The sequence below is a fragment of the Bradysia coprophila genome (genome assembly GCF_014529535.1).
Source record: "Bradysia coprophila strain Holo2 chromosome X unlocalized genomic scaffold, BU_Bcop_v1 contig_173, whole genome shotgun sequence".
NCBI lineage: Eukaryota > Metazoa > Arthropoda > Insecta > Diptera > Sciaridae > Bradysia > Bradysia coprophila.
Window position 1 is genome coordinate 5,207,134 of NW_023503302.1, and position 121,792 is coordinate 5,328,925.

Here is a 121,792-nt window from a genome sequence, read left to right on the forward strand (position 1 = left end):
ACCGCACCATTTGGTGCACTAAGAATCAGGACATCTAGTCTACGAAATGAGTGCTGGAGAATTGATTGGGATTGTAATCGGTAATTGAAAAGGCACATCAAATTGGTCCCATGATTGAAAGGGAAGCTGGTGGAGACTCGTCCAAATTTTAAAATGCCGATTTTGGAAGTTCGTCTTCCTGCAGATTCATGGAATTGGTAATTAGGCATACTGATAGAGAGACATGTCTGCTACTAGTCACACCCGGGGGCAAATAGTGTAATAAAGGCTTTGAAGCCAGTTGCAAATCGTATCTAACTTTTTGAAAACAGTCGCACATAAAGGTTCAAATATGGTATCCGATTTAACAGTATTTTGTATGAACATTTGCATACAAAATGTTATCATTTGGAACCGTTGAGCGATGAGGTCAAGAATCAGTGGGCAAAAAAAACGTAAAGCGTCTGCAATCATAAAAAAATAAAATTTTGGTTTATTTCACTGTTCCGTCATCTCGAAAAACCTTAGCTTATCATAAAATAATTCTGTAACTCGAATCGGCGATACTATACATGCCAATGATCGAAGCCTCCTTTTTGTTGTTACTGTTATCAATGATAATTTCCTTCACATCTTCGACAATTTGCGAAATGTATCGTTTGTACTTTGGGAACCGTTCCATAATAGCTGCAATCTCTTCGTCTGAATCCTTACAGGAAATATTCCTCGTGTCTATAGCTCCAATGATGGCGCGCAGAATATTCGGCGGCAATTCAACCACAATCACATCCACCACTTCCTTTTTACCCAACATCGTAAGCGATGGGCTCATGTGCTGTTTCAATTGATTTTCGTATCGCCGCCTCATGTTCGCTGTAGGTTTGTCTTGCATCGAGAATGTCACTTCCACTTCGGGAATCGTTGGTCCCGTAAACAGGTTGCTCTTCATGCTAACGTTCGCAATCGCTTGGTTTACGTCATTCACACTATTTGTGCTCTGATCGGGTCGCAACATTTTCTGGATGTACTCGGTCAATTCTTGACGATTCACTTGCTTCTCCCGAAACCCGTTGTCGTTCCACGAGCGAACGCGTAGCGAACCGTCCCCACCGAACAAAATGACATGAACGGCGCCCAGGTCTTTGGCCATATCCTGGGCTTCGTTCGATCCGGTAGCTTCGACCACTCCCGTACGAATGCCGGCCGTCCAAAGAGATCGTAGAATGTGAGTGACTTCTTTGAGCGGTGGTCGGGAGCCTGTCACGCAAATGACCACATCCATCGATCGATAGTTTTCGATATCGACTTTGCCCAGTGCGCTAATAATTTTCTCCAAGGCGACCGAAAAGCCAACTCCGCTGATCTCTCGATTTGGTATCGATACGCCAGAGTCCTGAGCACGTTTCCTACGAAATCGACCAAATTATTTCAATTGGATTGTGAATTCATGTTGCACTTACTGAAATTCGGTTAGCATTGAATCGTATCGACCACCAACGGCCATAATGCATTGACCCACACGACGCGTTGTTTTCATGTCACCAAGCATCTGCCAAATTATTCCACCAGATTTGGCTCGTTCGTAGCCAGTGGTAAGGCCAGTGGAGACACTAATGGGACACTTGAAAAATCAAAATGATTTGGATGAAACACAATCGTGATGGAGTAAAAAATCTCTCGTCTTACCTGCACGCCCATCCCTTGTGCCAATGATATCACCGACTCCAATTCTCTTATTGCTCCTTTAGCCAGTGACGCTGCTTCGCCTCTACCATTGATCAAATTACGCAATGCCGTTCCCGAAAAACTACACCGAGAAGCGCTCAACGGTGCTTCGACTAACAGGAATTCGACTAGCTGAACAGCACTGTATTTTGTCGTTTGCATGATGCCGGCGGTAGTGGAATGTAACTGGAATTTTGAGATCTTCCCATCGTTAAACTCTGAAATGGCCGTGAATAAGCAGCTGTACTTGTCTGTCGGTACATTGCAAAGTAATAAAATCGCTCGCAACAGACTGGTGTGGTTGATGCGAAACGAAATATTTTTATGATTCAACGCTGGTATTTCCTGGGTGATTTCGTACGCAATTGAAATAACTTCTGCGTCCACCAGTAGATTACCTGCAAAAAGCAAATTAACTAACTGCAGATGTGCTTGATCAACCATCTTAGCTAAATTACCTCGATTCGGCGTAACAATATCAAAAGCGCATTCGTACAACTGTTTCGGATGGAAGTTGAACACCTTCTTTTCGCGATACACTCGACCCACCGAATATCGTCGGATCATATTGATTCCATTGAGTGCTATATGCTTCGCGAAAGGTATCCGTAGATCGTGGGGCAAAGTTACAACGCTTCCGGAATGAGTCATCAACCTTACAATAGAACCATAAATGGACGACTTCTTGACCAGCGGCGATAACAGTGGCGTGACGACTTCGACAGCTCCATGCTTACAGAAAAGTGACACAATTTTCGCCTGGAATTTAAATTGGTTTTAGTTGGTGAAACAGTCTCAGGACAGGACAATGGTTATTAAAACATCTCTGACGAAACAGTTCCACTACAACCCGACAAAACTGCACAAACTTACTTTTAAAACTTCCAGTATCGGTGATATTTGACTGAGTTCTAAGTGGTACGTCAACTCCAGCACAGTATCCGATTGTTGTGCCAAGCATCGGGCTACGAGGTGTTTGTACGATTTACTTTGCGGATTCGCCAATGCATGACGTAACATTTCTTGCAACTCATTCGCTTCCAATTGTGCGGGCGGTACAAGTTCGGATGCAAGCAATTCTTCCGCAGTAGGTCGCCTCGTCTGATCATGATTCAGCAACCACTTAATCACCTGGACATGTTGAGAGAATTTCGCATTTTCCAGCATGTACGTCGGTATTATAATAGCGGGCGTTCGTAGTTCGGCCATTATCTTGACCCGTTCCATTCCCGTTTCGAATTGAGGACTGCTCATCTCGAATAAAATAATTCCCAGCGAATACAAGTCAACTTTTTGATTGTAGGTCGCTTTCGATGCGTTGCCAGTTAATTCGGGTGCAACATACAGCGCGGTTCCTACTTTTCCTGTAAGAGAACTTCCAATGTCTTGACTATTCAAATGAACAGTCTGCTCTTGGCTTTGAAGGGCCAGAAAGCTGGTCGTGGCCAGTCCAAAATCGCCAATTTTTACTTGATCCCTAGAGTCCAGAAAAATGTTCACCTGTGACGGATAGAATGGTCGTCAATCTATTTGAACCTCACAACGTAAAATCTTTTAGTTACCGGCTTCAAATCCCTGTGAATCATTCCTTGTTGATGTATGTGCGATAGCCCCTCAGCAATTTCACGAAATAGTCGCCACAGGCGTTCGTTGTCATTGTACAATCCACTGTCAATGGCAGTTCTGCAAATTAGCATTTTAATATCAGCAATGTAGCAATGCAACAAAACTATCCCGATGCTGATTACCTCAAAGTACTTTTCTCACAAAATTCCATTTGGATGTACATGATCTGATTTTCCGGTTTTGGTGATCGAGCCAGCACATCGCCAATTTCCGATTGCTCGTCACCGAATTTGCCGCTGCCATCATCCGACTCAATTATGTCACCGTCTGAATTAACAAATTCGATTCCATCCGAACTGGAATCGTCAGCCACATCCTGCCAATGACTAGAAAAACTCTCTTCAGACCTTATGACCTTTGCCATTTGTTTGATACTCTCATAGCTATCGGAGTAATCACCGCCCGACCCTAAGTTCACTTTGTTATCACTGGTATCACTTTCAATCCAACTGTTGTAGTAGCGCACAACATTCTCATGATTCAAACGTGAAAGTAGCTCCACTTCTCTTGTCATCTTTTTGTACAATTGTTTATTCCGTGCACTCAGGGGTATTCGCTTTATGGCATATTCCCGATTGTCCAAGACATTACGCACTTTCATCACATCACCGTAGGCGCCCTGACCCAAAAATTCCAGTTCTTTAAATTCAGTGTGCAGGCGAGACTGGCCCGTATTACTGATAGCTGAATGATGAAAGCTTACTGATTGATTGATGGCACGTTCTGGAATCGTTAGCGCTGTAGACGTAATAGGACGAATCGGTTCTCCCGGTTGTATTGGCCTCAGGAATGGATGGTCTAACAATGCAGAAGCTGACAACGTTCGTTCCGATTTACATTTTTCGATGAAGTCTCGCATTTCGAAGTGTGGCGTCGGCGACAGTGATTCAATCATAGATCCTAACGCGGGAAGATCTCCTTGATTTGTCCTCTGGCCGCCGATCAATTCGAGTAGATAAGGAACAATGGCAAAGTCTGTCACTCGAATGGTTCCAGAATTGTCCATAAACACGGTACAGTCGTATAGATTTCGGTGGGACACTCCGTTATTGTGTAGAAAAATGAGAGCATCCAAAGCGCCCTTCGCAACGATGCTAGCACCTTCCGGACACCATCCTAACGAGCCGGATATACTACAAATACTTGTGCCAAGAACAAAATCTTGAACCAGATACAAAACGACGCCTTCCTTCTTCTTCATACACAGAACACATTCGTAGGCAATGAGATTTTTGTGCACCAGCGATTCGAGATTTGTCACCTGCTTTTCAATACTTTGTATTATTTCGTCAACGGTGTGACCGTTACATTTTTGATCGCTGGTAGTTCGATTACAATTTGCTATGCATTTCGATTCTAGCTGAGAATATTTGATATTCCACTCGGTGATATAAAGTAGTTGACCGCTTTCCAAATCGATTCCGGAAAAGGCAACGCATCCTTTTTGCGAGTGACCTTGAAACAGAAAAATGAAAAATATTTAATGAAATTGACACCAATCGTGCGTTAAAGGGACGGATTGATTTAATCCGGCAAAGTAAATATCATTCGAATGTGGAACACGATCTTCAGTCTTTATGGATTTCGTATCCAGTTCTTCTGCGTTCCTGCAAAATTTAAACGGAAAAGTCGAAACACTGGAAACGCAGTCTCTTAAATTCAAATAACATACTCAGGCAGAGTTAAATTGACTTGGAAGTTTGAGTAAGGTCATGCCAAATTAGGAAAACGAAGTATTACAGTCGGCAACTTTGAAATAAGTGACACATTTTGTTTCAATTGTTTTTCAGCTGATCCACTCATACAAACAAAAGTACCTACCCTCACAGATAAAACAGTTTTACGCACGTGCGCGTGGTAGTGGTAAAACCATTCAAGGACGTCAAAACATTTTAGTTTGTATGAGTGAAAAACAGCTCAAAGGAAATGTGTCACTTATATTCCAAAGTCGTTCACTTTTGTAAGTTACATTCATTTCATAACGGAAGTAAAAAGTCAGGGACAGCAAAAAATTGCCCATAAATTATTGCCTCTCTTATTTCTCTCATTTCGATATACTTTCGTTTTGGAGAAATGAGAGACGTAAGAGAAATGAACACTTAATTGGGTCTGTTTTTTTTTTGTTCATTCGATTTAATAATTTTGATTTCCAACTAGAGATGAAAGATAAATAGAATGAGCGTAACGTCTCGTGAGTTTACAGCGCTGTTGGTAAAATTTCCTATTTCCTCCCCTTGGTTATCCCAACGCTTTTTATGATTCCTTTGTCAGTCAAAATAAAATCCTTAGAAAATTCTTCAAAATTTTAAGAGAAAAAACCTCAAATTCATAGAATATCCTCAAAATTATAGAAACCCTTTAAAAGTCTCAATAAAATAAAAAGTAGAAAATCATTGAAAATTGAAAAAGAGAGATTTTCGGAATCAGTAAAAAATCCTCTGGAAATCCTTGGAAACAATATGAAAGTCCTCAGAGGATCGTCCTTTCGAAAATCTTTTGTAAACGAAATTTACAAATATCTGCCCCTCGTCCAAAAGTGATTAGTCGAACTTTTCTTAAGTTTTTTTTTGTTCGATCTGGTACGACAATTTGTTAGAACCAAAAAAACATTTAAATGGTTTTCAACTGTAAATTTGGTGGCACTAAGTATGGTTACAAAAAACTCGAAAATTTGAAGAATATTTGGCCGTGCAACCTTATATTTGACTAAAAAATGTTCTCTACGGATTTTAAATCTCGTGGAACAAGTGAACTTTTGTGCCCGGTCTCATCCACGACTAACGAAAAATTGGAAAATTGATGTACCCTACTACGCATATTGTCCGGCTATCGTTCAGATTCTTATTAGAATCACTTTGCCCATCGATGAACCAGTCAGATTAAGTAAGTTAGTCAACAATTTACCAGTACTTACAATTGTAACTATTTGCTTGTTCCGTGAACAGATGGGCACATAAATTACGATAACATTTTTCTTGATAACACAAAACTAAAACAAATAAAACCCGCGCGTTTTTTCTCGCTCGAGTACGATAAAAAAAGAAACAAATGGCCAGTTTCTGTTTTGGGTGAGCGAAACCTCTTCACGCTATGCATACAATTCGTTAATTTTGCTTAATTATCTTTAACAACTTTTTAATGTAAATCATGGCTTATCAGTGCTTTCCTGTACATTAACAAATTTACGTTCCGTGTTCAAGCCAATTGAAATACGCACTACGGTTCGACAGATATAATAGCACATGGGTTATGCCGATAACTCAAATATTCTAGAAGTTTGATCTAATGTAGAGATCAGACCATTGAATGGAGCGTTGAAGCGTTTAAAATAAAAAAAAAACCGTGCTTTAATACTCGCTTGGGACTGTCAGCATTACGAGGACATTATAACGTTAGATTAACTTACAGAATTCGACTGTCAATGAAATTTGACAAGGTCAATGACATCCGCAAATAAAATGCATGAACGTTGAGACGTCCAACTGAAAAAAGAAACTTACCCATACAACAGCCCTTCTGTATCTTCCTTCCAACATTGGAAAAGTACAATGTATCGCTGCTTCGATGCTCCGTACATTCGTTCGGATAAATACGACTGCGAAATACTGTCGACGGTGATCCCATATCTTCCGACGATCCATTCGATCGATGCGTTGGGCTGGACTCGCTGATACTGCGTCGATCCCTTCTCCATTTCGTTTCGCTGCGAAATATTTCCTTTCGTTTCAGCACTTCGTCGCGTATGATTTGCTTTTCCTGATTCAATTTCAACTGTTGCATCTGTTGCAGATCTTCATCACGTTTCAATTTCTCCAACAGCATTTGATCGTAGAAACTTCCCGCCGGTCGTTTGTTGTGTTTGTGCAGAAATGCCTGAACGGTTTGTGCCAATTCGTAGATCATTACTTCGCCTTTCAGTTCGTTGGCTAGGTCGACCAGACTCTTGGTGAGCTCCTCGATGAGTGCATCGGATAGTCCTTTGCTTTGTTCTAGCGTTATTTTGGGAACACTGAAACAGGGCAAAACATTAGGCTGGAAACAGTCAATTCAAACAACACTTCAGGCATACACTTTTGGGTATTTTTGACTGCACGACACATGCAACTTTGTGCGAACATACACTTCTTTCCGTCCGGACGAACTTTGTAATGGTTCCAGCAAAATGATCAAATTTAAAGGCTTCCATGCTCCCGCTGGCCTCAGATCCTCAACATCCGATCCAAATATAGACTGAATTGACGGAACATATTTATGGTTAGCGATTGATTAATGTTTAAACAGTGAATGCATCGTACACCGACCTGTATGACTTCCAATTCGTTTTCTTGTCGGTCCCGGAATGTTTCCTTGGTGTTCATCGTAACAAGCTAATTCATTATTCTAATTCGAAACGACTTTTCAAAAATGAACATTGCCAGGTTTGTCCTAAGTAATACTTATTATGTAGTCACACAATAGTATAATGTTACTGCGCAACTCAACATACAACACAATCCAACACACAACAACAACCTCTGCTGTCATTTCAAAAACAGAGGGTTTACATTTCCAGATTTGTTTCTGGGTGAAGAATTATACTGTCGTGTATGCAACATCAGCTGTCACGAACACGTGTTATACAACTAAAGTTTTGAGCTAGTATGCAACATAAAAATACATTATACCTATACCGTGTGTTCTTGCGGATTTGCGTTGTATTCAGTTGAATACATACGTTGGGCACCACAAACAACTACTGTTTATTAAGTTTTATCTGCATAGAATGAAAATCTCGCCTTTTTCTCTCTAGTGCAATGTTTATATATAGCTGTTCTTGACAGATAAAATAGCATGTGCTCCTCTCTGTACAAAATGATTATAGAGGATAGAGGTGCATTATCTAGTATAAGAGAACGTTAGACTTTCTTGAGCTATAAATCAAAACGAAAAAGATCAGTTTGACAGAAAATGAGCGAAAGAAATGATTGAAGTGTCAATTCTGTGTGAATGGAAATCATTAAAATGGGATGCTGTATTGTCCTTCATTTTAGTCTGTTTTTTGAAAATCAAAAGAAAAATCTATCGCAATGGTAATTTCAACTGCATTTCAATCAGGGCTTGAAAAAACTTTTAGTTCAAAGTATATGTACCATAAAAGTTATTGCTTTTTCTTATACTCCTGATGATTTTCTGATAAATATCAAAACCGGTTGGTCGGGGGTTTGCAGAGATAGGCCATTTTTTGTACCATTGTGAAACCGTTCCCATATAAATCGTAGGTTTTTCGAACTGGTCTGCTAAAGAAATTAGTGTATACCTGTTAGCCTGGGTTGTAATCTTTCCAATGATACCAAACACATCACATTTCATGTGAGTAATTTAGGCTTTTAATCAAATGGGTAGAACATTTTGAAGGAAATGCGTTTAAATGAAAAAATTTAACTCACAATAGTTAAAAATATTGAAAATTGGTGAAATAAAATTTGATTTAAAGGTAATTTTTCACCATAGTGTACTTTGCATACATTGTATTGGGTAGCATCTAGTCCGACTTAACGGACCACTGTTTTGAACTCTCCTCAATTTTTGTGTGCATTTTCGGTAAAACTTTATTTTTGTTCAGGGGGACCGTGGGAAGTAATGGGAAAACTTGGAAATTGTTTTCCCAGATTCGCTGATTTCAATACAAAATTTTTAATGAAATTGTGCTACAACTTTGTATGTTATGGCTCGTAAAGTTCATGAGTATAACAATTTTGTGAACTTTTGACCGAGGGGTCACGCACTTCTTCAAATTTAATCCATTTAATACATTTAATCCAAGAAATACATGGGATTAAATGGATTTAAATCCATTTAATCCTTAGTGCGTCACCCCTCGCTTTTGACATTTTTTTCCATAAATTTTATGTCAAAACTCTACGAAATCATCACACTCAGGAATTTTACCAACCATAATGGTTTACACCTTTTTTATGCACAATTAAGTGGTTCTCAATTTTCATACGTTCGTAACTCTAAGAATTCATAACTTGATAGTTCTTATGGGATTTTATACACAAAACTGTCAAGGTACGAATATTTGGAGCTACGAAAATATGACAATAGTCTCCCAGGTCTCAGTAAATTGCGTAACCTAAATTAAGTGACATTTCTCCACGTTTGCATAATGTTTACGTTTGTGATTGGTTTTAGAAACAATAATATCAAGAGCCGAGAGGAGAAGGCGAAACGCCGAATTGTAAATTCTCAGCTGTCAAATGTGTAAGTCGTTTCGTTCGTTGAGAAAAAGTCATGCCTAACATCATGCGGCTTTTTTCGTTTACATTGAATAATGGTTTCTTAAATAAAAAGTTTGTTCGCACTGACATATCCACGCTGCTTAGGAATTATGGTTCGAAAAGTGCAACGAACACGGTCACCGCTACATTATCCAATGGGTACGGTTATTGAGGGTTATGTTTACGTTTTAAAATGTCATTTCTTAATCCTTAATCATACCTAGACGGTCTTTGACAATAGCCGCTGGTGAATTAGCAAGATTTGCAGATGGAACCGCTACAGTTACGATGGGAGACACAACGGTTCTTGTCACCGCAGTGTCTAAACAAAAATCAAATTCGTCGTTTATGCCTTTGACCGTAGATTTCAGGTATGTACACACAACACAACGTCATTCAATGCCTACAACTGTCGATCGCAATTCAGTAAAATGTTTTTTCCAGACAAAAATCAGCCGCTGCTGGACGAATACCAACCAATTTTCTTCGACGAGAATTGGGTAAATATTGTGACAAAAGGCTGAAGGATGAATAGCATCCGACTAACATTGTGCAAATTTCACTTGTACGTTTAAGGTCCATCTGAGAAGGAAATTCTAACCGCACGATTGATTGACCGATCATTGCGACCACTTTTCCCAAATGAATTCAAATGTGAAACTCAATTGGTGTGTAATATGCTGGCCATCGACTCGATGCATTTACCGGATGTTCTGGCTATAAATGCCGCTTCGACAGCGTTAAGTTTGAGTGACATACCGTGGAATGGACCTGTTGCCGCTGTTCGGTAAGCTGAACTTTCTAACGTCTGTGAGTAGATCCGTGACACTTAACTGTTTTCGCAACAGTATAGGCATGGTTGGTGATGAAATTCTGATCAATCCAACGAGACGTGAACTTAAATCGTCAGAATTGGACCTGGTTGTGTCGGCGACGAAACAACACCTCATCGTTATGCTGGAGGGCAAAGGAAATGTTATTCTATTGCCAAAGTTGCAGAAAGCTATCAAACAGGGTGCTAAGGATGCACAGACGATAATACAGGCAATAGAAAAACTGCAACGAAGCAACGGCAAAACGAAACGTGAAATCGATCCGGAAAAAGTTTGTTCCGGCGAGGTTTCCGATGCGGTAAGAGCAATGAGTGAGATGAGGCTGCGCGAGATTTTCCGTAACAGTGAGCATGATAAACTTAGTCGTGACCATGCTGTTGCCGAGATTCGAAAGAGTGTTGTGGAGAGTGTGTGGTCCAGTTTTCCAGACGTCGAACCGTCATTGATACAGGAAAGCTTCAACAAATGCTGCAAAATGACCTTTAGAGATCTGATTTTCGAAGACGAACGTCGATGTGATGGACGAACCTTTGATGAATTAAGGAACATTTCCTGCAAAATTAATATGCACAAACCGTTGCATGGATCGGCGTTGTTTCAGCGAGGTCAAACGCAAGTGTTTTGCACCGTATCGTTGGACTCAGTCGAAAGTGCCATGAAGCTGGATCATTTAACCGCCGTCGATACGTAAGTGAACACATTATGTACCGACGAATTTCGGCTTATGCTTTTCTTTATGCTTCCAGCGGAGTGAAATCGAAAAACTTTTTCCTCCACTACGAATTTCCACCTTATGCAACTGGTGAGATCGGCAAATCCGGTCCAATTGGTCGACGAGAAATTGGACATGGCGCACTGGCAGAAAAAGGACTTTTGGCTACGATTCCTAACGATTTTCCGTTCACAGTACGATTGACCTCTGAGGTATTGGAATCGAATGGATCCAGTTCAATGGCAAGTGTGTGTGGTGGTTCGTTAGCGCTGATGGACGCTGGTGTTCCACTGTCAGCTGCAGCAGCTGGTGTTGCGATCGGTTTAGTTACCCGCTATGAAGATAATGAGTTACAGGACTATCGCATTTTAACCGATATATTGGTGAGTGATTGTGCGAATTATGAACTGGTCCCATAAAGTCTTTCATATATGTAACTGTACGTTTGACGTAAAATTTCCTCAATAACAGGGCATCGAAGACTACATGGGCGACATGGATATGAAAGTTGCCGGCACAGAAAAGGGATTTACAGCGATTCAAGCCGACATTAAAGTTCCTGGTATTTCATTAAAAGTGGTCATGGAAGCACTACAAAAGTCACACAATGCCAAAACAAAAATTTTAGGAATAATGAACGAATGCATAGCTACACCGAGAAAAGTACGCAAAGAATGTTGGCCGGTCACAGAAGATGTTACCGTCGAACCGCATCAACGACCGAAACTAATCGGTCAAGGTGGAACTAACATAAAGAAAATTTACTTACAAACCGGCGCTCAACTAACACAGAACGATGAAAATTCATTTACAATATTTGCACCATCCGAATCATCGATGGCTGAAGTAAAGGAAGTGATAGAGACATTGCTGAAGGCAGACAAAGAACCCGATTTGGAATTCGGCGCCATTTACACAGCGAAAATAGTGGAAATAAAAGACATTGGTGTCATGGTAACGCTGTTTCCATCAATGACACCGACCCTATTACACAATTCGCAATTAGATCAGCGAAAGGTGGCTCATCCGTCTGCGATCGGCCTACAAGTGAAGGATGAAATTCAAGTCAAATATTTCGGTCGAGATCCGGTGTCTGGTTTCATGCGACTGTCGCGAAAAGTGTTGCAAGGACCAACATCTAGTGTGATAAAAAATTTGGACAAATCCAGTGTTGGCTAGTTGTAATGGTAGTGAAAATATACATTTTTTTAGAAATTGCACATTTTCTATTGTCTTTGCCGAATCGTTTTTGGGTGCCATTGTGCGATTGGAAAAAAAAATTTTTTGGGTTACTTACAGAATTTAAAAGGTCTCGTCCTGACGATTATTTTAAGCCCTAAAAAAATATTTCGTCGGAACGTATTTCAACATAAGATATAAACGACGAGCACACCCTCGACGTAGAATAATTCATTTTCATTCTAAAATTTAATTAATTCCATCCAAATTGATCATTCTACTGTGCATTTATAGATACACTCACCTTACACACATTCGCCCTCTCCCATCCCCATAACCATTTCTATTTTGAATGAAATATTTACCGATGCATTTGAATAACTTATGAGAGATGCAAGAAGTGCATATGTGTAATGTATACCATTATCATAGCGTTGAGAGATAACTGTTTGAGAATTGCGGGAAATTACGAAGTCAGGTATGCGATTGTTGATGTCGTTTAGATATATTATTCAAATTAAGTGATTTTTGCATTATTCAATTCCATTTACGATTGATGGTATAACCGAAATACGTGCGGAACATGTTTGCCTGAGTTAAATCAATCAAATGTGAAGCAATTACATTAGATTGCCGAAGCAATTTTTCCCAGTTAATAAAATTAACTGTCCCATGACATCTCTTCCAATTAAAACTCAAACTAATCGACGGACGTTTTTGGACTTTTGATGTGCTTGCAATGTTCAATTGAAATTCAATCGAAAACTTTAATCGTGTTGAACGTAATTAAATAACGGTCGTCATGGAGATGAGCGGGTCAAAGTTTTCAGAAGACCGTTTCGAATTGAATTTTTCAAACCAGAGATAATTTTTAAGATCAATTTCAGTAGGAAATCATACAGGGATAGGTATGATAGAGTGATTTGAATGCAAATTGAAAATTGTTTGGACCTTCAAAAACGTGATCATTCGATTTTCTTCGAAACGACTGCGGAAATGTTACCTATCCGACTTTATCCGCAATTGTGGAAAGTCATGGTCGGGGAAGGTGAGAGAGCTCTACAGCACAAGTGAAGATCCCGATCATTACAAGTTAGAGCTTTTTTGAAGCTACATCCTTCAGCTATTAAGTCTAGTCATTGGAAATGGTTTAGCCTCCCATATGTCAGAGAAATCACTCATCGTTACATGAAACACCAATCTACTACCGATGAAAATCAACATCGCTCTGGAGGCGTGGGAATGTTTTTTTAAAAATTGTAATAGATATATTAGACTGTTCTCCGTACAACCGAAGAATTGGGTGTTTAGAAAAACAAAGTCACAGCTTTAAAACGTTCCGCCATAGCTAACAGAAGCCATTTTCAACAAAAAAGACAGAATTTTCTTGAGCTGACCCACCCAACTGATGATTTTGAATTTGCATGCAAATTACTTGTATCACACCTCAGGTTCAGTCCCATCATGGTGACTACAATCCGAAAAACAAAAAATAATTCGGGTTCGGGATTACGTATATGTGGGAATATTTGGTTAAAAGCAAGGATGTGGAGCCGACGCCGAGGTATTTAATCCATCGAGTGGATAGACAAACTACCCCGCAGAAACATAAGATATTTTACTCAACAATCGGCACACTGCGGAATGTTTCTTTAAAAATTTTAGTAGTCCTCCAGCTCGTTGGACTATTGTAGAGTTATAATCTTGGATCTTTGTATATAATTTTACTGTTTATTGCAAGAGTGTGTTGGTGTGAGGGAATAGCAGATTAATGTGGATGCTGCGAAGGGAGATCAACTGTGCTAAATTGACACTAAAACAATAGCGTATCACGGCTAAATGTCCAAAGTAAAACACTCTACCAACCTTGTGATACTAGCAAACTCACTCGTGTGTTTTTTGAGTGTCTACAATTATCTTTTGGACAAGTGCAGAGTTTGTATGTATCGCAAGGGGTAAGCTGCTTTGTAATGATCATTTTTCGCATGAAGAGAAATGTTAAGAGAAAGCAGGACGGTAATAACAATACTCTCTCTAGCATCAAAACTCTCTAAAAAATTCGATTTAGGGGGGAAAGTAAGTTTGAGAAACGCTGATTTTTAATATGGCTAAAAAACAACAACAACAACACGAGGGAACAAAGGAGCAGTGACTCATAAACGTATTTACCACCTTAATAATTGTAAGTTGGTTGCTAGAGAGAGTATTGGTAATAACTATGTATAACAACAAACTGTGGATTCTGCACCTTCCTTCACGACAGTGTACTGCAGAATCAAAGAACAAATTGCCGAACTGAATTGACTAAAACTGAATTGCTACTTCTTCCGAACCGGTGTCTCAATTGAATGTGTAAAGCAGGTGTAACGAGTAACGTCCATTAATAAATTAACGAGGGGTAACCGACTCGGGTAATTGACTACACACCCTTAAAGGAATTGCCGGAGTAATTGATGGAATTATAATATAAGGAATTGACCGGTATTGGCTGGAAATACGTCAAATTGTAGTAAATAAGGTTTAGTATGATGATCGGAAATTCCTGGTACTTTTTTCCGATCATCATACTTATCTGTATTTAGTCTAATTTACTTTCAATTCCCTTACAATGTATTAATGTATTTCCAGTCAATTACTTTTGATTCCTTCAATTTCGAGTATTTCCAGTCAATTCCGGTCAATTCCTCATAATTCCATCAATTTCACGTATTTCCAATCAATTCCAGTCAATTCCTTTTAATTCCATCAATTTTACGTATTCCCAATTCCCAGTCGTTAATTCCATCAATTTCTTGTACTTCCATCAATTACAATTATTTACCGGAGTATCCGGGAAGCTGCAACATAGCTGTTCCAAATTTTAGTTTTGTCGAAAGCGTTTCAAAATAATCTGTTCATTACAAAACGCTCCATTAAATTTGAATTCAGTCTCTATTTGACAACTATATTTATTGTGAGTCACAAACTATTTCCTACAAAAGAATATGTCGCAATGGAATAATAACGGAAAATATCGTGGAATTATTTCGAAAATTCGTGGAATTGTACAAATTAATTGGAATTATAGGAAATAAATGGCGAATCCGGCAAGTATAGCTGTTAATCCGGTAATTGAAGTAATAAAAGGAATTGAAAGCAATTAAAAGGAATTAGTAATTGATTTGCCACCATTTCGGTCAGTCGGTTACCCCTCGTAAATTAACCATTCCAACAATCGAATTGACACCAGCATAAAATTTAAAACTAGAGTTGTACGAAACTTTCAACTAAAATTTTAATTTCAAAACGTTCGAAACAACAACATACAATCAAACTGGATTGTGGATCTTTCAGCCTTTCTTTTTAAAGTATTCTTTGGATCCCTTAACATCGGGCTTGATGGTATCGGAATTTTGCTTCGGATCCCAATTGGCCGGACAAACTGCAATTTAAGCAACAAAGTCAGTGAACACCGATAATAATTGTATGATCGAAAAAAAAAATTCGTTTACCTTCGCCGTGGTTTTCGAAGAATTGTAGCGCTTTGATCAATCGTAAGGTCTCGTCAATGGACCGGCCAATTGGTAAATCATTCACCGTTTTCTGACGAATGATGCCATTTTTATCGATGATAAATGTGCCACGCAACGAAATGCCAGCATTTTCGATCAATACACCGTAATCTCTGGATATTTGTTTGGTCAGATCCGACAATAACGGATATTGTAGTTTGCCAATACCACCATCCTGAAATGGACAATCGAATAAAGAAAATTGTTTGAGATAAAGTTGTGATGAGTGACTGTGTCTCCAACGTGTCACGCTAATTCATTGAACTGTATGAGCAGTTACCGCTGATGCTGTCAAGGACGGTAAGATTTATGAGTATCGTCAAATGAAATTGGTAAGGTACAGACGGTATAGAATAGCCAAAAGACTATGTCATGGTGTCGGTATATGTGTGTATGTCGACATGACGGGTTATCGTACCGGAAGAAATGGTGCGACAGTTCAAAGGTTTATGATAGAATTCAATTACGTTTTATGTATGAGCGAAGACAATTGTCATAACCAACCGTACACGGTGCTGCTAAAGGTATAACAATTACCATAAATCTGAATTGATCAAAAACCAACCTTTCTATCGGTGTTACACCATGCCAAATGGCTAAAATGCGAATCAACTGACACTCCAACGACGGCCGTGTTCAGATCATGGAATTCTTTCATGCGATCGCTGAATGAAACGATTTCGGTGGGACAAACGAAAGTGCTGCAAAAGACGAGACAATTTTTGTTGTGGTTGTCGTCTTAACACGAAATTTTCACTTCACTTACAAATCCAGTGGGTAGAAGAACAAGACCAAATACTTTCCCTTGAAGTCTTCCAATTTAATTTCCTTGAAGTCACCGTCCACAACAGCTTGACCCTTGAAAGCTGGAGCTGGCTGTTGGACGTTGGCCGCTAGCAGTTTGACCCCTTTTTAGTGTTTCAATTAAATGGAACATCTGAGTCTCACCGGAATAACGAAATGGAAACAAAAGTCTTACCAGTGTGCAGAAATTGGTTGTTATTCACTGCATGTGCCTTGATGAGAAGTTGAGACATCTGAAAGACGGACGTTCTGAGTACCGGTGTAAGCAATGGAGTGTAACACTTCCTCTATCTTACCTGTCTCATTAAATTCCATTTCGAGAGCATGTCTTTGGTAATTGAGATTCAATAAATGCGTTACGATTATGAGATTCGATGGGAATGCAATATTGCACAGTGTATATGGGTAGAAACGTTTTGTCATAAAATATACTTTCTTTCACTTCTGTCATGGCATGCATGGCGTAGTGACTACGCCATCTATAAAACTGCACATGAAAAACTCTATCAGAAAGATTTCAAAATTTGGGGGCATTTCTCCGCCATTCACAACACAAATTCGACTGATTTTCAAATTATTGAAGTTCCGATTTCTTCTGAAAATTGCCATTGGCGACCTTTGATTGATCCTCGCTTTGATCACTGGTCAAAGTCAACTTTTTACTTTTCTTGCATATATTTGATTTTATCATAATACTGTGGACTGTATAGAGTGGAAATAGCAAATAACCGGATGAAAGTAACTTAAAGCGTTTCTCTGGTGAAGATGAGAGTGGTCCAATGTACCGATAGTCGAAAATTTTCAGAAATCGATTTATTGCCACCTGAAGTTTTCCCAGACCCAGTCTGAAAAATGGCTTTTCGGAGTCATGGATCACTAGAATTTCTTGTTGATCGGTTTCGTTTGAGCCACAGCTTTTCATTATTATTACAATTTCGATCATTTCAGCAGATCTTTCCACATAACGGCATTTTCCTATTTTTTTTTATTGAATGGATGTTATCAGACGAACAAAGTGTTTCCGGATTGACTATGATTTGCTCTACACATGGAGAAAAACAAGGAGTCACATTAATTACAATCCGTTTCTCTTTACATCGCATGTGGATTGAATACTTTCAATTGGACTGTAATCGTGGAAAATGTGACTTATTTTCTCAATGCCCATGCAGACTTTCTTTTACCTTACTAGAGAGGTAATGTGGCCTTTCCCTCCCTAGGGAAAACTCTTTACAATCCTCGTACAGTTTTTAACATTCAAAAGTATCGACAAATTATACATTTCTTATTTCTCCAACTTCTCTCATTTCTCCATAACGAGTATATGGAGAAATGAGAGTAAGTAAGCAAAATAAGAAATGTATAATATGTCGATACTTTTGAATGTTACAAACTGTAAGTTAAAACCCAATACAATACACGGGAAATAATGTGATATCTCGCATCACGATGAGTAAACGTATCACTTTTACTCATCGGGATACGAGGATATCACATTACCTCCCTGGTATAGTAATATACTATTTATTCGACGATCGAGAACGAAAACGCAATGCGTTTATTGGCGACTGCTACAGTGTTTACTGCTTTAATATAGGCTCAATACAAACAACACACACTCTACGGGTGGAAAAGTGATGTATGGATGTATGGTCGAAAAGTGATGTATGGAAGGTGCCCCTTATTTTTGATAATGAACAAGTCGTCCATACAAAACAACTTTACTCTTCATCCAACAATTTACTAGAAATACGTTGTTAGTAGATTATTCCTACCTGTAGATGAGACTCTAAAAAAAGAACAAACTCCAAATATCTGCTAACTCTGCATGATTATTTTACGATTTAATCAACAGAAAGCTTCTTTGATTTTCACTCATTTGCAATGCATATTGCATGAACTTAACTTTCACATTTTCAAAATGAATATGTTTTGGAATGGATGAGCTTAGCACATTAATCATACACATTACCCAATACCCATATATACACAGTTCTATTTCATCGTTGAGGCGATTCGGAGCCATTTGTGCAAAAATGAGGATGTTGAGACCACTTTCCCTGTGGTACGCTTACACAGAAATGTATGAGGAAAATGTGGAAAATGCAAGAAGCGCACGGCGAACGTGTGTAATTTGTGAATGAACCCTTAATCAGCTACGATTTTCAGCATAAATAAATCGAATTTCTGTTGATAGTTTGTTGTAAGGTAGGTAAGGTCTGTAGAAAGGCTAATGTAAACAGTCAATTTTAACGGTTAGTGAACTAATTTTGTTTATCATCAAGAGGGGTGCCGACGAGTTTAGATGGAATAGCTGATATAATCAAACACAAACTTCCTTTTAACCCCTAACCCAACGGTATATTCGATAGACTGAAAGAAGGAACATAAATTACAGAGTGCCTGTTTGACTTTGTAGATACTTTTGTTAGAAATTGATATTTCAATGAATTTCAAAGCTTGGGATCAACATTTAACAAAACGAAATTTTTATATCCGAAAAAAGAGCGAAACTACGAGTAAACACATAATTTTTGGCAACATTTATAACATGGTAAATTTTGCGATAAAAATCCTCAAAAATATAATTCGAAGTAAAGTCAGACATGTTGAAGCAATGACAGTGATGGTTTTCTCATCACTCCAATTTCATTTTGGAGATCATGTGGCTTTTAGCTGTATCTCATAAAGTATACATATATGGACTGAACTTCGTAGAATATCCTTTAACGATTTTCAGGTAACAGAAACTGAGGTGTGTGTAGTACGTAGAGGGGTCGATGTAGTATTAGCCTAATACTATTAGGTAAACTTTACAAGGAGCGGAAAAAACAGGTCTAATTTTTTTAAAGCAAATTTTGTGGGCTAGACATTTAGTTCTTGGTCATCGTCTGTGAATGACCTTTTTGTAAAAATTTTTTGGGAATTGTACAAAAATTTGGCATTGCTTCTCATCTCTAATCTAAATGCAGAAAAGGGACATGTCCACTTAGGCGAATTATAAGAAAAATGAGATTTCATTTGTTTATCATTATTCCCAGTAGGCTGATGATGTATTTTTTTCTAAAGCATGAAGAACCCTCTGCTGACTCCGTCAGACTATTTGAAACGGAGTTAAATCAATGAAATTTCAATTTTCGTATAATTCGCTAATTAGCTATGCCGCTTTCCAAGACATATTTTCAGGGTTTTTTTCTAGAATTTTCTTCGGGATATTTCGAGCATTTTACGAGTTACAAGAATTTTGAGAATTTTAAAGAATAAATTTCACGAAAATAAGTCCTGTCTCTTTATGAATTAATATACAACTTTTCGAATCGAGATATTACATCATCAATGATGCTTCATCATCCATAAATTATTTTCTCTAACAAATTTTGTAGACTTTTCGTTATTGACAAGAACAAGGAGGTTACTTACATTGCTCTTTAAAGATCTGAGTAGTAACTTCATTTATCCTTTTATAGACGGCTTTGTCCTCTGTTATTGACAGCCACAAGAAAAATACAACAATTTTATTTATAATGAACTCTATGATTACTAACGGTAGACCAAAAGTGTTGCATTGTTGCATTTTTGTTGTATTTAAGTACAAAATTTTTTGAAATTGTTGTATTAAAACAACACGTCTCCTAAGGGTTTAAATCCACTTTATAGTTTGATAAAACTATCCACCTCATCATTATTCATGAAAATGTAGTCATGTTTAAGAGGACATATGATGAATATAGCAAAGCCACGAAAGAGTAAAGTAAACCAGGCAGGAGCGCTTGATTTACAGAGGGTAAAGTAACCTTATTTTTTGCGAATAAAATTATTAAATCTATGTCAGTGTTCATTTGAGTTCATTTTCATACAGTGTGTTAGGTCCCTCATTTGACGTTTCAAAAATGAACCGCTCCTGCCTGGCTTATTTTACTCTGCCGTGGCAGATCTAGTAGCGTCTCGTTATCATTTTGTAATGTATACACCGCGTCAACATTAAGAGGCACCGGTACTTTACCGAAAAGATTCGAATAGATTCGTGGTCGGAATTGCGGTCGTACATTTTTCAAAAAGGATTCTGATGAAAAGATATTAACAAAAATGAAATACGAAACACGAAAATGTAGGCTACAATTTTAGCTAAGTGCCGGTGCCTCTTAAATAGTCCAAAATTAAAAACTTTTGCAAAAAAATGATGAAAAGCCCAGTAACAAAGTAAGTACGAAATTTATAATCGGATTATGGCAGACAGAATTCAGTTCAATTTATTGGGAATCCGCGTTTTGTTGTTTCAATTAAACATAGGCATCATTTCAGTTATATTTTTTTTATTCACATGTACAATATACATTTACAATCATATTATGATATACATAAAATACTTTTTTTCCATTATGATTCATTTTATTGATCTAATATCTTTCGTAAAATATTCTATAATATTTTGGTGAGATAAACATTCAAAACGGTTGAAAAACATTTCGAGAGGAAAACGATATTTAGATATTATTATGTGGTTGCGGTGTGTTTGTTACGGGAAGTATGGTTTATATTTTGCATTTTGGTTGTTGGTGTTGTTGTGCCGGTGGTGAAGCTTTTTAACAAACCTTTTCATACTTTTTGTAGCAAGAACAACAAGCTGTACGTTTTCGGACTACAATTACAATAAATTTGCCTACAGGGGAAACAAAAGCATCTGGATAATCATATCCTCCTCAGTGGCTATGACTTTGATACAGAATATTTTACTTCAGGAGTTTAAACGTACACATTTTACAGAAATGTGTTTGGTGTAGTTTAGTCAACAATGCACACATACGAGCAACTGGAAAAATGTTCCAATGGATGTGGAAGTGGACCTATGGACCAGCACTCGGCGAATTTGGTACTATTCGATCGGTAATGACTCCTGCTACACGATAAACGTTTAAAATTGGAAAAATCCGGTACTACCCCACCCCATAAAATTCCTATACGAAAAACTGAAAACATGATTGAACATGATTGGACAATACACTCACGGAATTTTGAAAACCGACACATTTTCTGTTTCTGTGTTTTACTTGAGTTTGTGATTTCTTCATATAAAAATACATGCAAAGTACACAACAAACCAGTAAACCTCGAAACAGAAAATGTGTCGGTTTTCAAAATTCCGCGAGTGTATTAACGCAATTAAAGAAATTACATTTGGACGATGCACATGGACAATTTTGTGCCGCAGACGTTCTTGATATTGTCTCGCGTCTGGTAAATTTAGAAGAATTGACAATAATCAACAGAAGTGAAAGCGATGAATTGACCGAAAAAGTGTATTCTGAAATTGTAAATGTTGTTGAACGTAGACCAAACGTACTGACACTAAAATCTAATTTTAGACAGAATTTCCTGGAAAATTGTGATGTGAATCGAAAAGTTCAATTAATAAATTTTATTTGAGAATTTTAATCAATTCTCCAGCATTTACCTGTTCCGAGATGCCGAGAAAGGGAAAAGCGTATACAAAAGCCAAATTAAACTGCATGCTATTAAGCATATTATTATTATTACTATTATGAATCACTGGTTGTCGTTGTCGCTATGTAAGCGGAAGGTACTGTTTTTGGAAACTAAGCTTCAAATGTGATAGATTTTTGTACAGATCTACTACATTTCTAGTACATTTCACCACAAAATAAGACATTTGCATTTCATGGATATTTGAAGTTATTTCACCAGAAAATAGAGCGCAAAGTATGAAGTACTGACAAAAATTGTAGCGCCTCTTCAGGCTAACGATGGTTTCCTATATATAGTCATTTAAGTGAACATAATATCAAACTTAACTCAAGATAAGTTTTTATAGTTCTGAGGGTTCTGTTGATTTTCAACGTTCCACATGCATTCCATCAAATTAAAAAAAATTCTATTTTCATTTCACCCACAGAATGAGTGCAACAAATGAAAAGTTGTATACGCATCTGTTGTGCACGGTTGATTTTAGACACTTTTAGGCTACAGCTCACGAAATTGCCTAAAATCTACCACATTAACAGATACGCAAATGCCTATTATATGCTTGCTCAGAGAATCCTCATTTGTAGACTGACAGGCTAATTTATTGTAACATTATTGTGAAAGCGAGCCAGTGGTGATTGTAGTCTCACGGTGTGTGAATAGGGTAACATTTTTTATTAATTATTTTAGTTCATGTTCCGTAAATAACAAAATTTTCGGATCACTCGTTTTGAATATTTTTCTCTCGTCTTTTTTATATCTACAATCTATAAATATAATAATATGCCTGTAGGTACTAATGACTAATCCATGATAATATATTTTCATCTCTCTACTTTACACAAAGTAAATAGTTAATGATAAAGTTGATGAGAGTTAAAAGTTGGGTATAAAATATTCTGTTTATGATATAGCAAAAATGTTTTTAATTATAATTTTCTCTATAAAAATATGCAAAGGTTTTTTTTCATCAAATATTTGCCTTACGCAGATGAGATTCATGTGGTTTTAACTTATTTATTTTTTATGTTTAAAAAGGGCATGCATTGGATTTCAAACGATCAAAAAATCACTTATTTTTGCTGTAACTTTTACAACAAACCATCCTTTTTTTTGCAATGGCAATAAACGATGTGCAGACGTAAACAGAACAGTCCAAGGACCGAAATCTACCTTTTGCACGCAAACGACTCACTTTACATAGGTTCTCCATGCATAGAAAATGGGACTTAACTGTCTCTCATTCTCTGTGTTTGTTTTTTGTGCTCGTAACATGAACCGTCTAATTTTTTTTTTAATCTTAGCAGAGGAACCTCTTAATCACACCATGTCCTTCAGAACGATAATTGTACAGCCAGCGGCCTCGTGTCATACTTACACATCTAGAGCCTAAGGCCCGAGGTACTTTTACTCACCGTGATACGAGATATCATATTATTTCCTGTGTGCAGTTTGCTATTTTACTTTACGAGTGAGTTAAAGGGTTTTCCCTTCAAAGTAAAGAAAACTCACGGAATTTTGAAAACCGACACATTTTCTGTTTCGAGGTTTACTGGTTTTTTGTGAATTTTGCGTGTATTTTTATATGGACAAATCAGAAACTCAAGTAAAAAACAGAAAATGTGTCGGTTTTCAAAATTCCGTGTGCGTACTTTGCAACTCGATTGCATAAATAACTATTTTGTGTTGCCTCGACTTCAACTTGAGCAAACGCATGCACTTATGTAGGAATAGTTCCCTCGGTATAGTAATTCTTTGATACTGCAATTATGTTGTTTCTCTCCTTGTGACTCAAATATCTATTACATGCAAAATGCGCAAATAGTTCTTTAAACAGGAAAACTCGACACACGGAATGTGTTATGTGAATTTTCTATAAAAAAAATCGCTGAACTGTCAATATATAGTCATTAAATCGTCAACTGCTTTTACCAGAATTAAGCTTGCATTGCATTTCATGTTTGTAAATACTTAGCTCCAACCCTTTTTTCATTTGAAAAACTTTTCGAATCGAGATATTACATCATCAATGATGCTTCATCATCCATAAATTATTTTCTCTAACAAATTTTGTAGACTTTTCGTTATTGAAAAGAACGAGAAGGTTACTTACTCTTTAAAGATCTGAGTAGTAACTTCATTTATCCTTTTATAGACGGCTTTGTCCTCTGTTATTGACAGCGACAAGATTAGACACGAAATAACAGATTTTATTTCCCGTGGTTAATGAGGCATTATCGCCTACGGCTCTAGGTGCAAACACCGCACTTGGCAAAACGTTCTAAATAAGGGCAATTGTTTCAATCTGTCGAAAATAGTTCGACCAAAAGAAGTAATTGAATTGATAATAATATTGGTGATATGTTTGCCGTCCATGAAAGGGTTGTTTACTACTTAGACATTTTGATATCAAATGTTTCTTACGGATTCTTGTCCAAGATTTCAAGTTTTTGGCTCAATACAATAAAAATTAAAGAAGTTGCAAATAAGACCAACTAACCCATGTTTTTATCCAATACTCTTTCGGAATAACTCAAAATTCTATCCGGTGGCATCATTTACACGAGCAAATTGATTTTGAACCAACTGAATTGTTCGTCAAGATACAGTGAATGGGCATAATGCAGGTTTACAGAATATCCATTTCACTACAAATATGATTTTGATAAATATAACAAATAAATATTTGGCTTAGCCTTAATGATCGTAATACGACATTATCACATTGAATTATAATTATTTCTAGTTTGATACGACATTATCTCTATAATAAACCAAAAATAAATACGTGCCATTTCTCCCAATCATTTCATAGTTTGTCGTTCAATTTAATGCACTTTGCTTATAATATGTTCCTTAAAGTACTAGATTCGCTATTCGTGCAATGCATGTACAAGTTAAATACAAAATCTAGAATGTCATATTCGTGCATTGATCGAATAAAGATGAGTCTGATTAAAAATGCACATATTTATCTTGAGTTCACTTCATAATTTTAATATTTTTGGTCTATTGGAGTCGAATTCATTTGGACCAGTTGTATACCACGATTAGATTTTGCAATAAATTTCTTTTATGTAACTAATTGTTTAACATTTATGCTAGACTCACCTATGTATAATTCGTAGTGTCCATTTATGTTTAATTGTATTTATTATACTCTGTGTGATTATACATATTGATTTTACCAACAAAAACACGTATAATATCTGGGAAAACCATTGAATGATGATGTTGATTTTGATTCAATCCATGTCACACATTTCTTATTATACTACCGAAAAACATTTTGCTTCCATTTATACTCACTATCTTTAACTTTATCTTTAATGTATTCTCAAATGAGCTGCCATAAAGTGTACCATGTACTATATTTTTGAGAAAACGTTTTCCTATATATTCCCGAAAATATAGGAAAAATTTGGAAAATGTGGTAAACTTCAAGAAAACATGGAAAAATGTTTTCCCAAAAATAGAACCTGATAAAGATCATTCACAAGGTTTTCGAAATTTTGCATCGCACTCCTAAATCCGTCTGCACCTTCTTATTAAATATAAGAGGTCGTACACAAATGATGTCACATCAGGGTAGGTGCTATTTTGAGGAAAACGTTTTCCCAATTCTTTATACATTTTCCCACAATGTTTTTTTTTTGGGGAATATTGCGAAAATTTGGGAAAGCATAGGGAAAAATTGTAAAAAAATTGGAAAACATTTTCCTCTAAATAGTCCCTGCGTCAGGGTACAGAGAACTAACTAAATGAGACGCTAGTTCAGTAAACTACTTTTTCATTGCTTCGTCTTTGATCGAAAGATGGATAATATTGAGATTATAGATTCGGAAGAAGTTTATTTTTAGATCTATTTGGCTTGTACAGGTCGAATTTGACGCAATTCCTTATTTTTATGATTCAATATTGTCTTCTAATCACGCAACGTTCATATTCGCGTCGACGAGGCATCTAAACACGCCGCAGCTATTGCAATTCATTACACATCCAATCCACTTTCACCATACAAAAATCACGTCAGGACGAAAAGAGTTTGTAAAATATTCAACTTAACGCGACTAAGTTGATAAAAGCACACTTTCGGTTCTATACTTTACTTATCATTCGATTTTAAGAGGAATGGATGGATTCTCGCTTCGACTAAAGTAAATAATAATAAAATTTAGGGAGGAAAAATATGACATTGCTTTGCTGCCTGTGCTGCTTGAAAGAGATTTTTACATTAAATAAATTATTATTTGCTTTGTGTCTCGGAAAAATGACGAAATTTTAATAAAAATAATAATTTTGAAAATGATGAGATGGGACTCGTATATTGCCTCAATATTTTTTTTCCTTTAAAGCAATTGTGCATATTCAATATATGAAAATGGGATTTTTCTTTAAACATCGTACCACTTTCACATGTTCTTGCCAACTTGTTTTATGTTTCGGGTTTTACAGAGATACATATCATGTATGTATAGTATACATTGTATACTGAAGCAACAACAACAGCTTTTGATGATACATTGTTTACATCGAAGTCTCATCTGTAGTCTCTCCACTAGGCTCTAGAAAATGAAATAGTTTATTTTCATGATCATGATGATGAAAAAGGAAGCAAATCTATAAGTCGTCGACGAGTAGCTCATTTCAAACTTTCGATAAGGATAAGAGTAAAAGACATTTGTTACACATATATCTTGAAAATGTGTAGAAGAACCGAAATACATTTCGAAATACATAAACAAACAAGGTAACAGAAATCCTCAAGCGCTTACGATTTTTATAGAATTACCTCAGTATTGTAATACTTTTCCAATATTTGAGCTATCACATTCACCATATTCGTTCAATTCGCACAGTATTGCTCAATATGAATTTTGATAGCACCAATCCTGAGTTTTCCATGGAAAATTATTCAATATTTCCGCCAACAGATTAAGGATCCACAATTTCATTTTTTTTTAATTTGTTGGAGGTGTACTATCTAAATCTTATTGTCTTACCTCCGATGGAGGTCTAGTCGAATCTTGTCAAATGAAACAATAAACATAAAGTTTCCATTTCGGTCTAGACCGAAAAAATCCGCATTTCAATACTCTCTATGCGATCACGAAATCTGTCGTATTTCGATACATGTTGCAGAAAAATACTGTTCCTATGGAAAACGTAGTATCCAAATTGAATATAAAACAACATATAGAAACCCAAGAATTAAAAAGAGAAAATTGGGACAAATAAAGATCATTCGTTGTTCAGCAATCACACCAGCTATATCGTCTCATTAACAAATACGATGACGCAAACAATTTATAACAGTATGCTTCGAGACGCTGTGTTGTGTAGTATCTTACTACTCGTTGCAATCTAGCATCAAAGGCAACATTTCTATGATTAAAAAACACACGGTGATTTTCGATTGTTTTAAGGCAAAATTCCAATTCCATCGCTGTTGTTATTGAAATGTAGCAAAAACACAAACTGTTACCTTTGATATACCTACTTTAAAAAAAGCCTTGAAAAGCTCATTGTATTCCTTTTCAAAGAAATGAAAATACGCCATAAATGAATAACATGAATGGAGACGTGCGATCTGTATATGTTACCCTTTTCTGACGTCAAATCCTTCTTTTAAATTTAATCTGGTTGAAAAGTAAAGTTATGATAAATTGTAACATTTTCTCCTTAGGCATTCGTTTCAATTAGCTTTTCGTGTTTTAGTTTTCACTAGGGTCGAAAGTGGCTTGTTCTTGGGCTTATTACACGTCTAGGGAAAACAAGAAAATCGGTTTAGGGTTCAAAAACATGTGATAGTCATTTTCCTAACGCATGTTAAAAGGCTTTTTTAGCAAATGAGAGCGCGAGCCGGAGGTGCCTCGGCTTTACTCTAAGCTCTACTTTTCAACTTTGTATCCCGTATTATGTAAATAACTATTTAAATAGGAATGGTTCCGTTTCTCCTTTCTCAATAAACCACATTAGTGCGCTAACTTTTTTCACTTTTGATTTTTCGGTGTGGACTCCCTCTATATCAGGGCCATTTTGTCGAAAATTCGTAAAAATTCTTCAAGTTTCTTAAAATTCTTGAAACAAAGATATTTCGAAAGTTTTCAAGAAACTTCAAGAATTGTCAGATTTTTTTTCAATTCACTAACAATACAATAACCCAGGGACTATTTTAGGGAAAATTTTAGGGAAAATCGGGAAAATTTTAGGGAAAATCGGGAAAATTAAGGAAAATAGGGAAAATTAAGGAAAATCGAGGAAAATTATAAGGAAAATAGGGAAAACTAAAGGGAAAATAAAAAAAATAATTTTTTTATTGCGTAAACCTAGGCATTTTTGAATTCAATATTCGTTTGTTCTGCATTTCACAGTTGTCAACCGCCACAGTTGTCGGGGTTTTTGTACTAATTATAGATGTCTGGGTGTTCTGTAAAGTAATCAGTCAATCTAAGTATGATTATTTTATTTGAGGAACAACGAGAAGTTTGCAATTTCGAAACATTTAAGGAAATTTCACAATCTCGTTGTGAAGAATTCACTAACTAGAGCGAAAAAAATTATTTTGGTTTGAATTATATTCTGCGCTGATGTTTTTAAGATTCGTCATATTTAGAATACGAAATGGAATTTAGACTTATGAATTTAGAATTGTTTCAGCAGCTGGCTTACTGTTCCGTACACATCAAATTAAGCATTTTGTTTGTCTAAGCTGTTATTCTTCTTTTCTCTGATTGCTCTATTTTTCAGTCTTATTCTAAATAGCAAACGAGAGCAATGTTACTAGAGAGGAATAAATGAGGAAAATGCTACAAATTATACGAACGGGACAGTAGTGGTGAAGGTGATCTTTAAAATGATTAACATCCTTGACATAGTTAATTTGTCACTTGAGGCAGTAGTTAATCAGGAATATTTAAGAATAACTTTCATGTCAGTTGATATAGTCGTTTTCGAAATAGTAAATAGTAAATAGTAAATTCAAGTTATAACATCGGATCTGAAAGGCCCTTTCAATAAAAACGGAAGTGGGAGTCGCTAATAAGGGTCTTGAGAATAAAAGACATAGATACGTCAGTTTTCCGATCGGTTTGCCGATTGAAAAGTTAATTATTACAGATACTACAGATCTCCTGACCATAAAATGGTAAAAAACATAAAATTGACCTCTTTTGTTTAATGATATAAAGATGTAGACATTAAATGTAGACGGATTGGGAAATCACTAAAAATTGCAACTCTTTTGCAATTCTTCTTAACGTAAGCAACTCTTTTGCAACTTCATTTTATGATTTCCTCTCGGTCTAGACGAACTTTATCCGATACCGAATAAAGTATTTAAATCACTGATTGCTAAAGATTGCTGGTTGCTAAGTGATGCGAGATAATAAGCCTGACCGGGTTATTAGATTTTGATTAGTTATCATTTGTAATGTATAGTTAGCGGTTGACTGGAAAGTTTAGCTTATGATTCTGAAGTATCTAGTTAAATGAATTTCGAGTGAGTTCACCTTGCACGGTGATTATGGACAATAGAAAGTTACGATTTAATGAAATTGTGCTTAGTTGGTCATTATTTTAAACTAAAAAATTGTTCTACGATATGCCTAAAAAATCGAATTAACAATCGCTATTTTGTTGACATGTGCCTAAATGGAAATTTTGCGCAATAGATGTGAAAATTGTCAATCCGAGGCGAAGCCGAGTCCAGTTTAGGTGCAAGTTAGCAACAAGATTTTATGTGCAGAATCTTCATTTTTCCAAACGTCCTTTCGTCAGTACTCATAATGAGATTCTATTAGATAGAATTCTATTTATTATTGATAGAAGAAGTCTCAGAGACTTACATTAGTATTTAGATAACGTGAAATGTCGTAATGTGTCGAGATGCTGGTCTAGTTCGTCATTCACTACAAGTTATTTTCACCATTGGACAGAAAAAGGACTCGATGGTTTCTATCCACTTTGAGATGACAACAAATACTTTCAGGAAATCGTCAACCACTATCAAACCATTTATTTTATTTACCCATTATTTCTGGAATTGAGTTTTGAAGTTTAATTTAGAATTAACGTAAAATGTGGAAAAATAGGGAAAATCGGAAAAATTCAGGAAAATAAAGAAAAATAAGGAAAATTGGGAAAATCAGGAAAATTAGGGAAAATTAGGAAAATCGGGAAAACGTTTTCCCTAAAATAGTCCCTGCAATAACCCGAGGGGGAAACCATTCTTTTTTATTGATGTGATTAGCATGATTAACCAGTGATTAACATTATGACGAATTGGTGATTTACCAGCATTTGACCGGGGGAATCGTCGCGAAACTACAAATAAACGTGAAATATAGCGGTTAATCAAAGTTAATCACCGATTAGCCGTTTGGATTTACAAAACTTATGTTTCTGATTAACAGATTAACTGATTAACTGATTAACCATGTTAATCACAAAATAGTGGTTTCCCCCTCGCAATAACCTATAGAGAAGGACCGAGTTGGTGACGAATGAAAGGAAATGATTTCATCTAGGATCCATTGAGTTTTCGAAGCAGAGAAATTTGTGGCGTTTGGGAGAGTGCATAGTGTCGCCTGAACTAAATTGTGAGGAAGCTATCGTCTTCTCGATTGAGAGAGCAATGTTCGAGGCGCTTATATCTATATATCTATCTGTCTACTGATGTCTAGATTCTCCAAAGTCATGATTTAATCTCTTAACCGGTCGGGAGATGGATTTATAAACGTTTTATGTGTGCAAAGAAAAAGACTTTCTCTGCCAATTTCTTTTTGTACATAAAATGTCATGTGAAAGATGTGCAGACTTTCGTTCATATTTTCAAAAGACGAAAAATATTGTCAAATCTAATCTTAATTCCTTTTAATAAAATGCCAATAAATCATTCCACGGGCAAGTTAAGGCTCGAACTTTTTCTCTTTACCGACGAAATTCAACGGATGGTTTCCACAGATATTTCAAAAAGAAAAAAAATGTACAAATAAGATATTGTACATACTGGAGAAATATCTTTTCTTTCTTTCTCCCTCACTCACTCCATCTCTCTATACACTGAACGAAAATAAAAGTTATGTTGAGTATAAAGTACAGTACATTTCGAGGATATTTTTGAGTTCGGTTTTTCGTTACATCATACCAAATTGCCTGTGTAAAGATAAATAAAATCCTTGACAGTGATCGAAAATAATGTTGATTCAATGAGTTGAGATAGCAAATTGAAGATATTTTAGTCCTTAATTTAGACATTTATTTTCGTATTACGCTTACATAAGTTTCGGAACGGGATAAACATGCTGGAAATAAAACACCCTGTGCCCCCTGCAGACAACTACATTACAATGAAAATGACTTTTTTATTTATGCGTAAATGAATTACTGTTGTCTTTCCTTCTTTGTCATTTCGGGTGGTTAAATGTAATTTTTTTTGTGTCTTGATATTTAACTTTAAATACTTATGTCCGGTATTTGTATGTATGAATCTAAATTGTTTAGCTACTGATAATTGGACTCAGACCATTAATCTAATTTTTGATATTTTGTTCGGTATATTTCGGTCATGACAAATATTTCACATCGTCTCACGTTTCGTCAAACTCACTGAACACCAACTGAGCTTTCAACAAGTCTAAAAAAATTAAACAGAACTGAGGGATTCTTTTGAAAAACAGCTTACCGAAATCGGACGCATTTTCCAGTGGACTTTTTTATATGTGCCTAGAAAGGTATTAGACCCTAGAAGCCAAAACCACTTTCAAAAAAAATCTTCGAAGTTTGTGTGGCTGGTGAAAGGTGATCAAAAATTTCTCCAGTTACGCGAGCCGTACAGGGGCGTGTGGGGTGTCATCAGAAAGGTAATCACATGTACTATTGAGCTGAATAGGAACTTATTGGGTTTAAAATTCATCGACACTGAAATATGAATATGTGCAGTTGAACTTTGAATGCATCTATGATGAAATATGTACACCTAAACATTTTAACTTCTATTTCATCGTAGATGCATCCAAACCACATAAGACCCTATCTGGCCCAAAAGCACATTCAATTACCTGTCAAATGACACCCTACACGACCATGTACGTTTTGTGCACCTCGAGAAATTTCAGTAAGAACAGTGTAAGTCTTTGGTTGAAAAATTTAACAGCACGTATTTCAGTGTCGATGAATTTAAAACACAATAAGTCCCTATTCGGCTCAATAGCACGTGTGATTACCTTTCTAATGACACCCTACACGACCCTGTACGGCTCGTGTAACTGAAGTAATTTTTGTTAGAAAAGTGCAAGTTTTCGGGTTTTGATCACCTTTCACCAGCCACTCAAACTTCGAAGAATTTTTTTGAAAGTGGTTTTGGCTTCTAGGGTCGAACTCCTTTTTAGGCACATATAAAAAAGTCCACTGGAAAATGCGTCCGGTCCGATATCGGTAGGCTGTTTTTCAAAAGAATCCCTCACTGTCAAAATTAGGTCTATTAAGATTTTTGTGTGGGAAAGGTATAACTAGCTTGAAACGGTTGAAACGCTAACACATTTTTGCTTTAGTACTTTTTCCCTGTCATCATTTGCTTAAGTTTGAGTATGACAACAAATCGCTTTCCTCAAAAGGGTCTTTGAACAAGAAACTTTTTCAGTCGTGTTACGATCGGTAGTAAGATTGATGAAAAAGTGTACCTTATACAAAAGGGCGTTTCAAAATTGATATGGTCAACTGTAAAAGTTTTTATGGCTTGCTCAATGCGAAAGTTCACCATTACATAGCATCTTACCCCCTACGAAAGTGATCCATTGCATGAAGAATATTTGCGGTTTCGTATGCGGAAAGCAATAAACCAGAATACATTGGATGATGAATCCATCAATTCGGAATAAAAATACAAATAAATGGCATTCTATGCACAACAGTCATTTTCGTATAAAACAATAGTACTGTCTCGCTGGGACATTTTTTGTTGAGGCGTGTGGGAAGGTTGTATCTCGAGCCAAAGGCGAGGAATATATCCACAACGCCCCATCAAAAAATGTCCCAGTGAAACAGTACGGTGCTTTGTTATTCTGCGGCCAGAAAATGCCTTTTGTTTACATGGTAATGACGCATTTTCTGGCCGCAAGACAATTTCAAATACAGTATCCAATGAATCCACTATTTTTTTTTATCAAAGTACTAGTCTGTGAAAATTTACTGAGTATTACCTAGGACGTAAACAGTGAATACATTCGCTATATTAAATAAAATAAAATTGTAGTTCCTTGTTTGGAAACTCAATAAAGCAAATCAATGGTTCAAAAAATCAACAACGGTAAATTGAGCACTGTTGCAATTTCTAACCAACTTGAAGCGCTTCTCTCACTTCTGCATATAATCTTTCTCCTCAATTTAACTTTGATTATCAACTTCGGAAGTACCGTAAGAACGTTTTCCAAGTAGTTCCAATCATTTGTTCACACAATTTACCTTCGGATTTAATTGTGTGTAAAATAATGCACAAACCGAGCGTCTTTCAATCACTGCAACCATTTTCAAGGGAAATTGATATTTGATGGTATCATCACGTGTTGTTCAACAAGTTGAACGTTTCAATGGAATTTAAAGTAATCTGTCGCTGTGGATCTACAAATACGAAATCTGATAAGACCGTTTTGCCAGCGTGAATGCTGTCATCGTTTTTTCGCTGCTTGATCCACATCGCTTTTGTGGGATTTATATCAACAAAAGCATGCACATAATGTAAGATGACTTACCATTATTTCCCATGTATAATTTCATAAAAATGAAATTGTACAACAGAAATTCCCTACAAAAACCTTCCTCTCTCTCAATTTACATTTTTACACAACTCATCTCCATCATTCATTTTTTATTTCTTCTCTTCATCGCTTTTTCCATTGATTCATTTTCATTTAAATTTTTTTTGCTTTTCATTTTTTCCAATCTGACATCATCAAAAAAAAATTAATAAAAAAAAAAAAACGCCGACGTGTACAAGTGTTATATTGCGCTAAACAGATATTTCGTTTATAAATCGATTTTCATAATATATTATACCGCATCCACACACACACACCTTACAAAAGTCTTTCCAAGTCCTCACTCTCAGCGTCGCTGGTTATTGAATCTGTGTCCGTAAATTCATCACCTCGATTTCGATAGCAGCAAGGTGGCTGACCGTCATCATCAACATCGCTCCAATGCTCAAATTCCTCTTTGTGATGTTCCAGCAACATTAGCGAAGGAAATAGCATATCACAGCCGCTGCAACTAAAAATAATTTTTATTTAAGGGTGGAATAGGCGGGATTTTTTTTATTATTTAAATTTGTCTCTGTACGAAATAAGCCTAACGGTCTCATAGGTTTGGAACAACAATTGTGTGATCATCATCTTGAGGAGATTCACTCAGAGAGAAATTTTCCGCAACAAAAAAGCAGTGTAGTACCTTAGCTTACTTTATTAGCGATGGACATCATTGGAAGAATTTGGAACACAGAAACTATTGCAGAGTTTATTGCTGGCATTAGATATCCGAGCGACGTTCTTCGGTCAAAAATAAAAGGAAAATTTAGAGTTTTCGAGCAAGGATATAAAAGTTAAGGACGCTAAGAAGTGAACAATAGAACTTTTCAAAATTTAAAATTTTTCTCGCTCGCTCTGCTCGCGATCATTTCCTACCTACTTAATATCAACAGCCCAGCGCGCTGGAATTGTTAACCCGACCCTTGAAAAATCTCTTTCTTTGTTCATTGCTATCGAGCACAAGCAATGTCAGGTAGAATTACACATAACAGATAGCAATGCAAAACTGCCATTTTAATTGCTGGTTAATCGTCAGAAGACACTTTTATTTATCGATATTCAAGCATTACCTTAAAGCGTTCGAGTCTCTTTCTTATTTCTGAGACAATATGTTCGATTCACCCCTCGAATAAATGGAAAGCTGTTCGAATGAAAATGTTTATCGAAAATTCATTGCTTTTGAAAAAGGAGGAAACGACTTTATGTGTAGTCATTCAGACCCATATTGTTTACTGAGGTGATTGCAAAGCGAAAAAGGTGGAGAAAAATAAATTCCTGTAAAATTGGTAAATAGAAATTTAAATTTTACAAAAATATCCTACACAACGAACACGAATTGATGAAAAACACATGACTTTTGCTCGCGCACACAGTTGCCCATGAAATTATATCTTTTCAGGGTGTTTTTTTCTCCATTCTTTGTTGTTGGTAATATTCGTGATTCCTTTATCCATTTCCGCTAGGTATTTTCCGAAAATATTATTATAACATGTAACCGTAGGCGAAGGTATCTTGAGGTGGTTTCGTTTTTGGTTTACAGAAAAATAATTGTTTGTTTTAATGGACGACTTCGAGCTATTTTGAAATTTGGAAACACCGCAAATCATTAAAAAAAATGTTTCCAATGAAATAAGCGAAAAAGAACGTACGTTTACCGTTGAACATGACTACGCGGTAACAGTAACATTCGTACGCGGTGCATAAAGTTCTCATTCTGAAAACCGTTTTAAACCGTCTCAGTGAGTGTGCGGTTGTACATTATTAGTATACCGCCGAAAAAGTATGAAAACATTATATTTGGAGGGGCGGCTTCTTTCAAAATTCAGCAATAAATTATCAGCATGGATCCAGATAATGTTCAACATTTAAACAAGAATTTGCTCGAACTGATTGTTGTATTCAGAGGAAAGTCGCTTCTACCACACCGTTTAGATTGAACGAATTAGTTCTGTTTTTAAATTATTTATGGATTCCCTTCTAATGGTACGTAGTAGAAAAGAAGATTAAATTATTCATGGGTTTGTAGAGGCACTGCCACTCCGATCTTTCTATATTTAAAAAAAAAAAAATCCCCGTGTCAACGTTTGGTCAATTATGTTTTTATGGAGATTCACTGCCCTTTTTACCCTTGAGTTTCATTCTTTATATTAATTGGCGTCTGGGAAATATAATGTGATATAACTTGACAGACATCTCATCATTATATTCACATTTGGTTCGGATGGACTTGGAAAAACAGCCTTCCAAAATTGGAGAACGGTTGGCAAAAGTCGGAAAAGAATCAAACAATTTTTATGTGTGGGCCATCTAATTTCGGGATTTGGTTCAGTTTGTCCGATTAGAGTTATATATACGGCTGTGATAATATAGTTTGTCAACGATCCACAGGGCAACAATTTCACACTGTTAAAATGTGTGTGCATAGTGCGTCGCTTCACAAAAAAAAGGAAAGGGGCAGTGATTGGTGCAGCAGATATCAAGGGTGTGTTTGCTCTAATAACCACTTTCAACTACCTTTCGTTACTATAATATCGAATGAAGACTACGTCTACCTTCGATATTGTACTAACGATAGGTAGTGAAGTAGTTATCTAAACTGACGGCACTCAGGTATCTATCTGCATCAATAACTGTACCGTTCCCAAAACATTTTTTTTTGTGAATTAAGCGGCAGCAAGGATTAAATATTGCATTTAATCTGAATCTGTGGTCTTTAGCAATTGTTAACTAGAGATTTATCAGTGGCCGGCCTCCAAAACTTCTAGGGAAACATTTGGATTTTGCAGTCGTATATGATTACAAAATTACAGCATTCGTTTTGGAATCCGAAGTAGTGTAAGTTTTGATATGCTTCAGATTCTGCGCCGTCTGGCCTCGAGGTTCATACTGTACGTACTTGTATACAACACTGCTCATTTGTTTACTCATTTTGTTGTCAATCAATCTACTATTATCGCGACCAACGAACGGTTTATTTTATTCCTATTTAAAGTGGTAATCAGATGCATACACACGCACAATTAGATTACGTACAGATGTTTCTGTTCTCAGTACGAAACGAAAATTTCAAATTTATTTTTAAAATTCGAAATGTGACTGAATTATTCAAATGAAAATTGTTCGGTTCAACCGCAGTTTGTCAGCTTATTTTAATAGCTTTCGGTTTTGAAAACATTCCCCTTCCCCTCACTCTATATTTGATGTAGACTTATTTTGTCTATTGAATTAACCTTTCATTTGCAACCATACCAGTTGATGCGGTATATCGTTCGTAACAAATTATAAAAGACCCCACTCACCATTTATAAATTTTCAGAATTTCAAATGATGAATAAACGTATAAATACTAGGAGTACACTGTAACATAATATCTGTCTGTAGTCTGTATATAAATGGAACAAAACCAATTTGAGGTAAATTAAATGTACATTTCAACGAAATCAATTAGATGATTCTATACATGCTACAGTATGCTGCGGTTTTGTTTGGAATATCATGACAAGCTTGAGGACCACGCGGACCACGCACACCATTCAATTAAAGTTTAGAGTTTGTGCAAATCTGATTTTCATCGGCAGTTAGTTAACTAACATCTTAATATATAAGAAATACCCCGAAAATCGAGGTTCTCAGCCAATATCATCGCTAGACAAATATTATCCGTAGTGTCGCGTGTATTGTCGTGTCAAAAACACAAGCATGTTAGCGGTTCCAGGGAGCCCACTCAAAATTCGGCCTCCTTTTTAAGGAATAAAGGAGTATATTTCGATAATTTAAGGAGCATTTCAGGAGTTTTAAAATATGAGATTTTGCATTAAATTTGATGAATTCGATATTTTTTTGACTTTCCAAAGTCATGTTAAGGATATATGAAGTAGATTTTTTGGTGTTTCTCAAAGAATATTCTTTGGAAAATATTTTCCGAATTTTTCACAAATATTTTATCAAAGATTTTTCCAAAAAATGTTTACTCTAGATAAGATACCCAACGTACCCCTATGTTCACGCAGTTAGATTTTTAAAAAAAATAGCCTAGTTTCTTACTTTTTTGTCTTTTTTTGATTTCATCTTCTTGCTACTTGTAATGCCTGCATTTAAAATCATCTGTGCCTTGGCCACTGTTGATTTATTTAATTTACGTTCGCTAACTACAGCTGACGAAGTGTTATTACCATCATCAATTAACTTTTCGGCGACTTTTAACTTTAAAGTCTCCTCAGCTATTTCAGCTTCGATGCTTTGAATGTTTGCCTCTTTCTTATGCTTTTCGTTTTTGTCTGACTCGTTTTCTTTCGATTTGGTAATAACGCCTTTCGCTCTTTTTCTACATCTAAATGTAAAAAATATCTTTTACGGGCCGACGAGCAGAGGTCTAACAATTTTCGAATAATTGGAAAATCTTCCACTTTATCGTAGAAATACAAAGTATTCTAACTCTATCCGAATAGCCGCAATCGTTTCTTCTAAGAGCTGCTCCTTGAAATTTCGAGAAACACAAATTTATTGACGCTAAATCCTCGCTCAGGATCAGCATTCCTATAGGGATTGCAAACCGAACCCGTTTTGAAAAACCGCGGTTTCGGTTTTTTATGTCAAAAAACCCGCGGTTAGCCGGTTAACCGCGGTTTTTCGGAACAGCAAAATCTAAAGCAAATTCTTAAACAAGTCTAATTGGTTCCACTACTTTTTAGCGTTTAGAAGGTGCTCTTTTATTTATTGCATTCGCTTTTCGTAATTAACAAAATGAAAAGACTATTTTTTGGGCTTTCTTCTTTTAAAAAAATGTAATTGAAAATCGTAATGCGGAAAATAGTCGCCTCTTATTACCCCTGTTACGCACAATGCATCCATTCCACTCGGTGAAAAGTAAATTTTAAAGCATCTTCAAAATGTCTTCTCGGGCTTACTTTAAGAATATTTTTGATTTTCTTAAAATGATCTCCTTTACCTTTACCAAATATACCGACCTGAAAGGAAAACGTCATCAACTCAGAGGCGACAAAACCTGTACCTCTGAGTTGATCACGTTGTCCCCTTATAATCAGACCTATCAGGCCCCTTATTTTAACGTATTTTAGCTAGTTCTATTTCACAAAATTTTGAGTCTCACCACGGAAAACGGAAATTTGTTGTTAGAACGAACTAAGATAATTTATCTTATGTTACTATTCACATTTTAAGTTAGCCTTTTCATGTTTACGAAAGCTATTGGTAGGAATAACAATTTTCTTTTACAGAGACTGATGGCTGGCGAAATTATCTGCAATTAGCTCAAAACGTTGCTGAAATGATACCAATACACAAAATAAATGCTTAAATTCTCCCAAAAACTAGAGATTTCTAACGCTTCATTGAAAACCCGAAAACCGCGGTTTTTTAACGCCCAAAATCGCCCGGTTAACCGGTTCGATTTAAACCGGTTTGTAATACCTAATTCCTATGATTGAGGAATAAATACGCATTGGCTAACTTAACCAAACTTTTCTCAAACATTCCAGACGAAAGTTAACAATTGATTGACAATAAATGATTTTAAGTTACCAGCAGCATCAACACAATCGATGAAAAGAACAATTGAAGCAATAGGGTTTGCAAGTACCTTTTAGCACTATCGATATCATTTGTTAATTATTTAGGTTTCATGAGCTTTTTTTGGTGAAGTAAGCGAGATACGGTTTTGAATATAGATATACAGTCAGAATTAAAATGTTAGAAGTTTTAACTAGAGTGAAACTAAAAATAAGGAGTTTGAGGAGATTAAGGAGGTTTCAGGAGGATTTTTGAAAATCAAGGAGATTTCAGGAATCAAGGAGGAGTGTCCCTGCGGTTCCTCCGTTCCTGAAAACATTTGGGTTATATCTTGAGATCACAGAATTTTTGAAAGTTTGCTTTCTACACCCACCGTATCGAGCGCCGATAAATCACTGTTTGGCCATAGTCATCACACAATATGGTATGGTAAATGAACAGCATGTTAACGTTTCTTCGGTCTAGGAACGTTTTCGAAACAAGCTTGACACAGAAACTGCGGAATTGACTCCCCGGGAGTTATAGCCCGACCTCAACCGTTGTCATGCCATGGCAATATATACACAGGGCTATCATCTTGCAAGAAATTTAATTTAGTAAAAACTCGGCCAAAATTACTCTTCTTCTTCGGACATATACTACCGGAGCGGCGCGTCCATAGTGCAGCGCTATATGATTGTAAGAGAATATCTGAACAATATCCGCCCACTTCACTTATTGACACCAAATTGGACCCGAAATTATCGGAAATTTTATTAGAAGCACGAAATTCTGAAATTCCGTGCGTGTAAAGTTCATCATAAAAATAACACAGACACAGGGTGGACTGGACACATTCAATTATACATATAAATACCAAAACACCGTAAACTTACCCAAAATGCCGTTTCTTTTGTTGATGGGACGCAAGTTGTCGATGACAATGAAAAGCTCGGTCACATACATTACACGTTAAGGATTCGTCTGAAAAGTAGGTAAATTTTCTGTGAATTTATCGGGTAAAAGTTTCATTTTTATGTCTTTTTTTTCCACTTCAATATATTATTATGGGGATGTATGCAATCTGATCTAATCCCGACGATAGTAGCTGGATGCGATGTATAGCTCTCGTTTTTTTTTATTCCCCTCTCCATTTCATAAAACTTTCAAATTTATGGTAAATTGGTTTTGAATACAACAAGGAATTGGAATTCTACATTTTATGGATTGATGTATCCAGAGACAAACATTACGTGAATGACCATGAATATAGCATAACAATGTATATTTGTCAAATCCTATGTGGAAATCTACGTTACGAAAGTCTATTATATACACTCAGTACGGGACGATTTAATAAAAAAAAAATCAATATTTCCATTGTGTTATCAAGTACGGCATCCACATTCTGTACGGTTCAACTTTTCATGACATTTTATTAGTTTAATACAACAATATAGGGTCTGACGTCATTGTCATACACATTTTCATACAGTTCAAGAAGATGAATATCAATTGGCCCGTAGCTTCATTCATCCGGACGTAATTAATTGATGTCAAAGGGATGAGAGTTGGAAATTGCTCGAATTCATTGTCCCTTTTCAATCCATTCATTTTGATTTTATATGGAGACTTTGGTTATAGGCTAGCCAAACTATTTTAATCTCTAAAACTATTACAATGAGATAGATAATGCCTTTCACCTTATCAATAATGGCTTATATATAGGCTGCTACGAAGCAAAAAAGATGTGGACCATTGGAGCATGACCCGTGTGAGTAATTTTTTTTTAAATTTAATTTATCGAATTGATGATTCGGACGATGTAAAGGGTATATGTTTTATGGTGAATTATTCCTTCGTATGTCCCTGTCTAGTTTCCTTACTGTAGGGAATTTCGTTCAACAGATATTGAACTAACGAGTTGGGACTGAAAACCTACGAGTAGAAAATTAGTAAGACAACAAGATTAAATTTATCCATTACACGGTATGCCCTAAATGAACGCGACTTGAACAACAGTTATTTCGTTTGACCCAAAAAAGCCAAATCCGTTCATGCAAAAATTTGCAATTAAATTCAGGCATACCATGACTAGGTTCGTAGAATCTTGAGTTAAAGCTTTAGTTGGATTGAGACATTTTTCGGGCCTCAGAGACGTTGCGGAGCCTTAGGGTTTTTCAGCAAACCAGTATTGACAATTAGAATAATCAATTTTTCAATGTGATAACAGTAGGCTTTATGAAAAGTTGAAAAGTAGGGACGAAGTGAACGCGGCCAAGTTGACATACGGTTTGTGTTTGGCAGGAAAGTAAAATGTAAAGTTTTAAGTGTTTTAAGCTGTTGTTTCTTTGCCGGTGAACATAATTATCAATATAAGACGTTCATCAACGCTAAGCACATGGAGTACAGTGATTAGCTCGGCAGGTTAATCAACAAATCGGACACGAAAATCAGAGCAGGAAACATAACCTCAACTCGCGCCAACACAGCATTATGATCAACTGATGGGCTTTGTATCAAGGATGTTGACAACCAATTTTGTTTCGTTCCCATGGATTGGTCCTTGAAGATTGCTTATCGAATGTCAACAAACCGGCGACTGTACATTTCATCCGAAATCTCCCAGTCAATGATCACAAAGTCAAACATTAATTCATCGCAACCCCAAATTTTGGTCGAACGCAACGATATGAAAGTTTCGCATGGTTTAGATTTTCAATTCATGATGACCGAACATTTCATTGAAATCTCCCGGTCAATGGAAATCGAGTCGACTGCCTACCAACATATCAAAGGAACAGATCTACACCGGCTAGGCGGCTGGTCATATTTACCGTACACATCTCTTCAAGTAATTATTTTGTCATCGTTTCACATGGTCTCGTATCCCATTCGAATATGGCTGAACATTTCTTCGGAGATCTCCCAGTCAGGAAATCTGTGACCATCAGTGGAACTTGTCATTTGAAATCATGCTGGCCGGATGGATAAGAATTTTGAATTGTTTTTACATTGTCGATACAACATTTTGTTGTATTGTGCTTTTGTTTGTATTTTGTGGTTTACAAGCCATTGGAATAAATAAATAAATATGAAAAGTTGGTTGTAGCCTCGTACCATTTTCATCTAAACCCTCAATTGATACTGAAACCAAATTCAAAAATATCATTGCTTTACCTGGGCGAATTCTGTGATTTGTCCCGTGATGAACGAAATTTGGTTTTTAAATAACTCGAAATCTGTACTAATTTTCTTAGAGCAAAACTGACGGAGCTGTATCACATCAACTAAACTAAACTATCACATCTACGAGTCTTCCGAATTCACAGGAATGCAAGATGCTTTAAGCAAAGTCTGATAGATTTTGAACAAGTTTAGTTTGAAGTGTCGTTTGTCACGGGACATGTACTGTGGAACTGAGGTATTTACAGGTTTTGTTGTAAATACTAGCCGGCGTTTGTCGATGTGATGAGCTTGCCCTTTTACAGATAACTAAGTTTTACGTACATAATCTGTTGTTTGTTTGAGCGCGAGCGGAGCGAGTGCACATTTTTTCTACAATTAGGATAATGTCTTGGTCAATATTCTGTAATAGCTTCGTTTCCATGACTTATAAACATTAGCCCTACTCACGTTAAAAAAATGTGGTTCAGATCCTTCGGAGGAATGTCGATTTCGTTTCAATATTGGACACTAAACAATTCTCTAGAACATCATAATTGACAAAAAATTGTTTCTGAGTCGCGCAACGCATTCAAAGTTTACATGAAAACGCATAGAAACGCATGGTAACGCATAGAAACGCATGCATTTTCGATTGCGTTGCGCGACTCAGAAACAATTCTTTGTCAATTATGATGTTCTAGAGAATTGTTTAGTGTCCGATAATGAAACGAAATCGACATTCCTCCGAAGGATCTGAACCACATTTTTTAACGTGAATAGGGCTAATAAACATGTCCTTTTTCTTGACTCGTTCGAGTCTCCCGTTACTATTAACCTAGATGGTTATGTCAGAAAACACAAAACGTTGCCCCGTACTTCTATCAACAATCTGTATACATCCATACACACATCTTAAATACAAAGAAGCTTAAACACACCAACACGAACCTAAGCATGATTATCCTTCGTCTCACATTACATAAATTTTGCGAAAATCAAGTAAAAACAAAAAACCGATTTTCAAATTGAAGGGTATTTTGTGGAAATGACATAATGTGTTTTGTATTTTGTGTGTTATACTATTCACTATGCCAAACACACAAACACACACCACCAGTGGTTGTTAAAGTTGAAAGAAGAGATAAGTATCCAATTACCGAGTAGGTTAATTCCATGCCAGGGCTTTTGTGATAGAAATGTGTGCTTGTCAAATTTACGTTATGTAGTCGTCATGATTTTCCGAATATAATCCCATTAATTAAATTCATCCGCTTGAAATGTTGTTTAAAAGTTTTGCCATTGTTTTTGTGACAGAAAAATTAAAATCATTTACCACCCACTATTTTTCATCTACCACCAACCGTCTCCCGCGATGGGTATCTATCTATCCATTCACCAAATAAATGTACTGAAATTTTACTCCGACGTTTAACCAGTTTTTAATCTACCACACATGGAGCGAGTACGATTTACTACGTCATGATTGAATCTTTTCGCATGTGTCGTCTGTACACGTTGTTCAAAAGAGTTTGTGCTCGGCGAATTTAAACTGTTTGAATTCGGTAATCGGTTGATTCGGATAAACTAGACGTTGAGAGAGATTTAGAGGCCATTATTTCCACAATTTTAAATGCGATTTCAAATTACTAAGATAATGAATTTTTCTGACGAAAATAAATCACAAAGGTTGAAGCTAATGTTCAAAGGAAAATGCGCCTAAAGTTATGCAAATCTCAACAAAATTATACGTATTGTGTATTACTCAACTATTACGCTTGGCTGTTATTAATCACGAACAGAATTGTTGCCGCCCAATAAAAATTATTTAAGGCTTTCACAGCCGCAAGTTTTAAGGTCCGATATTTTCCAAACATCACCTTACTTGTTTGATCGAGGAACATATTCATTTTGATAGATGTTATTAGCGTTAATTCACCTTTTTGGCACGTATACATATTTCAACTTACGATGTAAGCGACGAGCAAACCCCCGATGTAGAATAATAAATTTTCAATCTATCAGACGCCTTCCTCCAATTTAATTAATTCTATACCGTTTTTATACCGTATACACTACTACTATCTCTGCTATCATATTTGGTACATCAAAATTCTGTGAATTGATCATTTTACCGTACATTTATACATACACCCACATTACACATATTCCGCATCCCCATAACGATTTCCATTTTGAATGAAATATTTACCGATGCATTTGAATAACTTAGTGTATGCATGACGTGCATATGTATACATTGAGAGATAACTATTTGAGAATTGCCACGGGGAATTACACTCGAAGTCATATGCGTTTTCTTTCACTGTCGATGTCGTTTATACATAATATTCAAATGAAGTGATTTTTTGCATTATTCAATTCCATTTTCGATTGATGGTATAACTGAATACGTGCGAAATCTGTTCGCCTGTGTTAACTCAATATAATTTTCAGTAGTTTTTAATCAAATGTGAAGCAATTACATTATATTGCAGAAGCAGTTTTTCCCAATTAGTCAACTATCCCATGACATCTCTTCCAATTAAAATTCAAACTAATCGTCATAAGGACGGAAGTTTTTCGATTTTTGATATGCTTTCACAGTTCAATTAAAATGCAATCGAACACTTTAATCATGATGAACGTATAATTAAAAAACGTCCGTTATGTAGAGATGAGCGGGTTCAGATTCGGGATTACCGATAAATATTTAAATATGTGATATTTCAATTAAACAATAGCGTAGGAAGTTAATAAGACTCTAAACAAGTTAACAGGTTTTACCTGACCTTAATTAACCTGAAACTTCACGGTTATCATCAGGCTCGATCTGTCAGGTCAGGTCGTGAAATTTTTTGATCGTGGTCGACCGATTCCGAGCCTTTGAAGTTACTTTTAGAAGGACCATGTCTATTGAATACTCACACTGACCAGAATTAAAAATGAAGTGAATTGGGTCAGATTTTCTGCCAATACCCGCTCAGCTCTAGCTCTAGCTCGTTATACTGTTGAAGAGTTGTAACGTCCATGTTTGTATGGAGCAAAAGCCATGCTAATGATATTACAAATCAATGCACTTTGTATAAAAATCTTCATACAAGTGCGATGGAGATTCTATATAAGTGCTTCCATTTCTGTTTCCTTTTTTATTTTTTAGAATTTTTAGAATTTTTGAAATTGGTCGTTAGAAAGCTTTTACACTCACAACAAAATGCTGGACCGATTTCCTATATACAAGCCTAGTCTACTAGGAACACAACACTTTATCGCACTAGTGTTTAAAAATCCTTTCATTATTAATGTCATTCATTTCGATATCAAATATACCCCACATCAAATATCATCTGAACATTTTAAATTAGCATGACTTCGCTTCTTAACGTAATATCGAGCTCGATAAAATTAAAGTTTATCGTCTTCGTTCGATAACTACGTCAGGCTTCGCCTCGTTGGTGCTGTTGATGATATTTGAAATTAATTGGAATTTTTTCGCTACATTTTCTTCAAATAAGTAAAATTATGTTTACATATTGATGAAAGCGCGCTCGTGCTGACTGCTGATGCAAAATAATGTTCGTCCCAAACGAATATAATAATCAAACACTCACTGAGGAGACGTTCAGACTATAAAAATCGCATAAAATAATTTATACAAAACTCTATCCTTGGATTACTTATGCATATATGTTCGTCGTTTATTTATTTATCCTGAGATCCCCCTTATGCATATATAAGTTTCTATGAATACAACGTTCTTCTAACACAGAAGCTTTAATATTAATATATTTCCGACCACCCACAAAACACAAAATTTTCTTTGACGGTAACTCATATAGATGTTAATTCAGGTAATCTTTCGCAGAAGACTGATGTCTAATGGCTTCGTAATTAATTCCAGTTTTAAGATACATTTTGTCTTCACATCAGCTATTACAATGAATGTGCAAGTTGTAGTGCTACGAATATTAGGGTGGCCGATTTTATCTGGTCTGTTAACATAACATCGGTACGAAGACAAAATGTCATCCGACTATCATTTGTATCATTCATCGCTGGTTCATTCAGTTGAACTGGTTGCTGTACCTAAAGAACATCCGCTTTTTTTTGATAATCGTATAGCGTTACGCCACCAGTATCCGGACAATTATGATTCTTTCATTCATAAAAACGTACAATGGATGTCTGACAACTGGTAAATTACCAGATACTGGTGCATCCACCCTATCACTTCGTCTGCATGACTTTTATACAAACAAAGCTGTGTGTTACGGTTTTTCAAACCCCCTGATGCTAGCCTAGTCCTCTATGTACAATACATAGTAGGGCCAAAAAATGTTTCGTATCCGAAAATCTGTCACCACATGAAATCTGTGACACGAAAAGTTTCTTTATGTGCAAATTTTAGCTATCCTAATGTTTGTATGTCACAACAATTCGTCTTTGCTTACATCAAGCCAGAAGAAGTGGTTAGCATGTTAGCAAGCTTTACCATCGTTTAAAATTGTAAATTGCATTATAACAACGGCTCAGTAATTAGAAAATTAAACAACGAGCGAAGGTTTCTTCATATTTGCGAAATGGAGCAACAATTTCGTTTGATAATTTAATTTTGGGTGGCGAAGAAATTGAAAGATGTAGAAAGAAACCGGTTGAGAGTTTAACAGATCGCTGTAACGGTCGCCCCATACGATATCATAAATCTAGTGCATTGTACGAATCGTTTTGCATAATGACGTTACGCATACCTAGAGCGAAATCATGAAATCCCATCAGATTTGTTGGAATAAAGCTCAGCCCGAAAGTCCATTTTCCAGTGGATTCGGTCGATTTACGTCCTAGGACATGGCCTGGGGTCGAAAATCAATTTAAGTATTTTTATAGACACTTTTTACTGCTTCTTGGTGTCGTTAGAGGTATGGGCAAATAATTTTCACTCCATCGCCATTCCTCCTTTTTGTGCAGGGATGAATAATCTTTGTGTTTATCAAAGCTTTCAGAAAAGAAAAATGTGAAGCACCATCATTAGGAACACTCGGATTTTTTTAACCTACCGAGCAAAACGAGATAAGTTGAATACCTCAAAAGTTGAGTGGCGAAACTATTTTTTTATAATTTTTCTTATACGAACAACGTTTTTTTTCTCTACTGTTTTCTTATTCGTTTCCCTCGACGTTCATCCACAATAAAATCTTTAAACATAGATAAAATCCACGTACCTGTCTCCTTAATTTTGTTATAATCTTATTTCGATTTCATTGGAAGGTAGAGAAGAGTGTTCACAATTAGTTTCGAAAATGCTTCCAAAAGTGCCGTCAAAATGATTTTCAAGCGCTTTCGAAACTGTTTCCTCAAGATGTTCCTACATTAGTTACAAACTTTGTTGAAGTGCGAGTTTCTGAGAAAACTACATAACTTTTTGATTCAATTTCCAATGTTTTTAAACGTGTCAAGGGATTTGACTGTGAAATTTAAATTTTTTTCTATGTCTGGTAATTTGCTATATACTTCCGCATGTCCATATACAATATACATGTGAATGTTTTTAAGATTTTATCAGGGTTGGTCTGGTTGTAAAAAGGCGCACAGTGGACCATAAGAGAGGCAAGATTTAGTTAAAAAAAGGGTCAGTGAAGTGAACTTGAATCAAAAAATAAAGGCGCAATTGAGTGTGCCCAATTTCCCCATACGCCTCCATACCATGAAACTTTAGTGTTAAAACCGTCAAATTCGATGAAAACTTAAAACTGTTTTTCAAATGTCTGCAATTATTCATCCTTAATCTACTAGTCGTTCGTTTATGTCAAAGACAATTTTGTCGTTAAAACGTTTTTTGTTTCACTGCCAAAATGAGTTGATATTCCATGAAAGGACACTGTCTAAAGTTTTGAAACTTCCAATGAATTTACTAATTGACACATTCAAACTGATATTTCGTTTCTACATGTAGCATAGCTGCTAAAAAATGTCAATCCACACAGTTTACACTAGTTCTAATATCCAATTAATTTGGTTAAATGAAATTTCCTCCAATCAAGAGCTTCATTACATTTTAAGCGTCGAATATGGTTTTGTTTATTACAAACCATATTAGACGGTAAAATACGGTCGAAGGCAAGTTTAGATTTAAAATTAAACCAATTTCGTTCTCCGTTATACAATATATACCGTCCCGTCGTCTTAAATAAAACATTTTATCACTTTAAATTACATTATATGGAGAGGCTATCGCATCCGTATTTGGGTCATTTCGGGAATGCTTTCACAATTTGCGAGTATAAATTAAGGTCATGTCTGTCTATCTATTTAAACATACCGTATTCATCATCATCCGATATTGCCATTGCCAGTCTGTTGAAGTTACTTTCGCTTAAAGAGCCCATTTTGTTCCTTGAATTTCTATGTATTTGATATTCCGAGTCCACAGTGGACACATTTTCATTGGAGTATGTATCGATATTTGAGTTTTTTGCTGAATTCTTGTTAAAATTATCTAGGTTGTCCAACGAATCGGATCGTGACAACATATCCATATTGCTGTCATCTTCAATGCTGAGCCGTCCGTAAGCTTTGCGTTGCGGTCGTTGGTTATTTTTGTCTGTAAGCGAAAAATTTGAGTTTTTTATTGGATTGCAATGTAGTTGCGAAATATGAAGTTAGAAAATTTTTCTTTCGTTTATTTCAATTCATCCAATCCATGCAAGTACAATCACTTAATCTAGTACTTCAAAAGAAGTTCCAATGTTGAATTTTAAAAATGGCTTACGTTAATTGAATCCTTAAAACGAAAACATAGAACTAAAGAAAAGTATATTGGAAAATAAAACGATAAATAAAGAACCATAACCGGGCAGTACGAGTCCTTTTTCGAGGACTGTATATTTTTCTTAAGATTTTCACCTTTCACATAAATTTTGCAGCCCAGAGTTGTAAAGTACTTTTTTAGTTTGACTATTGACCTCGGCTTCGTCTCGGATCAGCTCGGATCAGACGTAAAAACTGGTATATTCTGCCTTATGTAAATAACCGATATATTTCGCGAAAAATCGTATCACAAAGTTTCTTGCTTCATTGCAGGTTGTCTAATTTATGTAATGGGACGAGAGTGTCACTGTTCAGAAGAGATTTTGTCTCGAATATATGTTGTGACTGCAAGTTAAAGTATAACAAAGCAAGCTATGAGTCCTGCTTCCTATGTCAGAGCTTATTTTTAAGAATTAAATACCAAAAATTCCCAAAATTTATTAAAAAATTCCTTAATATCGTAAAAAAAAGTTGCCAAAAATAAGCCTCTATTATAAAGTAAAACTTTAAACAAAAAGATGTAACAGATTATGTGACTGCAAAAGACAAAATTAATGAATCAGCTTTTGCCTAATTGATACTCAGAAAAAGTGACGTTCTATTGTATCGCATGTAAAAAGAATCATTTTATGCCTAGCTTTGGAGACGAATATATAGCGTTCCTGAAACTCAACACATTTTTTATTACTAATTGCTCCTAAATCCCACTAGACGTACCCCTTTTTTCCGCAATTTCAAACGGAACCATTTTTCTTTTATGAAAAAAGACGACAAACTCTTTGAAATAAATTGCAAAAGAAGTCGTGCCTCTGTAATTCCACTGAAATATAAATACACAAAAAAGCTAATTGCCTTGATTGTTGGGTGAAAATGCCGTCTTCCTTTTTTTATTTATCACCGCAAATAAACTTCTTGATTTAAAGAAGAAGAAAAAACCTCCGGTATTCGTTGTCATACCTCAAACAATGTCAGTTGACGGCAACAAAAGGGACAATTTCTAAGTGAAATCGGTTAAGAAGATTTCGGAGTAAATTCTCAGATGAATAAGGCACGTGGACGTAAGATGTGAGGCGGAGGCGGTGCGATGTAAATTGTATGTATTCAAATTGTTAGGACTTCTTCAGTTAAAAAAAATCATTTTAGAATGAAATAGCTGCAGCTGTAATGTGCTCTACTTATTGTTGCGAGCATTTTTTTTACACTCGTGAAACTAACACAGCTTGTAATCGCCGTTTTTTTCGTCTATAGCATTACGAGGGATATAAAACATATTTTGCATTTTGTAATATCAAAACTTTTAGCTTTTGCTTCATCATTGCGACAGATTTCACCGGTAAGCTTTATGTCAAATTTAATTCCAATGTGCGAGCAAAGAAATATTTTATTTTAATCCAAAGTTTAGTATCAGTAAAACTTATACCTGATGATGGAGGTGGATAATGGATTAACAGTGACGAGACGAGTAATAATGCTAAATTTCGTGTGATAAAATCTATCCATTTTGATCACATACCAACATTGAATATCCATATCAAAGACCGTCTTTCCTTCTTTTCGACAATTTTTCACAAACGAAAACAGGAAATTCACTTAACTACTCCAACTGGAGTAATTTGTTTTTTTTATTGGAATACCTTTTTCCGCTACTCTGCTCACGGAAATTCGAAGTAAATATAAAAAGGAAAAATATTCACAGACCACACAAAAAAATAAATAAGGAAAAACGTAAAATATATAAATGTAAGAAAAATACAAAGTAAGTGTGTGGAGTGTGGCATTAATGACTGCTCGTTTGCTGCAAGTACATACTCATCCAACTAATAAAATTGTTTCGCTATATATTATTGGGTGAAAATGTTTGTGGGTTTTCACGGTAGTAAAATTTTATCGTCGCAATCATCCATTTCCTAATGGGAGCAAAAATTGAGAATTTATGTCCGAGTCTAGCCTGAAGCTTTCAGAAGGTAAAAATCTCTCTGAGAGGCAACATTTAAGGTGTACAACGTCCTGATTTTCGTCGGAATGAAAAATAATTGGACCAAAAGTGCATTTTCGTCCACCTCAAACGGTACTGAAATGAGGAGGTAGAACCGATATAAATTTGATGCTTGTGACACATTCTTTTCTTGAACAACGTGACATTTCTTTAATAAAAATTAAAATTTATTGCTGAGACGAGAATGTTTGTTGGGACATAAAAGCTTTATAGTGAAATTAATAAATTTCGGTGAAATGGAATGAAGCGTACTGGCAGTGACAATGAGTAGGTAAGCAAATATTTTGCTTCAATTTTAGCAAAAATTATAGGAAAAATGTTCAAAGGAAAATCGTTTGTTAACTTGCCTCATGAAAGTTAGAATTGCAATGCTACTATGAGCAAACCAACACCAGGCAAATCAATTATTATTTGTTATCTGGTAACCGATCGCTCATAGCAGACATTGCAATTTGAAAGTTTGGTAGTTGTTGGTAGTTGGACACCAAAAATATTTAGCAGCAAAGATGTTTCTTACCCGAGAGATGCACACCGACTGATGAAATTATTCGGCCTGCTGGTCTATTTATAAATCGAGTATTTGGTAGTTGACTACCAAAGTGGTAGTTGACTACCAAACTAATACGAAAATTTGGTAGTTGAATACCAAAGTGGTACTTGAATGAGTACCAAGCTAGTAGTAAACAGAAATTTAAAAAAATATGAAAAAAGACCTCACAAGGCTTCAGCCGGTTTATTCTTGTTTTTACTATATAAGACCTAATTAGTAAGAACTTGTCGTTTATTATTGCTGTCGTTGTCGATAACAGATGACAGCCGTCTCTAACAAGTTAATGATCACTGGGCTGGGGCCGATAAAATTTGTTCTTCACTAAAATTGATTGAATTTGTATGGTAATCAAGGTGCCAATACTTTTTTCCCCGTCGTCGTCACGCCGAACCAATGACCAAAAATTGACCGACGCACATACCTAACTGAGCATCAGAAGAAGCAAGGACTGAAACAACAATGACTATGATTCTCAACAGATATTTCTGGTTTTTCTCGAAGTTCAGATGCTTGCTTCGGCTATGAATATCGCCACTTCCAACTATTATATGCAACTTATAGTCCGACAAGGCAACAAAATACCATTCTGATTCGCTCCTGTTTCCTTGCTGAACGAACAATTATTTCGCCGAGATAATTTATTGTGGGTTGCGTGGCTCGGGTGGCTTTTAAATTCGACACAGAATAATTTCGGTTTCTAAAATAAGGGATGATTGCATGTCTACTTACATTCATAGCGAGGTGTATATAAAGTTGTGTAGTTTTCATTTTAAATGCTTTTGTTTATTGACTATATATAAGTTCGTGTTGGTTGTTTAATTTCGTTCCCTAACTGGTAGGTCTACGTTGAACCAGCAAAATTTCCACGAATATCGTTATGACCTTAGCCGGGGGAATATTGTATAGAACGTAGAGAAAACAGTTCAGAGTTGTTATTAAACTAGGACAATACACATAGCTGCATTGTATTTATCTATCTCCATTAGCAACCATATCCTAATAAAGGGATAGCAAACTTTGTGTTTAATTTAATTAGTCTGTCATTTTAAAATGGAATTCTGTGCAATGAAAAACCAATCCCCTCTTCCGTAATAGATTTCAATATATATATACAATTCAAATGTGCAATGTGTACATGAAAAGCGTAAAATAAAACCTGCGGAGTTACATTCAATTCAAAAAGTAAATTCGTTGGAAGAGTTTTTAATGGATCTGTCAGTATGCAAACGGATAATGAAATGATTACTCTACATGTCTCGTGCTATAGACATGATGTTTGTGTATCGGATCTGATGTTTTATAAGCACGTATGGATGTAAAACGTTAATTAATTTAACAAAATTAGGTAGGCTAAATCAGTAATGTTCCCAAATTCAATCTTTTTTTTTTAATAATTTAACAATTTGATTTCGAGCTATGAATATCTATGTAGCACTGCTGATATAAATATATATATATATATATATATATATATTTATATATATATATCAAACCCCCATCAAATACGTATCTATAAGATATATAAAGTATCACCGTAAAACTGGAAAATTACTCTCGGTAAAGTTTGGCTGAAACACAGTCAAGTGATATAGTCAACAATTCCGTTTTTCGTGGGAGGTGTATACGTTTATAAAATACGCGCGAGCCGAGCGTCTATATATTTTGCAAACAGATGAAAACTTGGTGTTTTAAAAGTTTTATAATTTATTTACAAAAAAAATGAAGGATAATTGCATGAAAGCACTGAACTTCAAAGTTATATAGGAATTTGGTTGGAGAATTAAGGGTTGAAAAGATTTTAAACAAAAAAGGATTTTTTTTCATGCTAGAGTGGTGGAAAAACAGAATTGCACGTGAATTAATTATGCAAAATAGGACTAGCGAAAATGGTTAACGGTACCCAGTTCTTATCTTCATTTTAACACCGTTCAACTGAGCATCTGCAATAAAGATTTCCTATCTGTTTTTTGTTGTTGTTTTCTTTTGGAAAAGATTAAAATGTTAATTGTTTTCAAGTGGAAATTACGCCCAGGATTATTATCACTAACATCGTTGTTCAACAATCGTTCGAGGAGAAATGATTTTAAATTGGATGGCAGATCCGAGGGGGAAACCATCGATCTGCAACTCATTTTTTCGTGTGCAACTCATTTTGCTTCCAACTCAAATGCAACTATTTTCGCAACTCATTTGTTATAGGTGGTTTCCCAATCGGTCATAACCTTATATTTTCAATGGTATCCCGCAATGAAACGTGCAACTTTTATATTATTTATCCATAAACAAGAACCATCCATTTTTATATGTGCGGTGTGGATAACTCGATAATTTTCTCGACTCTAAAGGTAATGAAAAAATGGCGTTTTGTTGACGCTTTGTCCTCTGTCAAAACAAGAGGGGAGAAAAAAGACATTTTCTCCCCAGAGCTGTCACCTTTTGGTTTTGTTTTGACAAGTTGATTTTTTGTTTCGTGAAGAAAAACGAATCGAACCTCACACATTCGAGAAGAGATAATAGGAGTCTAGCACAGGCCTCTACACCTCAATATTTCCTTATTTTTCCTTATTTTTATAAAAACCTCCTTATTCCTCCTTATTTTATATCGACGTAAATCAAAATTAGAGAAAAAAAAAGCGGCAAAAATAACTATTTTAATTTTTTATAAAAATAATTTTTGACCGTTAAAAATTTGAATTTTGTAATTTTCGTTGTTATGTTGGATTTCCGTACAAGCCTGTCTGTCAAAATTATTTTTTTATGGCCGGTTTAACATATATTTTTGTGGTTCCACGTCGCCTCTCGGCTCGAGAGTCTCGAGTAGAACTATTTGATTTAACATGTAAATTACCCTTAACATTGTATCAGACATGCGTCCTTATTACAAACAATTCAAGGTTTTAGCCTTATTTACACTTACTTCTTTCAAATTTATACTTTTATACTTACACATTCATAGACATAAGATTCATTATCATATCTAGTCAGTCATCGACGAGATGTCTCGACGTGAACATCTTGTACCAATTTACGTGATCAATAAACTCATCTATTGGTCGACCCGATTGTTTCAAGAGAAATCATTAAAGATAGTAGATCGCAGATAATTTTTTCTTAGTCCCGTTTTGCTGTGGAATCGTTGGGACCTTTGGTGCTCAGAGGCAAAGGTTCTTATCAAAGAAATCGGTGGAGTAATCAGCGCGATCGCAGGTGATCCGAAATGTACAAGTTATCTTATACGACGCATAGGCATAGGTATTGATATGAGATTGAATTAGACTTTCTTTCTTCATTAAATGTAAAACAAAATTTGTTAAATGAATGAATAAACTTTGATTTAGGTTGTGCAATGAGATTGAATTTAGATAGCGATACAACACAAAATGGCCGACCTCGTTGCACAACCTCTAAGTTTATTTCCAGAATGTACCATGTTCTAGACCTTAGTACGGAATCCGAAAAGTAATCGAAAAAGCGATGTGTTTAAAAAGCTTTAAACCATTTTTCAATTTTCATACAAAATTGGCCCACCCTACTATATGCTACATACACAATCTATGTTTTCAATCTTGTGAAAAGCAAATCGTCTATCTAGTTATACATATACTACCAAACGGATCACAGAATATTTCATCATACACACAAATCTTATAAAAGAATCTCCGTTTAAGCAAAATTTCAAGAAATTCTTAAAATATGTCAACGGAAAATATATAAAAATTCCTTACGTAGAAATGTGTACATACATTTCTGTATACGTATGCGCCGAATAGGAAATATACAAAATTTAAAATAATTTGAGTTGAAATGAAAGAATAATCTTTTTGAATAGACAGCAATAAATGCAAATAATTTTCTTCCGTTTATATTGCGAAACGTTTGCTGACTTAATAGCGTATAGCCGTCATTCGTAACATTGTTGACCGGCTGCCGGCTATCGAATTTTAATATTCTCCCTTCACGTTTTTTCTTCATCCTCCAAACATAAAGTCGCTCCATTTGAAAAACAAAATTGTCATTACATTAGCATATAACCTTCAATACACAGAAAGTGAATGTTCGATCCTTTGCGGGTTCCCCTTGTCGTTGGTTTGAAAGCGAAAGCTCTGTAACAGTATTTTTCAACATACGCACCGTCTGCGAAGCCCAAGGGAAGTACACACAAGTTGGTTGTTTTTGAACCGAAGGTAAGGGCTACAATCACACGGATTAGAAAAACATCTATCCCCGAGTTGCAAATTTTTTATGCTTGCGGGCGGAAGTTAAACAAGTTTTCCTGCATGAGCTTAGCTCCCGCAAACATATAAAAATTTAAGCTCTGTGTAAGCTTGACTGGAAGTGTTTCTTGTTTGTGTTTTCTTGACTGCAGTTTTTTTTTTGTATCAATGGTTACATGACGCGTATTTCTTTTAATCATATGATGGACTTCCGCGGTTTCGAACAATGTGATAAGCTGATATAATGGTTGTAATACTCGAGTAAAACCAACAATGATTTAAGAGTTCAAGATCATTCTTGTTTTAATGCAATTTAAAAATTATGCACAGTTAGTGTAGGCTATAGTAATGATGTGTCGATGTGTAGGCAGGCAAAATATCTCGACACAGACGAAAATCAAAGTTAACATTTAGTTTTTGGAAGATTACTCCCATTGAAGTTTCTATCGATTGTATGTTGCTTCATATGAATGATTTTTAGCTTTGAAACATTTTCGTACCACAGCGAAAGTCAATCCTGCACACAATGGGACACCGGTCCCAGCTGCAAATGTCCACGCCCATGCGTCCAACTCATAACTTGCGTAGCGTGTCTGAACGTCTGTCGCTAATAATGAAATCAGTATGAAAACAGGTGGAATAAGGGCTACCACATTGAGTGTGTAAAATCCCATAATGTCGACGTTCGTCTCAGAGAGCCTTATAGCCTTGTAAATCGAAAAGAACACAAGGATGACGGCCACAGCACCGATGACCATTCCTGATTGAGCTGCTAACGTCCACATGCGCAGTCCAGTAAAAGCATTGCATTTTTCGTCGTCACATCTATCTGGCATTTCAACTGGACGTTCGATCAGGTAGCATTTGGGGTGATAACATCTATTCGTTCCACGTGATCCGCAGTCACAAAATTCAAATTTCGATGATTTATCTTCTCCATGCTCGTCCTTCAAGTTACACTTGATACTATACATCGACTTTCCAATTCGGGTAGCTTCTTGGAAGCATTGGTACTCAGTTTCAGTCAAACAGGTGCAATGGTAAGATTCAATGTTAGGGTAATCATGTACTTGCCAAGTATTTCCAAGAACATAAATTCCGTAGGAGGAAACTATTATCATTCCAATGTAAAAAATTAACTAAAAAAATAATTTTTTTGAAATTACAATGCTCATGCGAGATAGAGGTTTATTTAACAGTAGCTTACAATTATTATCGAATTTCGTTTCGTTAAGCTGGTCGCCGCCATAATTATTTTCTTGTGAAGTCTCAACTACAAAAATGGCTTTCGGCTAATGGTTCAAAGCTTCTGTCAGTACCAGTTTAATACCACAACTAGTTCAACAGAAAGCTAGTAAAATTTAGCATGCATTTAAACTGATCGCTGGGAAAATAGAAAAGATCGCAGAAAATATAAGAGATGATCGCTGGGAAATGGAAAAAAGATTCCACAAAACTCTCTAAACACGACAACACAGCGTTGTATTTGGTGAACTCTGGTTGCAATTTATTATTTAATTCATTGATTCATCCATTGAAAATTCAAATTCTAAAGCCACGACAGAGTAAAGTTAACCAGGCAGTAGCGCTGATTTGACCAGGGACCTGAATGATCTAGTAGCCCTATATTTTTTGCGAGCAAATTTTTTCAAGGACCCGGTGCAATTAGCCACAGTATTATAAAGAGACTATTGGCACCCAGTGACATTAGCCACAGTATTACAAAAAAATTATTGGCACCCGGAAAAATTAAAATTTGAATAAAAAATCCGGATATTTTGAAAATAAAACTTTATGAAATGTAACGTAAAGGCGGATTGTTCGATCCTGAGGAATTCATCGTTTTACGAAATGTAACGTAAAGGTATCGAACAATCCGCCTTTACGTTACATATCTCAATAGGATGAATTCCCTAAGATCGAAGAAACTACCTTTACGTTACATTTCGTAAAAGGATGAATTCCTCAGGATTTAACAATCCGCCTTTACGTTAAATTGTGTAAAAGGGCGAATTCTTTAAGATCGAACAAACTATCATTACGTTACATTTCGTAATAGGAATAATTTGTTAGGATCAAACAATCCGCCTTTACGTTACATTTCGTAGAAAGATGAATTCCCTAGTATTCTGCAAAACGCATTTGCGTTATATTTCGTAAAAGGATTAATTCCCTCGTATCGAACAACCTGTCTTTACGTTAAATTTCGTAAAAGGACGAATTCCGTAACATCGACCAAACTACCTTTATATGTATATATACGTTTATTCATTCAATAAACACTGACATTACAACAATGTTTGCCGTTACATACAGTATATTGTACAAATTGGTCATCGCTTTCATTAGTTTTAAATTGCGTTAAATTGCGTAAAAGGACGAATTCACTAAGATCGAACAAACTACCAAACTAATTTGCATAAGAAACACTTAACGGTACTTTACTTTACTCAATTTTTAATTTCATAAGAAACTACTTGATCGAAAATGCAAATAAATAATTTGCAAAAGAAACTTTTTCTACAAATAATTTTCAAAATATCCAGATTTTTTATTCAAATTTTAATTTTTCCGGATGCCAATAGTCTCTTTATTATTTTGTGGCCAATAGTCTCTTTATAATACAGTGCCTAATGGCACCGGGTGCGATTAGCATTAGTATAATAAAGAGACTATTGGCACCCGGTGCCATTAGCCACAGTATTAATAAAGAGATCATTGGCACCCGGTGCCATTAGCCACAGTATTATAAAGAGACTATTGGCACCCGGTGCCGATAGCATATTCGTTTTTTCAATTTATGTCAGTGTTCATTTTCATCCAGTGTATTAGGTCCCTTATTTGACGTTTCGAAAATGAACCGCTCCTGCCTGGTTTATTTTACTCTGCCGTGCTAAAGCGCACTTAAGGCGTGAAATCAAATTGCTGTACATTTTTTTCGTCTCAAAATTATATTTCTATAAAATTGCTAGCAATGTTGATAGAGTCGGTAAGCCTCGGTTCACAAACACGCATTCTCATGTTACAAATACAATACCCTACTCTCAGTAATTTAACGAACGTCAGACGGATGATTTCTGTAATTCCATCTAAATTAGGTTCATATACCCTATGAAATATACACTTTCAATATTCATTTTAAAATACATCTTTTCATGTGTCAGGGCGTAAAATGAGGGAGTTTTGAGATTTTTCTCTGGTTTTCGACCCCTTTTACACTTCGTTCGGTCTACAACTCGCGAAATTGCCTGAAAACAATCGTCCAAAACAGATACACAAATAACTATTGTGTAGTTGACGATATCAACCGAAAATAGTTTGAAATTTTACACTGAACTTTTGCTTCACCTTTGATTTTATGAAATACCGGTCTATAGGGTCTATATCACCTATAACATTGGTAACTGTTCCCTTTTTCCTGCTATAATTTCTATTTTTCCACGATCATTTCTATTATTCTTGCTATCGGTTTAAATCGTTTAAGGCGGTTACTCATTATCAATTGCTTTCCTCGTATTCCCAACTTTTCACAATTTCTTTGACAAAAAAATATGAAGAAGAAACGTCTTAAGATGTATACTGTCAAATTATAAATATAACGTCAAACGCTATACGCATAAATATATATTTGTAATTATAGTTGCAACCAACTTTCATCCAAATATATACAATCCTATGATGAAGTGAATTGAGAATAAATTATGCCGTCATGTAAACATATCGAACAATCTATACTATAAAGATTGATGTTTGTATTTAAATGCGAAAATATTTTTTAAAGTAAAATTTATTTTCACATGTCAATGTTTTGCTTGTTTTGCTATAAAAATTTATTTTGACGAGTAATTTTTTTTATATAAAATCCTGAACAAAGCCGGGTATCTTTAACCATTTTGGTTATAGAAATGAATTTTCATTAAAAATAATCAAAACTGTTCGATTTACTAATTAATCAATAAAATGGTAACACTAGCATTCCGTTTACATTACAATAATATTAACTTAACACACTTGATATGGGTGTAACCGCCCTATAAATCAGACCAGTTCAAATTCTGTGATATTTTTACCAGAATGTAGTTTATGTATCACAAAACACCGCATACAAAAATAAGACTGGCGACAGATGTGTCATATTTCTACGTAAAAAGTGAACACTTTCATCGAGTGTGCGTATTGCTGACGGCGTTTATATTATAAGACATAATTGCTATAGATTTATAGATGATTCTGTGTGTTATCCAACCATGCAAAAGCGCGATATTTTTTAAATCTGGTAAATTCAGTAATTCATTTTAATAGGATTTCTTGAAACAATTTCATGCTTTCATTTTCCCCAGCTTTGAATATATAAACTATTTTTGATTGGTCCTAATTATTACTTCACTTTCTTAGTTGATCTATCGAAAAGTGTATGTTCAGTTGTCCTTATAAATTTGTATAAAGAAAAAATAATATCGGTCAACTCTCGATTATATGAACTGAGAGATGTCCTATGATGTTTTGTATTGAATTAGATGAAATTGGTGTACTCACAATTGGGTCAACTCTGCATATTCATTAATTAATTAAAACACAAATAAATAATTAAATTTATGTTAATTATGAGTGATATCGCCCAAAACTTGAACCAATTCGAAAACCATGGTTCAGCGATCCGGGCAAGCCATGGCTCGTTTGAATCGTGTTTCAATTCTAACAAATAGGTATCGTCTACTTTTTCGGTTCTATTTTTGGAGTGAACACGTGAAAGGTTATAGCATGCCAAGGGGTTGTGAAAACAGTTTTTAGCCCCGTACGAAGTACTGGGGGCTTATAAGATTAATATGCCGTTTGTAACATGTCGAATTGGAAGCAGCCAGTTAGGGCAAAGCATTTGGTTATGTTCATAGATGACAAATCCGCAATAAAAAAAATGTCCGTCCGTCCGTCCGTCCGTCCGTCCGTCCGTGACCCCTCTAGCTAGAGTAAATCACAACCTTTTTTTAAAATTCTTTTTTTCCCCGATTGGTATCGACAAAAGTAAGGTCAAGTTCGAAAATGGGCATGGTAGGGTCGGCCCTTCCAGAGCTAGGGCCCTATAGGTGTTTTTCAGTCTTTCGACGATATCTACCGAAATGCGCACGCAATAGCTGCTTGTGATATATCAAATGAAAGGTATTGACGAGTAGAACAAAGTTGCTGAACATTGTTTTTGGGTAAGATGCAACGTGGGCTTGTTGGGAGGGCTCAAAGGTCGTTACTCGGCCCTAGGTGTTTTTTGCACATAAATCGAGTAAATCTCATCCGATTTTGCTAGTTTTAGTTTTTTATGGAGTCTAATTGAATACCGAAAAGAACGTGACGAAAAAAGTTTCAAATTAGGGCCCTTGGACTAAGGCCGCTACTCGGCCCTAAGTGTTTTTTGCACATAAATCGAGTAAATCTCATCCGATTTTGCTAGTTTTTGTCTCATTTGAGAGATAATTGAATGCCGAATAGAATGATGGCGAAAAAAGTTTCAAATTTGGGCCCTTGGACTAAGGCCGCTACTCGGCCCTACGTGTTTTTTGCACATAAATCGAGTAAATCTTATCCGATTTTGCTAGATTTAGTTTTTTATGGAGTCTAATTGAATACCGAAAAGAACGTGGCAAAAAAAGTTTCAAATTTGGGCCCTTGGACTAAGGCCGCTACTCGGCCCTAAGTGTTTTTTGCACATAAATCGAGTAAATCTCATCCGATTTTGCTAGTTTTTGTTTCATTTGATAGATAATTGAATGACGAATAGAATGATGGCAAAAAAGTTTCAAATTTGGGCCCTTGCACTAAGGCCGCTACTCGGCCCTAAGTGCTTTTTGCACATAAATCGAGTAAATCTCAACCGATTTTGATAGTTTTTGTTTCATTTGAGAGGTAATTGAATACCCAATGGAAAGTTGGCAAAAAATTTTGGGTTTCTAAAATAATGTCGTAAATTGTTGGTTTTATTTGAAAGGTACTTCGTACGGGCTTTCGTAATTGCGCTATGCGGAATTTAAAAAATGAACAGTTTCAGTAAATTTGACAATGAGCAACTTGACTTGCATTTTGGTAACAGACGCATTAGAGGGTTGTAGACGTATTAGGGTTCCGGGCTTATTAGGGCTACGGACGTATAATGGTTGCGAACGAAATAGAATTACGGGTTGTACGGGGCTAAGTCGCAGCAAACGCTCCGACTGTTCTGATGCCTTGTTTGTGATAGCTCCAGATGTTTCTAAAAGTGAAAGTTGAAATGTTGTAGAAATACAGGTCTATGACAGACCTTTATAAAGAGTATAGTCATCGGTAGGGGCCGCCGCTCGTTCTGGTCTTATGACTAAAAATATGGTATCCGCGGAACTGACTATAGGGTATTGTAGCTGGACTCACCATAATCCTCAGTGTAACTGATTCATTACCTCACACTCTCTCATCGCATTGAGAGAGGAAATTTCAACTGTAAGCCTAAATTTCGTATACCATCGACACAACAATTGGATGCTCCTCAGAAGGTTTAAACTCGACGGTGCGGTGGGGAGAGAATTTCATGTCAAAAAAGTGATTTCGTTTAAGTCCATCCATCTTTCAACTAGGAACGGTTTTATTTCAATTTATATGACATCCCTTCCAAAATTAACGAACGGTGCAACGCATTAATTTCCCTTTTAAAATACTTGAATTTAAAGTTAAAAAAGAAAACTTTTGATAAAAATTTAACTGCAAAACACTCACCACTGTTAAAAAAGTAAGAACAGCAATCTCAACTCTTGAATATATCAAAAGTCTAAACGCTCTTAAACTTAATTCATTTAAAAGTTTTTCCGTTAGAATTTACCGTATTATACAAAACTTTTCTTTATAGTTTTCTCCATCCATTCAGTACATCCACCATCGAAAAGGTTTCCTTTTTTTTGGTCTTCATATCAAAGGAAAAAATCAAGACAAGTCATTTGTTTAAACATCCATCAAACAAATTTGGAAATGAAATTGATTTGATAAAACACAACCGAAACTTTCCGAGCATATCATCATAAAGATGAGATTCGGATTCATTTGGTTCGGTCCCATAAGAGGAAAACGAAAACATTTCACGAAAAAGTTTGTTGGAATATTTTTCTTTCCACCTCTTTTTCTATGTCGACCGGGTAACATTTATTCTATAAGAAAACTTTAAGAATTCCCTATGATTCATACGAAATTCAGCATGCAAATAAATGTTGAAACGCAACATAATTTGGAATTTACTTCCATATAAATCACTTTTGTATTCAAATTGTGTTTCCGGTTTCTTTAGCTGAACAAGATTCATTTGTTAAAAGCTTCTCGCAGCCTACAACGCAATGCTATGCCATTGGAAATCTTAGGAAATTTCGGATGGGCTGTGTAGCGTGTTCTACGACTAATAAGTGCTTCTTAATATTCACAGTGAAAACGATGTTATCTAACAAACATGGCATACACATCATAATAATGTAAGTACATAACTCCATATTAATTACAATAATTATTACTGACTTTAATAGCGCTCTGATGTTTAATGTCTTCGTTTATAATATTATTCTCAGTCAGAGCAAACTTTTGCAATATCCGACAAACCGCTTTGGATATTGAATGGGAATGTTTTTATAATGCTGGTAAATTGTGTATTTGATCAACTTTCGACGAACTTAGTACCGTAGTCATTCACACAACAAGAGAGGAAAATTTCGCAAGTTTTCGTTTGAATTTTCGTTAATTGAAACACGACACGAAAATGTGACTTTTCATTCCAGATTTAGGTAAGGCGCCGAAAAAAGTGTTTGATCGTTAAATCTCAGTTTTGAACACACGTTCGCGATTTTAGATAATTCTCTGCTTCATATTAGATCAATAAAATTCACGCGAAACTTGACTTTACAACTTTTCCTCCCTAGATAATCGAGAGGTGAAGCCAAGGGCAATAAACACACTACGAGAACGTGACTTTTCATCTTTTTATTCAGAGCTATGAATTTACATTCTGAAGGTGTCGAAAGAAGTCCATGATTTATTGAAAGTACGATTGTCGACACATGTAGCAGTAGCATGCAAATAGTTTCAAGCAATACTTTCGACACCTTGATCATGTTAGCCACATACCATTACATAACTCTGAATAAAAAGTTTAAAAATCCACGTTTCGACTACGCCTCGAATCAACAAAATTCACACGTAAAACCTTACTTTTCATCTTTTACGTAAAATCATAGCATCTGCAACCAAGCAGTAGAACAGATTTTCTAAGAGGAGCCTGCGTATACAGCCCTACTATGCTGTCGTTATAAAAGATCAGAGCTGCCGGTGTACTATATTTTGGACACACATGCTCTAGTTGTTGACAGTATTTTGGTTTCGATAATAAATTAAATGTTTCATTCATTCATAAATAATTATTGACAGATTTTTATTAAAGAATAAGAGTTTACAACTATTTGTGCGAATTTCTATAAATCTGTTTGAGATGACCTACTTGTCTACATTTTAAAGTGAACTAAAAACTTAAAATTTTGCCACTTTGGAGGCTCTCATTAAATCTATACTTGTTGCGGTTCAAAAAATGTTGTGTATTTTGTGGCAGATCATTTTAGAGAGGCTAAATATCCGTTAAAAAAATCTGTTCTGGTCCTGGTTCTTGGTTCAGTGCTATTGTAAAAGACTATTACGTGTTACACCAATCTAAATGTGAGAGTTGCAATCTAAATGTCGCTTTGAAATACGTATTTATATTGCATAATTACGTACGTGCGTGAAACAAAGATCGTAAATATAAAACAATTTTTTTCCTGTATAGCATGTCAAAAATACGATGCTTTTGAGGAATGCTTTTGTAAATTTTGCATACCTTCCCAAACTATTACTCCCAGCTTCGAACTGGAAGTTTTATTTTGGCCAAGTGAGACGTTTTAGCCTGAGCCGAAGGCTTGTACAAAAAACCACCTGATTCAAAAACGTGAGGTAATAGTACATTACTATACCAGTGAAGTAATTTGATATTTCGTATCCAGATGAGTAAAAGTAACTTTTACTCATCGTGATACGAGATATCAAATTATTTCACGTGTAAAGTATGGCGTTTTACTTTACGAGCGAGGGAAAGGGTCTTCACTAGTGAGGAAAAGGCCACATTACCTCACTAGTAAAGTAATAGTTATTTTGCTAACTATTTATTTATTAATGATAATTGATAATGAATTAACTATTTAGTAAATGGGCTTGTTTTGCGCACTAGATGTAAGTTTGCCGATACGGAAATTTTAGTGTGTAAATTGACTGTCTTTGCTAGCTAGATTCATGCTGAGAATTATGAATTTTTTCAACTTACAGTAGATAAAGTTACTTTACTGCACGGATCCAAAACTTTACCTCAAGGTTTTGAATAAAATACCTTACTTGGCAGTGGGGTAAATGATGGAAATGGTACTTCTTGTATGAAATTTGCCGATCGAGGCGTAGCCGATTGGTAAGTAATGTATTACCTCCCTAAAAACTGATAGGTGATGAAGCCATTACCTATCTGTTTTTCACGCTAGCAAGTAAAATCTAATAACTAAACTAGTACTTCATATAGTGCTAAAAACGGTATAGAATAGGGCATGGGTCATAGCTGAATGCGGTTGTTTCGTGAAGTTTTACTCTGAAAACTACAACAGCGTCATGTTCAGCTAAAGAAAATTTGCTGACAAGTGGTGAAAACGTCAACAAGGATCCATTTGCTATTGTTTGATTCATCTTCAGTTGTAGTTGTCTCATGCAATGTTTTCGTATCCCATCGATCTGAGATGTTAGTGATGTTAGTTTGTTGAACTGCATGTCCAGTTTGTTAAAACGATTTTCAATTTTTAATTTAACATTTTTGGTGAATTAGTTCCAGGAAATCGTAAAAGTTCTAGGTTTCTTGAACAAAACTTCATTGCTATCGAGCTTATTTAGAATTTTTTTCAGATCAGATTCTTTTAAAGTTTTCTCTGTAATATGCTTCAAACGAAATTCGTTCTTGCAGATTCTCTTCAACGAGAGTTGAATAATAAAAAGTCCATGTGGAAGAAATGCAATTAGCAGATGAAAGTTGATAATTTCAGTGAGTATATCAATGGAAATCTTTTCAAATAGATTTATAACAGTCCGAATAGGAGTTTGATATTTGCATTAATGATTTGTTTCAGGCCAATGTAATTGGAGAAGTGATTGTCTGAACATACAAGCTGAGCTCAATTCAATTAATTAATAAGACTGGTTTTTATCTGTAACAAATGTCCGGCATATTGTTTTTCAGCTTGTTTCTTGTAAAAAAAAGCTTTAAAATGCCGTACCGTTATTATCACGTTGATTCCACACTTTGATAGACTATCACCAGCATCAAAGTTATAAAACTTCTATAACTCTTAGCAAATAAAATCTAATCAAAGAACCATCCTCAGAACCATCTGAACCATCCAGCCAGGGTATCATAAAATATGACGCAAATCATTACAGAAAATATGTAAAAGTCAACGCTAAATCAATAATAATAACATGAAAATAAAATACAAAATCGAAAAGTTCGTTGTTTCAGTTTCAGTTACACGAAATCGTCCTTTCGCTCCCTTCACCTTTTAAAATTTCGATTCGACTTTCAAATCATCTCGAAGACACAACATCAAATTGTATTTTATTTCGAAAAGTTATAAGTAACAAAACTTTACGAATGAGATCAACGATTAATGGCATTCAGTCAACCTTTTCCAATTGGAACAAAAGAACAAACTTGTTCCATTTATACAACAATTGTACATAACTTAAAATGTGTATCCAGGTTCAATAAATTTCTAGGATCAAAGAGTGATACGTTTTTCGATTCTATTTCCATACATTAGTGATGTGTATGGCTCACATGAAAGGAACGGGTGACATTGGAATAAAATAACATTCATTTTGTGAAACAAATAAAGCTTTCGAAGTTCGTCTATTGCAAGATAATAAAGAGAATTGAACAAATACACACAGCCATATCAGACAGGTGGTAAACAGGAAAGGTCACGTACCTTCGTAAAATTAAATAAATTTGTTGTGCCGTTAGTCGGTTACTTTTGGATTGTGGCCGAAAATGATAAACATCTTCACTAAAAATGCGCCAAGTAATCTCCATGAAACATAAACTCTGTCTGATGGAGAAAAAAAGCGAACAACTGTATGTTTTCGACTTTCAGCACCCAGCAACAGAACATACATGACAAATCTAGTATCATTGTTTCGGTTCAATTAAATAATAAGATAATCACGGCCATCTGTTCTGGTTTTCATCACTTTTCCCAAACCAAACCATTTCAATTCCAGCCAGATTATAATCAAATTGTAAATAACGTCGTTACAGTTTTATACCGATGCTTGTGCTTGTTTCGTCAATTTATATTTTCGGAATATATCGTTGATTCGTTCAAATTTTAAGGCATTTTTAATCTACTCTATCTATTGAAATATGCCTACATTTTAGGAGTTTTAAGAGGTTTTCAGACTTACTTTTTAGACAAACATAAATAAACTTTTTGCAAAACACTACATCCTAGGTACAGTACAACCACTAAAATCAACTTTCTTTTAAATTTATGTCAAAACTACTTGTGGAGATCCACTATAGTGATTTAATGCAAAAGTAGCGATGGTTCATCACCTTTCAAAAAAAGTTGTTCAGTCGCACCGTGGTGAGACTATTCGAAATAGTTTTTCCTAGATTTGTTTACAAAAGTCATGTGGATTGGCAATCATCTGATTCAATCCACTGACGTAATTGATCTTGATAGGAGTTTATCGGAGTTTAATGAGATTTTCGAAGTCGAATTTTAGGAGTTGTAGGAGATTTTAAAAACATTTTTTTAATTTTGTTAGTATTGGGAGGCCTGTATGTGTACATTTATAGCCTAAATTGGCTATCTTCTGTCACAGAGGTAAGTATTAGGTAAACCGTCACACCAACCTTTAACTAGAATAGATCATTTGTTGTTATTCAATTTTCTCTATAAGATAAAAAACCCTCTTATCTGGGTAAATATTTTCTGCTTCAGAGTTTCCGTTTCTCTGCCCGGTTTTTAGGACATAATATTCAGGTAAAAAAAGCGGCGCCTATTATTTACAGAGGGATGAGGGCACTCAACATATTATCATACTGTTGTATTATTGGTGTGGTGTTATTCAGATATGAAAAAAATGTATTGTGCTTTTGCGTACATATTTGTGCAATAAACGCCAAAAGTTCAAGTCCACGTCCGTATTAGAAGTCCGCATATAAAGGAATAGCGATGAGATTTAAGAATTTCCGCACATTCTGAATGGAAGAATATATTGAATGCGAAGTATTATATTTGACAACATAATTTCGTCGGTTCAAACATTTTCTTCCTTTTTTTTTATGATTCTTTTCGATTATGATGATGATGCAGACGACGAGTATACAGCACAAAATATATTTTTGATACAATTTCCGATTTTGGATTTTTGTTATGCTATTATATGGAGAGAAAAGTTGTATAATATAAGTGACTCGTCGACAGCACGATCCAATAATTTTCTGTTTTTCTAAAGAAAATATTGTGTATGGTGGTTTGTTTTCTGGGTTTGTGTTATATGTCGTATTTTATGTACACAGCATACAACGAAAATGTTTCGTTTCAAGCAAAAAAATCTCGTTTCACAATTTTGCTAGAATGAAGATAAATAAATAATATTTTAGCGAAAGTTTACATTTGCTTATTTATATCTCTTACGTTAAGAATACTGATAATTTAAGCCTCGCGCTCTTATAGAACTTTTTTTTACCATCACTAGGGCGGTAAATCAATCTTAGATCTCAGATTTGATGCATTTTTTCTCTGTTGTTCTATATTTTACTTTTCGTCACTAGTGGTGAAATGCATCTACTTTTAACCACTCCTTCTGAACCGTTAACCGTAAATCAAAATTCTGCACTGATCAAATTTCGCACCCCGACACCAAAACCCAATGCTTCTCGAGTAACATCTCTAACCATTCGGCTATCGCAGTGAACAAATTTTTGTAGCGTACACTGAGTGAAATTTCCTACGTGCTATGCGTATATCATTCGTGCCCCCTGTTAAAAAGTGTGGTAAGGTAGTTATACAGCGAGCTCGAATATAACACGTGCGGGACGTATTTCGCTTTGACAGAGATTTAAAAATATGAATTGTATTGAATTCACTTACAACATACACCATATTAACAGTTGACAGTAGTTATTATACATTTAAAGAGTTATTGGTAACAAATATTTCATATTAAAAATTGACTTCTTCGGGAATTGAACCGGTGACCTCTGGATCATGAGCCAACGATCTTTCTAATGTTGCAGTACAGTAGTTGACATTTCTTATTGTTGAAGCGTACTTAGAAAGCCATAAGCGTGTGTGGCGTGCAAATTCATTGTTTAGGACAAACATTCCCTTTATACGTTTAACATACGTGATGAGGGTTTAACTTCCGTTCCACTCGTAAGTTATTCACATTCCACGTACATCACCACAATGCGTAACATATGAATATTCAAATGTGACAACCGAAATACGTAACTACGTTTTCAATATGTCTCACGTATAGAAAACAGTGCCCACGTATCATATACGTCAGTGAAGTATATTACACCTCTCCGAGAAATTTTACACATACCCGGAGTATTGTCTGAATTTTCTTTTTCTGGGTGTACATAAATGCGGACTGATCGTTCATATAATTTTTCGTTCATTCAGTAATGTATATACTAAAGAGTTATGTTTTGCATTTCAAAAGCTCATTTCCGCGGCTGGTTGCAGAAAACGTTGTATGCAACACGTTGCAAAAGTGGTACTTTTTGTTTGGTAACAAAAGAACTACCACTTTTCGCAACTAGTTCCAAAAATTACTATTAATACACTCTCACCGTATGGCAAAATCGTTTGCATATACCAAGCTCATAAAAAGGTTTGTAAACCAGAAAAACTACAATTTTCAATATAAATCCTAAAAGCAAATCGCTGTTGGTTTGCCATTTTAGTTTAAATTAAATTACGTAAACAGCAAAATATTTGCGTAATTGGATTCATAAAATTCATTTACTATTATTTGCGTATAGCCCGTGGTCAATGTTGGTGTACAAGGAATTACTCCTCATACGAGCAATCAGTAGTGCACTCAAATACAACATTCTCTTTCCAGAAATGTTAATTTTATACAAAGAATGCAATTGTTTACGGTAAATTAAAATACTATACTATGACCAAATGTGAGCAGTTTTTGCTACTTTGAGTAAACTATGCTTGCTATTCCATTGTACATTAACATACCGCAAACATTTGCATTCTTTACATAAAACAACGATTTTTAGGAAGAGAACAATACGTGGATTTGCCAATTCATTTAAAATAGAAACACTGTGAAGCGCTCGCAACGAATGCTTAGTCCTTTCAGAAACTTTTCTTGTGCATTTGTGTGGCTAAATGTTGAACAGAACTGAAGAGCTTATCTTTGAAAGCATTGAAACTTTTTGAAGTAGTTAAGATGCTTGAGACAGAGAATGTGATAAACACGATAAACATTTGCACACCCTGCCCTGTTGTTGTTTAAAAAAAAAATCAAAATGCCCATAATTTTGCTATATTTTACCGGTCTGCAGACTCTTAATTCTCGGAACGCGAACCAATTATATTTATAAAATAAAACGAACTTGCTATATTTTCCCACTGACAACATCGTTCCCATATTGTTTTACAAAAATATTATCCGACTAAATTGGTAGCTCCATCACTAAACATTATTTCAATGGTGAAATGGTACACAAAACATTACCAATGAATTCATCAGTATCATTTTGTTAACCATTCAAAGCGATGCAATGTATATCAAGCCTTATAATACATTATACACTGTGAACTCCGTAAAACATTTTTTTTTGCTTTTAACTTGACTATATGTTCACAAAGCCCGTGCAGCACTCTGTACTTCTGCATTTTTCCAATGACATAAATAAATGGATTACAGGGCGTAGATTTTTCATTCAAAGCTCAAACTAAAACAAGCATTTACGCGTTTGCATTTGACTGCATACTATAAATAAACGAAATATGATTCATTATGACGATGTTATGATGTTTCTTTTATAGCTAACATTGAGCTTTGAATTGACACTGTATGATTCATTGTTAGATGTTACGGCGATGTAAACAGGGGTTCTCTAGCAAACAAACTTCGTTTTGACTCAGTCAAAATACCACCTTATTTTGACAAAGACACTATGTGATGGAGTTGCCGTGCCGCGTTTTTTTTTTAAACAATATCGACACCACACAAAAACACAAATTTTCAACTTTATTTGTTTTTTGCACACCAAAACAACTGAGCAATTTACAAAAAAGACATCACAAACTATTCACTTTCGAACACTGAAGTGGTGACAAGAGACATTTTATTTTTAACACAAAATAGGACATGGCTGCTCATACTTCATTTAATTTATTTTTGAAAGTGTAAAATTTGTAAAAATGACAGCAAAAACTGTACAGTTTTTTCACCCTAATTTTCCTAGTTTGTTTGCTAGAGAGGGTATTGGTTTCGACCATATAAAATATGCATTCAAGTTGCCTAATCATGTGAAGCAGAGTATATCCTTGGTTCCAAATCTTTATTTTGACGAAAATGAAATGAAGTAATAGATCTGATAGTCAAACGCTGATCTGCTTGCCGTCTGTGAACAAGATTATGGTTTTCACTAGCTTTACCCTAGTTTTCTTTTGGCCAAACATTTTATAATCTCGCTAGCAGACTGTTAAAAATTGGATGGCTACGCATGGACTATCAACTATCAATAAAGGTCGATAATAATTTTCAGTCAGTTGCTATTAGATTTAATTCTGTTCGCAAAACTTGCAATGGGTAAACATGGAATAAACAAAATATGTTGGTGGCTGCTAAATTTATCTATGAAAATTATGCGGTTTGCATAGCCTCTATATTATATAAATCCTTGATTCTTCTGCCAAAATTCCACTCTGAGGACTATTATTAGCATCGGGCTTGATTAATTCGGCGGTATGGTGATAGTGTGTTCCTTTTCCGAGAAAGCAAACACACCGTGGAATTATGTTTGCATTAACAATCTAAATTGTTTCTATTATAATTGGCCTTAAATTGTGTACAGCTCTAAAGTTAAATTAATAAATTTTGGTTTATGGAAAAATGATTCAAATTTAAGAGACACCAAACATGCGTCCCCATATAATTATCTACAGTAATCCGGAATAATGAGCAGTAAACATATCAAATTATTTTATTTATAACGGAACATTACGCAAATCCGTAATAAATCCTCATATATCAAATTCCCCAACATCAAATTTACAACGTTGGTTTAACTTAATAAGCAAGAAATAGGATAGTTATATTTAACAACGGCATTATATTTGGAAAATCCTACGTGTCATCTGCAAAACTGATTCCTATTTTATATATATCTTTCTAGATACGTTATTATAAATGTTAAATCATGAGGGAGGGAGAGAAAGTGGGTGCGTGTAAGAGAGAGAGAGAAATTGTGTGAAATTTAGGAAAAAGGCTTCTCATCCGGTTTGATAAATTACAATCCACATTTTTCTTCGGCTTTTCGACGTGCGGTCCTACAAAAATATTCATTTTAATGCATAAAAAAATGCTATTGGAAACGAAATTCAATTATTTTTTTATTTCTTGTTGATACCGTCTGTTTCACATTACAATCCTATGCTAACGCAGACTTCCCACGCTTTTACCTCCGTGAAAAAGAAACCCAATGCCACAAGGCTATTTTCAGCACAAAATAAGAACGCGGTAAAGCGTGGATTTGACGATTACTTTGAGATATAAACGCTGTGAGGAGTGTGAGGCGGTCTTTCAGAAACATATTTTTTTCGCTTCAAAATCTTGTGCATTTGTATGATTTTTAACAGGTAAATATTGACAAAAAAGTTTCAAAAATTTCTGCGAAAACATTAAAACCCATTGAATGAGATGGTGAGTAATACCGATGAACGATTTGTGTATGTTTTAAAACACGGCAAGTTCAGTGAACGACCCCCCGTTCATTTTAAAATTAATTTTGAAATTAAATTTCATTTGTTTACTGTGTTTGGGCTAAAAAATAGGCGTCACAAAAAGCTAGTAAGAAGCACTGAAAGAGAAAATCGAGTCAAACAAACATGTGCTTAAAGAGTGCTTTATGAAAGAAACTAGCGAAGTTAATTATTTCACCAAAAAAATACAGCGCAAAGAATGATGTGTACTTCAAAAAAAATGTGGCGACTACAGGCTAACGCAACATTACTATTCCTCACCTTCTAATTTAATGTTCAAACTGTGGTTGATAAAAGCGTACTATAGAAATACGTTGGGCAGATAGCGAACGTTTTGTAGCAAAGATTGGACCAAGAGTCAACATTTTAAGAAAACTGGCAGGTACTAGTTGGGGTGCTGATGCCAACGTCCTAAGAACTTCAGCCCTGGCACTGGTATATTCTGTGGCAGAATATTGTGCAGCAATATTATAAGAAAGTGTTCATGCAACAAAAGTCGACGTTGCAGTGAACGAAGCTCTACGAATTGTTACTAGGACAGTCTCTTCAACACCTATTGAATAGCTAAGCGTCTTAGCGAACATCGAACCACCTACAGTTAGAAGACGTAAGGCATTCATTAAAAAATGGAAGAAACAGGAAAACGCGAACGAATTGCCAATACATGCTGATTTAAGCAACTTGCCGTTTCGTCGGCTCGAATCTCGAAAACCACCCTTTAACGATATCGAATGTCCAGTCCATACCAGCCAGACAGGGAGTGGAAGAACATTTGGCACCGAGTCAATGTACAGAACAGCGATTCCGATCCAACGCAACGACTGCCAGGCTTTGACATACCAAGGAAAGCTTGGTGCCGACTGAACCGTATACGTACCGGTCATGGGAATTGCGGACATATGCTACACATATGGAATTTGACTGAATCGGCAGGTTGTGATTGCGGTGCAGCTGATCAGTCTATGCTGCATACTGTTGATGAATCACTGAGAAAAAAGTTGACAGTTCTGTCCCCAGGTAATGTAATTTTTGATATAAAAATCACATTATCTGTGACAGGTAATGCTATTTTTGTATGAGAAATTACATTCATTACCCGGGGAAAGATTATCTGTTACATGTAATAATCTGAAAACTTTTTGTCAGTGATGTCCAGGTCCACAGAGGAAATTTGACGGTGAAATCAGAAGATTTCTATCGTTTGGACGAAGGAACTGTTCAATGGTAAACTGATCTTGATTTAAACCTCTGAAGTGGTTCATGAACCTTTTCTCCTTTTGGCGTTCTGTTTCTTTTTTTTATGTTTTTTATTGCTTTTAACCTGTCACAGACAGCAAGCATATTAACAGTTTTACTATTCAAACTATTACTTCATTTGATCGAAGATTTTTAGAGTTTGATTTCAGAAATCTTTTACTTCATTTGTTTTGAACATGATTTTTCCTATATAAAACCTCATCAGTCAGCGCTTGTCGTTTATACTTACTGTCGTTGTCGATAACAGATGACAGCCGTCTGTAACAGGTTACGTTGATTGTAACGAACCCATACGATAAATAAATAAATAGACAAGAACGATAAATGCAAGCGCTGCACACCGGCTCTTACGTCGCAATGGTATGTTAGAATTATAATGAATTGATAGATTTTGTATCGAACTTTTACAAAAGAAGTAACATGTTGCCATGTTATACATTGCTAAATATTTCATTGCGCGAGGGGCGGATAAGCTTACATCTGACTGACAAGATTTTCCTGGAAAATCCTCTGAGGATTTCCTATAACATTTATAGGATTTTTTTTACTGTTTTTGGTGTATTTTCAAAAATTTTCATTGATCTTTTAAATTTTAAAGATTTTGTTGGATTTTGAAGAATTTTTGAATATTTTCTTCATTTTTTGGGATTTTCTGATGGAAAGTATTTCATGGTTTTTATAAGAATTTTTTCGGTTGACTGAGGATTTTCCTGTGTATCGACATTACGTTACATTGCATGTGGAATAAATAACATGAATTAGATCAAAGTTGTTTCAATATTACGAAAGTGAGTCACACTTTTCGGTTTAATTTCAACCGATGTCAACAATTTATTAAATTGAGAATCGCAGTCACCGTATGTGATCCTTACAATAAGAAATTCTTATGAAAACCGCTGCAGGGGCTTCGAAAGTACTTTTAGAACTTTTCAAATTTTAAGCAACTTGAGTAGAAAACGTGGAACCTCTGCTAACATTGTACCGTATAAAAAGAGAGAAGCCCTCGGCTCACTTTTTTTTTTTTTAAATATTATCCTTTGTAATACATTACGTGTACGCAATAAAAGTGAAAATGTTACATTTTTGAGCTGCTGAACTGGATATAGGCGAACATATATCTGTAGATATATGTGTGTAGCATACACAATATAAATGACAAATGATTGTCGTTTATTATCAAGGAAAACACACAACACAACGTTCCTTTCTGTCGATGCTTTCTACATCTATGTATATGTATAAAATACACAAGAGTTTAGAAATTTATGTTATTATCTCCTTTATACTGATATGATGGGCCTCGGCCAGTTTTCTATTCGAGGTACGGGGGAGCAGTTGAAACTGTAATGACAAAAGTATATCGTATAGCAAGTCCTTTCGTTTCGTTGTTCGTTTTTTTTTCTTCTCTCGTTAATTTGTATTTATCATGAAAATATAATGAGAAAGTAGAGCTTCCGTTCCACGTGGATGATTAGAAATTATATCTTTTCGTTTATCCACTTTTTTGAAGCGACCAGACCACCTTCTTATAACCCTAAAGGTACGCGTAGACACAATGTATATGGATAGGGCAAATAGATTTTTTTTTGTGTTCATGCTTAAAAACACTTTACGTTTAAATTAAATAAATTATCAAAATTAAATTCCGAGTTGAAATTGTTTCAAAAAATTTATTCATGGATTTTAAAGGCGAAACGTTTTATAAATTCTACGCAGCAGTTCTTTGGGTGAAACAGGGAGAGTGTATGTGTGTGTGGTGAACACAATTTTATCAAGTATGGTAATTTACCTTATTGGAATAAGATTTATGTGGCTTGTGTTTATGTTTTAAAAACAGATTTGAAAGCACTTACTCCGGAGAATATTTTGGCGTTTAAGTGGTAAAAATGATGTGTCGAAAAATGTGACAAAAATTTGGTCTTTTTTTTAAATTTATTTTTATATTCCATTCTAATAATAAACGGGATCGGTTTATTTTAGCACCGTCGAAAGGTCGATTGAAATAATAAATTGAATATTTCAGACAGTAAATAAATGGCGAATAATTTATGTATACCCTCAATTGTCATGGAAAATTTTCGGCTATTTGAAAGTGATTATTGTCTCGAGTACTTCAGTACAAATTCATTCAATTAACGTCCCATTTAATCCAATTACTTATTATGATTATTATTATTTAATACGTTGGATTGGAAGACACTGGCACTGTCACAATTTTCGTGACAAAATAATCAACTTATGGAAGCAACGCACTTCAAGCATGAGTGATACCCTAAATAGAACTGAAGCTGGACAGTGTTTCGAACAGTTTTTGGCACTGTAAAAAAAAATTGGAACAAATTTTCGTACAAAATAGTACTCTATTTTGCAGCTCTCATTAGAAGCACCTTTGCTTTTAGAATGAATTCGCCAAGGTATCGAACAACTGAGATTCAAGCCACATCCAATCCGAATAATCAATGGCTCTATAGAATCGTAAGTCTCCCCTGACAATTTTGTCGAACAACTTTTTTCTGGTTCTGTAAAAGTGAGCTGTGTCGCATGTTGAATAAAATTTATTTGTGAACTAAAAGTTGAATTATTTCACCAATAAACAGATGATTTATTTGGAAGTGTGCAGGTTTGTAGTGCATAGAAAGATGCTGCGATACATACCCAAAAAAAGGTCGAAAGGTGCGTGTGTGGAAGCACTAGTCATTGAAAATCAGTATATGGTTTTCGGTTTCGGAATCTCTTGGACAGCAGCGACCAAACAAGTTTGGCAACCCAAGTAGCATTCAACTGTTAAAATTCAGTTGTACAACCGTTATGTAACCGCGGTTATAAATAATTTGGAGATAACCCAAAATAACTAATTAGTTGTCGCAACGTTACTACAACGTTGTAGAAACGGTTGCACAACGGTTTTTGCCCAGTTGTGAAATTCTTTTAACGAATTGGTTGTGTGACGGTTATACAACGAATTGGTTAAAGTTGTGAAAGGGTTGCAAAACCGCCGTAGGACTTATAAGTCACATTTGAAATTTCAATATTGTCTCACTTTTAAGTTGTAGAACGGTTGTTCCACCGTTTGACAACTTTTTCGTTTATCATTATTTTCAGCTTCTAACTACATTTTCAAGAACACGTTTCTATCTGCGATAGGATATTCGTAGATCAATTATTTATATGCACAGAAAAGACGTTTGTATGCACTGCACTGCAAAGTAAGACCTATTTTCTTCACAGTTTGATTTTGGTCAACAATTAGTCAGTCAGACGTTTTTCCAATTTTCCGGACATTGATAATGAAAGATTTCACTGCTATGACAGTTAAACAAAATTTTATCGATCTATTTCACTTTTATTGTAAGAAACTGTTGTCGATCCTAAATCCTAGCGGGATATTCCTAAAGAGACCTAACAAGACATAAGAATCCTAACTTCGACGACAGCGGCAGACAAGTTGTGAAATTGATCAATAAAATGCTGATTTACAAATTGGCATAAAGATACAAAATGACTATTCACAAAATACGACGCGTCAGTTAGAATCAAGATGTCATAAATCAACAACTGAAAATGTATTGGTTCCATAATCGTTTTAAGACGAATTAGTTAAGTAGATTACTCCAAATTATTGGTTGCATAACAGTTAATTGACGAATAAGTTTTTGGCAAAAATTGTCGATTCACTTATTCGTTTCATAACGGTAGTACAACTAATTCGTTAAAAATTGAATGATAACGAATTAGTTGTTAAACGGTTATATAACGAATAAGTTATTGTGAACATAACGTTTTCGTTACATAACCGTTGGATAACGAAAAAGTTTGCAACGAATTAGTCAATTTTCCAACCGCGGTTATGAAATGCTACTTGGGAATGGATAGTAGAGAGTAGTCCACCAGGAGTCCAACGATACTACGGTTGCCGTTGGCCGTCGCTGTCCAAGGTTGTGACAGGAAATTGAGAAAATTTGACTACGCCGGAGAACTCCTAAGGGCTCCTCTGCTAAAAAAACGAAAAACCTATCAGACCTCGTTACTACGGGTCTCTTCTTTAGAACGATACCAAACACGCGTGGGTAGAGACTCGACGAATGTATTTTTTATTAGTAAATGTGACACACAGTACGTCTATGTGAAGAATAATTATGGAGGAAAAAAATGCCAAAAAATTCATTCCAACAGTCTTAATCCTCTTTCTTCGCATTGAAAGGTGAATAAACTTAGTAAATGGCTCAAATTCTATTCAATATAGGAATTTTAAATACAGAAGCCATTATGGCCAGTCCGGCCTGTCTTTAGTATATAGAAAGAAATTATATTGAAACAACCAAAAATGTGGATTGAATTCAAATGCACAACTAGCAATCAAAACGGCTAAGCGAAAGTTAAATTAATTTCAGATAATTTCAGTTAAGCAAAGACTTAAATTGAATGCTCGCTCATACACGCTCTATTTGTTGAAGAGGCGTGTCGCCGTCTTTCCATGATAATGTATTACGTAGTGGTTCTTTTATCTTTCTTCAGTTAAGTCCTGCTTCATTACACTTCGAACCTTAATGTGTGTCTGCGGGATTTTTCTTTCTCTCCCCCTACGCACATTAGTCATAATTACGAAATTCCATCAGAAAGTAGATAAAAATATCTTAAATTGCCTGTCCATAAACGTTTATTTGAGTACCTACATCAACACACATACACATAAAGAGAGAGCTCTCATTCGGAAAATAACCCTAAATGGAAAAATATCATCATTAATTAATATTGCCAAATTACTACATAAATCCTTGTTATATTGCGGTCAATATTTGCCCTTTGCTCTTTTCAAATTTTCCATTATCAAGTAAATCTATGCGACGTAAAATTATGAAAGTAACTAAAATGCTTTCGCATCAAATGTTGTTAAATATATGCCGCGGCGTTATTTATAGTTCTACAAATTATATTATGTAAACAGGCACAGCCAAAAGAATCACGCGAAACCTTGTCGCCCATCGAATACCCTTGCTATTTACTGTAAGTTTATGTAGAATTGGAATTTTCTTTATTTTACTGCACCTGTTTAGCGAGGACGACTGTCGCCATAATTTGTTGCTGTGCATGTTTTTAGCATCACATAGTATAGTAAAGTACGACAGCCCTCGAGCTACGAGCGTAGATATCTAGGCTTCTTAACAGTAAAAGTTGAGGCCAGATTAAGTTTCCATTAAGTTTCTGCAATACATTTTGTATACCTCACCTCACACATAAATTAGCAAAGCCGTCTGTAAAAAATGTGCGAAAGCCACGACAGATTGACCTCTGTTTTCGAAAGTCACTGGAAATCACGATCTCTATGAAACGTCATAACGAACCCGAATTGCGACAGAGTTGCAATATAACTAATACCTTAGGCGTCACCGGCTTCGTGATAAAGTGATATTTATCATAACCTGTTCTAATCCGGACTATGTGACTAACAGTAGCCGTCTGTAAAAGTGGTTGTAAAAAATTATAATTTGATTTCGATCTGACACGAAGACAAAATGCGTTTCCCGACTGTGATCCAAACTTCATTAATTCATTTTTAGAACAGCCTGAGCTCATTATAACAGTAATTATATTGGACGTGATGGGAACTTAATCGCATCGGGTCTGTAGCAAAAAAGTTACAACTTGATAACATTAATGTGAAATCCGTCAAGTTAAGCTTTAAGGCGACCTTAATGCGATTTTATTAACATCATGCCCAGCATAATCACTACTGAAACCAGTGACATGATGTGCAATCGATGTGACACGGAATGTGCTTCTTATCCGAATGAATATTAGCTTCCAGCGAGCTTTACAAATTTAATGTTGAGAACTATTAATGAGATCGATGTGGCTGAACCCTTTCGTAACGTTAAATCCCCATTAATCATCTTACAACGTTATACGGCTAGGCTTTTATTCATTTACGACGCAGAAAGAAACGTAGAGTTTCCTTCTTGTGGATATTAATAATCCGCTGTAATGTAATTGATAGGCAAAACTGTTTTCCAATACGATGCTGGTAAAAGGTTACGACTTTCGTGTATACAACATATCTCAAATGATGGTCACGTTCGACGAATAAGGTCGATTGAAATGTATTTCGGTAAGTGTTGATGGAATATCTGTAGGTATTCTTACACGATTAGGCAATATAAAATAGGTGTGAGGGTTCTACACAAGTGAGATTAATGCGACGAACGTCTTGGCGTATCGCATCTATTAATTAGAGATTACTCGGTTGATACACATTTCACATACAACAAATCAATTTTTGCTTTTCCTTAACGCAATAAAACTGGAAATTCAAAGTCCCAAAGACTGTCTCCACCATTCGTTTGCTTCTTCTTCCTTCCTAACCGATCAGTCGGGTATATAAACACACATTTAGCGCCAGTGTGAGAGCATCGTTGATGTTTCTCGTAATTAGTGACGTAAAATAACCGTCCATTTCAATGCCCAGGAAAGGCAAACACTTTAGAAACACTGCGAACTTGGAACATGAATAAACAAAAGAAAAGCGAGAAAAACGAATATACACATCCTAATGTTATAGGCTGGCTGGTGTGATGCTTGGCATGTAGAAAATATTATACTTCATATAAATCGGAAGGAATGAGACATAGATGGAAGTTCGGTGTATATGTATATATATGAATGTGAGCGGCGGTGGAATGGCAGATAGATAATATAAATTCAACATGGTTGCATCGAGACGGCTTTTATTCCGGTGTGGCGGTTATGTATTTTTATAAGAAAATGAAAAGTTTGAGAGGGAAAAGTTTTTTTTTCCTCCTCTCTATCTCTGCTTTCCTTCATGTGACTGATGAGGATAAAATGAAATTCGTTTTATACGGGTGGATGAATTACGAAGGATATATTAAATAAATTAAGATTGTTAAGTGGTTTGGGGTGGTTCGGTGGCGTTGGATGATGGTGGTGGTAGTGTCATTTTCGGAGCATAAGAAATGTAATTTGGTTCGTTGAATTTAGATATATTTTCATAAAAGGCAAAGTGTAGGTTTTTTGTCTTTTGTCTCTGGCGGATTATTATTCATGTACGGCATTTTTTTATTGACATGAAATATTTTATGAGATTTTGAATTATATTACCACTTTCATGATAACATCAAAAGGGATATATAAAATATAATATACAACACCACCGACACAATATATATGGTGTGGTGCTACACCAGCGTTCGCGCCGACGGGGAACAATTCGATGTGTGTGATCTTTTGAGATATATAATTTTTTTTTCCTTCCGTTGGTTGGAGAGGAACATACGTATTGTAACAAAGTAATTTAATGTGAAGAATAAGTGCGTGAACAAAAATGTTATCAGAGTCACAATAGAGTAGAGAAGGTGTACGTTCGTAGATAGGTGGCATACAACAATGGAAGTATCTGAGAAGCAATTTATTTATTGAGTATGTGGCACCGAAAGTTCGAGTATTGTTAGTGAACCGTATGGTTTAACAATGGCTTGGGGCACTTTCCGAAGAATTGTGAAATGATGGTAAGGAATGCCTAGGAGGAGCTTTTATTGTGTAGTGTGCTGTAACATTGTTCAGCAAACTAAACACACAAACTAAAAAAAGGCGAAAATCTAAAACCTTTCCAATGATAAAATGTCGTCGACGACGTTTTATTTATGGGAATTTAAACGGGTTGTGTGGTGTGATGGTATATTGTATGTTACCAAATTTTGATAAAAGAATTTTTCTTATTAAAATTTCATTGAAATAACTGAGCGAGCTCTAAATAATATTTGACATGAAGAAGAGAAAAATGAATGAATAAATGGATATGAGTCTGGTTAAGACTAAGGCGGTATAAATTCTTCACAGAGAAAAATCTGCGATCAGAAAGATTTGAATGGAACCACAGGTACATGTGGCGAAAATACACGAAAGCACACGACGAAGGTTCGAAACCGTCCGTTTTTAGGGTGAATTACGATGTTCATAGCAAGGTTCTGAAATACCTGACCCGTTCAGCTCGAAATAGGTTTGTTAAAGTCTATATAACGATTTCAGTTTAGCAAAAACGAAAATTCTGGATGGTGACTTTTCACAACATGTAATGAGTACGGTTAACGAATTTGATGCCACTTCAAGCATGAGTGGTTTTGAGCAATTGGACTCATCTGAACTAATTTCATCTTCGTACGAGCTGAGCAGCACGTTCGAGGGAATGAGTGACTGTTGGAGGCCCACATATCTTGTGAGGCTGTTGGAGGTCCTCTATTGTGCTATTGTGCTCGTGTGGTGGGATGACCCGAGTAAAAATAAAAGTCTCAAAGGTTCGAAAAGAGACGTCTCACGTCTCACAATACAAAGGATTTGAGACCGTGAGACGTCTCTTTTTGAACCTTTGAGACTTTTATTTTGACTCGGGGATTGTGCATGAGGATGAAGTAAAATAAAGGAATGAGAAAATGTGTGAAATACAACTAAACAGGCAATTCGTCGCTGTGGTCAGACAAGAGGTAATTGACAAAAGACAAAAATTAAATTATATCCGCATTTGGTGATTGTTGTTAGATTAAGTTTAAAAATACCTCGAGTAGCGATCCAGCGCTGTTCACGGTAAACGTGATTTGTTTAATATACTATGCACGCTTACGATGGACCAGAGAATAAAAAGGAAGATCCAAGTGGATAACTCCCACTGTCAGTGGTTCAACGTTCAAACTCTACCAAGTATGTGCACAGGCACCAGCTCTTGATTTGTCACGATCACGGTCAGCTGACCACTATGATCACTCATGTCTGAAGTGTGTTGCTACGAAAATTCTGAGTCAAGGCGAATATTGTCAAAAAAGAGTTGACTTTGAACCGTTGTTGCTACACATACTGCAAGTCGCAAAAATGCTGGTGCGCGACACATGTAAATTATTACAGAGGATCTAAAAGTTTTACACCCAAATATTCTTTATGTGTGATTTAAGCAAAAAAGGATTTTAATTAATCATTCCGACAGGTTACGGACTTGATGCCGCAGTGCATTCTGCTATTTTGGCTTTTAAAACTTTTCACAACATGTTGCTTTGGTCACTTTGGTCGGTTCGACAACGGAATTAACTTAGATTATACATAGCATTTTAAGGATAAAGAGTCGGTTAATGAAATAGGAAAATGTTCAACGTTACTTGAGTTGTTGGAACGCCGTCAAAGAACAAACATTGAAACTTTGAAAACGCTACAAAATTGTAGAGTCATTAGTAAAGTCGAGTGTAGTTAACCAACTCGAGCTAACTTCTAAAAGTTGGTTATTTCAAACGAAATTCCTTTGCTTCGAAAAATAAATCCATCCAGTCTGAACCACCAATTTAGACCAGTTAGTGGTTAACTCCAAGTATATGATGTTCATTTGACGTCACGATGCAATTGTTTATTAATGATGCATTCTGTTTGCACTTTTATCATCGACGCGACGTGCATTTCGTGGAGCTGAACAATTTATCTTAGTCATGACAAAAGTGGAAATGGAATTTTCGCTGCAGTGAAACTGGCGTGCAATCATCGTTTGATAAACAATGGAACTCTCAGATTGAAATGTTTGCCAATTATTCATTCAAATTTTCGTTGTGACGGTGTGCATATAGTTGAGCCAACATTAATATAGACAAACGTATTCAGAATGTAACCGCGGTTTACGTATCATCGGTTTATAGAATACATGCGTCCATATTGTTATAAAGCTTCCACAGTCAAATGTTTATACAACGACCGAAAGCGGAGCTTTTGTCGGAGCTCGGTGCTGTTAATTTAACTACAAATTTAAGAAAGAGTTTAACGGATTATAAAACCATTTTGAGTACACCTGCAATAATTGACGTCTTAGGTTTCGGTGTACCACGACATGGTTGATCCTTCGAGTTACAATTGAGAGATGTGGCGCTGTCATTTTTAAACATGTTTGAGTGCACATGTAATTTTTGGGTGCCGATCAGCATCAGCGCCACCATGCCACCTCTCGAGAATAACACTTTGGGTTGATCGGTTAGATTTGTTAAAAGCCCACTCTGAACCAATTTCGGAATTTCCTTCTTTTCCCCAGAGGAAACCGCTAAAATATTGCTGTGGTTTCGTTGTGAGGACAGAACATGTCTGCTTGTTTGTTTTTCTTTAGAGACATAACTACAACTAGTAATCTGTTAAGTCCAATAAAATGTTCAATCTGGACCACTGGTTAGACGTGACTTCCGCCTAAAAGTATGCAAATACTCTGTGATTCAGTGTGGTGTTTAATTTATATGTCGCCTATCTTGTACTTTTATGGTTAAACTATAATTGTTGACGTCGCACAGTGTTCAAAACCGTTATTTCCACTCTAATAAATCTATTTTTCACATCAGTATGTCACTTTTTGACCCCTTTATGTGCCTAATTACCCTACAGTGACAGTAGACTTTCGAAAAATCAAGATTTTTTTTTCGTTTTTTGGATTATGAAGCCCATTTTCCCCTTGAGGAGTTTGTAAATTTTCTTTGTTAAATATAAAAATCCTCAGGACGTTGCAACTTGCATTGAGACACCTCAAACATACTCCTTATGGTCTTTTATTTAAAAAGTGCACAATAACTGAAAGGGATCTTCTGTACAAAAATTATATTTTGCGTTATATGAACGATGGCATACACAACGGACGATAATTCGAAATATCTGTTCTCACAGATAGAACAAAAGAGATTTCTTTCCAGTTTGAAAGGAAGCTATACGTGTAGATTCCATACACAAGAATTGATTATTGTCAGTCATGTGCGAAACGTTGATTCAGAAACATGTAAATCAAAATGTAATTTGGTTTTATTGATGGAACTCGAATGGTGACAACGGCAACGATATATATAGTACTAAAATATACACATGTTCTACAAGCACTTCAACCTGTACGTACATAATCTAGACAAATGTAATATAATATATACACTGGTGTCGCTTGAATTTCATTACGGAAAAGGACTCACCGACTCAATTAATTTAAGGTCGATGTTATATACTAACAAATTGTATAATGGGTTGGAGGTGGATATTTTGTCAAATCGGAAAATAAATAAAATTTGTGTGTGTAGTACTTACATGTCGAATGCTTTCACTTACACTCTCGATTTACACACTCGACTGATTCCATTCATTGTATCTTTATTCAATCAATTGATTTTGCTTCCGTTTTGTATTTTGAACTCATCGGACAAATTGAATGTTTGATTTATATTTTCTCTGAATTGATTGCATCTCCGTTCTTTTTTATTTACTTTTCAAGGCATTATCCTTCACATGATTTTGATAAGTTGACTTACATAACGAATGGAAACACTTTTGATATAATGTAACGCTGTATTGTGTAATTTATGCACGGTGGTATTTCGTATTCCCGCTAACAATCAAATCAAAATTGCTTCGTAATGGGTGTTATCATTTGCGCAGTATATCGATTCAGATTTCCGTTTTAGAGGGGTTCTGCGTTTCACTGACCTAGAAATATTGACCTTATTGATAATGTTGAAAATTACGAATTTTTCAAGGTCAATGTCTTAGTTGAACTGTGAACGGAGTTATAAAATAGATCGATATCCGATTCATATCATTTTGTGTTTTAACTAAGTGGGCTTTCATCTAAATCCTCTCAGGAATAACCAACAATCGAAACGGACACAGTTGATTCCTCGTTCAAGACACTTGACTGCATAGTGATTGAGCTTGCTAAACACACCACATAAGAACTTACTTTGAACTGTTGTTACAAGAGTAAACAAAAACTACTCGTGGATAAAATGAAATCTATTACTTCTTTTGATTGAAGTGATTATTTTCTACATTTTCGTATAAAATCTACTACACCATTATTTTCAACATTCACTAGCCAAAGCTCATTCCTAATTTTTGTCATGGCTCTTGATCATGACATATGTAGCAACTTTGTGATATAATATTTGCTGTTACTGTGATTGGCGTAACCAGATTATGTATAAGACGTTGGGTCATTCTGCATTCTTGTAAGCAAAAATCCAGCAAAAACCCTAACAATAATAATATTCACTCGTGCGGTGTTTCTGAGAGGCACTGATTGTCTTGGTTCATCTTTCCATTTTATAGACAAGAAATCAATAAAGACATATTCAACTATCCGGTAACATATACAATTCTCTTACTGAAAATATTTTTATAATTTTTACGTATTCCTTGGAATATCAAATAAAAAGTACACTTTGCCGTCGACGCAATTCCCCACACACAACCGAAACAGCTTACGAGGCAAAGAAAGCTGTAAACGTATAAAATTGGATTTGACGATTTTATGAAATATGTCTACGGCACCGTAGCGTCAGTCATTTGCATAAGATACACCCAGTGTATGACAATGCCAATGTTGTTGTTTTTCCATTATATTTATTTATTTTTTGTGTATGAGCGCTTCCATTCGTTCTATCGATTGTGTTGACGGCTTTAGCGAATAAATAAATTTTGCCAAAAAAATAAAATTCAAATGGAAAGTAGAATCCAACATAAATGTGAAGTTTTCAACAATTTTTGTAAAAGCATTCCTGCCATATATAACATTGATAAAATATGCCTAACCGGATGAACTTCCGGGAAATTTATTGAAAATTTTCCCGTTGTCTCCATTCGGCAAAGGGATAAAAAAAATTAATCCTTAAAATATAAAACGCAATATTGACACAAGTGACTCGAACCTTTACTTAAGAATAATAAATATTTCCATTTACCTTTTTTCGGGGGGTACCTAGTACCTATACATATACTTTACGTTCCGAAAAGTGATACATTTTGAGCAAAATGTATGGAATAATAAAGAAATGGCTACACAGTGGGGTAAAAAAGAGCGATTTATGAATCTCTGAAATGGTTATTGAATGCTATAAAATAGCTTGGCGTCGTCATAACCGTAGGTCGGGATAACATTGGAGAGTGGCATTAAAGTTTAATATGTAAACTAAGCTGTAAGTATGTTTCAATATAATAATCGTTACACACATTTTTATCCTTTACCCTTTATGTTGAACCCTAATGCATTAATCACCGATGATGGCTCTTTTTATTGAAATTGAAATTAAAAATTTACTCGAAGTTTTGTAGTTAAAGAAAGATTTCAGAAACGTGTAATCTTTTATAGATTAACAGTACCCGACCAAATCTTTTTTGGAATTAAAATCTAATCCCACCAGAAGATGAATCATGAAAATTCAAAGGCTCAACAGTGAGAGTCGATAGTTGTTATTAAAAAGATTATGTTGTTCCACCTGTAAAAGTTTCAACGCTTCATACTAGGCCCCACCTCTTGGGTGGGCCAGGTCCCTTGACTGACTAAATTTTTCAATAATTGCAGTCCCAGTTTTCTTACCATTTTTCAATAAGCTGGTGTTTCTAACATCACAAAATTATTGTCAGATGAAAAAGCGATGCAAGAATGCTCCTTTATTTTCACTGGCCGTTTAGAAAATTCAAATTTAATTTAATTTTCTGAAGAAACAAAGAGAGCTATGAAGGTTCAGCGAGTGATGTTTAACTCTCAATAAATGTGAGTCAACCAAACTGCGCTGAGAAGATGGCATATATCTTGCCTACACTTGAATAAACTAAACTCGTGCAAACTACGGCCCTTGCTTCGCTCTGGCCGCAAAATTCACACTCGTTCAAATGATCTATTTCATAAGCCTTGCAAGGGAAAAATTCTTTTAAGAATATAATTTCACGCAACATAGTACATATCGTACCTAGGACTAAAAGTCTTTTTTAGCGTGTGAGAAGTTTCCAGACACAGCCGAAGGCGAGTACGAAGTCGCACTTTTCGGGTCCTAGGTTTGAAAATTGTTTTATACTGGTCGGAGCCACCAGGAAACATTTAATGTCATGTAAATGCGTGCTTAAACTTACCTTTAAAACTCACTTTTCTGAACTAAGACCGAATGAAGTTATAAGTCAATATTCTCACATCTGCGAATTACTCGAGTGATCAAGAAAACAAACAAAAACTCTTTTGTGAAGTACTTCCAGAAATTCAGGGAATAAATACATGTAAACGATGTGGATGCTATTGTTTCTTGGATAAAAACGGCAAAACAACATGAAAAACGTTGTGTCCACCTCAGGGAGAAATAGGAAATTCCAACTCAAGCGAAACATCGCTCTTATTGCAATTTCCTATTTTCTCCCATCGGTAAACAAAAATAACTATTAAATGCGGATCTAAGCAATATGCAAAATAATGAAGCTATGTTGCGGTTGCCACAACTACATTTTGTATAAAATGTTTATTCGAAAAGAAAAACTTTTTACAAAATTGAATAATTTCAATCCCAAACTATTTGACGACTCATATGCTTTTAAGACCAAAACTTACGAGCCTTATTTTCCTCATTGTTGTACCTTTCAGTTTATCACGCAGTATATATAAGCGTAAATACCCTTTTAAAATGCGTAGGAGTGACGCAACTCCACATTTTAACCAATTTTCACCACCAACAACTTTCAAGAGTTTGTCGCTGCGTCTTCTAAAATCCAGCTTCAAATCTGCTACTTCAATCAGTAACAGACTCACTTTATCTTTGTGAAAACTACTGAAAATTTCAGTGAAATTGTGGACTTGAGAACGTGAATATGTCGCTAGAACAAAAACAGAAAGTTGTTTAGCGTTAGGTTCCATTCGCAAATGGGAAAGAAAGAACCTAAAAAAAGCGTATGCTTCACACATTTTTACATACTTTGGGATGGAGGAGTTTTTGGAATTCATCATTCTTCGAGTGCTTACTCTGCGAACCAATGTATGAATTTGTACGAAATTGTGTATTCAATTATTGATTATTTTATCAATATGTTGATTAATATAGGCTGGTTGGTTAGTTGGTTGGATGTTGCTGCTTTAGTTGCTTAACACAGAATAAATCTATCATCTCATCATTATTACAAGACTATCATACAAACAATTGCAAACAGATAACGCGTTAGGTTAACATTAACTTGATTTCAATAAACAACGAAATTCAAATAAGAGCAGCAAAGCCCAATATTGTACAGAATTCAATATACAATTCAATATTTTACATGTGAAGATGAGTAGCAAAGGCTTTTGAAGCAGTATTTGTGGAACAACGAGGGTAACCGACTGGCCAAAATGGTGGCAAATCAATTTCTAATTCATTTCAATTCCGTTTAATTACTTCAATTATCGGACCAACTCGTCTAATTGCCGGATTCGCTCTATTTGCTTTCCATTCCTTTCAATTCCGTTCAATTCCTTTCAATTCCCTTTCAATTCCCTTTCAATTTCTAAAGTTACTTCCTGTCAATTCCTTTTAATTGCTCTTAATTCCTTTTATTTCTTTAATCCGTTAATTAACACCACTACTTGCCGGATTCGCCCTTCAATTTCTATAATTCCACGAATTTTCGAAATAATTGCTCGATATTTTCAAATAGATACAAATTTAAAGTCAAAGTTAAACCCTTAAGCATTTTGGAAAAAGAATCGTCAGACTATATCAATATAAAATTTGGAACAGCTATGTTGTCCAACATTTGAGACTCATTTTGTTAGAATCTTTACTTTTTACTCATACTTTTTAGAAGAGATTTTTCAATTTATATTAAACCGTCCAATTGACTGCAGTTTTGTTTAAAATGATTTCACATCGCACATCATTGTTTATTTTAGATAAATAGTATTTTTCGTATCAAGACAGGAAATGACGAAAAACTTTTGTGTATACGACAACTGAAATATATCCGACATATTTTACCATGATTTTTCATTAAGAAATGTCAGTTTTTCCCGAACTATATATCGTGCAGTAATAGTTATTTACGTATATGTTGTGTACGGTATATTTTAGGCAATTTCGCGGATTGTAGCGCGAACGAAGTGAGTGCCTAAAATAAATCGTCCACAACAGATGCGTATACAACTTTTCATCCTGAGGGCCTAAGTTACGAGAAAAATTCCGTAATTTATGCCCAAGCCATGAAAAAAACTTCATTTCTTTACGATTTATGGTGCGGGAAAGAAATTACATGAATTTTTCCATGACTATACGATTGATTAATATGGTGAATGTGAAGTGTGTATGTTTTCAAGTAAATTGCTGTGTTTTGTCTATTTCAGTTGTCCGATGCACAAAACGTTGTTCGTACCTCGACAGGAAATGGATTTGTTCAGCACACGTCAGCAAAAGCCAAAGCACTCAATTTTTTGTTTCGTTCAAGTGATCTCGACATCGTAAGATTTTAGGCTTTTGAAAAGTTGATGGAATAGATGATATTGTCGGTGATGCATTTTTTTGTAAATTTGGTTTGAAACTGGAGCATTTCGCATCGACAATGCCGACGAATATTCACTTGTTTGTTGCGGCTCAAACTTTTCCGTATCTGACTAACAAGAATCCTCTGAAGAAGAATCCTTCAGTGTGCATATTTTGAACATAAAAGGACGTTGGACCTGTTCTAAAATGGAACTGATCAACACTGTACACTGTTATTTATTGTGCGGGAGCTTTTAAAATTGAAACAAAAATGAAATAATGTGGTTTTGCATTCGCTGGTACTTCTTTCCGATAATAACACTTATCAGCATTTACTCTCATTTACTTTCAATTCCTTACAATTCCACATATTTCCAGTCAATTCCTATCAATTCCGATCAATTCCTGCCAATTCCGATCAATTCCGGTCAATTCCACCAATTCCAATTATTTACCGGATACTCCGGCAATTCCTTTGAGGGTGTGTAGTCAATTACCCGAGTCGGTTACCCCTCGTGGAACAATTGTGTGAAGAAGAAATTTATTTCACCTATCGTCTATCGTCTAATATCTTATTTCATTTTTGTTATTGTGGACTTGCGTCACGATCCCCATGTGAACGCGATGTATAACAACCACGACCATTTCCAATTTCTCAAAAAAAAAGGTTTCACACCAACCAAAAAAGAAACCACATCTGCTTCAAGTTTCACCCAAAATTTGGTTTGTCCGAAAATCCGTAACGCAATGAGTATCAAAGGGTTTTTCCAATTAAATTTATATTCAAAATTCGAACACATTCAGATTTGTTGTTATTGGTCGGATGAACACTGAACGAAAATATAACAGAAAAAAAGAAACTTATCGATTTAAGATTTATTGTCTGAGTGTTTGTTACGCTTGCAGTTTGTGCTTTCTTCCCTCTTGCAATTGCTTTGTCGACTTGTGTGTATAAGTACATGTGAAAGCTATAAAATAAATGAACCGATTCACTTAATCAATTTTGAAGAACACAATCAACTGAAAACAATACACACTGAAGCAGCTCTTTCATAAAAATGATTGCTTACTATTATTGTATGTTGACTAAGCTTAAATGTATGATATATATGTATGGTTCGCATATGAATTTACCATGATAAATGTTATATGTGTTTCATTCTGATAAATTACACTCTCACACGGAATTTTAATTTTAAAACATGATACCGAGTTGAACGTCAGGGTTATTTATCGTTAGAAAAACTTTATTTTATCTACATCAACAATACTCTTGTCGTTGTTAAGGGTTGTTGTTTTTCTGTATACAAATGAAGTACTTGTATCACCTCTATCGAAACATACATCCACATATATAAGGGTTGTATTTGTCGAAAGCTCTACTCATTAAAATTCGGATCTGTTATTCAGATTTGAATTTATTAGCATGCTGTGCACTTCTTTTTTAGCTGTATCGTCCGTAAACTACGGAAAATACATTTTACCTTAGTCAATTCACTGTCACGGTACAATCTACTGGTGCACCTGGAGTTCGTTAAGTGAACATCCAGTATTCATTATCTTTGTAATGAAGATTGATTGCTAAACGAACCGAAGAAGAAGTCCTTTTTAAAGGGATTTCTGCGCAGAATTTATCGAAATGATTGAAAATTCTGTTTTATCATTGGCTGTGTGCACTTTTGCAATGTTTTTTTTTCCTCTTTTCTATTTCTCGATTTGAAACTATTTTTAGTGTTCATCGCTGGTATGGCTGGGTAAATTGGTGTAACCTCTCAACTTGTTTTTTTATTATATTCAAACGTATGTTAGAGGTCCGTACACTAGACTTCCAAGTCATACAGTGTGGAAAATTTATTTACATTAAGGTGCACACATGCATGAATGTATTTCACACAACTAACAAGTGAATGAATTTATTCATTGCATAAAGAATATCGCACCTTTATGGCAGGTTATGGCTAACATATGTTGTAAATTCCAGTGTATTCACATTTTACTTAATACTTATAATTCGTCAATAGTCGTTTTATATCATCAGGTCATTATACGGGTTTTTTTAGAGTATAGCGCTGCTCCCAGCATGAGCACTCATAGATGACGAAAAGCCAAAATCCGAATTGTGATACATGTATGTGTGACATACAAGTGTTTTAACTCAAACGAAAAAATCATGACCACTGTCCAGTGCAGGTTTTCGTGAAAATAATTCTTGAAATGCTTGAAGAAGCTCGTAAAAATTCCCTAAACAATTCCTTAAAATAGACAAGGCCGCTATTTGTACGAAAAAAATACGAATACTAGTACCACCTTCAAATTCCAAAAATTCTTGAAAATTCCAGGAAATTCTAGAAAATTACCGAAAATCTCGAAACAATTCCTGAAAACAGGCACTACCCAGACTGATACCGTATTCAAATTCCAGAAATTATTGAAACGAATTGTTACTGAACTATCGGAGAGTTTGTTAAGCGAATCATATAGTTCCAGGCCCGGACTGGCCATATGGTGAATTCGGGGAATTCCCGATGGGCCTTTTGGATTTTTGTATGAGAATTTTTAATTTGTGGGCCTTTTTAAATTGAGTTGCATGGAGCCCCCGATGGACTTTTTCGAGCCAGTCCGGTACTGTATAGTTCCCCAATATCAATTGAAGGTAAAAGAATCCTCTACCTCACCCAGAAAACAAAAAACTAAACGAACTGATATGTTTAAAAATGGCATATTTCTTGTCTGATTGAGGTCATCGAATAGACGAATAAACCTTAATGACCACTAAATACCAAGCTCTCTGAAGCTCTCGTACTTTATTCATATAAATTATGGTTACGGCTTCCTTCAGTGATGGTTGAGATTAACCACCGCAAAATATATATTCGTGTCGAGTAAATTACGTTTTTTGTTTCATATTTTCGAAGCAAAATTAGCAAAACGTTTGAGTTAAACATTTCGAGAAAATCCAATTTTGTTTTGAGTTGTTTATAGGTGAAATGAATTTTTGGAGAGAAAAAAGGAACGTGTGGAAAACGGAGTATATTCGGTGATGTTTGTTGTGTAATGCGTTTCCACATTAAACGGTCATGCCTTGTCACATAGTGCCACTATTCGTTTTTATTACATCTTATAGCAACAGACAACCTAAATATGCCGTCGTAAATTTTATGTTGTGACATTTTGCTGTACCTACAACACCTATCGTAGCTGGGTGCAATTTCATGTTGAAAATGATGAACGACAAACGAAATATGTGGCTGAGGGTTTGGTCCACTTATAAAATAACAAGGGAACTCTGTAAATAAATCTATTTTTGGATGAATTTTGCCAATCGTTGTGAAAGCCAGGGTGAAACCATATTACTATATTACCGAACTGCAAACTAGAGGGTGGTATTGTAATAATTTACATAACAAGAATTCAAATTCGCAAGCTGTAACACGACTGGTGTTGAACGACTGGCTGATTGTATTGATAGTGTTTTTGTGTTTTCTAGCAGGAAACGGTATCAAGCGTACACAAATGTATGCTTTAATTGAAAGGCAACAAATGCACATCATTATTCAGTTTGCACTGCCGGAGTTCGCCATTGGCTTTGTAAGGAATCGGAAATCTATCTTACAAAAAAAAAAAACAGTGTTATAGATATCTCTTTTGGTACCACAAGTGATGTCCGAATCTTCATCTGAAGATGTGGAATTACTCTCCAGGGTAATCTACCGAAGTGGATGGTTAGTTCCATATCTCGCCGGAATCTAGGCTAAATAACTTGCACACAAACTCATTCATGTACATTGCTCAGTCATTCATTGTGTACCACACATTGATGCAGGTATCAAACACACCGCAACTATCCACGTTTTACATATAAACCTCGATATAAACATTTAGTGTTATCTGCCACGCAGCCCAATCAATTTGTTCCTTAATCAAGTTTCAAACAGCTGACGGAAGCGGTGCAGTGCGGGTATTACTATTTTTACAAAAATATCTATGTAGAACAAAACCAGTAGAAGAAGAACTTGTGACTAAGAAAAACGTTCTGCGCCGAAAAGGTTGAAATAGCCATCCGTAATTTTACATGCGGCACAGTCTCTTCATCAGTTACAGTCTTATAATTTTTTCATACAAAAAACCAAGGTAAAATTTGACTAGTCCAGACTTCAATTTAAAAAAAATTCTACTGCGAATTGCTTCTGGACGGTATTGTAAAACAAGTATCTAGACCTCCCACTTTTTAGTCCATGTACTCGCCTCGCATACTCACATTTTTCAGCAAAACACAACCGATAAGCATGAAAATATTTTATTCATTCGAAAAAAGTAAGGAAAAAAACTGGAAAAAATTGTTATGAGGAATAAATTATATCAATGGCATTCCTACATTCAAAGCGAAAATCCAGATGAAATTGCAAAAGTTTCCTTGGAAGCTTATCATAATTCGCTGAAAGTTAATCTGATGGAATGTACAATAGTGTTTGGTTTCCGAATGGAAATCGTAATACTGAATTGCTGGTGTTCTTTTGACGGTGAAAAGACCTACATTGCCGGAAATTGAAGAGATATTTTTTTTTTATTCTTCACAGATACTTCAATGACAAAACCGCAAGCGACATTCTTCTTCACTCCATAAATCGGGCTTCTGTTCAAAAATTTCTATTGGCAATGTAGCATAAAGTGATTCAACTGAAAATGTTGTAATAAATTTCCCATTTAATCCATAAATAGCTAATAATGCCATCGACAATATCAGCTACGTCAGAAATGCTCTTCCCCCCTTTTTCAATAAAATAAATCTTCTGGCAATTTATTGAATATTATAGAAGCCTGACACCATTCCAAAAACATCTGAGTACCGAACTGTTAAATTATTATCTCATGCCTGTTGTCAGACCTCTCAAGTCAGCAGGAGACAGTGACAATGAAAATGTTAATCACTTAAAACATTTTCGAATTTCGGTTGCCAACACAGTATAATATTGTCGTGCAATATCCTCCTCTTCATAAATATAGCAAAAATATTTATGAGCAAATTTTGACGGGCTTTCATATAACCGAAAATAATCACAAATAATGATAACATATAACAGACCGATGCTTCTGCCATGTGAATAAGTAGGTACGATAACTTCATCGAAATACTTTTAATTGCTTGTAGGTGGTTGGTATGTTGTCGTTCAGTAAAAATGGCATTTAAAAAAAGGAGACATCGTAGGAGACGGCAACGCCAAATGGCGAATGGTGTGGGAACTGCACTTTGTGCTTTCAATCAATATTTGATATCACGCACAGTTCACACGTACAAGTCTTTCTGTGTATTCCCATACTGCTCTCCACTTCGCAATTATAGAACAGCTTTTCTAAATCATTTCTCGCACGAATCCCTGATTTTTACCTGTGTTGTTGTATGTCAAATGAACATTTTCGGTTATAACGTGTTCGGGGGTGCTGTTTGGTAATATACTACCACCAGACAATTTATGTCGGATTTTTTCATGGCAGAAAAACGGCCTGACGTTAAATTTTATTGTCGTAGATTTCGCGATTTTGTCGAACAGTATGTAGGTAGAGTACACATGTACGGCTGCGGAAAAACCTCGTAAACGATTGGAGCTGACATATGTAATTTTCCTTCATTTTTTCCGTTTTTTTCCACTTTGAATGTTTGACACTTTAATAATATTATGAATATTCGAGGAAAATATGAAGTAGACAAAATTAAAATACCAATGGCGGGATGTTGCTGAAAATCATAAATATTATTCTTATAGGGGAAATACTGAATTTCAAAACTAACTCCGAGCATGCCATATGTACTAATGTTAAGGACCACATTTATCTTTCGTGACCAATTAGTTGTGTAAAGCGAACATTTCAATTTTAATTGCCAGTCGACGTGGAGAAAAACAACAAGGAAACTCCCAAGATTTTTCTTTTTCAACAGATTCCACCCACATTTACTTATATTTTTATAATTTGAAGTACTAGAATTGGCATTTACTTAGAACAATGAGCACATTAATCATGATATTCAAAATATAACCGAAGCTTTACTCCATGTAAGCTTTGGACAACATAATTAAAATCTAGTACTTCGATGTCATTAAAAAGTCCTAGGGTGTACGTTTCAACATTATTTAATTGGCAAATTATTTGAGCGATAAATAAGGAAATGCAAGTACGGTCAGACGATTTATTGGTAAGTATGTAAATTCAAACCCGAAACGAAACTTTGGGTTTCTCGTTCCCTGGTTAAAAATTGTTATATTGACAATCCGAAGGGGATTATGTAATGCAAATACATATTTCATATTCGTAACAAGTAAAAGAATTGATGAAAGTAGCCTGATAGTAACGCGATCTACCGTGGCAATAAAAGCATTTTTACTATCGAATGTATTTTCCTATATGAATGGACAGCAAAAATTTTACTGATTTGTTAGCACAACAGATCCGCAAAATTCCATTCCAAATGTTTTCAATCATGTTTTAGACTCTAGACGGTTTTAGAACCGGTTGGTCTCCGAAACGTACTCACTACTTACTGTCGAACGATCTATAAATTCGTCGGCAACGGATTTTGTATGCCTGGAAACAATAAAAAGCGCAAACAACCATTTGTCATTCAATGTGGTATTCCGATCCAAGCATCAATTTATATAAAAGTATATTGCAATCGAAAGGCTTAAATGCTCTCTCTCCACCAAAATTTATGTATTGCATTGCTCCAATAAAGATTTATGGTTGGCTATAATGCTGTTTTACAGTCACTACACTCCGCCAATGTATACGAGGACCATTTTGTTTACGATAATAACGATTCATAAAAGAAAAATCTGTTTTTGAAAAATGCATTTCATTTCGACAAAGGAATATAAATAACCGAGAGAGAAAATGGATCATTTTATTGAAATTAATGACTGCTGTGCAGGGGGAAAATGTTTAAAGTTCAGTATTCCGAATAAAAGAAGAAGAAAAAAATTTATCCAGAATGCATCGTAAATGGTCGAGTGTATTCCGAACCAATTTGAAAGGGATTTTTTTATATATAAAACTTTCATAAGCGTCTCTCGTGATGCTTTTAGTCGGTTTATGAGTTTCCAATTAAATAAGAAATTGCTGGAGCGAGCTTAACACAGTTATAGGATATGATCCTTTAACAGAAATTATATTGTAAGTCACACTCAACTTTTTTTTTATTAGAACAGCGTCGAAGGGAAGTTATCATTAGCGTTACAGAAACGGATGATTGAATTTCAACAAACTATTTCCTCGGGCATATTAGCCTGAGATTGTCTATTTATATCTAAAGTTGAAAATAGTTTCATACTTTGCCATTGAAAACATTGCAATTAGTAGATGTTTTCAAACGAAACACATAGGTCAATTGAAGACAAAAGTTCCTAATTGGAGGAAAATAACTTTTTGTTGCAATCATGTCGCTCAATGTAGGTTCTCTAGTCGCGGTAATGAAAATATGTTTTATTCGGAAAGAGCCTTTGACTGATTTTTAATGAGATGGTTATCCAGGTTTTTAAAGCTTACGGATTTTAGTCGTCCCGAATTTGACCATGCCTTTCAAATTATTCATCTTCAAAAGGATTTTGTGTTCGTCTTCTACACATTAAATTTTCTTGCGAACTGTTTTTCATAAAATCGATAACAGGTGCTGTGTTCAAATAACGACATCGCGTCGGATAGGTCTCGGTGCCCTGAGCAAGAAACACACAACCGTTGGGACAATATTGAAGGAAGTGAAAAATTATTATTTTTTTGAATTGTTTGTGTGAAGCGGTTGCAGTGGAACCCCAGACGTCAATGAGACCAACAACGGATGCGTGTTTCGTACTCAGGACCGCATTTGAAAAGACAATTTTGACCATCCAATTCTAAATGTGAGGAAAACCTGGTAAACGACTTTCAAATATAATCGTAAAGTACTTTCCGTTCTGATCGAATAACTTGTTTCGTTCTTTGGAAAAATATTATCTTTGGCAAAGTAGGCAAGCGAAATAACAGCGTTAAATATTCATGAAATTACTACATGGCCTATTTTCTCAGGAACTTTGAGGAACTCTTGCTGAGAAATCTGTTATCGTCAATAATTAAATTTTTTCAAAAACCTGAACTCTGTTTCTGCAACAATTTGCGTTCGTTAGTCACAAATCTCGACGTAAACAAATTTCGTTTACTTCATCAAAACTTTCGTAAACTTCTAAAGTGGATGATGTATTGGCTTCTATGGATGACGTTCGACACTCAGAATTACCCGTCGAACATACTTATAACAAGAAACAGCAACCATCTCGGCAACCATGTTTATCAACAATTTGTTTGTTCCTTCCAATACGTTTTGTTGAATTATTCTATATACAAGCCACATCTTCAGACACCTCATCGTCATATATAATGACTTATACGAAAGGGTGAACTCATTCCAGTAAATCTCTAGTAAATCGCAGCAAATCACGGTAAATCAGCAAAGTCAAAAATTTGGTCTTAATGAAATTATGCATCAGCTTGGGTCAATTTGCGTCAATTTGGGTTAGTACATGAATTTTATTTTATTCTTTCTCTGGCAAGACGCTTGGAAATGAGATAGAGTGCCATTTAAAAATATCTGTTGTGATTTACTGACTGTGAAGTGTCCTTGGACCTATATGAAGTATTTTATTTAAAAAAAATTATGAGACTGGTTTGTCGACCGATGGCATCAGTATATAATCCCCTAACATTAAGTCTTATAAACGCTCCAATTTCCAATTCCTTACAGTAATTTTGCTACATTCTTTCGACCCTTACAAAAGGATTGGTGGCGAATGTTATAAGAAAGTATGGCAACAGTAGTGACCTGAAGACAACACTAAATCCTAGTGAATTTCTTAGGGATCATTTCAGAGTGGCGTAATTTTCCAGAAAGAAGTTCGTATTACTAGAGAATCAAAGATCCGGGGTAATTTTAACTGTGTTATTATGGTCGGTTTAGGAAGACATTTTCCTGCATTTTTGCAAATTTTCCTAGATTTTCCCATAAGTTCTTTAATTAAAAAAAAATCAAAAGAAATTTTGGGAAAACTTAGGAAAATGTTTATTTGATAATGATCCCCGGATTTATTCGAAGGAATTTAAATTACTTTGGACTGCACGTCCACGTTGATGCAGTTCAGTTTCTCACTGAATTTTTGATTTAAGCTAAAGTTTAATTAATTCGACGAGATCAAATGTTATTGATGAGCTTTCTCTCATTAACTTTTTTACTTTCTCCTTCTTCTTCGTCATTGCTTCCTCCATTAATATGCAATCATATGACGGAGCAACTATTTCATACCTCCGATGCTACGAAGTTGAAACCATTTACCCTCTCATCAAAGATACCGTAAATTGAGTTGTATATTTTCTTAATTTTATATATTAACGGAAAAGATTGTTCCTAAGCGTCTGTTGATGTTGATTATATGGTACGGAAGGAGTAAACATAATTGAAGGACTTAATTTAATGAAGAAACCCATTCAACAAATGTTATATATGTGTGTGCGCTTCACTCGTTTAAAACAGGAAAATTCGTTTAACTCATTTGTCTATTTGTTTTTTTGTTTTTCGTTTTTCTTTTTCATTATACAACGTAAAAATCTTATCGAATGAAATATTTAGCACATGAATAACATACCTGATGCATTGTTATTGTTCACGTTCGATTTTGATGAGCAATTGTTATTGATTGAATTAAAAAAGGTAGCAGCACCCGTTCGCCGTAATATCCAAAACATGTTTGGTATACTATTGTAAAATTCAAAATAAAAATTCTTTTTAAACCGCTAACCAGCGCAACGATTTGAATTTAGATTTGCCTCGTGCTTTACAGCCACTTAAAATTCAAAAATACTGAAAAAGCAGAAAAAAAAACAACTTTTCCGACAAATAACATGGGATTTGACTTGGCCGTTTGTTCGTTTATTGAAATTGTATGAAACACAATTTTGATGTTTTTTTTCACTCAATTATATTCAAAATCATTTCATCAATAGATCAAGTATCAATAGCCCATTCAGACTAATCGTGACATTACACTTCAACGAAAGCAGAACGTGCTGAAAACACGGAAATTTTCTTTCGATATGATTTACAAGCTGGACCAGTGAAAGCTTTCTTCTTGATATAAAAAATAAACAAATTCTGTAGCGCGATGTATCGTACAAGCGGTTGAGTTGGAACTGAATCGAACAACCAACTGTATTTGGCTGATGTATATTTTGAAGGGGTATACATTGTGGGGAATAGATTTGGTGTCCGTATGGGCATGTGCGAGGGAAAAAATGACATAGAAAAGGTAAAGAATTTTTTTTTGTTTTGTTTGATACAATCGTTTTTGCTATACAACATTGCATTAATGATAACAATCTTAACGTTCAGGTACGTTCTGTCTCCGTATGAAAGAAAGACGAAAAAGTAGTTGATTTGTGCCGAACAGAGTTTTTATATTGTAATCCAATCCAGTCGTGACAATAGTTTGTGCAAATATATTCGTGCACTGGAATAGTTTACCGACGACAACATTTAATGTGAAGCTTTCTTCTTCGATGTGTATAATTCGCTAGGGGTCTTTGTATATGAATGGCATGGTCATGGTTGTATCCCTTTTACGTTTTTCCTTCTTCTTCATTTTTATTCGGTCGAGATATCCCTTCAGATATTTCACACGCAAAAGTCAAGTGTGGGTCGAGGTTCCAGGTATATTTTTTCCCGGTGTGTATATACGTTTCTGTTTGCTTGTTATTTATTGAACGATTATCGTAAAACTTAATGTATAAATAACACAGAAGCGAGTTCACCTCTCGCCAGCCGTGTATTTGTTTTAAACATTTTATATTCTTGTTCCTTGATCTGCGTCGGTAAATAACTTTCGCTTTAACCAATGATGTGACGAGTTTCGACTATCAAGAAGGCAGAAAAAGGCAGTGTATACAAGTAATAAGAACAGTATACCATCATGTCGCAAAATATGTGATTACTTCCTTGCTTCCGCACTTTGAATGTTATGAACGCCAGTAAACGAGTTTCGCTTGTAATTGCACGTTTTCCATGATCCGACTAATACTCTTTTTGTTAAACTTTTTGAATTTTCACTGATGGTGGTATAGTGGATTAGATAAAGCTCAGTGTCCTCAACCTTTCTTCAATCTTCAACAAGTGAAATGCCAGCCCCCTCCTCGCGGAAATTCGGATGACGACTTGAGAATGACAATTGAAGCTATCTGCTTCGAAATAGCTGAGCTAGGAAACAGGGCTTATTATTGGGATTTTAATTCTGAAAATTCCGATTAATTAAAAAAAAAATCTGTTCGCATACTTCATTTACACATCCAGATGCAAGAAGCTTCTTTTCACATATTTTTGCAGTTTGTTCCGATTCTAGTGTTAGTACATTTATCTCTATGTGCAATGCACATTGTGCATATAGTAATGGAATAACAGTGTCTTGAGTATGAACAGCCTCAATTCTCTACTCTGGTGCTCAGAGGAACACAGTACATAGTAACACCATAATTTTTATGTAATGAGTAGTTTGGTCGTTTATGTGGCATACCTAGTGCGATATCATCCCGATACTGACCAACATTTTCTCAGTACCTACAAATGTATACATACTTATCTTCAATTCCGGAGCATATCCCGGAAGCCCATCCCCATAAAAGATGAATGCCAACAAGTTTTTTTAAAAGATTCCCACGTTTTAATCAAAACATTATAGCTTAGTCTATCTCTATCTCACTGTCTATATAAAATGCTCCGCAACATAAGCTCTATAATGCGTAAATGTTTAATCATCATTAATGTTTCCGAATATTAACACACAAAATATATAGCCGCTCCAATATCCGCGAAACATACAAAAGCATAATTCTGCTTTATTGGTGAAAAGCGGTAAAAACAAACACGAAAAACCCTCGCTTGAATCTATTTTTTTCCCCGTCAGTTCCATACCGAATCAAAGGAGAGAAATTCCGTTAAATATAGGAATGTGTGGGAACTCCACGGCCTTTGGCACGTAACCGTAACCCTATAAAAGTGATAAATACCCAATAAAAGTAATAAACCTCTTATACGGTTTTTGTTTTTAATTTCGAGCCATAGACCGGGATGGAGAACGTGAAATCAATACACCATAAATAATTTAAAACGAAAAAAAAAAAATAATAAAAATTCCATTAAATTGAGTATCAGTATTTGTATTGTATTAAAAATTGAATGATTGGATGGAATTGAACAATTTGTTGTTGTACACACGCTCCGCAGTGAAACGGAAACAGTGAGAGGTTAGTACACACGTTTCTCGGATGAGATAAAAACGAAGGGAAAAAATTGCAAAACACAGAACAAACATTGAGGAATTTCAAAATCAGTTATGCGAGTACTTGCACTTCTTTCGTGATGCGGTAAAACGTTCATGTGTACAGCAGTGGATTTGTGTTAAATTGTGCAACAGCAATATTTACCATAAGTAAGCAAATTATCTCACCTGATAAGACTTTATGCACACGGAAAGAACTAAAATGCAAAAGATTTCGAAATTTGTATATCCTTCACGAAATTCATTTAAGCATACAGCAACTGAGTTATAGTACATAATATGTACTACATATCCAATCTTATTTTTGTATCGAAAAGGAATCTATAGTTACACTCTAAAATTCTGCGCTGGAACGAACATTTGTAAAAATTGTGAAAAACTGCACTACGGCTGTAATTTTGAACTTTAATTAAATGCGTGAACATTTCCTTTCTCGATTCCTCTTCCAACGTTAGAAGAGTTAAGAGAATGATGCTTTTGATATAACACTCTTCCTATAATCTCACTATCCAATGTCCAACGTATACAAAAAAATTTATGATGACAGGGTAGTACAATGGATCACAAGATCTGTGTGCATCGATCAAAAATGATCGTAATATATTGATTCATCAAAGATATCCAAATAATTAAACCCACATAATGTGGGACGTGAGCGAAGAATGTGGGACATTTGAATCATTTTTACTCCGTAGACAGAAACTGCCTCTGCACCATTTTTGCAGTGTAATTGTACAATTTGACACTTCCACTAAAATCTTTGGTGAGGGGTTGTGAGTGGTCGGGTGGGGTTTTTTGAGCGGTGTTAATCTTTTTGGACTCAGACTATCAATATTAATCACTGGTCCAAAGCGCACCATTCTACTATAAAATGAACTATTTTTATGACTTTTCTTCTACAAGGACCTCAACTAATATAAGATTTGTTATGTTGCTTGCGTCAACCATCACGCAAGCAACATAACGTGTTAATGTTGGTATAAATGTGTTGCTATGCATAAAATTTTTTGTGTTGAGTATAAATATGCAACCTAACAAAGTGCATTTAACTAGTGGCCAACATTGTAAAAATTATATTCACCCGAAAGTAGGGTTCCGCGAGTTTTTGTGGATTTTCATTACCTTCAGTATGTTTATATACTTTGGTTAATCCAAGGTTCCAAACGAACGCGAAGGCGGTGTGATAAAATTTTCCTGTAGCGCCAACTAGGTTTGGAAAATTTTATATGCCGATTTCAATTTACCAAAAAAAAAATTTCAAATTGATTTTCAAACAATATACATGTCTGAATTGTCAAGATTTGTATTTCACTCGCCTTCGCAAGTGTCTTAACCTGTTCTTTCAGAACCGTGTGTCTTGATATAATTTCTCGGCTTTTCCAGTATGTTGGAATATTTGCGTATTTACTAACACTCGAAAAATAAGAATTGTTGTAAATTCTGCTCTTAAATGAGTGCGATGTGTCAATCGAATTTTTTATTTCAATTTTTCTTAAGAATTTTAGTTTTCATTTGTAGAATTTAGAACTTGCGCAGGGGCAGGCAACGAAGCAGTAAACCTTGGGTGCTGCTTAATAATTCATTAACTCGGGATCGATTTGTGAACCCGAGAGTACTCATTCGTGAGTTTTTAAACAACTCGGTTTGAAAACTGTTATTTTGACACTCGTAGTTGCATATCCGAGCTGACGGCTCAACTTTCGCAACAAAGCAGTATACATTAGGCCCTGCTTAGTCATTAATTAATTCGGGATCAATTTGTGAACTCGCGAACTCACGCGTGTGTGTTTAGGCACCTCGGTTTGATAACTGTTACTTTGACACGGGTAGTTGAATACATCGCCTTCGGCTCGGATATGCAAATTCTACCCTTGTCAAAATAACAGTTTTCAAACCTTGGCGCTTAAACACACACTTGTGAGTTCCACCTGTATCACAAATTGATCCCTCATGTAATGAATAACTTTCGCAGGGTGAATGTAATCTACTATTATTCAGAATACTAAAAAAATGTTCACGAAAGTAATGCTATGAGTTTCCATGAGTTTCCACACGGCATATTCTCGACTTAGCATCAGTGCCTTGTGAAATTTATTTATCAGAATAACAAAACTACACAGGAGCAACTGTTAACCTGTTACAGACGGCTGTCATCTGTTAATCTGTTATCGACAACGACAGTAATAATAAACGACAATCTCTGACTAAAGAGGTCTTATATAGCAAAAAGCATGTTCAAAACAAATGACGTAAAAGATTTCTGAAATCGATCTATGAAAATCTTCGAACAAATGAAGTAATAGATCAGATAGTAAAACTGTTAATGACAGGTTAAATTACAAGTATATCGGGAAAGAAACGGAACGACAAATTTAGTTGATAGTTGATAGGAACGAGAAATGTTAACTGAGAACACCACACTACCGCAGCATCTGAAAGTATCTGAAAAAGTTCATAATTTTGACCGGAATTGGTTTTAAGTTATAAACAAAAATGTTTGGGGATGTCAGAATATTTTCTTTCTCATTCAAAATTACAAGACCGATCAAAGTTCCGATTTATTAGCATATTTATTGACATATAAAACCGTTGCAGTAGTTCTTTCGGTGTATAATGTTCCACTCCCCGATTTCTCCCCTTCAACGCAAAAGTGCTTAAAGCGTTCAGTTCCAGTGAAGCGCATGAAATTCCTAAAAGACCCAAAATGCGATCACTTTGAATTTAAAATGAAATTGACTGAAAAAATTTCAACATAAAGCCAACAAAACAGAAGAACAAATGAAAATTAAGCATGCGATATGTATAAACATAGAAGATGCGATGACCGTTCGTATAATGTTTTCCCGAAAGAAAACGGAATATGCATTGGGCTCTTTCGTCGAGTCGTTTGTTTTGTTATGATAACGACTGGGGGCAATTTATCTTGATTAGTTTAGCAATTTAAAATTCAATTGAATCAAAACACAAAACGGTTGTAACTTAATTAGTGGATTTTACCCAATCAAAGTAAATTGCCTTCGAAGTGAGCGTTTAACGCGCGGCACTTGGTAATATATTTGTGATTTGGATTAATAAAATTGTATGACGGTAGTATAACGATTAATGAACGGATGAGTTTTTAACACAGAACTGTTCGCAGTATTGACATAGAAAATATTTAGAGGCGTGTGTTATCAGAATACCCTTTGCATTTCTTGTTGGAAATAGGATTCATGCTTTCGACATGTGAATTAAAACACACAACACATTCAAGTAATACATGCATGTATCAAAATCTGGAGTTTTTTTTTTAGTTCTGACATACGAGTGTTAATGCTAGGAGCAGTGCTATTCAATGATTTAATAGAGTACACTTTTATGTCATTGGCGCTCTTAGTTCGAAATATTTTTCTAATAGACGCTGACGTCATTGTGGCTTCTTTATAAACAATCGTAAAAATATCGATTGAGACAAGCCTCTTAGGGAGATGACGAAAAGTATCCGTCACACAACGGTCCGTTCAAAGATTATATAACACATGACACAGCGACACGGCGACAGTCCATACATTTGCTTGAAAAGTTTAATTAAAGTTTTATTAAATAGGGTGTATGAACGAACGGACCCTAAACTGAAAGCAAAATCCTGAGCATCCGAAAAACGGTCAAAAGTACGCAGAACTCCATATAGAAAATAGTTAGGTTGAAAAACATTCCCTCTTTCAGTGGCCACGTTATTTTGCTCTTATCATCCCACCCATCTCTGGTATGCGAAAGGGAATCCGTTTTAGCGACAAACTCTACTGCACTGCACTTAAAATTCGTGCATCATTCTGTTAGAATTAAATTTTGAAAGAAACAAAATTGGAATCCATATCCCAATTGCATACTGAAAATCCAATCTGCAAAATATTTTGTTCGAAAATTTGAATTTGAACGACGCATTTAGAAAATTGATTACGCTCTAAAATATTCATAAAATTGATTTCATCGATACCGGGATTAGTTTGCTTCGGCGCATTTATTTTGCGTTAAATTGAATTCTTGGAAATCTTTGTTAAAAAATCTTTTCGTATTATGTGTACCGCATAACCCAGTAGACGGGGCGAAAACGACTTGACGCGTGAAATCCACACAGTAATAGGAACACACAGTATTCCAGACTTTCATTTGAAGTGGAAATTGAATAATTTCCAGTTCCCCATACACATTTTTGTGGAGTGTTGCGTAATTCATCGAATTAGTTTTTGCGGTACGTTCTATATGCAGATATGAGACCCAAACTAACGCACTTCAGGCATGAGTGGTACTCTAAATAGAGTATCGAAACGTGACAGTGTAAAATTTTGGCACTGTTAAAAAAATTGGAACAATTTTTAATACAAAATAGTACTCTATTTGGCAGCTGTCAATCGAACCACTCAAACACACTGGCAGACGGTGATATTTCACCAATTATAAAAACAAAAATAAATAGGAAAGGCGAGGTTACAATAAATGCAATGGAATCACTATTAGGTTCATGGTACTACAATTTAATTTTTTGATTTTTCGGAGAAATTAATTTTATCTCTAGGTGAAATAATAGCAGTGAAAAAGTGCTATTATTTCGCGGTCGGTAGATAATAAATATTATGCACGGATGACAAAGCGGTCAAGGCTTGCCGAGACGGCTTGTCATACGTGCATATTCTTTTTTATCGCATAAGCGAAAACGAGACAACAAGATATGCGAATGACACTTTGACAATTTACAGAAGTATAATGTTTGTTTATATATCCTAGGTGAATAATTTTTTCGGGGAATCACACCGCGTATGCGATAAAATAGCGTATTCACCTCTGTCCTCATGTTTATTTAGACACTTGGGGTTATAACATTCGCCATCGGCTCATGCAACAACTCCCCAAGTGTCTAAATAAACATGTGGACAGAGGTATATAATCTACTATTATCTGCCTAGAACGATAGTCTCGATGTTATCCTGGGAAAATTTGTTTTCCTCGATATAGCTGTTCTTGGCAGTTAAAATAGCGTATGCTCTGTCCTAAATGTTTATTTTGTCAACTTTTAAATCGTCAAAATAAACACATCAGAGTGGTGCAAAATCTACCTTTTCTACCTAGGTCCCGACAAGTGCGACTTCGTCGCACTTTTTCTCCGTCCAATGTGAAAAATACTATTCGTACCACGGACTAAAAGTGTTTTTTTAGCGAATTCGATTCCAGACCTCGCCTTCGGCTCTGTCTGGAAACTTGTCCCACGCTAAAAAAGACTTTTAGTCCTAGGAACGAAATATACTATTGTTGTCTCCCCATGTGAAAGTTGAACATATCAGTTAGCAGTTAACCCTCTGCAAAAATGATTCATTAAACTGCTCAAAGAAGAGCTTCAGGGCGGGGTGAGCAATTCAATTCATACGAGCACTGCGCATATTAAAAACCACTCACGTCAAATCTTGCGAAAATGTTATCAGAAACGTTGCAGATGGTTGAGATCCTGTTTTGTTCGTTGAAAATTCCCTCCTTACATATTAGATTTTCTTCTCCTTTAAGATTTCCTTAAAAACAGTTTTCTTTTATCCCAGACGTCCCGAACAATCGCATCTGTTTGCTAGAGCGCCGTCATTTTTTTTCGTTAGTGCGTGTCAATCTTGATAACCATTGAGTATATAAACGAAAGCACTTCTTGTCGCATAATAAACGATTCTACTCTTTACCCAGATAATTTTGTCTAACTTGAGTTAGGCAAAATCCCCAACATAATATTCTGTCTAGAGCACTAGAGCACACAAAAAACGAGTTTAATTTTTGCGCGTATTATATGGAAACGAAGTGAAATGAAATAGCTGGATGAACATACAAGATTGTTTGTCAATACACACACACAGAGTTTTACCAGCGCTATCTTTTCAGCTGATGGAAATTCAATTTCTTTACAGTCTTAACAGTATACATGCTGATAGAGTTTCAAAAAGCCGCTTTTGCCTCTCTTATGGTAATGAAATTATCGTTAAAATATTGAACAAAATTAGCAAAAAGAAAGATTAATTATGTAAGATACGCACTCGATATGGTTTGCCGTTTGATGTTGTCGGTATCCGATGAGTGTACATTATTTTGATAATTGTATCCATGCATTCAACGAGCATATCATCGCAAAATTGCTTTGATTCAAACCAAATGTTTCATTTTGTTAGCGAAAATAATTTATTTGTGTCTGATACCCATCCAACAACTTTGTTTTTTACATCCATTTTTCACAATACGATTTTTCTGCACAAAACTGATTACATGCGATGAAGGAATAGAAGGGAAAAAAAAGTTCGCATGAAGAAAGTTATGGTTTTGATGGTCTCGAACATTACATCGAATTATAGGTATGTTTTATAACTAATCGCTGTGGTGATGATGTGTAATAATAGGCATCATTCGTAAATGACGTCCGAAAGTTAGGATGGGCAGAGTTTTGGTCGAGGAAAAAAACGTGACCATTTTTGTGACAGGGGGATTGTCGATGCGACATGTCCTTTTCGTAACTAATTTTGTCCCACATTGAACATTAAAGAAGTAATCAATAGTTAGGTGATGGACACACTTTTTTATACGAATTCGTTTCATTGTTTTCAAGAGAGTGTGAAAACACTGGTCAACAGTCTGGCTTTAATTCCACAATTAAATTTTCCGTTGGTCATTCACTTTGGGGCAATGGACAGCCGAACGATATGTGACAGTTTTTGCAAATCTGCACGTAACACACAATGTCTAGATTCTTGTACCATATTCACCGTCACTTTTGTTACGTACCCATTTTTAATAGGCACACTGTAGTCTCCACTCACCCACGCATATCCGGAACTATATAAAAGTTACATGACTAACACTTTCCGCGTGTGTAATTTATCATATTTTGTATAGAGGTATCCGCCACGTTTTAGTAGATATTTCGTTGGAAATTTGTTACAAATGAGATGAATATCGTCTGTAACGTTTTTAGCGGTAATTACCTTCTAACGAATACTATCATGGAACGTTGTGGCTTCGTGGGCTGCGTATTTACGCATAAATAGTCCACAGATGTGAAAGAAGAGATTTCTAGTTGGAGACGACTGGTATTCTGGTAGTACTCAACATCCACTACAACCTCGTACCGCAACCTCACATCACAAGTTAAATATGATCAATTGTCTGTCAGTAAATATGAGTAAAAATCCAAAACTGTGAAATTTTCGTAGCCACATCTCATGAACCATCAGCACATTTTCGACAGTTTTGTAGAGTTTTCAATACCGGGATATCACCATCGGAAACACGAAGTCGATTGGGGGTATTTAATCGAAGCTTGAAAAAGCTCCTAAAAGTTAGTAACAAAATGGTTTACATTATTTAGGCTTCAACTGTTTGAATTAGAACTTTTACTTCTATTGTTCAAAGTATCACCAGGTGTAAATTTTTCTTTTTACTTCATTTGATTAAGCACACGTTTCGTTATATAAGAGTATACTATCCAGCAACATTTGTTTTGTTTTCATAGTCGTAGTCGCCCTATATAACATAAGACTATGACTAGCCATTTTTTGACATTATTATGTGTAAGGCATCGATATAATATAGGGTAGATTGGCACATACGAAGAATGAAAATTCGGAAAGATACACACAAATTACCAAAGTATATAAACATTGAAGGTAATGCAAACCCTCAGCGGATCAGAGAAATTACCAAGGTAAATATACATACTGAAGGTAACGCAAATCCTCAGGGAATAGCAAGAAATATGGACCCCAAGTTCCGGGTGAATATAAGATTTGTTATGTTGCATCCGTGACGTTTGGCGTGATAATGTTGGTGAAAGTGAATTTGACTTGTGTCCAACATTATAAAAACTATATTCACCCGAAAGTAGGTGAATCGAAAAATGTTATTGAAAAATGGACAAAAATGACATTTTAAACATGTTTAAAGATGTAAATTTTGTGTTTCTATGTATTTCTGACGATTTCAAATAAATCTGAACAAGAAAATCAAAGAAAAAAATTTTTTACCAAAAAACCGGTCTAAAAATTCTATGAAAAATTAATGTGGCGCCTTCATTTTGTAAAATACAATTTTACTTTCTTCGGCAAAATTGTAGCAAATGATATACAGAACAATATTACCAAAAATTTTTTTTACTTCGGAACATATTTAAGAAATTATTTAACTTTAACCTTAAATTTAACACATCAATTTGAAGAAAAGTCGGAAAAGTCTTAAAAGATTTGGAAAATTGGGAAAATCTAACTGCGTCAAAAAAAAACTTTGAACCTTTACCTTTAAAATGAGCTATCACACGCATCTCTCCGTTTCACACAGCACTGCCAATAATTCGACAAAGACACCTCTGCATTTAAACTTTGAAGGGGTGGGGAATGGAAGGATGAGGAGGAATTTTTTGTCTCTTCTTCGGAAAATTATTTCTTCGATGTACCCAACAACCTCCAATCACTCGTTTGCAGGAACTCGCTCGGTAAACGTTCCTTAAGAGAATTTGCGTTATCGATTACACTACTAGATGCAACTTGACGCAAACGAATTCAATACGTGTGCAACATGATGGAGCTAGAATTCACCTGAAAGTTTGGATCCGTGTGTAACTGTGCAAATAACGACACAAAATTTTAATCACAACACAAAAAAAGCGAAAGGACATTAAAAAGTACATTCAAATAACAAAGGGACATTAAGATTTTCAAATACTTGTATGGCTTTATTCCGCGTGATTTTTTCTTAGAACGTAAGTTACGTACACATACATTCTTTGCGCACAAACGTTCTCTGTGTTTGCTTATCTACCCTATATTATATCGATAGTGTAAGGCATTCCAGACCTTTAATTATAGCCTTTTATCAAACGTTCGATGACAGCGAACCAAAAAAAAAATCGCGTAGTATTGCCTATAATTTTTGGTAAAATTGTGATAGGTCATCCTTTGTGCGCGATTCAATTTTCAAAGGTCATTATTGTGAATCGAAGCTGTGGGATTGAAATGGTTTTGATATTGCAAACGGTACTTCATTCAAGCATGCATCAAAGTGAAAATCGCGAATTCATATTTTATTTGAATTATTTTAGTAAAAAAATTAATTGCAAAAAAAACCTTTTAAAAAGTACTCGAAATCCATTTTTGTCTATTAAAATATCATTCCAACATTGTATTTGGTTTGATGCACAATGCATTACACTTTATACAATTCTGATGCTGTTTTTTACATTTCTTTTCCGAAAAGTATAATTTCCATTTAAAGTGAAAAGTTTGAATTTACTGGCAAACCCTAACTGCGTATGCTTGGCAAGTCAACAATGAAACGTTCGAGCAATATCTGTGTGGCAGTAAGTGCACCTTCTGGTACAGTGCACAGTTGAAACTTGATTGTATTAAAAGTACGCTAATATCTGATCAGGATTTTGACTTATTGGGGGAAAAGGTTTAGAATAGTATGTTGTGTTACAAGTATTGTAATGTTGATTTTTTCAGCACTAGATCCAAGTTTTCCTTACGAGCGGAGCGAGTAAGGAAAATTGGGTCGTGTGCTGAAAAAATCAACATTACAATACGTGTAACACATCATGCTTTGTGCCAACCGAGAATTGAAATAGACAAATGCCCAAAAAATCATAATTTTCATTGTAAACAATCACTCTTCAAATTTGATCGATCACATTGCTTTGCATTTTCTAAAACGAATGTTGTAAAAACTCATACAAATTCCATAACAACACTGCTTTGAGTGTTGAAATATCCCATCAAACGGGTGCTGAAATAAGTAACTTTACAACACTAAAATGAGTGCTGAAAAGAGTCGTATTTCAATTCTCGGTGGCACAAATATGATTTTGAAGCGTTAAATTTATTAGAGTACGGAAACCCTTCGCTGACCGATGAACGTTTATTAAAACACTAAACACTTTCGAGATAATAAACAAGTTAATGTAACGATGCAAATATTTTCTCCATTAACTTGACTATGTATGGTTGAAATGTCAAAAGTTTACGGAATTGACTTACTTACGAACTAAAAAGTGCGCAAAGTTACATCAATTGCAACGTGTTTTATGCAAAAGTATTTTTTGAATTACTTAAATACAAACCCGTCTTATTGTTGTCTGGATCCTGGTCTCGATCTTAGTGATTAAAAGCGGTGAAGATGGAAAACGAATAGCCTCAATATCAAGACACTGCGCTTGACGGCCAGGATCTTAGTGACCAAATAGATAAATTTTCGGAGTTTTGACAATATGTCAACTCCTGTCAATCGTAGTGCAGACACAAATGATTTTGAAACTATTTGACTGATCCTTTATTGCCGGTGATGTGTGTGTATGTTCTTCTTTAACTTCAAGGCTATTTATCGAGCTTTGTGACATTTCGGAGCTTCACCAACCGATCGTTTTCAAACTTCTGAGACGTCAAAAGTAACTAAAAAGTCGATCATTGAATGCGAAACGAGCTTATTATATGCAAATTTGAATGCGGGAACAATATGCGAATTTTCACGAATACTTTGACTAGAACTCACGGCATGTTAAATACGCTAAAAAACCTGTCGGCTAAAAAATCGGTTGTTTGGAGTCATATTGAAAAAAGAAAACCGAAAAATGTCGCAACAAGACTCCTCCGCACCAAGCAGTGCTGTACAATTTTATTAAAAAAACGGGTTTTCACTTCGTCATTTTTAGCACATTTACTCATTGAGCGACCACTAAATCGCCTCGGATCGAATCGGTGCCTTAGACACTATTGATCAGCGACCAAAACTTAAGCAGATTAATCCCGGTAAATCAAACATTTCGACACTTCAGCATTTTGGACACCCCTAGCCAATATATATGCATTCGGCATTTATCCGACTTGTCACTATCACTGTCACTGTACAATAAATGTGTTCTCGTTTCGAAATCGTACAACAAACAAGATTCTTGCACCACGTGCTGTTTTTATCAAGTAAAATGAACAACAATTATCGTCGAAAGAGGGAGGCAGCCATGGAAAGAAAGTAAGTTTTTTTTCGAACATTTACAGTTTTCTTTTGAAAATTCATCACATTGACGAAATTTGCAAAAATGTATTAAACACACAACTCGGTGTGTTTGTTGTGAGTTTGGCGTGATTATGTAACGTTTGAACAAACGACCTGGCTTCGCTTTATACTTATAAAATGATCGTCTTATCATTTCAACTGATAGATCAGAATCGTTCGTTTTTCCGTTTATTAAGTATTTTAAAAACTTCTCGGCTAAAACTTTACGATATTATGGGCTGCGCAATTTTTTATTGTTTTTACGAATCCTTTCCATTTCGAATTCTAGACGAAAACATGACTCGGAGAGCTCGGACTCAGAATTTTCTGATAGTTTTGATTTGCGATTGGACGAGGAGTTCAATGAAATTATTAAGAGAATCAAAATTGAAAAAAGCAACAACAAAGTCGAAGTGAAACCATGTTCAAGTTCGACCTCAGGCAATTCAAACCAATCAAACGAATCAAACCAAAACGGCGGACAGAACAATCGAAGTACAAATGTTATATGGCGAAGCCCATTGGAGTTCTTAAAATCTACAATTTATCGTCAGCAGTAATTTTGTTATTTGAATTTTGACCGTTCCACAAATCATTATTTTTTGTTATTATTTTTTCCTGTGAATAAATGAAACAATTCTCCATTGTCGGAGTTAGTCCGAAGCTTTTTTGAGTCGTTCGAGACGGGGAGTCCACATTTAATTCATTTGTTGAAACATTAGTATGAGTCACTTCAATTCAAAATTAAGTTCTGCAAATATTTTTCTCATAATAAATATTTGCTGCAGTGAGTGAAAAGGGTAAGTAATTTTTGACCGTGCTGCAGAAAATGTCTTTCAAGCATTCATTTTATTTTTTCGTTTTGATTCATACAAATGCGATTTGAGGAGGTCGACGGTCAAATCCAGCACAAATAAGTGCATTTCAAAGTATCTCCTATTTGTTAATTTTAATAATCCACATATTCCACACAATTTTATATCTAACGTACGTTTCATGTATTTGGTTGTAGAACTGGTGGATTATTATTTATAAAATTATCAAACAACGGGTTCTTTTTAAATGCTCTTTTCTGTATTTCTTTAAAATTTATTTCCCAGAGCTTTCAAGACCGTTTTACGAATATTATCGAATTTCGAATGCTATCACTAGCCAATCTGTTGGATGTTTCCTTTGAACCTTTCAGAAGAGCGTTCCAATTTATTTAGTAGAGTAATTTATCAGCAGAAAAAGTTAATAGTATTAACGAGTGAGTGAAGCGGACGAGTGTTAGTGGACATTCACAATGATCACATATGCGAGTGCATACATTTAGTAAGCAGTTGCAAACGTATCTCCGAATTTACTTACTGCACTAGTAAATTACACTAGTGCAGTAAGTACAGACAAGTAAAACGAATCTACTTCACTGCCATTAGTCGCAGTCACCATTGCGAATTTATTTCTCAGCAGAATTCATACCATTTTGCTATTCTCAAAGGCTCAAATTTTGGTCCATTTTTACATCATACATCATACAGTGCATACATTTCCAAAAATAACCTGATCTCTCTATTTTTCTTTGCTTAACTCCTATATGTATATAGTCCAGTCGAATTATTTTATACTTGTATTATAACTGTAATTGTAAACTAATAGTGGCTGATGATGGTGTTCACACCGAAATGCATCCCAAGCTAATAAACAAATTTTTGTAAGACCAAATTAAAGGTGTTTTTTGTAACTCAAAAATATTTAATTGATTTACATCAGGCTCTAATTCGAGGCATTTTTTTATTAATTCACTGTTTTTGTTGCGTGAATAAGGCAACAATGACGTTAGAGACCGGTGCCTACAATTACACATCCAACAAAAACACAAGTGTAGAGGTGACGCAGTTCCCTGTGTTCATCTTCCAAAGTAAGTGATATCGAAAAGGTGACGCTCAAAGCGTCGATACGCAAATATCGCAAATGAAAATTTCTTGTTAAAAAAATGACATCACAAATGGCAGATGATTCGGTTTTACTTTTTATCTTAACCATTAAAGTTACTGGTTCAGCTAACCGAATTTTTAGCTTCATAGTCAGTGTTATGTTGGGCCGAGCGCTACGCCACTTGTAACGCCATTTTTTTAACAAGAAATTTTCATTTGCGATATTTGCGTATCGACGCTTTGAGCGTCACCTTTTTCGATATCACTTATTTTGGAAGTTGAACACAGGGAACTGCGTCACCTCTACACTTGTGTTTTTGTTTGATTTACTATAACCAGAGAGATAAAAAGTTGGCGACTGTCACGTCCCAGTCGCCAAATTTTCATCTCTCTGACTATAACAGATTACTGCGTTACGTCGCTGTTGCTAAACCAAACAATTGAAGATGAATTCAGAGTATGCTGTAGATTGGCGGAATAAATCGTTATGTGTTTCAAATTGTACAAATAAAACAAAATTTTCGAAATTTGAAAAGATTTTTTTTACATTTTAGATGCATAGACACACTTATAACAATTATCGTAACTTAAATTATTTCTGCTCTTACCGATATTAATCAATTCAATTTAAAAAAAAAGACCAAAACTCCCTACAACCATCTCCACTACATGTAGAATAAAATATTTTTTTGCTCCATTTTCAATTTGAATTTAGTATAATAAGATGAAGAGATTGTCTGAAAAACTTCAATTATTATCAAATCAACAGATTTCATAGAATATAGATATTCCCTCTACTCTGTAATATTTGATAATATTCGAGGTTGCACGCTATGTGTATAGAATATAATTTCGATTAAGTTTTAATGCAGACCCTTTTAGATTAATGGAGTTCTCGACCTAACAAGAAAATAACAAAAGTTTTATGGGAAGGAAATGACTGCAATACACGCGGTTGTTCGTTTCTTACTTTACTTTCACTTATTTCGATAAAATTTAAAAAGTAGAAGAAAAATTGGAAGACCACAAGTAATTACTTAATACGCCATGTAAACACACACCTCGACGCTGTTCTCTTTATTCGATTTCTTTTAAGTTAATTAAAAAGTAGGGTGAAGGAATATTGATCGTCTGACACAAAACTACGATGTATCGTGGCGATATGGATCCATGTCAAAACAATAAATTTTGTGGACGAAATGACAACAAGACCCAAAATTAAAAAAAGCACAGAGGACACGTCCCTTGAGGACATCTTCTATGCAGTTTCTGCGAATTTGAACACATTGAAGTTCACCGGTGAATAAACCGGCACTATTGCATTCTAGTGTAATTTAACCAGTGTAGTGTTTAACCTACACAAAAATTCATAATTTTGAAAAGAAAAAGAAATTTTAGTTCGTCAATGGTATAATGATGCTCCTACTTGTTTACACTCGCGGAATTTTGAAAACTGACACATTTTCTGCTTCGTGGTTTACTGGTTTTTTGTGAATTTTGCATGCGTTTTTGTAGGGCGAAATCAGAAACTCAAGTAAAACACAGAAACAGAAAATATGTCGGTTTTCAAAATTCCGCGTGTGTATCATCAAATTATTCATCTTCATTCCCCACCACACTCATTGCTCTGTTTTATTAAGAAATATTTTTCAAAGTTAACTAGCCATTTGAACTGTTTCATTACATTTGTAAGGTCTATTATCATTAAACGATGCATACGCATAAGGTTGTCTTCGGAGTGTAAACGTGCGCCATTTATTTATTTGACTCTCACACCTCATGTGTGATGTGTATTTGTAAATGGAAAACGAAATATTTACCAGTGATTCTTCTATTTTCTTCCACTTTCGCTACACTATTGCTATGGACTGGACTACACTTAAAATAATTTTTAGATTTTAACTTAAACCGACCAAATAAAATAGTAAAATTGAAATTTATTCTAATGCTTACATAGTTCAATATTTTGTTTTTATGTCTTTTGATGACAAAATGTGTAAATAAATGTTAAAATCTATTTTAATTTAATTTAAATTAGAATTTTGTTAAGTAAATTTAAATCGATTGATAGGATTAATGTGAAAACACAAACAAGGCATATCTTTTCGTTTAACGATTGTCATTTGTAAATGGTAACTTAAGCTATTTAGCAATTTGATATTGGGATATGTATCAGGCCCAATTCACGTTTAATTAAACTTGACAGAAATTAATTTCTAAATACTGATTTCTGATGTATACCGAACTTTGAAACTTAGCACAAAGACAACAATTACCCTTTTACAATCAGTCGACAAGTCAGTGATATGTAGTTTTCGAGTTTTTAGTACTCTTGCTGTTGGTCGACAAAATCTTCTACTTCATTAGTTTAAAGATACAGACTGCAATGGGATTCTATAATACATGTCAGAGCTAATCGAATTTTGTTGTCGCTAACATTATAACAGCTGTTCACAGTTAATGAAATGGAGACATCCATAAATGAGGTCTGCAATTTAGTGTTGACAAACACATTTATAACTCAAAAAGTTCGGAAGTCAAATCTGTGCTCTACCTCCTTTTTTGGGTGGTATTTAAAGGATCAAGTATACATGTGGCACTTCAAAGATTCATATTTCGAATCTTTATGGCAACACTGAAATGTCTACATCATTTATGGATGCCTTCCATAAAATATTTCAGGCATGAACTCTCGGCAGTTACGGATTTGTCCTCACAATTATTTACAACGAATAGGGTAAAAATGTCAGTTACGAGCTACCTTAATTTTAGTTACGAGTCGCTGGTTTTATCTCTTTTAAGTACACATTTGTGCAAATCGTTGTCCTATTTAAGAGCTCGTAACTAGCCTGTTTACCCAATATTCTCGAGAAGAAATTTAGCCACATTTTTTATAGATCTATGGCCACATTTTCTTTTAAATGTTTAAGTACATCTGCAAGGAAATCAAGAATTTTATTCAAAATATAATCTATCGCTGCCACTCATTTATAATGAGACTTACTAACATAAAATACTGATATTCGCTTCGTGTCCCATTAAAGAAAAGTTTTCAGGTGTATCATCTGACCTGATTACAAAATATACAAAGCTACAGAATAAGAACAAAAATTTGAATTTAATTTAAAAACCAATAAATGTTTCACCCATTTATAGCATATAGCCTCTATCTATAAGAACACACAGTGGATTCTTTCCAGTCAATCCCTACATTATCGGTTCGTGTGCTCTTTTTGTTTTCTTTTTATCTATCAATTTATGTTCTTTTTAAACTGTGTATTCCATCCATGAAAAACAAACGTAGATTATATGGACATGGACAAGTTGTGAATACATATAAAGGTGATAAATAAATGTTCATGTTCCCGACAAAACTTTATGTTTAATATTAATATCGGCTTCATTTGCATTTTGGGACCGAGCTGGTCGTATATTCTCCGTATAAAGCGCTCACATAATAACTCACTTAATTAACTCCTAACCAGAAATGTTCATTTTATCGCGTAATTATTTCTAGGTCTAAACAGATGCTTAGTGAAATAATAAAAAACAAGCCGAACTTTAATGATTCAAAATATAGAGAAGGGTTCAAAGGAAATAAAACCCCGGAACTTCTTATACACTCCTCTTGTTTCCCGTTAAATCATAAAATCATTGAATAATTTCGGAACAAACAGTTAACTTAAGTACAGAAATAACTGATTTTATGAGTGGCATTACGATGTGACAGTGAGAAAGGATTTTGATAGAGCTGTTGTATAATATGCTAGGCAATATATCGAAAATAAGTCATCAAAGAAAGATTTTCAGGTGAGAGAGTTGTGTTTATGCTAAAACACAGAAGAGAAAATTTTCGACACCTTAGACAGATCATAGTTCGTCTAAGATTGAGACATTGTCAAAAGTCAATGTTAAATTACAAATGTGAAGAGAATTGAAATTTATCATTCTGTTATCGGTAGGGACTTAAGGAAAAAAAAGGTAAAGCTGTAACTAACGCCGGCTCGTACAGCAAAATGTATGTTGAAAAAATGAAATAACAGATTTTCAATCAATCCATTGAAAATACTTTAGATTGAATGAAGTAATAGATCCGATAGAAAAACTGCAAGTCTTGCATACTGTGATCAGTTAAGCTAAGTACCGAGAATGTAGCTAATGAGAAAAGTTCCGAGACCGGTTTTGAATCCACTTAACAAGAATTGTTCAAAGCACAAGACTATTATTTACTTTTTTGTAGTAAGGCAAGTCCACAGGTGTTGAAAATCAGAGTTTATATGATCCATTAAAAAAATGAAAATTTGGCAGACGCCTTTCCTGTAATAATTTTGCTATTTCAGACATTTTTACCGGTGTACTCAACTTTACGTGGAACGAAAATATTGAATTCATTCGTCATTTTACTCGAAAAAAATTCAATTTTTTTGTGTGTCAGCTTCGCTTTGGATCAACAGATTCCACACGAAAAGTCTATTTTAGTATCTATCCGAAAAATGAAGTTGTGCGGAAAAAACGTGAAAAATCCGAGTCACAGCCAAGGTTGACAACTGACACAGGCGCGCCGAGTACAGTATTGCGACTGTTGCCATTGCGACTGTTGCCATTGCAACATACGACCAAATTCGTATGTTGCGGCGCAACATACGGCGAAACGCGAATTAGAAATAAAAATGTTACTGAGATTCCTTAGTTACTAGATCTTGACCTTCATTGCTGCGTTACTACACAGAAATGTGAAATCGCAAAAATTTGCGAAAATGTTTTTACTGCTCGAGAGTATATTACAGTAGAGCCTATGTATAAGAGCTGCTATTACACAAGTCCGAAGATCTTATAGAGTAAATTGCGGGAAATATAGAAGTCGAGGGTGTGAAATGCCAGAATCATCATTGTTGGAGTCACTTGTAAATAAATCAGATGGGAGCTAGATTAGACTAATATGTCAGACCTTCTTATAGAAAGTTCAAGCTGCTCAACAATATTTTAGGGAAGTATTAAAACTGATAATCCTAAAAAGATAATTTCAAATTATTAATTTGATATCCCAAAGAATAATTTTGATCAAATTATGTCCCAAATTTTTTTCTATCCTCAAAAAAGGATTTTGATATCCCGACAATTGATATTTCACATTTTTTTTTGATTTCCCTGAAAGATAAATTCAATGTACTAGAATTTCTCCTTTTACGAATAGGAACGTAAGGGTGCCCTGTGCTCGAACCTAACAGAATTTCTACTTTTACGAATAAGAACGTTCGACCCTAGGGAATATTGCACAGAAGTTTCGACGACTTCGGACTTCCTGAAGAAACGACGAGTTCCTGAAATAACGACGATTCGTCATCGTTACTCCAGTAAGTCGTCGTTTCTAACCATTTTGTAAAGAGAATGTTCCTTTTACAAAATATAAAAGGAGTGTAGAAACTGCGAGAAATACCGGCTTTGCTCTCCGTTTACACTTTACGGCGTAAGTGGAAATTAAGCATTACTGAAGAAACAGTCGGTTAATGAAGAAACATCGACTAGTCGTCGTTTCATCAGCACCCCATAGTTTCTTCAGTAAATCATTGATACTCGTGTTGTCGAAACTTCAGTGCAATCTAGGGAATTTATCTGTTTACGAAGAGTAATGTACATCAAATTCCTTTTTGGGTATATCAAAAACCAATTTCAAGAACATCAGTTTTCATTTTTCTTTACA

At 35.2% G+C, this 121,792-nt stretch overlaps 6 protein-coding genes across 9 annotated transcripts; 2 read left to right on the forward strand and 4 right to left on the reverse strand.

Annotated features, from left to right (window-relative positions):
• Positions 1–445: 445 nt before the first annotated feature.
• LOC119068306 (eIF-2-alpha kinase GCN2) lies at positions 446–7,846 on the reverse strand. Of its 3 annotated transcripts, none has more exons than XM_037171848.1 (11): positions 7,632–7,846; positions 7,450–7,560; positions 7,400–7,410; positions 6,831–7,339; positions 3,453–4,785; positions 3,267–3,387; positions 2,578–3,204; positions 2,163–2,463; positions 1,666–2,102; positions 1,440–1,600; positions 446–1,385 (listed from the first exon to the last, which is right to left on the reverse strand). In XM_037171848.1, exons 1-11 carry the CDS (start codon positions 7,686–7,688, stop codon positions 512–514), a joined length of 4,542 nt encoding a protein of 1,513 aa, XP_037027743.1. In that variant the 5' UTR covers positions 7,689–7,846; the 3' UTR covers positions 446–511. The 3 variants fall into 3 exon arrangements, with proteins under 3 accessions (XP_037027743.1, XP_037027742.1, XP_037027741.1); XM_037171847.1 differs by having other exon boundaries at positions 7,400–7,560; positions 7,632–7,712; positions 7,768–7,836; XM_037171846.1 differs by having other exon boundaries at positions 7,400–7,560.
• A 1,685-nt stretch (positions 7,847–9,531) lies between these two features.
• LOC119068307 (polyribonucleotide nucleotidyltransferase 1, mitochondrial) lies at positions 9,532–12,355 on the forward strand. The gene is made up of 7 exons (XM_037171849.1): positions 9,532–9,749; positions 9,815–9,961; positions 10,035–10,090; positions 10,167–10,377; positions 10,439–11,110; positions 11,170–11,518; positions 11,607–12,355. The coding sequence occupies exons 1-7, from the start codon at positions 9,604–9,606 to the stop codon at positions 12,312–12,314; spliced, it is 2,289 nt and encodes a 762-aa protein (XP_037027744.1). The 5' UTR covers positions 9,532–9,603; the 3' UTR covers positions 12,315–12,355.
• Positions 12,356–15,566: 3,211 nt separating this feature from the next.
• On the reverse strand, positions 15,567–17,115 carry LOC119068309 (peroxiredoxin-2). The gene is made up of 6 exons (XM_037171850.1): positions 16,966–17,115; positions 16,845–16,902; positions 16,632–16,773; positions 16,431–16,566; positions 15,806–16,040; positions 15,567–15,735 (listed from the first exon to the last, which is right to left on the reverse strand). The coding sequence occupies exons 1-6, from the start codon at positions 16,993–16,995 to the stop codon at positions 15,644–15,646; spliced, it is 693 nt and encodes a 230-aa protein (XP_037027745.1). The 5' UTR covers positions 16,996–17,115; the 3' UTR covers positions 15,567–15,643.
• A 16,220-nt stretch (positions 17,116–33,335) lies between these two features.
• On the reverse strand, positions 33,336–101,030 carry LOC119068020 (hybrid signal transduction histidine kinase M). The gene is made up of 4 exons (XM_037171381.1): positions 100,454–101,030; positions 48,941–49,222; positions 40,356–40,443; positions 33,336–34,417 (listed from the first exon to the last, which is right to left on the reverse strand). The coding sequence occupies exons 1-4, from the start codon at positions 100,551–100,553 to the stop codon at positions 34,225–34,227; spliced, it is 663 nt and encodes a 220-aa protein (XP_037027276.1). The 5' UTR covers positions 100,554–101,030; the 3' UTR covers positions 33,336–34,224.
• Positions 56,466–60,321, reverse strand: LOC119068019. Of its 2 annotated transcripts, XR_005086081.1 has the most exons (3): positions 60,259–60,321; positions 57,396–57,523; positions 56,466–57,327 (listed from the first exon to the last, which is right to left on the reverse strand). XR_005086081.1 is itself a non-coding variant. In XM_037171380.1 (2 exons), the coding sequence occupies exons 1-2, from the start codon at positions 57,435–57,437 to the stop codon at positions 56,632–56,634; spliced, it is 738 nt and encodes a 245-aa protein (XP_037027275.1). In that variant the 5' UTR covers positions 57,438–57,634; the 3' UTR covers positions 56,466–56,631. The 2 variants fall into 2 exon arrangements, 1 of the variants encoding a protein (XP_037027275.1); XM_037171380.1 differs by lacking the exon at positions 60,259–60,321 and having other exon boundaries at positions 57,396–57,634.
• A 12,995-nt stretch (positions 101,031–114,025) lies between the features above and the next one.
• On the forward strand, positions 114,026–114,792 carry LOC119068089. The gene is made up of 2 exons (XM_037171506.1): positions 114,026–114,151; positions 114,465–114,792. Exons 1-2 carry the CDS (start codon positions 114,036–114,038, stop codon positions 114,733–114,735), a joined length of 387 nt encoding a protein of 128 aa, XP_037027401.1. The 5' UTR covers positions 114,026–114,035; the 3' UTR covers positions 114,736–114,792.
• Positions 114,793–121,792: the final 7,000 nt, after the last annotated feature.

Excerpts from the sequence above, each read along its gene's own strand:
- LOC119068306 (XM_037171846.1), bottom strand. The coding sequence starts at position 7,688 with ATGAACACCAAGGAAACATTCCGGGACCGACAAGAAAACGAATTGGAA. Across the intron at positions 1,601-1,665 it reads CACAAGGGATGGGCGTGCAG|TGTCCCATTAGTGTCTCCAC; the intron begins GTAAGACGAGAG and ends TGATTTTTCAAG. Across the intron at positions 1,386-1,439 it reads TCAATGCTAACCGAATTTCA|GAAACGTGCTCAGGACTCTG; the intron begins GTAAGTGCAACA and ends TCGATTTCGTAG.
- LOC119068307 (XM_037171849.1), top strand. The coding sequence starts at position 9,604 with ATGCCTAACATCATGCGGCTTTTTTCGTTTACATTGAATAATGGTTTC. Across the intron at positions 10,091-10,166 it reads TTTTCTTCGACGAGAATTGG|GTCCATCTGAGAAGGAAATT; the intron begins GTAAATATTGTG and ends TGTACGTTTAAG. Across the intron at positions 10,378-10,438 it reads GGACCTGTTGCCGCTGTTCG|TATAGGCATGGTTGGTGATG; the intron begins GTAAGCTGAACT and ends TTTTCGCAACAG.
- LOC119068309 (XM_037171850.1), bottom strand. The coding sequence starts at position 16,995 with ATGCTCTCGAAATGGAATTTAATGAGACAG. Across the intron at positions 16,567-16,631 it reads TTCTTCTACCCACTGGATTT|CACTTTCGTTTGTCCCACCG; the intron begins GTAAGTGAAGTG and ends CGTCTTTTGCAG. Across the intron at positions 15,736-15,805 it reads CTTCGAAAACCACGGCGAAG|TTTGTCCGGCCAATTGGGAT; the intron begins GTAAACGAATTT and ends CTTAAATTGCAG.
- LOC119068019 (XM_037171380.1), bottom strand. The coding sequence starts at position 57,437 with ATGGCGGCGACCAGCTTAACGAAACGAAATTCGATAATAATT. Across the intron at positions 57,328-57,395 it reads AACGAAATTCGATAATAATT|TTAATTTTTTACATTGGAAT; the intron begins GTAAGCTACTGT and ends TTATTTTTTTAG.
- LOC119068020 (XM_037171381.1), bottom strand. The coding sequence starts at position 100,553 with ATGTTTTGGATATTACGGCGAACGGGTGCTGCTACCTTTTTTAATTCA. Across the intron at positions 49,223-100,453 it reads GAACAATAACAATGCATCAG|ACAAAAATAACCAACGACCG; the intron begins GTATGTTATTCA and ends TTTCGCTTACAG. Across the intron at positions 34,418-40,355 it reads CAAAAGAAACGGCATTTTGG|TTGCAGCGGCTGTGATATGC; the intron begins GTAAGTTTACGG and ends AATTATTTTTAG.
- LOC119068089 (XM_037171506.1), top strand. The coding sequence starts at position 114,036 with ATGTGTTCTCGTTTCGAAATCGTACAACAAACAAGATTCTTGCACCAC. Across the intron at positions 114,152-114,464 it reads GAGGCAGCCATGGAAAGAAA|ACGAAAACATGACTCGGAGA; the intron begins GTAAGTTTTTTT and ends TTCGAATTCTAG.